This window comes from Mus caroli, unplaced genomic scaffold, assembly GCF_978045245.1.
Source record: "Mus caroli unplaced genomic scaffold, Mus_caroli_1 scaffold_6, whole genome shotgun sequence".
Taxonomy (NCBI): Eukaryota; Metazoa; Chordata; class Mammalia; order Rodentia; family Muridae; genus Mus; species Mus caroli.
In genome coordinates, this window is record NW_028227261.1 from 68595084 (window position 1) to 68722717 (window position 127634).

At 45.8% G+C, this 127634-nt stretch overlaps 2 protein-coding genes, 2 long non-coding RNA genes and 2 pseudogenes across 5 annotated transcripts; 3 read left to right on the plus strand and 3 right to left on the minus strand.

The window, feature by feature from the left end:
• Positions 1 to 9459: 9459 nt before the first annotated feature.
• Positions 9460 to 11195, minus strand: LOC147004261 (uncharacterized). Its single transcript, XR_015047239.1, has 3 exons — positions 11087 to 11195; positions 10553 to 10698; positions 9460 to 10075 (listed from the first exon to the last, which is right to left on the minus strand). It is a non-coding gene; the product is annotated as an uncharacterized LOC147004261 (long non-coding RNA).
• A 13658-nt stretch (positions 11196 to 24853) lies between these two features.
• LOC147004262 (large ribosomal subunit protein eL33 pseudogene) lies at positions 24854 to 25214 on the plus strand (annotated as a pseudogene).
• A 3718-nt stretch (positions 25215 to 28932) lies between these two features.
• Positions 28933 to 50515, minus strand: LOC147004263 (uncharacterized). Its single transcript, XR_015047358.1, has 5 exons — positions 50377 to 50515; positions 49089 to 49189; positions 36961 to 37049; positions 30679 to 30790; positions 28933 to 29493 (listed from the first exon to the last, which is right to left on the minus strand). It is a non-coding gene; the product is annotated as an uncharacterized LOC147004263 (long non-coding RNA).
• On the plus strand, positions 44563 to 44930 carry LOC147004264 (large ribosomal subunit protein eL33 pseudogene; annotated as a pseudogene).
• Positions 50516 to 59873: 9358 nt separating the features above from the next.
• On the minus strand, positions 59874 to 103513 carry Acer2 (alkaline ceramidase 2). Of its 2 annotated transcripts, none has more exons than XM_029476357.2 (6): positions 103285 to 103513; positions 90545 to 90659; positions 89656 to 89797; positions 80002 to 80139; positions 69090 to 69181; positions 59874 to 63407 (listed from the first exon to the last, which is right to left on the minus strand). In XM_029476357.2, exons 1-6 carry the CDS (start codon positions 103390 to 103392, stop codon positions 63142 to 63144), a joined length of 861 nt encoding a protein of 286 aa, XP_029332217.1. In that variant the 5' UTR covers positions 103393 to 103513; the 3' UTR covers positions 59874 to 63141. The 2 variants fall into 2 exon arrangements, with proteins under 2 accessions (XP_029332217.1, XP_021015930.1); XM_021160271.3 differs by having other exon boundaries at positions 69044 to 69181.
• A 17410-nt stretch (positions 103514 to 120923) lies between these two features.
• Rps6 (ribosomal protein S6) lies at positions 120924 to 123681 on the plus strand. The gene is made up of 5 exons (XM_021160118.2): positions 120924 to 120998; positions 121499 to 121630; positions 122004 to 122214; positions 122344 to 122490; positions 123393 to 123681. The coding sequence occupies exons 1-5, from the start codon at positions 120993 to 120995 to the stop codon at positions 123644 to 123646; spliced, it is 750 nt and encodes a 249-aa protein (XP_021015777.1). The 5' UTR covers positions 120924 to 120992; the 3' UTR covers positions 123647 to 123681.
• The last annotated feature ends 3953 nt before the right edge of the window (positions 123682 to 127634 follow it).

The window sequence follows — 127634 nt, forward strand, 5'->3', positions numbered from 1 at the left end:
CTTTTATCATTATCAATTGGCTCTGAAATTATTGTATTGGCATCTTGTAAATTATAGTATTATTGATACATAAATCTGATTGGTTAATTAAGCTTTGGAAGTCTTGATTCTACCAGGTGATTGGGTGTTGAGATGGCTGACGGTAGTCTGCGTGGGGCATTGTGTGGTAACGAGAGGAACTGGGGGTGTGGGGAGTGGCTGCTGGCGGGAGCCCTGTGGTCCAGCATGGGCGGAGAGTTGGTGGGAGCCTGGTCCGGCCCCGCAGATAGTTAGCGGGTTCATTTTTTAACATTTCCCACAACACAGGGACTCAAATATTTTCTCTTCTTTTAAACCATCATTGCTGTTATGTATTTGTAGAGAATGGGGAGATGGCCACCTGTCGAATGAAAGGTCAAGGTTAATGCTCCTCCATCATGAGGCGATGTTCTAGATCCTGGCTTCACCAGAGCTGCAGGAGGTTAAACTACACACTGAAGGTCTCCTCTCCAGAGTGTCCAGTTCTGCCAGTCTCTGTGGGGTCTGCCCATTTGCATTTGGATGAGTTTCCAGCTCGAGTTGGCACTGTTCCACTGCATGTCTGGAATTTCATTTCTGAGACCCACTAAAGATGAAGCTAGCTGCCCTCTTGTTTAAATAAACCACATATTAGCCGTTTGCAGGTAAACAAGACCAAAAGAACCACCTACTTATGCCCCGGTTTTTCATTGCCCCAAGTCTTAGATATGTTGGAAAAGAATAATTGTGGTCCTGCCCAAAGGAGCACACAAGAATAAAGTTACCCAGCAAGGCGAGTTACCACTCTACTGCAAAAGAGTGTGAGTGGCAGAACCCAAACCAGGCTTTGGGGCGCATACAGCCAAGATGGCCTCTGCTTTTTATTCCTGATGTAGGTAGTAATTTTGTTTCATCTCACCAGTGGGAGCTCAACTTCACAGTTTGCCCCGATTGAATAATCTATGCAAAGGGGAATGGGGTGGGGGTTCAGGATATGTGGGCTCGAAACAGACCAAGGACTCATCACAATGAACATTCCCAAGTCAAGATGTATGGACAAAAGGGTATACCATGGGACACACTGACACACACTACAGCTTCCACAACAAGATTTTTTTTAACTCTATTTTATTTTATTTTATTTTGAGGGGGAGATTGCAAGGGCAGAGAGTGGATACAAAGGGACAGAGAGATGAGTGGAATTGGGTGCATGGCATGTTGGTTTTGTTTTGTTTTTTCAAGAAAGAAAAAGAATGATGTACAGAACAAACACACACACACACAGGGAAATGGGCAAAGAGAGCTTTTTTTTGTTGCGGGTGTTCTTAGATCAGTCAGGAGCATAGCAGATGACAGTCCTTTGTTCATCCTCCTTGGTGGCCAAAGATGTTTTATGCCTAAAACATATTTTTAAAAAATCAGATGAAATCAAATCCAGACAGTGCAGCACCAGAGGAGGAAGCCAGAGACCTGTGTTTCTCCATGCCATGCCGCACAGTAGGGGTAGAGAAAGATGCCCACAGACCTGCCCTCTGCCCCACAGCATGGGTGGACCATAGAAACCTGTTTGCCAGAGAACATCACCTAGGGACTCAGAAGCTGAGTGGCCAGCCTGCAGCAGGAGCCACCACAATGTGAGTATATGATGGATAGATGGGAGAGAAAGACACCTTGTCCAGCATTGCGAGGAGAAATGGAACTGGAGGGTGGAGAGGAGCAGCCTGCTGTGAGTGACCAGCCCTGCCACCTGGGGCCATGGCAAGGTCCCACCCCAGCTGCTGCTGAGGGCCATGTCTGAGTCCATAGCTATAAAGTGACGGGGTCAGTGTCGATGGCTCATATTAGCACTAGAGAACATGGGGGACAGCCCTGATGGGGCCCAAAGGCCTCGAACCAGACCAATGACTCATTGCAATGAGCATTGGCAAGTAAAGATGTATAAACAGAGGGATATACTGTGGAAAACACTGTGACATACTACAGTTTCCATGATGAGATGTTTCCTATGCTCTGTGTGTGTGTGTGTGTGTGTGTGTGTGTGTGTGTGTGTGTGTGTGTTGTTGTTGTTGTTGTTGTTGTTGTTGTTGGGTAGGGAGGTTGCAGGAGTGAACAGTGGATATGAGGGGTCAGGGAGATAATTGGGACTCAGGTACATGCTGTGAAACTCACAAAAAGTCAAAACGAAATTAAAAACAAAAATTACCCTCTATCCCTCTCATCCCTACCCCAGCAGGGTAACCACTGCTCTACTTTCTGTAAGAAAAAAAAAATGCACAAAAGATACAAATAAGCCCTTTACAGAAGAACTAAAAAAGGCCAGTCAGCTTCTGAGGAGGTTCAGTCTCAACAGCAGTCAAGAAAATTTAGGCAAAGTCCACAAAGAAGCGATACTGCCTGTCAGCCACAGAGGCCTCGGTGCTATGAGACCTGCTTAGCAGGTGTCTTAGTCAGAGTTTCTATTCCTGCATAAACATCATGACCAAGAAGCAAGTTGGGGAGGAAAGGGTTTATTCAGCTTACACTTTCATACTGCTGTTCATCACCAAGGAAGTCAGGACTGGAACTCAAGCAGGTCAGAAAGCAGGAGCCGATGCAGAGGCCATGGAGGGATGTTCTTTACTGGCTTGCCTCCCCTGGCTTGCTCAGCCTACCCTCTTATAGAACCCAAGACTACCAGCCCAGGGATGGTCCCACCCACAAGGGGCCTTTCCCCCTTGATCACTAATTGAGAAAATGCCTTACAGTTGGATCTCATGGAGGCATTTCCTCAACTGAAGCTCCTTTCTCTGTGATAACTCCAGCTGTGTCAAGTTGACACAAAAATAGCCAGTACAATCACTAATTGAGAAAATGCCTTACAGTTGGATCTCATGGAGGCATTTCCTCAACTGAAGTTCCTTTTTCTGTGATAACTCCAGCTGTGTCAAGTTGACACAAAACTAGCCAGTACAGCAGGGCATGGAAAATTGGTACTACCAAGAATTGCTGATAATAGAAATTAGCACAGGGGCCCTGTATGAAGCTATAATCTCTCCAGGAAATCTACACTGCTGGTGAGAACAGCCCCAAAACTTTGGCTGCAGAAGAGTGGCTGTCTCCCTGGAAAAGGTTAACCTCACAGATTGAGCTCTTAGCATAACTCAGCTCAGATCTAACTGTGCATTCTTTAACTTCTGCTTCACACTGTCCATAAACTGCAACATTGCTCCAGGCAAGACGGAAAGAAACCAAGAATGTTTCTCTCTTATAAAAATGATTATTAATATATATATTAATTAAAGCTAGAAATTAATATGGTGACAGTTATCAACTAGTACCCCCTCCCCCCAAATAACAACCCAGAAACCTTTATTTCAAAGCTTAGGCCTTGGTCTGAATAGATGGCTCAGCGGTTAAGAGCACTGACTGCTCTTCTGAAGGACCTGAGTTCAAATCCCAGCAACCACATGGTAGCTCACAACCGTCCATAATGAGATCCGATGCCCTCTTCTGGGGTGTCTGAAGACAGCTACAGTGTACTTAGATATAATAGATATAGATAGATAGATAGATAGATAGATAGATAGATAGATATTTAAAAAAAAAAAAAAGCTTAGGGTTTAGCTGAGCAGCCTCTCAACTATTTTATCTAGGTTAACCTGACCATCTGGCCTCATCCAGCCTCATGGTTAGCTATACCTTCCAGGCCTGTAGTCACATCCATCTCCTCTGATGTCTTCTGGAGAAAGGGCCTTCCTCTTTCTTCTTCCCAGAGTTCATTTCTCCCTCCCAGGAAGTCCTGCCTATCTCTCTTTGCTACCCAACGGGGAACAAGGTTGGTGCAACAAAAGCTAGTTTTCGTGAGAAGTCAACCATCTTGGGGCAACCAGATAGAGAATTTTGCGTTTGAATACATCGTGGCACAGACCAACCCCAATACTCTCGAACTCAATGTGTAAATAAATCCATTCCTGTCGCCTTTCACCTGCCTCTGAGAAAGCAGTGAATGGCAGAGCTGTCACTCTGATTACAACATCACTTTTTCATAAATAACAATTTCCTGTCTGTGGGTAAGGTGAAAGATACACATCTCACTTATCCTCTAGTAATTGTGTCTCAGGAGGATATCCCCGGGGTCACACAGACAACAACGTGTAAGTAACTCAGCAAGGCAGCTTAGATTTGCTAACGGGAGCACAAGGATGCAAACTTGGCAAGCAAGGACCAGAGTGGGATGCCCACGTGTGTTAGGATAAGGATGATGTCTGAATCATCTCAACGGTAGAGCTTGACCTCACAATGCGACACAATTAGCTAATTCACAATCAGTGGGACCAGGAGGATGTGACAGAGAGTCAAGTCTCAGGAACTCCTGGCATCCAGGGTTGGAGCAAACAGACACATACACAAGGGTTTCACAAGATGAGGGAGGTTTATGGAGTTCTTGCCCTTGACAGGACAGCCGTTGTTGATGGAAAAAGACTGATTTTTACAGTTTAGAAAACATCTTGTCCTTTTGTGCCAAGAGACATCTAAGACAGTCCTGAGAGACAACACTCACAGTAACAAAGGCTGCTCTGTCTATTGACAGTGAGGAATGGAGACACTACTATATTTACTTAGGGATAATTAGTTCACCAGGGAGGCTGGGTGAACTGTGACAGCACACATCGGTAAGAGGGAGCCCATGAAAGATGATGGGCAAACAAGTCATAGATGGGACCTAGTGTGAGACCCCGTTTACACAAGTTCAAAGCAGGGGGCCTATGGCTGCACAGAGGGTACCCTGGGGGCGGGGCTGGAGGGAAAGAGACTGACTTTCAAGATGGCTCAAAACAAGGGGTTGGCTGGGACATAGACTTTAAGTGTTAAAACAGCAGGGGCTGAGCAGGGCTTCCCAGTACATAGGTTGGAAGAGATGAGTCATGTTTTGTTTTGTTTTGTTTTGTTTTGTTTTGTTTTGTTTTGTTTTGTTTTGTTTTGTTTTGTTGGGAGGGGGGTTGGTTTGGGTTTTTTTGTCTCATTTTGTTTTGTCTTTCTGCGTATAAGTATTTGGCCTGCATGTTTGTCTGTGCATCACATGTGTGCCTAATGCCTGCAGAGGCCAGAAAAGATCCCAGATGCTCTGGAACTGGAGTTAAAGACAGTTATAAGTAGCCATGTGGGTGCTGGGAATAAAACCTGGGTCCTCTCCAAGGGCAGCCAGTGCTCTAAATCACTGAACTATTTTTCCCAGTTCTTGCATTTTGTTCTTGGTATTATTCTTTGGGCCTTTAAAAGATATATGTATGTCACATAAACATTTATATATGTTATTATTTACCAGTTTTTGAAAGCAAAGCCATCTGACTCTCAAGGGCTGAGCAAGGGAAACGTGCACAGACTTCCGAGCCACAGAAGTGGAGGACGTGTGTCACGTGACCTCTGCAATTTGACTCACACGCTAAGCTTCACATGGTGCAAATCAGTGCGTATCATAAAGCGCCCTGAATGTGATCCTGGGTGGTTTTATTATAATGCCAATTTTAAAAGAGGGGGAAGAAGATAACAGTGAAAAAGTATTTTCGATCTCCAAAGTACACTAGGGACACGAGGTTTTCAAATCTGCTAAAGATGATTCTATTAATTGCTATCAAGTGCTAAGAAGCACTGGGTTGAAATGAGGTCTATGTCTTAAAAATTATAAAACACCCACCCCCTTGCCTTTCATACTCTGAAGCACGCATGGCTGAATAGAGACTGTGGATGATGGGAGGAGAGGGAAATCGCTGCCTCTTGCTCTTTCCCACCCAAGAAACTTGTGACAAGAGGCAGACAGCTTTCTGCCTCACATTCCAAAGCTCAGGAAAATGGAACGATAAGGGAACTGAGGGAGTGTTCCCCTCAAAGGAATAATGTGACAGAAGCCAGGCAGTCAGTCCATTCAAAGTAGAATGTGTTGGAAGGTTGGCCAATGGATTTCCGAGTTTAAAGGAAGAACAATTCCCCTCCTAAGATGTGGCGATATAGTCTTATGAAATCATTGCTTACATTCTAAGACACTGAAACTTTTGCTTGACCTCAAAGCCAGAGTTTACCTACATCTTGAAGTCATTTAAGAGTTAAGACTGTGCCGGGCAGTGGTGGCGCACACCTTTAATCCCAACACTTGGGAGGCAGAGGCAGGTGGATTTCTGAGTTCAAGGCCAGCCTGGTCTACAGAGTGAGTTCCAGGACAGCCAGGGCTACACAGAAAAACCCTGTCTCAAAAAAAAGGAGAGAGAGAGAGTTAAGACTGCAGCCAAAGCCGGGCATGGTGGCGCATGCCTTTAATCCCAGCACTCGGGAGGCAGAGGCAGGCAGATTTCTGAGTTCGAGGCCAGCCTGGTCTACAAAGTGAGTTCCAGGACAGCCAGGGCTATACAGAGAAACCCTGTCTCGAAAAAACAAAAAACAAAAAAACAAAAAAAAGACTGCAGCCAGTTGTGATGGCACACGCCTTTAATCCCAGCCCTCAGGAGGCAGAGGTAGGTAGATCTCTTATGAGTTCAAGTCCAGCCTGGTCTACAAAGGAAGTCCAAGACAGCTAGGGCTCCATTACACAGAAAAACCTTGTCCTGGAAAAAATAAAAGATAAAACTGCTAACCTGCTGAGTACTAAGCCTGTTTGTTTATCCTGCCTTTAAGAGAACAATGTATACCGGGTGGTGATGCATGCTTTTAATTCCAGCACCAAGGAGGCAGAGGTAGGTGGACCACTGAGTTTGAGGCCAGCCTAGTCTACAGAGCAAGTTACAAAAGAGCCAAGGTTACACAGTGAAACCTTGTCAAAAAAACAAAAACAAGGGGCTGGTGAGATGGCTCAGTGGGTAAGAGCACCCGACTGTTCTTCCAAAGGTCCGGAGTTCAAATCCCAGCAACCACATGGTGGCTCACAACCATCCTTAACGAGATCTGACTCCCTCTTCTGGAGTGTCTGAAGACAACTACAGTGTACTTACATATAATAAATAAAAAAAAAAAAAAAAAAAAAACTAAGCTAATGTATAACTTTAATCTTAAATTATGTCTCTTCCTTACCCTGACCCAGAGGGATGCATGAGTGTATATGTGTGTTAAATATGTGATATATTACTGAGAACTGCAAAAGTCAAAAGAAATCTTGTGCGGTAAATACCTGCCAAAAATGCTAGGAACAGCATATGGATATATCTTGATAAACAGCACGCTTAAATTACTGTTTCTTGTCTGTGTTAATAGGGGTCCGTTGGAGACCCTTGTAAAACTCTGTGAAGATTTCTGTAACAATCCTTCCCCCACATACTTTCTATCCCATTTAATAAATGCAAAACAAAGTCCTTGTATTGGGGACATAGAGAAACAGATAGTCATATGTCATACAGGCATAGACAGACACACAACAGATTACAGACGAGCCAGAAACTACAAATTTAAGACAAGGGGTGGGGCATGGGCTGAAAAAGTGGAAAACTAACTTGGGCTTGCTCTTGGTCAAACTTCTCCAGGAGGGTTCTTTTCCTAATGTGATACTATCACATTTTGGTGCCTCGGAGGTGATCTCTAATGTATTTAATCTACGGATGTAGGCATCTTTTTAATGCTTGAGTGAGAGAGCTGACAAGTTGGATACAAAAATCAAACAGAAAACAGCTTTCGGTGCTTTCGTTTAATATTTTCCTTCCAGTTAATACTCCTGGATAGCAAGGGGTCTCCAGAGAAACAGAAGCCACGTGATGTTTTACGAGGTGGAAAGAGATTTGTTATAGAAGACGTTTCACATAATTATGTAAACTGCTAAGTCTGGAATCTGCAGGAGTCGATGCCAGAGACACAAAGAGTCAAGGCTATGTGGTTCCACTTACAGCTAAGGGCTGGAATCCTGGACAACTGATATTCTTCAGTGAGGAAGAGAAGCCTCAGTGTAGCTGATGTCTGCCAGCAGTGTAAGAGAGAGGAAGTTTCTCTTGCTCTGATGAGACAGGCTTCTTTCTATCTGAGCCTTGGTTGATGGGTGAAGTCACTTCCACAATGACCCAAGGACGAGCTCTTTTCAAAGTCTGCCAGCCAAACATATTCTCCCCTCTCAAAAATACCTTCAATCATGTCTGTCCATTGACATGCTTGGTCCAGCCAAGCAGATGTAAAATAAATGATCGTGTATTCATGAAAGCTGCCCTAATTTTACATGTGAGGCGACCCAACCTAAGAAGGGCTGACTGCAATTCAACCTTGTCTCTCTTGGCTCCAGAACACTGAGGATGTGGCAAAAATGGCTGACTGTCCCCTTCAGAAGGCCCAGGTCTCCATCCGTACACCTATAGGTCTCAAACGTGTACCTAAACAACTAGTGGCTGTGTGAGACCCTACTGTTCTTTCAGGGATTAGGAAATTAAAATACCATTTTGGAAGCAAGAATCAAAAGTTGTAAAATGTGTGGCCAGGTTTTTCTGTAGTACAGACCCTGGGGCCAGGCTCGGACAACCCACCTGGGCCACATGCCAAGCAGGACCAAGAAGGGGCTTTCTCTCACCTCTCCTTTGAGACTTTCACTCACAGGTGACCATGAGTGACTCAGAGAAAAATAAGCAGATTTTGGACTGGGCACTGAAACCAATTTCCTCATCCCAGGGGATCACTCTGGAGGCCCGCTGGGGCAGGAGTTCCAAAGTCCCTTCTTGAGCAAGCAGGAGGGAGGTGAAGCTCTTAGGATAACCCAACAAGGCAGAAAGCCATGGGGCAGATGGCTCAGAGCCACGTCATGCTTTCCTCCCACACTCCGTACAGAACACTTGCTGGGTGTCCCTAACATTGTCCTAGTCCACATCCCACCCCTCAGGAGCGACTCCATCCATGGGTTCCCAGCTCCCACAAGGTACCTGCCATCTCCATCCTTGGACTGCAGAGCCACTAGTGACGCCTGGTGGCCAACTGCCGCACTAGAAAGTCAGACCTCTCTGGCTTAGTCCAAGGAGTCTTTGGGGTCCCCCTGGAAGGAGATCCCAAGGCAAGAGGAAAGGGGTTAGGGTTCCTGATGCCCTTAGCCTAAGCCGTGGCTATGAAAGGAACCAGGCCTCACGAATTGCTCTAAACCAGGGCACCCTGGTTTTCCATCTTCACTTGACCCAGCCCCCTGCGAAAGGACCAAGTGAATCGCTCCAGGGTGGGGTCTAATCTAAGTAAGGCTCCTTGGAGTCTTCCTACTCCAAACCTCACAGTAGGCTTCTCAGCCCACTGGTCAGTGCCCTCCAACGTCAGATATAATTAGCTTCTAGCTGGGAATGGAGGCCTATAATCTGAAGACTGGGGAGTCAAGGCAGAGAGATTAGGAATCTGAGGCCAGGGGCTGGAGAGATGGCTCAGCGGTTTAGAGACTGCTCTTCCAGAGATCCTGAGTTCAATTCCCAGCAACCATGTGGTGGCTCACAACCATCTGTAATGGGGTCTGATATCCTCTTTGGGTGTGTCTGAGAGAGCAGTGGTGTACTCACTGTTATGATCTTGAACCACACCAAGACAAACAGTTCCATGTGAGGTTTATTGGGAGAGAGTGGGGCAAGGTGACTGTGGAAAGAGAAGTAGGGGGGAGGGGGAAGAGGGAGGGGGAGATGAGGGAGACCAGGGGAGCCTTTATTTTCTTTGATTGTCATGTCCATGTTTTTTATGGAATCTTTTGCACCTGAGATTCTCTACTTTCCTTTGTAGGTCTAGCATGGTTTTATTCAATTCCATCACCTGTTTGGTGTGGTTCTCCTGAAATTCTTTAAGGGATTTTTGTGCTTCCTCTTTAAAGCCTTCTACCTGTTTAGCAGTGTTCTCCTGAAATTCTTTAAGTGAGTTATTAAAGTCCTTCTTGATGCCCTCTACCATCATCATGAGATATGCTTTTGAATCCGGGTCTAGATTTTCGGGTGTGTTGGGGTATCCAGGACTCGCTGTGGTGGGCATACTGGGTTCTGATGATGCCGAGTGGTCTTGGTTTCTGTTAGTAAGATTCTTACGTTTGCCTTTCGCCATCTGGTAGTCTCTGGTGTTAGATGTTCGAGCTGTCTCTGGCTGGAGCTTGTTCCTCCTGGGATTCTGTTAGCCTCTGTCAGCACCCCTGGTGAAAGAAAATGAGATTTTGTATCTTGTGATTCATGTAAAAAAAGTTGTCTATGAGCCCCCGGCGGCCTGGGGCCGAGAACAAAGCAGAACAGACAGGACTGTTGTTAAGACATTCCTAAGAACAGCTTGATTGTACAAGCAGGGCTATCTGGTCTGGATCAGCACCACCTGGCCGGAACCTCCCCTCTGTCTACTACTGCCCCTTGAAGCTGGGTAAAGTGATACATCAACTGGTTGCTATGTGAACAAAGATAAGCCCCCAGCCCACAGGAACAAAGTCCTGATGCCCTGTAATCTTTCTGTTAATGTTTGAATAAGCCAATAGTGTGTCGCTATGCTGAATTCCACACCCCTAAGCCCCTTACCCCATAAAAACCCCTAGCTTTCGAGCCTCGGGGCCGACATCCATTATCTCCTGTGTGGGATGCATGTCGGTCCAGAGCTCGGTAATTAAACGTCCTCATGTACTTACATCAAGATGATGGTCCTTTGTTATTTTTTGTGTGCAAGCCGAATCAGGATTTGAGTGGAGGTTTCCCCACTAGGATCTATCACTGGGAGTCCAATTCTCACCGGAGTCCCAGTGGTCAGAGCACTCTCTGCAAGCAAGCCCTCCTCCTGCAGGGAAGGTGCACAGATCTGGAGCTCAGATCCACGTCCTGAGTCCCAGGGTTAGAGCCCTCCCTGGAGGCCAACTCTCCCTGGCAGGGAAGGTGCCCAGGGGTTGGGTCTCAGCTCCGCCTGCTGGCTGAGGATGAAGGCCCGAAGGGACCCTGTTCAAGAAGCTATGTTACTTCTGCCGCCCACGTGCTCTCCTGCATAGACTGGTCTCAGTGATCCCAAGATCCTGGGTGTGCTAGGGCCTGTGGAGTTCGCGCCCAAGATGGCGCAGGAGTGGCCCAAATCAAAGAACCCCAGCCGCTGGTCGGGCGGGTCTCCTTTGTCCCTGTTCCTGCTGGCACAAGACCCTCCGGGGTTTTTGGAACAGATGTTGTGTTTCACTCACCAGTAATCTCAAGATCCTGGGTGTGCTAGGACACCTGAGGCGGGGGTGGAGAGTCCTCTGGGAACCGGGGCTGGCGCCTACCAGAACTGAGCCTTTCTTTATATATGTTTACCTAATACAGGTAAAGGTGGGAGGTGAGCCAAGTGGATTCTGGGAATATGGTGGCTGTTGCCTTGGCAACAGGTCTACAGGTCCCGCCTATGTGACGTCACAGGTTTCAAAGGTCCTGATACCAACAGTCACATACATTAAATAAATAAATAAGTAAATAAATAAATAAATCTAAAAAAAAAAAAAAAAAAAAAAAAGAACCTGAGGCCAGTCAGGAACACAGTGAATTCCAGACCAGCCTGGGACATGCAGTGAAGACAGTGACACAAAGTAACAGTCCCCTCTTGAGAGACACCAGCCCCATTTCAGGGGCTCAGACAGATGACAGAACCCGCCAAAGTCACAGAGAGAGGATCTTGCAAGCCTAGAGCCCGGGCAATGGTTGTCTGGGCATCATAAGTGCTTTGATTCCATCGGCTTTCTTTAGCTTGAAGAGAGGGTAGGAACTTTCGTGGCCCTGTCACCTTGTCACACTTCAGCAGCAGGGGTGCACAAAGGGCCAGGTTGACACAAGTTTGGCTAGAATTTCTCCAGATGGTGCTCACCGGGTCTATCTCCCCAGACACAGCCATGTGGACGCGTGCCAAGCTGTGCCGGGCCCTGGAGGTAAGACAAGGCACCCCTCCCTTCTCCCTTTCTCTTCAAACTTCAGACCAAGAAGAAATGCTTGGTGTCAATGAGGACCCTGATTTGGCCTGAGGGGAGGCAACTTTGGGAGACAGGATTAGGATGGTTTTAAGGCCACTGGATTGGCCACCAAATCTATTTATCCCACAGGACTGTCACATGCTTGTTCCGTGCTCCGTACCACTCCCAGTGCCGAGGACACAGCTTGGCAAGCAGAGCAGAACTCTCCCCTCCTCCCCCTGCTGTCGTAGGTGGTCCTGACCCTCAGAGGCCATTACAGTAGCTGGTGGCCAGCGCTGCCTGGCCCATCCTGTTCTACCTTGATGGGCACAGTACTCCTTAACAGGTTTCCCATCGCTCAAACAGGAACTGACCAGGCTGTTGCTGTTGTGTATGGACTCAGGGAAGTAGAGCAGGTGGCCCACATTCAGTGTCCTTTTGTGAGGTGAGCCAGCACCTGGAACCTCTCACTCCCAAATTCAGGAGGCAGGCAAGTGTCACTCTGTGTCGCTAGATTGTAGAAACTTAAGGACCCACAGGTCTCCTCCTCTCCAGTTACAAAGACAAACAGAAGGACACGTCCATGTTAGGAAGAGAAACTTCTATGAGAGTACAGGAAGGTCACAGAAACCACTCTAGAGAGTCAGGCTGATCCTGGGGAAACTCACAGTGAGAGTTTCTGGGGAATGACCTTGGAGCAGTAGGGATGTTGCCCTGACTGAGCTTGGGTTGTCTGGAGGTGCCAGGCTACTCTTGCTCACATCACTCCCCACTGCTCTTCCAGGTTAGGTGGGTCTCAGGGTGCGCTGTAGTTTCAGCTTATTGGAAAGCTTGCCCACATCCAGCCACTGCCACGGAGGCGTCACCTCATCCCGAGAGCACACCTTCTCACATGCTCACTTGCTTCCTGACTAAAATGACAAGTGTCTGTGGGCCCAGGCACACACACGGAGGGTGTGCCGGTTGGCAGCACGCTGTGTTCTAGACCACAGTCAGTCATGGTAACCTGAATCTGTGTTACAGGCCATGGTCAGTCATATCATTACAGGGCCCCAGACCTTAGCATAACTGACTCCATGATGGAAATGCTATTCAGGCTGTGAAAGTCAGCATGTAGACAGCACCACCTGCCGAAAATGAAAACAAAGACCTAAGCCATCAAAGTTCAGAGAAAGTCTCTGATATATTAACCTTGCTTTTTTGGCTTCTGTAGTTCCACTTCGGCTAAATGTTCTTTGGAACTGCAGTGTATCAACCCAGAACATGGCCTTTGCACTTAAAAGTTCACCCAAGAAATTGACAGTACTACAATGGAGTCCTGAGCACCCACTGTAGTTTTGTCAGCCAGCTAATCAAGACTTTCAGTTGGCCTAAACCTACATGTGAGCTGTCTTCTCTTGTGAATGCCCCCACAACATGCCTGGAAGTCCCACCAAGACCCCAGAGCCTCTCAGATCGGGCAAGAATGCAATGGTCAAGGAGCTGCTAGGGGGGTAGTTCCCAGGACTCTGATCAGTCACTGCCATAAAGATGAATCTCGCACCTCCAGTCCAAAAGAAAACAAATTAGAAAGTCTCCTGGTCTGTCACCTCCAGAAGCAAAGCTGGTTCAGGCTGGACACATAGGAGAGGTCGATGGGGCTGCAGATTGAGTGCCCAGGATCCATGTGAGATGTCACTGGACACCTCTGCCTGTTCACTTGAATGAATGTGTGGTAACCACCCCTGGTGTGTGTGTGTGTGTGTGTGTGTGTGTGTGTGTGTGTGTGTGTGTGTGTGTTTATGTGTGTATATCCATGTGTTTCTGTCAGTTTTGTTTCTCTATGTTGACCAGTGGCTTTCTCTGGAGTAAGACCCTCCTGTTCCCAGCTAAAGGTCTGTGCTCCCTCATGTTGGGGACATAAATCCTTTGGCTCTGCCAGGTCACCCAGAGAGACCTTAACCTGTCCCACTTCAAGAGCAGGGCGCTTGCTTGTTTACTTGCTTGAATCCTGCTCACAGTCAGGGTTGGTCACTGTATGGAGGCAGGAGGGAGTCAGGCCTCTCATCCAGGCCCCCCTCCTCTAAGCAGAATGCACACAGGGAAGAGGAAACACTTCTCCCAGTGAGGATTCTCTCCACTCTGTGTCTGATCTAAGCAACCCTGGGTAAGGGAAAAGTTCCCCTGGCTGAGCTTGAAGGAGAAGAGAAAAATCCACTCCTTTGTCTTCCATGATTTATGTCTCCTTATTAATTGATGGTCCATATAATTGAAAAACTCAAAACCCATCATTCTCTGAAAAAAGATAGAATTTCCCCCACAGAAACCCCCACACCCCCAGATGAGATCAGTACCAGATAATGCAATCTGGACAGAGCAGATTTTCCCTTCTGTTCCACACTGACCACGGAGACTTTAAACAATTTTCACTTAGGTCCATTTTTAGAAGGATTAAAGATAGCTGCTAAAATGTTTTTCATTGTCACCCAGTCAACGCCAGATATTATTTAAAAGTTATCAAAGATGATAATGAGGATGATGATGACGAGGAGGAGGAGGAGGACTATGATAGTGTTTAACAACAGAGAACTGATTGGGATCAGTTTATACAAACTGAAAGCCACTGTCATCCCTTGAGCACTGTCCCAGAGGACATCTTACCTGCCTTGCCCCTGACACACACCCCTCAAGTCTGTTTGCATGTTGCTTTCCTGTCTAAGGAGACTTTGCTCAGTAAGGCCTTCCTGCCACCATGTCTCTTACTCTGCGAACTCACTCATGAAGTCATGTTAGGACCAGTGACCCCCATGGCAACCCCGCATGCTTCTGGGAACACACACCAGGGTGTCACAACACCAACACACACCAGGGTGTCACACACACCAGGGTGTCACACACACACACCAACACACACCGGGGTGTCACACACCTGGGTGTCACACACACTACCAGAGTGTCACACACACACCAGGGTGTCATGGCATAAATGGGACATGGGTGACAGGACAGTTGCACCCCCGAAACCCCAACTTCCAGAACAGAGGAACGTTATGCCAAGTGAACACCAAGCAAACTCCACTACTTCCTATCCTGCTTACAAATCCCTCTCAGCATCACTGTGTATTGCCACAGCAAAATGTGCCTGAAATACACACCCAGCTGGACCCAAGAGGATGAAAGGTTAGCATGGACCCTCCAATGGGAACCATGAAAGTGTTATAAGAATCTGGGTATGCCTGTTGTTTGTATGTGTATGTGTGTGTGTGAACCATGAAAGTGTTATAAGAATGTGGGTATGCATGGTGTGTGTGTGTGTGTGTGTGTGTGTGTGTGTGTGTGTGTGTGTGTGTTGCAGAGTTTAATAGTGGGGAGGGGAATCCCACATTCTTAGGTGATGTAGGAAGCATCTTATAGAGACCTTGGAGTGGATCAAAGCCACCCCCTCCCCACATTCACCCAGATCCAATGTGACTTATTTGGAAATAGGTGTTTGGGACCAGGTGCCTTCTAGAGCCATGTAGAGACCCACGCTGTGCTGCCTCCACCTTGCATGGTTTCTCCGTGTAGCCCTGGCTGTCCTGGAACTCACTAAATAGACTGGGCTGGCCTTGAACTCCTGCTTCTAGCTCCTGAGTGCTGGGATTAAGATGTGTGCTACCACACATTTCTCAGAAGATTCTTTTAATGGGACAACGTCAGAAAGCTCAAAACATGCCAGGAAGAAGACAAGGGCAGACCAGGCACAGAATGCACGGCCTGTGAGCTCTCGGACAGGTACACTGGGCGTCTCAAGCAAGGGGAAAAGTGAGTCCAGTTGCAAGCACTACAGAATAATGAAAAAGTAGATAAGCAGGACTTGCCATTCCCAGCACCCACATGGCAGCTCACAAACTCCATAAGTCCAGCTCCTGTGAATTTGACACCCGCTTCTGGCCCCCAAAGGTTCTAGGCACACATTCAGGCAAAACATGCACACATATACAATAAATAACTCTTATAAAACAAACAAACAACAAGAACAAACAAACCTCTCAGTAAACCAGGTGACACACACATGTCACCTCAGCCTTGGAAGGTGGGGACAGGAGGATCAGAAATCGCAGGGCATCCTGGAATTTATATTAAGTAATAATTAAGGTTAATGCCAGAGTGAGCTACATGAACATGCGACTGGGTCAAATAGGTATGTAGATAGATGCATGACTGACTGACAGACTGACACAAAAATTTCCTCTGGACAACATCTATATTAAGACAGTTTTACATGCAGGAAAATATTTGCTTTATTACATTGAGTAGATTTTTAAAATTCTAGTAAGATCCAACACCCTAGACTATAACAATGAGTTACTGAGAAAAGAGAGGATGGAAAGAAGGCAGAGAGATAGTTGAAAGAAAAATCCAAGGAAACAAACATGTGCCCTGAGAAAGCTGACATTTTGTCTGCCATTTGAAAAGTTGAGTTTGGAGACAAGCAGGCATCACTAACTGCAATACCACATAAGGTCACACGGTGGCGCGACGTCTCCACTAGTTTCTCTCCATCCTTCGGGCCCAGGGGTTACTCTTGCTTGCATTGTTCATAAAATAGCTCGCGAATCCCATAAAAACCTTGTTTGTTCATTCGTTCATTCGTCTGTCCATTTTAATTTTTTATTTAGTGTTTCTGGCCCTATCTTCGGTCACTTCCACATGTACGCTAGGTGTCACTGGCCAGAGATGGTCAGAGACAGCTGTACCACTTGAGGCAATAAAGGTGATGCTATCAGAACCCTGAAAAGTGACAGAGGCCTGATACAGGCATCCCCAACTACCCCACAGGCTGAGGTGGATGGATCTCTCAAAGCTGTTGTACCCCAGCCAGGGCAATATCTTTGTCTCCTTGCCACACTCTCTCAAATAAAAGGTGCCCACACCCCAACCCCCGGAAAGGGGAAGGGAGGGAGAGGGAAGAGGGCGGGCAGGAAGGAAAACCAATTCTACCCAGAGTGGTGGGTGAAATGCAGATACTGTATTTTAAACTATAGAAAAATTCAACAGTGTGAAACTAAAATACATGACAATATATGAAACACAATATATGTCAAATCCAGTACCACAACCCACATTAAGGACAATCCAACAGTAAACCTGGAGAGAAGTCTTGCAGAAAATTAAGGTCCATCTTTGTTTAACACCCTAGCCTGCCTCCCAAGCCTTATTTAGTACTTGAAAGTCTTTAAACGTAACATCGAGTCCTTCTTAATGATACCTAATAGCTGTGCATATTTATCAAGCACACCAAGATAATGCATGCATATTCCGTGTAACGACAGAACCACATCTCTACCACTCCCATCCCAGTGACCAGCTAATATTCTTTGTGCTAGGGGCCTGAGAATTCCTCTCTCCCAGTTCTTCCTGAAATGTACATTACATTGATGTAAACTATCCTCACCATGCTGAGCCACAGACATTAGAAGTATCTCTAGTATACAGCTGCCTACCTCTGCTATCCCTAACCCCACCCTGCATTCATCTCCCTGTAGCTGGGACAAACTGCATGACTGGTGACTCACTGGCTCTCACTCAGGGTATCAGCTGATCGAAGCACCCCTGGAAAATACATGTAAGAGAATATTATTCAGCCACATGAAAGAATGAAGTCTTGGAATTTGTGGCAGTTGAGCTAGAGGACATTAAGTGAAAAAAGCCAGACACATAAAAACAAATATTGCATGTTCTGTAAATTGAAGCTAAAAACAAACAAACACACACACAAAAAAAAACTAGACCAATGTCTCAAAGTACGGGAGAAGAATAGCTGTCAGTGTGGAGAACCATTGTTATGGTTTGAGCTGAAGGCTCCTTTGTTGAAAGCTTGGCTGCAGACAGATGGGATTTGGGGAAGTGATTGGCTCACAAGGGCTCTGACTTCATCAATGGACTAACACATGGATAGATTCATAATTTGGTGGCCCTTTGGGGAGGTGGTGCAAACTGGAAGGCGGAGTCTACCCAGAGGAAGTGTCACTGATCCTGCACCCTGGAGAGATGCATTGTCCCTGGCCCTCTCCTCTCGGCCTCTTTCCTGCCCACCCTGAGTGGGCAGCCCCCTCCACACTTGGTTGATCCTGCATCCTAGCAGTTGTGAGGAGTTCTGCAATGGCATGGAACTGGGAGCACAGGGGCCTCTGACAGACTCACTTTACTTTGTTTGGACTGTTCAGTCTTGTGTTAGAGTCCTCTTTTAAAATTACCTTTTATTTGTTTGTTGTTGCTGGTGGTGTGTGTGCATGTGTGTGTACACATGAGAAGGTTAGAAAATAACCTACAGGAGTCTTTCTTTTACCACATGGATGCTGGAGATTGAACTCTGGTCAGTGGACTTAACAGCAAATGCCTTTACCCACTGAGCCCTCTCACCAGCCCCTCATATTGGCACCTTAATGCAGTGAGTGTCTCTTCCATTTTTTTTAAAGATTTATTTATTTATTATATGTAAGTACATGTAGCTGTCTTCAGACACTCCAGAAGAGGGCGCCAGATCTCGTTACGGATGGTTGTTAGCCACCATGTGGTTGCTGGGATTTGAACTCTGGACCTTTGGAAGAGCAGTCAGGTGCTCTTAACCACTGAGCCATCTCACCAGCCCCCCAGTGTCTCTTCCTATTAGCCAGAGAGAAGTCTGGTCACCGAATTTAACCTTAAATTGAAATGACTGTCACAGAAAGTTAGTAATAATAAGTAAGTAGATGCAGGTCCTACCACCACAGTCACTGACTGACAGGTTTTTGTGCGTTTCGTTGTTGTGTTGTTTTGTTTTGTTTTGTTTTGTTTGCATCATAGCCCGGTTTATCTCACAGAACACAGTCAAAGAGAACAGAGGCAATTCCGAGGCCTGTGCTTCATCAGGCCTGCCTGTCTATTGAACAAATGCACTTGAGGCCCACACCACATGGGCTGGACTGGAGCCTAGAAATTAGACCTAGGAATTTATTACAGTGACTCCTATACATCTCACAAACAGACTATGGTTTGTGACTATGGTGGGTGAGGACGGTCAAGTAAGGTCAAGCTAACTGCCAGAGGCCACACAGGCAGTGATGGCAAGAAGACCCTGACACAGAAAAGCCCCTTTACTAATAAGTCTTCCCACATAGCTCTCAGGCCATGAAAGTTTCAAATGTGTTTGAAAAAAATCAAGAATATATATATCCATAGATAGATAAGATTGGATAGATTAGATAGATAGATATTTGGTCTTTGTTTTACATTTTTTTTATTCACTTTACATCTCACTATCAGTTTCTGCTCTCCTCACGAAGAAGCTGCTGCCTGTGGATCCCGTTCCCCTAAATGGACTGCCTGGCTGGCTTCAGTGGGAGAGGATGTGCCTTGTCCTGCTGCCACCTGGTGTACTGGGGGAGGGGGTAGGAGGGCTGGGGGTGTTACTTAGAAGGTGGCTCCCATTTCTCAAAGGGGAAGGGAGGGAGGAATGGGGCGTGATCTACTTGCTACTGACAGTTTTGAAATGTCACAAGATGTTGCCTCCACCGACTGCCTGAAGCAGTCATTTGTGTGCGACAGCACATGGCATATCACAGAATCCCCAATCAAGGAGCACCGCGGTTGGGTACTCTGTGCTTGGAATGTTTCTGACATGTTTGTCTCACACCTCAATGAACTTCTCTGAAGCATGTATAGTCATAAATGCCCAAACCTCTCACACACAGACCCAGACAAATACACTGTGCTTTGCAACACATGAACTGCACTCTTGCTCAGAGCAGTGACCCCTCCCTCCAACCCAAGCATTCAGGAGCCCAAAGTTCCAGGCCAACCTAAGCTACAACATGATATCCTTCCTCAAGGAAGGGAGGGAAAGAGGGAGAAGGAAGGAAGAGAAGGAAGAAGGAAAAACAAATTTTCATTACAGATACTACAGAAATAATTCGGAAGACCTAGATATGGTGGCTATTTTAGTTATTTTCCCAATGTTGACATAAAGCACCATGACCAAGGCAACTTATAAAAGCAAGCACCCAGCTGGGCCTACATCTCCACAAGGCTATAAACCTCAATGGCTGCGCAAAGACAGGAACATCTGTGCTCACATCTAGATCCACAAGCAGGGAGCACACTGGGAATGGTGGAAGGTTCTTCGAAACCTTAAACTGTCCACAGTGACACACCCACCAACTGAGGACCAAGTGTTCAGACATATGAGCCTACGGAGGCCACTCAGTCAAACCACCCCCATGTAATCCCAGCATTTGGGAGGTAGAGGCAGGGGGATCAGAAGTTCAGAGTCATCCTCAAATATGTGAGAGTGTGTGTGTGTGTGTGTGTGTGTGTGTGTGTGTGTGTGTATTCAAAACCAGACTGGACTTCATCAGACTCTGGTAGTATAGACAAACAAATGTTTATGAGATGTGGCTCAGTGGGTAAAGGCATTTGCCACCCAAGCCTGACAACCTAAGTTCAACTCCCAGAACACACATAAAGTGGGGAAGAAGAGCCCAATCTCCACAGTGTGAGGGCTGCCATTCAAACACATACGCCATACATACATACATACATACATACATACATATATACATACATTAATACATACATACACACATACAGATAATAATAATAACAACAACAATAAATAATAATAAATGTTTAAAGAAAGAAATAATTTCAGAAATAGATACATATGCATGTTTATTCACGGAAAATGCCAGTTATGGCTTTAATATTGGCCATGGTTATCAGAGTTTACAAAAAAGCATAAAGTGCAAAAGGTCTGTAAATCCCCCCGAGCTATGGTTAATATTACTTCAGCCAGGGTACATACCGCCTATACATAGCACAGTCTACATAAAGTATGAAACACAGTGTATATCTGAAAGTACTCTATTTGCTTGGTCTAATTCCTGTGGTTATAAAATAGTTTTAAATCTGACCTGATGTGTAAGGAAAGACACGAGCCATGTTTTAAAGTCTGTGGGAGAATAATGTCTATAAAATCTATTGAGAATCCCAATCTGGCCAAAGATGGGTTACTGGCCAGTGGGACCAACAGCACCCAGGCCAAGCCCTGGTTGGGAAGAATCCAAGTTCAGCTGGATAAGGAGCTGGGTGAGGCCCTAGCTGGGTGTCCCCAGAGACCATTAGTTGTCAGACCTGAGGGAAGAAGAGAGCCAGAGAAGGTTCAAATCCCAGTGTTGGCTCTGGGTGGGGGTTGGGAGAAGAGGCCTCGTGAGGGAAGATTCAGACTCCTGAGAAATCCAACCAATGGAAAGGGTGGCTCGATTTTCACAGAGCCATGTTTGATCCTCAACACAACACTGTTGACTCCTGACTGGGGTAGGCACTTTGCCCTGGATAGACACCCATTTCCCCGCATGGATCACATTACAAAGGGAAGAGGACTGAAAGAACACTTCTGAAGGGCTGGCTTTGGCATCACAGGGCACTAGAGAGAGAATTCCTCTCCTAAAAACCAACAAAGGATCAAAACTGTAAAACCATTGACAGACATGACCACTTGGTAACATTCATGGCTTCCTCTGTCCTGAGATCCCAGGCAGATTCGGAACAGAACAGAGCCCGACACCCATGCAGGGCCCAGTGGTCAGGACGTCACTCATCGATGTCATCTCTACCAGAAGCAAGAAGATTCTGCAGTGCACATCAGTTACCGGGCTCCGCTTATGGAAGCGGCCCACTGCGTCCAAGTAGGTACTCGGCTCCTTTCACCCAGGTATGTTCATGCGCATCCATCAGTATTTTATCCCTGTACCTAGGGCTGTCATCAGAGGCCCTAGGGAATAAGTCCTTTTCCTGGTAAAAAAGAAATGGTTCTTCCCTGACTTTGAGGACACCATCGCAGTTAAGGAAGGGCACTCAGGTCAGACTAATCCTTGCATCTAAAACCCCTTTCCTTCAACCGTCCTACAAACTTATTCATTTATTACTTTACATGTATAAATGTTTTGCCTGCCTGTATGTACATGTGCACCAAATGCCCTTAGAAGTCAGAAGAGGGCGTCGGACGCATCAGGGCTGGAGCTGCAGGTTATGAGCCTCACAAGCTCGCTGGGAATCAAGGCTGGGTCGTCTGGGAGAGAGCGGAGAGAGCGACACGGGTTCTTAACTGTTGAACCAACTCTCCAGCCCCAGACGACCCTTCCAGACGAAGGCAGCTGGGTGTCATCTTCACGACATTTATACAGTGCAGAATACATAAGGGCAGCTCCCTTGCCTGGGAAGATGAACCAGAAGCAAGGCTGGTTTGATTTTACCCTCTGAAAAATTCTAGACTCAAAAATCAAAGGACTCAGCCGCAATTCTAGGTTGCCACAAACATTTCACTCAAAATCATTTTAAACATATTTTAAGCTACAGTTAAAATGACATGTACAATCATTCAAAACCAAGTATTCCTGCCTTGTAAATTGCCAATCAGATGACTATGTGTTTGCTACCTGGGAGATTTGGTAAATGCTATGAATTTAATAAAAGACAACTTATTTTACACCTCATGTTCTATAAATACTTGTGACTATAAACAAGAAATAGCCCAGCAAGTTACTTTTAAAACTCCAAAGCCACAAAAGCAGAATGAAGTCTATTCATTTAAAAACTCTTTAAGTCCAGTTTCCACTTTGTACCCTGTGCAGGTTCTAAACAGAGTAGGAGTTCCTAGAAGTGCCAGAACCAGCAGCCAGCTCCTTCAGACGCAGGACACCACTCAGAACGGTGTTCCAACTCCAGTCCCCTGAGCGCAGTCTCACCATGGATAATGGAATGTCAGAAAGCAGAAGGTGCCTGAGTTACAAACATCCCTGAGATAACCCATACCCACCTCATACCCTGAAGATAGCCCAGTGAAGACAGTAGGATGCAGGGGAGAGACATTCATGTCAGAGTCTGCCCCTTCCTACCTGGGATCCCCAGCCAGACAATCAGAGTGTAGTGACTGCCCAGCATCAATAAGAGCAAAGTGCTCTGAGAAACCAGTTAGCACCAGGTATTATGAAAACAAAAGCTGGAGGCCCACACTCCAGGGAGGCTACATCCCCAGGAGGCCCACATCCCAGGAGGCCCACATCCCAGGAGGCCCACATCCTAGGGAGGCTACATGCCCAGGAGGCCCACATCCTAGGGAGGCTACATCACTCAGGAAGCACACATCCCCTAAAGACAGCAGAGGAATGGGGTCAGAGTCTTGGAGGTAACAACACACCAAAAGCTTCCAATAAGAAAAGCTTTCCAAAATCTTCACAGGAGCTCCACAGTCAAACCTCCAGACTGCCTCGGTGATTACAAGGAGGCCTTGCTCTCACAGAGCTCACAAGAGGGGGCTGTGTGTGGACTCTTCACATAGCCTGAAGGATTCTCTGTGGGTCTGAGGCTGCTGCACTCTGGAAGAGCAGAAATGGTGTCTATATTTAATGTGAGCTTAAAGAGGAGAGTAGCTTTTGGCATAGAGGATGTTACCAGCTTTGCCCTCTGAAGCTGCCGCTCCATCTCTCAGCAGAGGTAGTGGAAGGATCCACAAACACGTGGAGAACCTGGGAAAGCTAAGAGGTGTGAGTGACAAGCCACCCATCTTAGTCACAGCCCTCACATGTGTTTTGCCCACTTGGTTTCGTTGAAGGACAGTTTCTCCTGGCAAAATGAAAAATTCTGGAACCTTTCATCACAAAATCAGAAGGTCTTGTTTACCAGGGGGTCGAGAGTCTGGAAACGGTGGGATCTACAGCAAGCTACCTTCTCCAGCAAGAAACTTTGGGCTGCCCTGGGTCTCCCAAAGAACTACTCTGTCGATGTCATTATGGACATAACCCAGCAGGCCCGTGTGCCTGGAAAGGGTACTGAGGAAGACACCTCATGTCCCTGAGCCCTCTATTTCTTAACCTGGGGAAGTCAGACACTGCGGTCCAGTTAGATCACAAAGGAGCAGAATTTTAAACACCCACACCACACCAATTCCTCAACCCCCTCAGCCATCTTTGCTAGCAAACGAAGCCCAGCGCGCACTCGAATAGAAGTAAGTAGAGAAGCAGGCACTGCCTTGCCATCACGTGATCTTGACTGGCGACTTCTTGTGGGCACACAGAAGGGACACATAGGGGACACCAATAAAAGCCCATTTCTCGCTGGGCCAGAATCTGATGACTGGACCTTGCTCAGGTATCTCTGAGGCAGCATCAAAGTAGGCGAAGCACACACAGCCCAGGTACGAAGCAAGGCAGATGAGAATATGCCTGCAAGAGAAGGGAGATGTGAGCCTGGTGCAGAGCTTCTCCCTGGGGCCACCCATCCTCCCCGCTGTCCCTTTCATCCAGAGGGCAGGTGTAACGCAAAGGATGAGATAGCCAGCGACGCCAGAAGGGGTGTGATAAACCATGAGCACTTGAGCCTGCCCTAGTTTTCAAAACAGTCCCATTGAAATGGCATGGTAGCTCAGATCTGTAGCCCTAGCACTCTAGGAGACCGACTCAAGGGGACTACAATGTGAGTTCAAAGTCAACCAGAGCCACAATTAAAAAAAAAAAAATCCTACTACATAATTGGACCAAATACCTTTGGGGTCTTCTCAGTCTTACTAGGGCCCAGGATGAAACTGGAAATGGCAAGGTGGAAACAGATGAACCAGAGTTAGATCTGGAGCACCTTAGCAAGATGTTCAGGGTGTGCTTGCCATTAGAAGGTGGCCTGTAGTAAAGGATGCTCGAAGCTTTATGGGAAAACCCTTTTGTTTTTAGACTATCTTTACCTGTCTAAAGTTTCGGTTTTGCCCTTTATATGAGGATATAAATCCTGGCAGTGGTGTTGCATGCCTTAAATCTCAGCACTCAGGGGCAGATCTCTGAGTCTGAGGCCAGATAATTCCAGGACAACCAAGGATACACAGAAAACCCCTCCCTGTCTTGAAAAACAAAGCAAAACAAAAATCAACCGATCAAGCAAACAAATAAAAAGACAAGAAAGAAAAGAAAAAAAAAAAAAGGCTCTTTCTGCCATCTTGGCACCTGTGGAGGCCTGCTGGGAACAGGACTTCAAACAGCAAGTATGTCTGGAAGGCTGTGGTTGCAAGGCCATTTTTGCTGGCTACAAGCGAGGTCTCCAGAACCAAAGAGAGCACAAGGCTCTTCTTAAAATGAAGGCGTTTATGCCCGAGATGAAACGGAGTTCTACTTAGGCAAGAGATGTGCTTATGTGTATAAAGCAAAAAACAATACAGTGACTCCTGGAGGCAAACCAAACAAAACCAGAGCGATCTGGGAAAAAGTAACTCGGGCCCACGGAAACAGCGGTATGATTCGTGCCAAATTCCGAAGCAACCTTCCTGCAAAGGCCATTGGACACAGAATCCATGTGATGCTGTACCCATCCCGGATTTAAACTAATGGAGAGTAAATAAATAAAAATAGATTTGTGCTTTTGAAAAAAAATAAATAAGAAATAAGTCTTTTAAAGGGAGACAGATCCTTCCTTATACAATATACTGAAAGCTTATTCCAAATGAGTTAAAGATTTAAAATACAGACCTGCGAGATGTCACAGTAGATAAAGTGGTTGCCACCAAGTTTGATGACCTGAGTCAATCCCCAGAACCCACATGGTATAAGAGCTGACTGACTCCCAAAAGTTGTCCTCTGACCTCCAAATATATACGATGGCATGTACATCCATATATATATATATATATATATATATATATATATATATATATATATATATATATATAAATGTAAAAGGTGAATTACTTTTAAAATACTTAAAATATAATTTTAAAATGGTTTACTCTATACACATGTGTCCTATGTGAGTATATGGAGATCTGTGCAGTACTTGCAGAGACCACCAGAGGGTGCAGGGTCCCCTGGAATGAGCATTGGGGGTGGTTGTAATCCACTCAACCTGGGTGTTGGAACTGAACTACAGTCCTCTATAAGAGCAGAAAGTGCTCTTAACTGCTGAGCCATCTCTCCAGCACCTATGCTTGTAATATATATTTCAAAAACTAAATTTTTATAAATTTTGATGGAAGAGGCTTGTCTAAGATTGGCACAGAAACCAGTCAAGAAAAACCAGACACAGCCGGGCGAAGTGAGGCACACCTTTAATCCCAGCACTCGGGGGGCAGAGGCAGGGGGATTTCTGAGTTCGAGGCCAGCCTGGTCTACAAAGTGAGTTCCAGGACAGCCAGTGCTATACAGAGAAACCCTGTCTCGAGAAAAAAAAAAAAAAAAAGACTGCAGCCAGTTGTGATGGCACACGCCTTTAATCCCAGCCCCCAGGAGGCAGAGGTAGGTAGATCTCTTATGACTTCAAGGCCAGCCTGGTCTTCAAAAGAAGTCCAAGACAGCTAGGGCTCTGTTACACAGATAAACCTTGTGCTGCAAAAAATAAAAGATAAAACTACTAACCTGCTGAGTACTAAGCCTGTTTGTTTATCCTGCCTTTAAGAGAACAATGTATACCGGATGGTGGTGCATGCACCAAGGAGGCAGAGGTAGGTGGACCTCTGAGTTTGAGGCCAGCCTGGTCTACAGAGCAAGTTCCAAAAGAGCCAAGGTTACACAGTGAAACCTTGTCAAAAAAACAAAAACAAAAAAAAAAAAACTAAGCTAATGTATAATTTTAATCTTAAATTATGTCTCTTCCTTACCCTGACCCAGAGGGATGCATGAGTGTATATGTGTGTTAAATATGTGATATATTACTGAGAACTGCAAAAGTCAAAAGAAATCTTGTGCGGTAAATACCTGCCAAAAATGCTAGGAACAGCATATGGATATATCTTGATAAACAGCACGCTTAAATTACTGTTTCTTGTCTGTGTTAATAGGGGTCCGTTGGAGTCCCTTGTAAAACTCTGTGAAGATTTCTGTAACAATCCTTCCCCCACATACTTTCTATCCCATTTAATAAATGCGAAACAAAGTCCTTGTATTGGGGACATAGAGAAACAGATAGTCATATGTCATACAGGCATAGACAGATACACAACAGATTACAGACGAGCCAGAAACTACAAATTTAAGACAAGGGGTGGGGCATGGGCTGAAAAAGTGGAAAACTAACTTGGGCTTGCTCTTGGTCAAACTTCTCCAGGAGGGTTCTTTTCCTAATGTGATACTATCACATTTTGGTGCCTCGGAGGTGATCTCTAATGTATTTAATCTACGGATGTAGGCATCTTTTTAATGCTTGAGTGAGAGAGCTGACAAGTTGGATACAAAACTCAAACAGAAAACAGCTTTCGGTGCTTTCGTTTAATATTTTCCTTCCAGTTAATACTCCTGGATAGCAAGGGGTCTCCAGAGAAACAGAAGCCACGTGATGTTTTACCAGGTGGAAAGAGATTTGTTATAGAAGACGTTTCACATAATTATGTAAACTGCTAAGTCTGGAATCTGCAGGAGTCGATGCCAGAGACACAAAGAGTCAAGGCTATGTGGTTCCACTTACAGCTAAGGGCTGGAATCCTGGACAACTGATATTCTTCAGTGAGGAAGAGAAGCCTCAGTATAGCTGATGTCTGCCAGCAGTGTAAGAGAGAGGAAGTTTCTCTTGCTCTGATGAGACAGGCTTCTTTCTATCTGAGCCTTGGTTGATGGGTGAAGTCACTTCCACAATGACCCAAGGACGAGCTCTTTTCAAAGTCTGCCAGCCAAACATATTCTCCCCTCTCAAAAATACCTTCAATCATGTCTGTCCATTGACATGCTTGGTCCAGCCAAGCAGATGTAAAATAAAAGATCGTGTATTCATGAAAGCTGCCCTAATTTTACATGTGAGGCGACCCAACCTAAGAAGGGCTGACTGCAATTCAACCTGTCTCTCTTGGCTCCAGAACACTGAGGATGTGGCAAAAATGGCTGACTGTCCCCTTCAGAAGGCCCAGGTCTCCATCCATACACCTATAGGTCTCAAACGTGTACCCAAACAACTAGTGGCTGTGTGAGACCCTACTGTTCTTTCAGGGATTAGGAAATTAAAATACCATTTTGGAAGCAAGAATCAAAAGTTGTAAAATGTGTGGCCAGGTTTTTCTGTAGTACAGACCCTGGGGCCAGGCTCAGACAACCCACCTGGGCCACATGCCAAGCAGGACCAAGAAGGGGCTTTCTCTCACCTCTCCTTTGAGACTTTCACTCACAGGTGACCATGAGTGACTCAGAGAAAAATAAGCAGATTTTGGACTGGGCACTGAAACCAATTTCCTCATCCCAGGGGATCACTCTGGAGGCCCGCTGGGGCAGGAGTTCCAAAGTCCCTTCTTGAGCAAGCAGGAGGGAGGTGAAGCTCTTAGGATAACCCAACAAGGCAGAAAGCCATGGGGCAGATGGCTCAGAGCCACGTCATGCTTTCCTCCCACACTCCGTACAGAACACTTGCTGGGTGTCCCTAACATTGTCCTAGTCCACATCCCACCCCTTAGGAGCGACTCCATTCATGGGTTCCCAGCTCCCACAGGGTACCTGCCAGCTCCATCTTTGGACTGCAGAGCCACTAGTGACGCCTGGTGGCCAACTGCCGCACTAGAAAGTCAGACCTCTCTGGCTTAGTCCAAGGAGTCTTTGGGGTCCCCCTGGAAGGAGATCCCAAGGCAAGAGGAAAGGGGTTAGGGTTCCTGATGCCCTTAGCCTAAGCCGTGGCTATGAAAGGAACCAGGCCTCACGAATTGCTCTAAACCAGGGCACCCTGGTTTTCCATCTTCACTTGACCCAGCCCCCTGCAAAAGGACCAAGTGACTCGCTCCAGGGTGGGGTCTAATCTAAGTAAGGCTCCTTGGAGTCTTCCTACTCCAAACCTCACAGTAGGCTTCTCAGCCCACTGGTCAGTGCCCTCCAACGTCAGATATAATTAGCTTCTAGCTGGGAATGGAGGCCTATAATCTGAAGACTGGGGAGCCAAGGCCCAGAGATAGGAATCTGAGGCCAGGCCTGGAGAGATGGCTCAGCGGTTTAGAGACTAGTCTTCCAGAGATCCTGAGTTCAATTCCCAGCAACCATGTGGTGGTTCACAACCATCTGTAATGGGGTCTGATATCCTCTTTGGGTGTGTCTGAGAGAGCAGTGGTGTACTCACTGTTATGATCTTGAACCACACCAAGCCAAACAGTTCCATGTGAGGTTTATTGGGAGAGAGTGGGGCAAGGTGACTGTGGAAAGAGAAGTAGGGGGGAGGGGGAAGAGGGAGGGGGAGATGAGGGAGACCAGGGGAGCCTTTATTTTCTTTGATTGTCATGTCCATGTTTTTTATGGAATCATTTGCACCTGAGATTCTCTACTTTCCTTTGTAGGTCTAGCATGGATTTATTCAATTCCATCACCTGTTTGGTGTGGTTCTCCTGAAATTCTTTAAGGGATTTTTGTGCTTCCTCTTTAAAGTCTTCTACCTGTTTAGCAGTGTTCTCCTGAAATTCTTTAAGTGAGTTATTAAAGTCCTTCCTGATGTCCTCTAACATCATCATGAGATATGCTTCTGAATCCGGGTCTAGATTTTCGGGTGTGTTGGGGTATCCAGGACTCGCTGTGGTGGGCATACTGGGTTCTGATGATGCCGAGTGGTCTTGGTTTCTGTTAGTAAGATTCTTACGTTTGCCTTTCGCCATCTGGTAGTCTCTGGTGTTAGATGTTCGAGCTGTCTCTGGCTGGAGCTTGTTCCTCCTGGGATTCTGTTAGCCTCTGTCAGCACTCCTGGTGAAAGAAAATGAGATTTTGTATCTTGTGATTCATGTAAAAAAAGTTGTCTATGAGCCCCCGGCGGCCTGGGGCCGAGAACAAAGCAGAACAGACAGGACTGTTGTTAAGACATTCCTAAGAACAGCTTGATTGTACAAGCAGGGCTATCTGGTCTGGATCAGCACCACCTGGCCGGAACCTCCCCTCTGTCTACTACTGCCCCTTGACGCTGGGTAAAGTGATACATCAACTGGTTGCTATGTGAACAAAGATAAGCCCCCAGCCCACAGGAACAAAGTCCTGATGCCCTGTAATCTTTCTGTTAATGTTTGAATAAGCCAATAGTGTGTCGCTATGCTGAATTCCACACCCCTAAGCCCCTTACCCCATAAAAACCCCTAGCTTTCGAGCCTCGGGGCCGACATCCATTATCTCCTGTGTGGGATGCATGTCGGTCCAGAGCTCCGTAATTAAACGTGTATTTACATCAAGATGATGGTCCTTTGTTATTTTTTGTGTGCAAGCCGAATCAGGATTTGAGTGGAGGTTTCCCCACTAGGATCTATCACTGGGAGTCCAATTCTCACCGGAGTCCCAGTGGTCAGAGCACTCTCTGCAAGCAAGCCCTCCTCCTGCAGGGAAGGTGCACAGATCTGGAGCTCAGATCCACGTCCTGAGTCCCAGGGTTAGAGCCCTCCCTGGAGGCCAACTCTCCCTGGCAGGGAAGGTGCCCAGGGGTTGGGTCTCAGCTCCGCCTCCTGGCTGAGGATGAAGGCCCGAAGGGACCCTGTTCAAGAAGCTCTGTTACTTCTGCCGCCCACGTGCTCTCCTGCATAGACTGGTCTCAGTGATCCCAAGATCCTGGGTGTGCTAGGGCCCCGCCGAGTTTGTGCCCGAGATGGCCTAGGGCTGGCGCCGATGGGAACGAACCCCAGCCACTGGTCAGGGGGATTTCCTTTGTGCCTGTTCCTGCTGGCACAAGACCCTCCGGGGTTTTTGAAACAGATGTTGTGCTCCACTTCACCAGTGATCCCAAGATCCTGGGTGTGCTAGGGCCTGCCGAGTTTGCTCCCAAGATGGCGCAGGACTGGCGCTAAATGAACGAAGCCCAGCCGCTGGTCGGGCGGTTTTGCTTTGTCCCTGTTCCTGCTGGCACAAGACCCTCCGGGGTTTTTGGAACAGATGTTGTGTTTCACTCACCAGTAATCTCAAGATCCTGGGTGTGCTAGGACACCTGAGGCGGGGGTGGAGAGTCCTCTGGGAACCGGGGCTGGCGCCTACCAGAACTGAGCCTTTCTTTATATATGTTTACCTAACACAAGTAAAGGTGGGAGGTGAGCCAAGTGGATTCTGGGAATATGGTGGCTGTTGCCTTGGCAACAGGTCTACAGGTCCCGCCTATGTGACGTCACAGGTTTCAAAGGTCCTGATACCAACAATCACATACATTAAATAAATAAATAAGTAAATAAATGAATAAATCTTAAAAAAAAAAAAAAAGAACCTGAGGCCAGTCAGGAACACAGTGAATTCCAGACCAGCCTGGGACATGCAGTGAAGACAGTGACACAAAGTAACAGTCCCCTCTTGAGAGACACCAACCCCATTTCAGGGGCTCAGACAGATGACAGAACCCGCCAAAGTCACAGAGAGAGGATCTTGCAAGCCTAGAGCCCGGGCAATGGTTGTCTGGGCATCATAAGTGCTTTGATTCCATCGGCTTTCTTTAGCTTGAAGAGAGGGTAGGTACTTTCGTGGCCCTGTCACCTTGTCACACATCAGCAGCAGGGGTGCACAAAGGGCCAGGTTGACACAAGTTTGGCTAGAATTTCTCCAGATGGTGCTCACCCGGTCTATCTCCCCAGACACAGCCATGTGGACGCATGCCACACTGTGCCAGGCCCTGGAGGTAAGACAAGGCACCCCTCCCTTCTCCCTTTCTCTTCAAACTTCAGACCAAGAAGAAATGCTTGGTGGGAATGAGGACCCTGATTTGGGCTGGGTAGGCAACTTTGGGAGACAGGATTAGGATGGTTTTAAGGCCACTGGATTGGCCACCAAATCTATTTATCCCACGGGACTGTCACATGCTTGTTCTGTGCTCCGTACCATTCCCAGTGCTGAGGACACAGCTTGGCAAGCAGAGCAGAACTCTCCCCTCATCCCCCTGCTTTCGTGGGTGGTCCTGACCCTCAGAGGCCATTACAGTGGCTGGTGGCCAGCCCTGCCTGGCCCATCCTGTTCTACCTTGATTGGCACAGTACTCCTTAACAGGTTTCCCATCGCTCGAACAGGAACTCACCAGGCTGTTGCTGTTGTGTATGGACTCAGGGAAGTAGAGCAGGTGGCCCACATTCAGAGTCCTTGTGTGAGGTGAGCCAGCACCTGGAACCTCTCACTACCAAATTCAGGAGGCAGGCAAGTGTCACTCTGTGTCGCTAGATTGTAGAAACTTAAGGACCCACAGGTCTCCTCCTCTCCAGTTACAAAGACAAACAGAAGGACACGTCCATGTTAGGAAGAGAAACTTCTATGAGAGTACAGGAAGGTCACAGAAACCACTCTAGAGAGTCAGGCTGATCCTGGGGAAACTCACAGTGAGAGTTTCTGGGGAATGACCTTGGAGCAGTAGGGATGTTGCCCTGACTGAGCTTGGGTTGTCTGGAGGTGCCAGACTACTCTTGCTCACATCACTCCCCACTGCTCTTCCATTTTAGGTGGGTCTCAGGGCGCGCTGTAGTTTCAGCTTATTGGAAAGCTTGCCCACATCCAGCCACTGCCACGGAGGTGTCACCTCATCCGGAGAGCACACCTTCTCACATGCTCACTTGCTTCCTGACTAAAATGACAAGTGTCTGTGGGCCCAGGCACACACACGGAGGGTGTGCCGGTTGGCAGCACGCTGTGTTCTAGACCACAGTCAGTCATGGTAACCTGAATCTGTGTTACAGGCCATGGTCAGTCATATCATTACAGGGCCCCAGACCTTAGCATAACTGACTCCATGATGGAAATGCTATTCAGGCTGTGAAAGTCAGCATGTAGACAGCACCACCTGCCGAAAATGAAAACAAAGACCTAAGCCATCAAAGTTCAGAGAAAGTCTCTGATATATTAACCTTGCTTTTTTGGCTTCTGTAGTTCCACTTCAGGCTAAATGTTCTTAGGAACTACAGTGTATCAACCCAGAACATGGCCTTTGTACTTAAAAGTTCACCCAAGAAAGTGTCAGTACTACAATGGAGTCCTGAGCACCCACTGTAGTTTTGTCAGCCAGCTAATCAAGACTTTCAGTTGGCCTAGACCTACATGTGAGCTGTCTTCTCTTGTGAATGCCCCCACAACATGTCTGGAAGTCCCACCAAGACCCCAGAGCCTCTCAGATCGGGCAAGAATGCAAAGGTCAAAGAGCTGCTAGGGGGGTAGTTCCCAGGACTCTGATCAGTCACTGCCATACGGATGAATCTGGCACCTCCAGTCCAAAAGAAAACAAATTAGAAAGTCTCCTGGTCTGTCACCTCCAGAAGCAAAGCTGGTTCAGGCTGGACACATAGGAGAGGTCGATGGGGCTGCAGATTGAGTGCCCAGGATCCATGTGAGATGTCACTGGACACCTCTGCCTGTTCAGTTGAATGAATGTGTGGTAACCACCCCTGGTGTGTGTGTGTGTGTGTGTGTGTGTGTGTGTGTGTGTGTGTGTGTGTGTGTTTATGTGTGTGTATCCATGTGTTTCTGTCAGTTTTGTTTCTCTATGTTGACCAGTGGCTTTCTCTGGAGTAAGACCCTCCTGTTCCCAGCTAAAGGTCTGTGCCCCCTCATGTTGGGGACATAAATCCTTTGGCTCTGCCAGGTCACCCAGAGAGACCTTAACCTGTCCCACTTCAAGAGCAGGGCACTTGCTTGTTTACTTGCTTGAATCCTGCTCACAGTCAGGGTTGGTCACTGTATGGAGGCAGGAGGGAGTCAGGCCTCTCATCCAGGCCCCCCGTCCTCTAAGCAGAATGCACACAGGGAAGAGGAAACACTTCTCCCAGTGAGGATTCTCTCCACTCTGTGTCTGATCTAAGCAACCCCAGGTAAGGGAAAAGTTCCCCTGGCTGAGCTTGAAGGAAAAGAGAAAAATCCACTCCTTTTTCTTCCATGATTTATGTCTCCTTATTAATTGATGGTCCATATAATTGAATAACTCAAAACCCATCATTCTCTGAAAAAAGATAGAATTTCCCCCACAGAAACCCCCACACCCCCAAATGAGATCAGTACCAGGTAATGCAATCTGGACAGAGCAGATTTTCCCTTCTGTTCAACACTGACCTCGGAGACTTTAAACAATTTTCACTAGGTCCATTTTTAGAAGGATTAAAGATAGCTGCTAAAATGTTTTTCATTGTCACCCAGTCAACGCCAGATATTATTTAAAAGTTATCAAAGATGATGAAGTTGATGATGACGATGAAGACGATGACGATGAGGAGGAGGAGGAGGAGGAAGAGGAGGAGGAGGACTATGATAGTGTTTAACAACAGAGTACTGATTGGGACCCTTTATACAAACTGAAAGCCACTGTCATCCCTTGAGCACTGTCCCAGAGGACATCTTACCTGCCTTGCCCCTGACACACACTCCTCAAGTCTGTTTGCATGTTGCTTTCCTATCTAAGGAGACTTTGCTCAGTAAGGCCTTCCTGCCACCATGTCTCTTACTCTGCGAACTCATTGATGAAGTCATGTTAGGACCAGTGACCTCCATGGCAACCCCGCATGCTTCTGGGAACACACACCAGGGTGTCACACACACCAACACACACCAGGGTGTCACACACACCAACACACACCAGGGTGTCACACACACCAACACACACCAGGGTGTCACACACACCAACACACACCAGGGTGTCACACACACCAACACACACCAGGGTGTCACACACACCAACAAACACCAGGGTATCACACACACCAGGGTGTCTCACACACACACATACACCAGGGTGTCATGGCATAAATGGGACATGGGTGACAGGACAGTTGCACCCCCCCAGCCCCAACTTCCAGAACAGAGGAACTTTATGCCAAGTGAACACCAAGCAAACTCCACTACTTCCTATCCTGATTACAAATCCCTCTCAGCATCACTGTGTATTGCCACAGCAAAATGTGCCTGAAATACACACCCAGCTGGACCCAAGAGGATGAAAGGTTAGCATGGACCCTCCAATGGGAACCATGAAAGTGTTATAAGAATCTGGTATGCATGGTGTGTGTGTGTGTGTGTGTGTGTGTGTGTGTGTGCGTGTGTTGCAGAGTTTAATAGTGGGGAGGGGAATCCCACATTCTTAGGTGATGTAGGAAGCCTCTTATAGAGACCTTGGAGTGGATCGAAAGCCACCCCCTCCCCACATTATTATGTGACTTATTTGGAAATAGGTGTTTGGGACCAGGTGACTTCTAGAGCCATGTAGAGACCCACGCTGTGCTGCCTCCACCTTGCATGGTTTCTCCATGTAGCCCTGGCTGTCCTGGAACTCACTAAATAGACTGGGCTGGCCTTGAACTCCTGCTTATAGCTCCTGGGTGCTGGGTTTAAGATGTGTGCTACCACACATTTCTCAGAAGATTCGTTTAATGGGACAACGTCAGAAAGCTCAAAACATGCCAGGAAGAAAACAAGGGCAGACCAGGCACAGAATGCACGGCCTGTGAGCTGTCGGACAGGTACACTGGGTATCTCAAGCAAGGGGAAAAGTGAGTCCAGTTGCAAGCACTACAGAATAATGAAAAAGTAGATAAGCAGGACTCGCTATTCCCAGCACCCACATGACAGCTCACAAACTCCATAAGTCCAGCTCCTGTGAATTTGACACCCGCTTCTGGCCCCCAAAGGTTCTAGGCACACATTCAGGCAAAACATGCACACATATACAATAAATAACTCTTATAAAACAAACAAACAACAAGAACAAACAAACCTCTCAATAAACCAGGTGACACACACATGTCAACTCAGCCTTGGAAGGTGGGGACAGGAGGATCAGAAATCGCAGGGCATCCTGGAATTTATATTAAGTAATAATTAAGGTTAATGCCAGAGTGAGCTACATGAACATGCGACTGGGTCAAATAGGTAGGTAGATAGATGCATGACTGACTGACAGACTGACAGACTGACACAAAAATTACCTCTGGACAACATCTATATTAAGACAGTTTTACATGCAGGAAAATATTTGCTTTATTACATTGAGTAGATTTTTAAAATTCTAGTAAGATCCAACACCCTAGACTATAACAATGAGTTACTGAGAAAAGAGAGGATGGAAAGAAGGCAGAGAGATAGTTGAAAGAAAAATCCAAGGAAACAAACATGTGCCCTGAGAAAGCTGACATTTTGTCTGCCATTTGAAAAGTTGAGTTTGGAGACAATCAGGCATCACTAACTGCAATACCACATAAGTTCACACGGTGGAGCGACGTCTCCACTAGTTTCTCTCCATCCTTCGGGCCCAGGGGTTACTCTTGCTTGCATTGTTCATAAAATAGCTCGCGAATCCCATAAAAACCTTGTTTGTTCATTCGTTCGATCGTCTGTCCATTTTAATTATTTATTTTGTGTTTCTGGCCCTATCTTCGGTCACTTCAACATGTAAGCTAGGTGTCACTGGCCAGAGATGGTCAGAGACAGCAGTACCCCTTGAGGCAATAAAGGTAGATGCTATCAGAACCCTGAAAAGTGACAGAGGCCTGATACAGGCATCCCCAACTACCCCACAGGCTGAGTTGGGAGGATCTCTCAAAGCTGTTCTACCCCAGCCAGGGCAATATCTTTGTCTCCTTGCCACAGTCTCTCCAATAACCGAAGGGGGGGGGGGGCGCAAAGGGAGGGGAGGGAGAGGGAAGTGGAAGAGGGCAGGCAAGAAAAAAAACCAATTCTACCCAGAGTGGTGGGTAAAATGCAGATACTGTATTTTAAACTATAGAAAAATTCAACAGTATGAAACTAAAATATACGACAATATATGAAACACAATATATGTCAAATCCAGTACCACAACCCACATTAAGGACAATCCAACAGTCAACCTGGAGAGAAGCCTTGCAGAAAATTAAGGTCCCTCTTTGCTCAACACCCTAGTCTGCCCTCCCAAGCCTTATTTAGTACTTGAAAGTCTTTAAATGTAATATCGAGTCCTTCTTAATGATACCTAATAGCTGTGCATATTTATCAAGCACACCAAGATAATGCATGCATATGCCGTGTAACGACAGAACCACATCTCTCCCACTCCCATCCCAGTGACCAGCTAATATTCTTTGTGCTAGGGGCCTGAGAATTCCTCTCTCCCAGTTCTTCCTGAAATGTACATTACATTGATGTAAACTATCCTCACCATGCTGAGCCACAGACATGAGAAGTATCTCAAGTATACAGCTGCCTACCTACCTCTGCTATCCCCAACCCCACCCTGCGTTCATCTCCCTGTACCTGGGACAAACTGCTTGAGAAACAAAAGGGAGACAGATGACTGGTGACTCACTGGCTCTCACTCAGGGTATCAGCTGATCGAAGCACCCCTGGAAAATACATGTAAGAGAATATTATTCAGCCACATGAAAGAATGAAGTCTTGGAATTTGTGGCAGTTGAGCTAGAGGACATTAAGTGAAAAAAGCCAGGCACATAAAAACAAATATTGCATGTTCTGTAAATTGAAGCTAAAAACAAACAAACAAAAAAAAAACTAGACCAGTGTCTCAAAGAACGGGAGAAGAATAGCTGTCAGTGTGGAGAACCATTGTTATGGTTTGAGCTGAAGGCTCCTTTGTTGAAAGCTTGGCTGCAGACAGATGGGATTTGGGGAAGTGATTGGCTCACAGGGGCTCTGACTTCATCAATGGACTAACACATGGATAGATAATTTGGTGGCCCTTTGGGGAGGTGGTGCAAACTGGAAGGCAGAGTCTAGCCAGAGGAAGTGTCACTGATCCTGCACCCTGGAAAGATGCATTGTCCCTGGCCCTCTCCTCTCGGCCTCTTTCCTGCCCACCCTGAGTGGGCAGCCCCCTCCACACTTGGTTGATCCTGCATCCTAGCAGTTGTGAGGAGTTCTGCAATGGCATGGAACTGGGAGCACAGGGGCCTCTGACAGACTCACTTTACTTTGTTTGGACTGTTCAGTCTTGTGTTAGAGTCCTCTTTTAAAATTACCTTTTATTTGTTTGTTGTTGCTGTTGGTGTGTGTGCATGTGTGTGTACACATGAGAAGGTTAGAAAATAACCTACAGGAGTCTTTCTTTTACCACATGGATGCTGGAGATTGAACTCTGGTCAGTGGACTTAACAGCAAGTGCCTTTACCCACTGAGCCCTCTCACCAGCCCCTCATATTGGCACCTTAATGCAGTGAGTGTCTCTTCCTTTTTTAAAAAAAAAAGATTTATTTATTTATTATATGTAAGTACATGTAACTGTCTTCAGACACTCCAGAAGAGGGCGCCAGATCTCGTTACGGATGGTTGTTAGCCACCATGTAGTTGCTCAGATTTGAACTCTGGACCTTTGGAAGAGCAGTCGGGTGCTCTTAACCACTGAGCCATCTCACAAGCCCCCCAGTGTCTCTTCCTATTAGCCAGAGAGAAGTCTGGTCACCGAATTTAACCTTAAATTGAAATGACTGTCACAGAAAGTTAGTAATAATAAGTAAGTAGATGCAGGTCCTACCACCACAGTCACTGACTGACAGGTTTTTGTGCGTTTCGTTGTTGTGTTGTTTTGTTTTGTTTTGTTTGCATCATAGCCCGGTTTATCTCACAGAACACAGTCAAAGAGAACAGAGGCAATTCCGAGGCCTGTGCTTCATCAGGCCTGCCTGTCTATTGAACAAATGCACTTGAGGCCCACACCACATGGACTGGACTGGAGCCTAGAAATTAGACCTAGGAATTTATTACAGTGACTCCTATACATCTCACAAACAGACTATGGTTTGTGACTATGGTGGGTGAGGACTGTCAAGTAAGGTCAAGCTAACTGCCAGAGGCCACACAGGCAGTGATGGCAAGAAGACCCTGACACAGAAAAGCCCCTTTACTAATAAGTCTTCCCACATAGCTCTCAGGCCATGAAAGTTTCAAATGTGTTTGAAAAAAATCAAGAATATATATATCCATATATATGTGTATATATATATGATAGATAGATAGATGGATAGATAGATAGATAGATAGATAGATAGATAGATAGATAGATAGATAAGATTAGATAGATTAGATTAGATTAGATTAGATAGATAGATATTTGGTCTTTGTTTTACATTTTTTTATTCACTTTATATCTCACTATCAGTTTCCGCTCTCCTCACGAAGAAGCTGCTGCCTGTGGATCCCGTTCCCCTAAATGGACTGCCTGTTCTGCTTCAGTGGGAGAGGATGTGCCTTGTCCTGCTGCCACCTGGTGTACTGGGGGAGGGGGTAGGAGGGCTGGGGGTGTTACTTAGAAGGTGGCTCCCATTTCTCAAAGGGGAAGGGAGGGAGGAATGGGGCGTGATCTACTTGCTACTGACAGTTTTGAAATGTCACAAGATGTTGCCTCCACCGACTGCCTGAAGCAGTCATTTGTGTGCAACAGCACATGGCATATCACAGAATCCCCAATCAAGGATTACCGCGGTTGGGTACTCTGTGCTTGGAATGTTTCTGACATGTTTGTCTCACACCTCAATGAACTTCTCTGAAGCATGTATAGTCATAAATGCCCAAACCTCTCACACACAGACCCAGACAAATACACTGTGCTTTGCAACACATGAACTGCACTCTTGCTCAGAGCAGTGACCCCTCCCTGCATCCCAAGCATTCAGGAGCCTAACGTTCCAGGCCAATCTAAGCTACAACATGAGATCCTGCCTCAAGGAAGGGAGGGAAAGAGGGAGAAGGAAGGAAGGGAACGAAGAAGGAAAAACAAATTTTCATTACAGATACTACAGAAATAATTTGGAAGACCTAGATATGGTGACTATTTTAGTTATTTTCCCAATGTTGACATAAAGCACCATGACCAAGGCAACTTATAAAAGCAAGCACCCAGTTGGGCCTACATCTCCACAAGGCTATAAACCTCAATGACTGCGCAAAGGCAGGAACATCTGTGCTCACATCTTGATCCACAAGCAGGGAGCACACTGGGAATGGTGGAAGGTTCTTCGAAACCTTAAACTGTCCACAGTGACACACCCACCAACTGAGGACCAAGTGTTCAGACATATGAGCCTACGGAGGCCACTCAGTCAAACCACCCCCATGTAATCCCAGCATTTGGGAGGTAGAGGCAGGGGGATCAGAAGTTCAGAGTCATCCTCAAATATGTGAGTGTGTGTGTGTGTGTGTGTGTGTGTATTCAAAACCAGACTGGACTTCATCAGACTCTGGTAGAATAAACAAACAAATGTTTATGAGATGTGAGATGGCTCAGTGGGTAAAGGCATTTGCCACCCAAGCCTGACAACCTAAGTTCAACTCCCAGAACACACATAAAGTGGGGAAGAAGAGCCCAATCTCCACAGTGTGAGGGCTGCCATTCAAACACATACGTCATACATACATACATACATACATACATACATACATACATTCATACATACATACACACATACAGATAATAATAATAACAACAATAAATAATAATAAATGTTTAAAGAAAGAAATAATTTCAGAAATAGATACATATGCATGTTTATTCACGGAAAATGCCAGTTATGGCTTTAATATTGGCCATGGTTATCAGAGTTTACAAAAAAGCATAAAGTGCAAAAGGTCTGTAAATCCCCCCGAGCTATGGTTAATATTACTTCAGCCAGGGTACATACCGCCTATACATAGCACAGTCTACATAAAGTATGAAACACAGTGTATATCTGAAAGTACTCTATTTGCTTGGTTTAATTCCTGTGGTTATAAAATAGTTTTAAATCTGACCTGATGTGTAAGGAAAGACACGAGCCATGTTTTAAAGTCTGTGGGAGAATAATGTCTATAAAATCTATTGAGATCCCAATCTGGCAAAAGATGGGTTACTGGCCAGTGGGACCAACAGCACCCAGGCCAAGCCCTGGTTGGGAAGAATCCAAGTTCAGCTGGATAAGGAGCTGGGGGAGGCCCTAGCTGGGTGTCCCCAGAGACCATTAGTTGTCAGACCTGAGGGAAGAAGAGAGCCAGAGAAGGTTCAAATCCCAGTGTTGGCTCTGGGTGGGGGTTGGGAGAAGAGGCCTCGTGAGGGAAGATTCAGACTCCTGAGAAATCCAACCAATGGAAAGGGTGGCTCGATTTTTACAGAGCCATGTTTGATCCTCAACACAACACTGTTGACCCATGACTGGGGTAGGCACTTTTCCCTGGATAGACACCCATTTCCCCTCATGGATCAAACTACAAAGGGAAGAAAACTGAAAGAACACTTCTGAAGGGCTGGCTTTGGCATCACAGGGCACTAGAGAGAGAAGAATTCCTCTCCTAAAAACCAACAAAGGATCAAAACTGTAAAACCATTGACAGACATGACCACTTGGTAACATTCATGGCTTCCTCTGTCCTGAGATCCCAGGCAGATTCGGAACAGAACAGAGCCCGACACCCATGCAGGGCCCAGTGGTCACGACGTCACTCATTGATGTCATCTCTACCAGAAGCAAGAAGATTCTGCAGTGCACATCAGTTACCGGGCTCCGCTTATGGAAGTGGCCCACTGCGTCCAAGTAGGTACTCGGCTCCTTTCACCCAGGTATGTTCATGCACATCCATCAGTATTTTATCCCTGTCCCTAGGGCTGTCATCAGAGGCACTAGGGAATAAGTCCTTTTCCTGGTAAAAAAGAAATGGTTCTTCCCTGACTTTGAGGACACCATCGCGGTTAAGGAAGGGCACTCAGGTCAGACTAAACCTTGCATCTAAAACCCCTTTCCTTCAACCGTCCTACAAACTTATTCATTTATTACTTTACATGTATACAAATGTTTTGCCTGCCTGTATACGTGTGCACCAAATGCCCTTAGAAGTCAGAAGAGGGCGTCGGACGCATCAGGGCTGGAGCTGCAGGTTATGAGCCTCACAAGCTCGCTGGGAATCAAGGCTGGGTCGTCTGGGAGAGAGCAGAGAGCAACACGGGTTCTTAACTGTTGAACCAACTCTCCAGCCCCAGACGACCCTTCCAGACGAAGGCAGCTGGGTGTCATCTTCACGACATTTATACAGTGCAGAATACATAAGGGCAGCTCCCTTGCCTGGGAAGATGAACCAGAAACAAGACTGGTTTGATTTTACCCTCTGAAAATTTCTAGACTCAAAAATCAAAGGACTCAGCCGCAATTCTAGGTTGCCACAAACATTTCACTCAAAATCATTTTAAACATATTTTAAGCTACAGTTAAAATGACATGTACAATCATTCAAAACCAAGTATTCCTGCCTTGTAAATTGCCAATCAGATGACTATGTGTTTGCTACCTGGGAGATTTGGTAAATGCTATGAATTTAATAAAAGACAACTTATTTTACACCTCATGTTCTATAAATACTTGTGACTATAAACAAGAAATAGCCCAGCAAGTTACTATTAAAACTCCAAAGCCACAAAAGCAGAATGAAGTCTATTCATTTAAAAACTCTTTAAGTCCAGTTTCCACTTTGTACCCTGTGCAGGTTCTAAACAGAGTAGGAGTTCCTAGAAGTGCCAGAACCAGCAGCCAGCTCCTTCAGACGCAGGACACCACTCAGAACGGTGTTCCAACTCCAGTCCCCTGAGCGCAGTCTCACCATGGATAATGGAATGTCAGAAAGCAGAAGGTGCCTGAGTTACAAACATCCCTGAGATAACCCATACCCACCTCATACCCTGAAGATAGCCCAGTGAAGACAGTAGGATGCAGGGGAGAGACATTCATGTCAGAGTCTGCCCCTTCCTACCTGGGATCCCCAGCCAGACAATCAGAGTGTAGTGACTGCCCAGCATCAATAAGAGCAAAGTGCTCTGAGAAACCAGTTAGCACCAGGTATTATGAAAACAAAAGCTGGAGGCCCACACTCCAGGGAGGCTACATCCCCAGGAGGCCCACATCCCAGGAGGCCCACATCCCAGGAGGCCCACATCCTAGGGAGGCTACATGCCCAGGAGGCCCACATCCTAGGGAGGCTACATCACTCAGGAAGCACACATCCCCTAAAGACAGCAGAGGAATGGGGTCAGAGTCTTGGAGGTAACAACACACCAAAAGCTTCCAATAAGAAAAGCTTTCCAAAATCTTCACAGGAGCTCCACAGTCAAACCTCCAGACTGCCTCGGTGATTACAAGGAGGCCTTGCTCTCACAGAGCTCACAAGAGGGGGCTGTGTGTGGACTCTTCACATAGCCTGAAGGATTCTCTGTGGGTCTGAGGCTGCTGCACTCTGGAAGAGCAGAAATGGTGTCTATATTTAATGTGAGCTTAAAGAGGAGAGTAGCTTTTGGCATAGAGGATGTTACCAGCTTTGCCCTCTGAAGCTGCCGCTCCATCTCTCAGCAGAGGTAGTGGAAGGATCCACAAACACATGGAGAACCTGGGAAAGCTAAGAGGTGTGAGTGACAAGCCACCCATCTTAGTCACAGCCCTCACATGTGTTTTGCCCACTTGGTTTCGTTGAAGGACAGTTTCTCCTGGCAAAATGAAAAATTCTGGAACCTTTCATCACAAAATCAGAAGGTCTTGTTTACCAGGGGGTCGAGAGTCTGGAAACGGTGGGATCTACAGCAAGCTACCTTCTCCAGCAAGAAACTTTGGGCTGCCCTGGGTCTCCCAAAGAACTACTCTGTCGATGTCATTATGGACATAACCCAGCAGGCCCGTGTGCCTGGAAAGGGTACTGAGGAAGACACCTCATGTCCCTGAGCCCTCTATTTCTTAACCTGGGGAAGTCAGACACTGCGGTCCAGTTAGATCACAAAGGAGCAGAATTTTAAACACCCACACCACACCAATTCCTCAACCCCCTCAGCCATCTTTGCTAGCAAACGAAGCCCAGCGCGCACTCGAATAGAAGTAAGTAGAGAAGCAGGTCACTGCCTTGCCATCACGTGATCTTGACTGGCGACTTCTTGTGGGCACACAGAAGGGACACATAGGGGACACCAATAAAAGCCCATTTCTCGCTGGGCCAGAATCTGATGACTGGACCTTGCTCAGGTATCTCTGAGGCAGCATCAAAGTAGGCGAAGCACACACAGCCCAGGTACGAAGCAAGGCAGATGAGAATATGCCTGCAAGAGAAGGGAGATGGGAGCCTGGTGCAGAGCTTCTCCCTGGGGCCACCCATCCTCCCCGCTGTCCCTTTCATCCAGAGGGCAGGTGTAACGGAAAGGATGAGATAGCCAGGGACGCCAGAAGGGGTGTGATAAACCATGAGCACCTGAGCCTGTCCTAGTTTTCAAAACAGTCCCATTGAAATGGCATGGTAGCTCAGATCTGTAGCCCTAGTGCTCTAGGAGGCCAAACCAAGAGGACTACACTGTGAGTTCAAAGTCAACCAGAGCCACAATTAAAAAAAAAAAAATCCTACTACATAATTGGACCAAATACCTTTGGGGTCTTCTCAGTGTTACTAGGGCCCAGGATGAAACTGGAAATGGCAAGGTGGAAACAGATGAACCAGAGTTAGATCTGGAGCACCTTAGCAAGATGTTCAGGGTGTGCTTGCCATTAGAAGGTGGCCTGTAGTAAAGGATGCTCGAAGCTTTATGGGAAAACCCTTTTGTTTTTAGACTATCTTTACCTGTCTAAAGTTTCGGTTTTGCCCTTTATATGAGGATATAAATCCTGGCAGTGGTGTTGCATGCCTTAAATCTCAGCACTCAGGGGCAGATCTCTGAGTCTGAGGCCAGATAATTCCAGGACAACCAAGGATACACAGAAAACCCCTCCCTGTCTTGAAAAACAAAGCAAAACAAAAATCAACCGATCAAGCAAACAAATAAAAAGACAAGAAAGAAAAGAAAAAAAAAAAGGCTCTTTCTGCCATCTTGGCACCTGTGGAGGCCTGCTGGGAACAGGACTTCAAACAGCAAGTATGTCTGGAAGGCTGTGGTTGCAAGGCCATTTTTGCTGGCTACAAGCGAGGTCTCCAGAACCAAAGAGAGCACACGGCTCTTCTTAAAATGAAGGCGTTTATGCCCGAGATGAAACGGAGTTCTACTTAGGCAAGAGATGTGCTTATGTGTATAAAGCAAAAAACAATACAGTGACTCCTGGAGGCAAACCAAACAAAACCAGAGCGATCTGGGAAAAAGTAACTCGGGCCCACGGAAACAGCGGTATGATTCGTGCCAAATTCCGAAGCAACCTTCCTGCAAAGGCCATTGGACACAGAATCCGTGTGATGCTGTACCCATCCCGGATTTAAACTAATGGAGAGTAAATAAATAAAAATAGATTTGTGCTTTTGAAAAAAAATAAATAAGAAATAAGTCTTTTAAAGGGAGACAGATCCTTCCTTATACAATATACTGAAAGCTTATTTCAAATGAGTTAAAGATTTAAAATACAGACCTGCGAGATGTCACAGTAGATAAAGTGGTTGCCACCAAGTTTGATGACCTGAGTCAATCCCCAGAACCCACATGGTATAAGAGCTGACTGACTCCCAAAAGTTGTCCTCTGACCTCCAAATATATACGATGGCATGTACATCCATATATATATATATATATATATATATATATATATATATATATATATATAAATGTAAAAGGTGAATTACTATTAAAATACTTAAAATATAATTTTAAAATGGTTTACTCTATACACATGTGTCCTATGTGAGTATATGGAGATCTGTGCAGTACTTGCAGAGACCACCAGAGGGTGCAGGGTCCCCTGGAATGAGCATTGGGGGTGGTTGTAATCCACTCAACCTGGGTGTTGGAACTGAACTACAGTCCTCTATAAGAGCAGAAAGTGCTCTTAACTGCTGAGCCATCTCTCCAGCACCTATGCTTGTAATATATATTTCAAAAACTAAATTTTTATAAATTTTGATGGAAGAGGCTTGTCTAAGATTGGCACAGAAACCAGTCAAGAAAAACCAGACACAGCCGGGCGAAGTGAGGCACACCTTTAATCCCAGCACTCGGGGGGCAGAGGCAGGGGGATTTCTGAGTTCGAGGCCAGCCTGGTCTACAAAGTGAGTTCCAGGACAGCCAGTGCTATACAGAGAAACCCTGTCTCGAGAAAAAAAAAAAAAAAAAGACTGCAGCCAGTTGTGATGGCACACGCCTTTAATCCCAGCCCCCAGGAGGCAGAGGTAGGTAGATCTCTTATGACTTCAAGGCCAGCCTGGTCTTCAAAAGAAGTCCAAGACAGCTAGGGCTCTGTTACACAGATAAACCTTGTGCTGCAAAAAATAAAAGATAAAACTACTAACCTGCTGAGTACTAAGCCTGTTTGTTTATCCTGCCTTTAAGAGAACAATGTATACCGGATGGTGGTGCATGCACCAAGGAGGCAGAGGTAGGTGGACCTCTGAGTTTGAGGCCAGCCTGGTCTACAGAGCAAGTTCCAAAAGAGCCAAGGTTACACAGTGAAACCTTGTCAAAAAAACAAAAACAAAAAAAACTAAGCTAATGTATAACTTTAATCTTAAATTATGTCTCTTCCTTACCCTGACCCAGAGGGATGCATGAGTGTATATGTGTGTTAAATATGTGATATATTACTGAGAACTGCAAAAGTCAAAAGAAATCTTGTGCGGTAAATACCTGCCAAAAATGCTAGGAACAGCATATGGATATATCTTGATAAACAGCACGCTTAAATTACTGTTTCTTGTCTGTATTAATAGGGGTCCGTTGGAGTCCCTTGTAAAACTCTGTGAAGATTTCTGTAACAATCCTTCCCCCACATACTTTCTATCCCATTTAATAAATGCGAAACAAAGTCCTTGTATTGGGGACATAGAGAAACAGATAGTCATATGTCATACAGGCATAGACAGATACACAACAGATTACAGACGAGCCAGAAACTACAAATTTAAGACAAGGGCTGGGGCATGGGCTGAAAAAGTGGAAAACTAACTTGGGCTTGCTCTTGGTCAAACTTCTCCAGGAGGGTTCTTTTCCTAATGTGATACTATCACATTTTGGTGCCTCGGAGGTGATCTCTAATGTATTTAATCTACGGATGTAGGCATCTTTTTAATGCTTGAGTGAGAGAGCTGACAAGTTGGATACAAAAATCAAACAGAAAACAGCTTTCGATGCTTTCGTTTAATATTTTCCTTCCAGTTAATACTCCTGGATAGCAAGGGGTCTCCAGAGAAACAGAAGCCACGTGATGTTTTACGAGGTGGAAAGAGATTTGTTATAGAAGACGTTTCACATAATTATGTAAACTGCTAAGTCTGGAATCTGCAGGAGTCGATGCCAGAGACACAAAGAGTCAAGGCTATGTGGTTCCACTTACAGCTAAGGGCTGGAATCCTGGACAACTGATATTCTTCAGTGAGGAAGAGAAGCCTCAGTGTAGCTGATGTCTGCCAGCAGTGTAAGAGAGAGGAAGTTTCTCTTGCTCTGATGAGACAGGCTTCTTTCTATCTGAGCCTTGGTTGATGGGTGAAGTCACTTCCACAATGACCCAAGGACGAGCTCTTTTCAAAGTCTGCCAGCCAAACATATTCTCCCCTCTCAAAAATACCTTCAATCATGTCTGTCCATTGACATGCTTGGTCCAGCCAAGCAGATGTAAAATAAATGATCGTGTATTCATGAAAGCTGCCCTAATTTTACATGTGAGGCGACCCAACCTAAGAAGGGCTGACTGCAATTCAACCTGTCTCTCTTGGCTCCAGAACACTGAGGATGTGGCAAAAATGGCTGACTGTCCCCTTCAGAAGGCCCAGGTCTCCATCCGTACACCTATAGGTCTCAAACGTGTACCCAAACAACTAGTGGCTGTGTGAGACCCTACTGTTCTTTCAGGGATTAGGAAATTAAAATACCATTTTGGAAGCAAGAATCAAAAGTTGTAAATGTGTGGCCAGGTTTTTCTGTAGTACAGACCCTGGGGCCAGGCTCAGACAACCCACCTGGGCCACATGCCAAGCAGGACCAAGAAGGGGCTTTCTCTCACCTCTCCTTTGAGACTTTCACTCACAGGTGACCATGAGTGACTCAGAGAAAAATAAGCAGATTTTGGACTGGGCACTGAAACCAATTTCCTCATCCCAGGGGATCACTCTGGAGGCCCGCTGGGGCAGGAGTTCCAAAGTCCCTTCTTGAGCAAGCAGGAGGGAGGTGAAGCTCTTAGGATAACCCAACAAGGCAGAAAGCCATGGGGCAGATGGCTCAGAGCCACGTCATGCTTTCCTCCCACACTCCGTACAGAACACTTGCTGGGTGTCCCTAACATTGTCCTAGTCCACATCCCACCCCTCAGGAGTGACTCCATCCAGGGGTTCCCAGCTCCCACAGGGTACCTGCCATCTCCATCCTTGGACTGCAGAGCCACTAGTGACGCCTGGTGGCCAACTGCCGCACTAGAAAGTCAGACCTCTCTGGCTTAGTCCAAGGAGTCTTTGGGGTCCCCCTGGAAGGAGATCCCAAGGCAAGAGGAAAGGGGTTAGGGTTCCTGATGCCCTTAGCCTAAGCCGTGGCTATGAAAGGAACCAGGCCTCACAAATTGCTCTAAACCAGGGCACCCTGGTTTTCCATCTTCACTTGACCCAGCCCCCTGCAAAAGGACCAAGTGAATCGCTCCAGGGTGGGATCTAATCTAAGTAAGGCTCCTTGGAGTCTTCCTACTCCGAACCTCACAGTAGGCTTCTCAGCCCACTGGTCAGTGCCCTCCAACGTCAGATATAATTAGCTTCTAGCTGGGAATGGAGGCCTATAATCTGAAGACTGGGGAGTCAAGGCAGAGAGATTAGGAATCTGAGGCCAGGGGCTGGAGAGATGGCTCAGCGGTTTAGAGACTGCTCTTCCAGAGATCCTGAGTTCAATTCCCAGCAACCATGTGGTGGCTCACAACCATCTGTAATGGGGTCTGATATCCTCTTTGGGTGTGTCTGAGAGAGCAGTGGTGTACTCACTGTTATGATCTTGAACCACACCAAGCCAAACAGTTCCATGTGAGGTTTATTGGGAGAGAGTGGGGCAAGGTGACTGTGGAAAGAGAAGTAGGGGGGAGGGGGAAGAGGGAGGGGGAGATGAGGGAGACCAGGGGAGCCTTTATTTTCTTTGATTGTCATGTCCATGTTTTTTATGGAATCATTTGCACCTGAGATTCTCTACTTTCCTTTGTAGGTCTAGCATGGATTTATTCAATTCCATCACCTGTTTGGTGTGGTTCTCCTGAAATTCTTTAAGGGATTTTTGTGCTTCCTCTTTAAAGTCTTCTACCTGTTTAGCAGTGTTCTCCTGAAATTCTTTAAGTGAGTTATTAAAGTCCTTCTTGATGCCCTCTACCATCATCATGAGATATGCTTTTGAATCGGGTCTAGATTTTCGGGTGTGTTGGGGTATCCAGGACTCGCTGTGGTGGGCATACTGGGTTCTGATGATGCCGAGTGGTCTTGGTTTCTGTTAGTAAGATTCTTACGTTTGCCTTTCGCCATCTGGTAGTCTCTGGTGTTAGATGTTCGAGCTGTCTCTGGCTGGAGCTTGTTCCTCCTGGGATTCTGTTAGCCTCTGTCAGCACTCCTGGTGAAAGAAAATGAGATTTTGTATCTTGTGATTCATGTAAAAAAAGTTGTCTATGAGCCCCCGGCGGCCTGGGGCCGAGAACAAAGCAGAACAGACAGGACTGTTGTTAAGACATTCCTAAGAACAGCTTGATTGTACAAGCAGGGCTATCTGGTCTGGGTCAGCACCACCTGGCCGGAACCTCCCCTCTGTCTACTGCCCCTTGACGCTGGGTAAAATGACACTTCAACTGGTTGCTATGTGAACAAAGATAAGCCCCCAGCCCACAGGAACAAAGTCCTGATGCCCTATAATCTTTCTGTTAATGTTTGAATAAGCCAATAGTGTGTCGCTATGCTGAATTCCACACCCCTAAGCCCCTTACCCCATAAAAACCCCTAGCTTTCGAGCCTCGGGGCCGACATCCATTATCTCCTGTGTGGGATGCATGTCGGTCCAGAGCTCCGTAATTAAACGTCCTCATGTATTTACATCAAGATGATGGTCCTTTGTTATTTTTTGTGTGCAAGCCGAATCAGGAATGAGTGGAGGTTTCCCCACTAGGATCTATCACTGGGAGTCCAATTCTCACCGGAGTCCCAGTGGTCAGAGCACTCTCTGCAAGCAAGCCCTCCTCCTGCAGGGAAGGTGCACAGATCTGGAGCTCAGATCCACGTCCTGAGTCCCAGGGTTAGAGCCCTCCCTGGAGGCCAACTCTCCCTGGCAGGGAAGGTGCCCAGGGGTTGGGTCTCAGCTCCGCCTCCTGGCTGAGGATGAAGGCCCGAAGGGACCCTGTTCAAGAAGCTCTGTTACTTCTGCCGCCCACGTGCTCTCCTGCATAGACTGGTCTCAGTGATCCCAAGATACTGGGTGTGCTAGGGCCCCGCCGAGTTTGCGCCCGACATGGCCTAGGGCTGGCGCCGATGGGAACGAACCCCAGCCACTGGTCAGGGGGATTTCCTTTGTGCCTGTGCCTGCTGGCACAAGACCCTCCTGGGTTTTTGAAACAGATGTTGTGCTCCACTTCACCAGTGATCCCAAGATCCTGGGTGTGCTAGGGCCTGCCGAGTTTGCTCCCAAGATGGCGCAGGAGTGGCGCCAAATGAAAGAACCCCAGCCGCTGGTCGGGTGGGTTTCCTTTGTCCCTGTTCCTGCTGGCACAAGACCCTCCGGGGTTTTTGGAACAGATGTTGTGTTTCACTCACCAGTAATCTCAAGATCCTGGGTGTGCTAGGACACCTGAGGCGGGCGTGGAGAGTCCTCTGGGAACCGGGGCTGGCGCCTACCAGAACTGAGCCTTTCTTTATATATGTTTACCTAACACAAGTAAAGGTGGGAGGTGAGCCAAGTGGATTCTGGGAATATGGTGGCTGTTGCCTTGGCAACAGGTCTACAGGTCCCGCCTATGTGACGTCACAGGTTTCAAAGGTCCTGATACCAACAACCATACATTAAATAAATAAATAAGTAAATAAATGAATAAATCTTAAAAAAAAAAAAGAATCTGAGGCCAGTCAAGAACACAGTGAATTCCAGACCAGCCTGGGACATGCAGTGAAGACAGTGACACAAAGTAACAGTCCCCTCTTGAGAGACACCAGCCCCATTTCAGGGGCTCAGACAGATGACAGAACCCGCCAAAGTCACAGAGAGAGGATCTTGCAAGCCTAGAGCCCGGGCAATGGTTGTCTGGGCATCATAAGTGCTTTGATTCCATCGGCTTTCTTTAGCTTGAAGAGAGGGTAGGTACTTTCGTGGCCCTGTCACCTTGTCACACTTCAGCAGCAGGGGTGCACAAAGGGCCAGGTTGACACAAGTTTGGCTAGAATTTCTCCAGATGGTGCTCACCGGGTCTATCTCCCCAGACACAGCCATGTGGACGCGTGCCACGCTGTGCCGGGCCCTGGAGGTAAGACAAGGCACCCCTCCCTTCTCCCTTTCTCTTCAAACTTCAGACCAAGAAGAAATGCTTGGTGTCAATGAGGACCCTGATTTGGGCTGGGTAGGCAACTTTGGGAGACAGGATTAGGATGGTTTTAAGGCCACTGGATTGGCCACCAAATCTATTTATCCCACGGGACTGTCACATGCTTTTTCTGTGCTCAGTACCACTCCCAGTGCTGAGGACACAGCTTGGCAAGCAGAGCAGAACTCTCCCCTCCTCCCCTGCTGTCGTGGGTGGTCCTGACCCTCAGAGGCCATTACAGTAGCTGGTGGCCAGCGCTGCCTGGCCCATCCTGTTCTACCCTGATGGGCACAGTACTCCTTAACAGGTTTCCCATCGCTCAAACAGGAACTGACCAGGCTGTTGCTGTTGTGTATGGACTCAGGGAAGTAGAGCAGGTGGCCCACATTCAGTGTCCTTGTGTGAGGTGAGCCAGCACCTGGAACCTCTCACTCCCAAATTCAGGAGGCAGGCAAGTGTCACTCTGTGTCGCTAGATTGTAGAAACTTAAGGACCCACAGGTCTCCTCCTCTCCAGTTACAAAGACAAACAGAAGGACACGTCCATGTTAGGAAGAGAAACTTCTATGAGAGTACAGGAAGGTCACAGAAACCACTCTAGAGAGTCAGGCTGATCCTGGGGAAACTCACAGTGAGAGTTTCTGGGGAATGACCTTGGAGCAGTAGGGATGTTGCCCTGACTGAGCTTGGGTTGTCTGGAGGTGCCAGACTACTCTTGCTCACATCACTCCCCACTGCTCTTCCAGGTTAGGTGGGTCTCAGGGTGCGCTGTAGTTTCAGCTTATTGGAAAGCTTGCCCACATCCAGCCACTGCCACGGAGGCATCACCTCATCCCGAGAGCACACCTTCTCACATGCTCACTTGCTTCCTGACTAAAATGACAAGTGTCTGTGGGCCCAGGCACACACACGGAGGGTGTGCCGGTTGGCAGCACGCTATGTTCTAGACCACAGTCAGTCATGGTAACCTGAATCTGTGTTACAGGCCATGGTCAGTCATATCATTACAGGGCCCCAGACCTTAGCATAACTGACTCCATGATGGAAATGCTATTCAGGCTGTGAAAGTCAGCATGTAGACAGCACCACCTGCCGAAAATGAAAACAAAGACCTAAGCCATCAAAGTTCAGAGAAAGTCTCTGATATATTAACCTTGCTTTTTTGGCTTCTGTAGTTCCACTTCGGCTAAATGTTCTTTGGAACTGCAGTGTATCAACCCAGAACATGGCCTTTGTACTTAAAAGTTCACCCAAGAAAGTGTCAGTACTACAATGGAGTCCTGAGCACCCACTGTAGTTTTGTCAGCCAGCTAATCAAGACTTTCAGTTGGCCTAAACCTACATGTGAGCTGTCTTCTCTTGTGAATGCCCCCACAACATGTCTGGAAGTCCCACCAAGACCCCAGAGCCTCTCAGATCGGGCAAGAATGCAATGGTCAAGGAGCTGCTAGGGGGGTAGTTCCCAGGACTCTGATCAGTCACTGCCATAAAGATGAATCTGGCACCTCCAGTCCAAAAGAAAACAAATTAGAAAGTCTCCTGGTCTGTCACCTCCAGAAGCAAAGCTGGTTCAGGCTGGACACATAGGAGAGGTCGATGGGGCTGCAGATTGAGTGCCCAGGATCCATGTGAGATGTCACTGGACACCTCTGCCTGTTCAGTTGAATGAATGTGTGGTAACCACCCCTGGTGTGTGTGTGTGTGTGTGTGTGTGTGTGTGTGTGTGTGTGTGTGTGTGTGTGTGTGTGTATCCATGTGTTTCTGTCAGTTTTGTTTCTCTATGTTGACCAGTGGCTTTCTCTGGAGTAACACCCTCCTGATCCCAGCTTAAGATCTGTGCCCCCTCCTGTTGGGGACACAAATCCTTTGGCTCTGCCAGGTCACCCAGAGAGACGAAAATCTCAACCTGTCCCACTTCAAGAGCAGGGTGCTTGCTTGTTTACTTGCTTGAATCCTGCTCACAGTCAGGGTTGGTCACTGTATGGAGGCAGGAGGGAGTCAGGCCTCTCATCCAGGCCCCCGTCCTCTAAGCAGAATGCACACAGGGAAGAGGAAACACTTCTCCCAGTGAGGATTCTCTCCACTCTGTGTCTGATCTAAGCAACCCCAGGTAAGGGAAAAGTTCCCCTGGCTGAGCTTGAAGGAGAAGAGAAAAATCCACTCCTTTGTCTTCCATGATTTATGTCTCCTTATTAATTGATGGTCCATATAATTGAAAATCTCAAAACCCATCATTCTCTGAAAAAAGATAGAATTTCCCCCACAGAAACCCCCACACCCCCAGATGAGATCAGTACCAGATAATGCAATCTGGACAGAGCAGATTTTCCCTTCTGTTCCACACTGACCACGGAGACTTTAAACAATTTTCACTAGGTCCATTTTTAGAAGGATTAAAGATAGCTGCTAAAATGTTTTTCATTGTCACCCAGTCAACTCCAGATATTATTTAAAAGTTATCAAAGATGATAATGAGGATGATGATGACGAGGAGGAGGAGGAGGAGGACTATGATAGTGTTTAACAACAGAGAACTGATTGGGATCAGTTTATACAAACTGAAAGCCACTGTCATCCCTTGAGCACTGTCCCAGAGGACATCTTACCTGCCTTGCCCCTGACACACACCCCTCAAGTCTGTTTGCATGTTGCTTTCCTGTCTAAGGAGACTTTGCTCAGTAAGGCCTTCCTGCCACCATGTCTCTTACTCTGCGAACTCACTCATGAAGTCATGTTAGGACCAGTGACCCCCATGGCAACCCCGCATGCTTCTGGGAACACACACCAGGGTGTCACACACACCAACACACACCAGGGTGTCACAACACCAACACACACCAGGGTGTCACACACACCAGGGTGTCACACACACACACCAACACACACCGGGGTGTCACACACCTGGGTGTCACACACACTACCAGAGTGTCACACACACACCAGGGTGTCATGGCATAAATGGGACATGGGTGACAGGACAGTTGCACCCCCGAAACCCCAACTTCCAGAACAGAGGAACGTTATGCCAAGTGAACACCAAGCAAACTCCACTACTTCCTATCCTGCTTACAAATCCCTCTCAGCATCACTGTGTATTGCCACAGCAAAATGTGCCTGAAATACACACCCAGCTGGACCCAAGAGGATGAAAGGTTAGCATGGACCCTCCAATGGGAACCATGAAAGTGTTATAAGAATCTGGGTATGCCTGTTGTTTGTATGTGTATGTGTGTGTGTGAACCATGAAAGTGTTATAAGAATGTGGGTATGCATGGTGTGTGTGTGTGTGTGTGTGTGTGTGTGTGTGTTGCAGAGTTTAATAGTGGGGAGGGGAATCCCACATTCTTAGGTGATGTAGGAAGCATCTTATAGAGACCTTGGAGTGGATCAAAGCCACCCCCTCCCCACATTCACCCAGATCCAATGTGACTTATTTGGAAATAGGTGTTTGGGACCAGGTGCCTTCTAGAGCCATGTAGAGACCCACGCTGTGCTGCCTCCACCTTGCATGGTTTCTCCGTGTAGCCCTGGCTATCCTGGAACTCACTACATAGACTGGGCTGGCCTTGAACTCCTGCTTCTAGCTCCTGAGTGCTGGGATTAAGATGTGTGCTACCACACATTTCTCAGAAGATTCTTTTAATGGGACAACGTCAGAAAGCTCAAAACATGCCAGGAAGAAGACAAGGGCAGACCAGGCACAGAATGCACGGCCTGTGAGCTGTCGGACAGGTACACTGGGCATCTCAAGCAAGGGGAAAAGTGAGTCCAGTTGCAAGCACTACAGAATAATGAAAAAGTAGATAAGCAGGACTCGCCATTCCCAGCACCCACATGGCAGCTCACAAACTCCATAAGTCCAGCTCCTGGGAATTTGACACCCTCTTCTGGCCCCCAAAGGTTCTAGGCACACATTCAGGCAAAACATGCACACATATACAATAAATAACTCTTATAAAACAAACAAACAACAAGAACAAACAAACCTCTCAGTAAACCAGGTGACACACACATGTCACCTCAGCCTTGGAAGGTGGGGACAGGAGGATCAGAAATCGCAGGGCATCCTGGAATTTATATTAAGTAATAATTAAGGTTAATGCCAGAGTGAGCTACATGAACATGCGACTGGGTCAAATAGGTAGGTAGATAGATGCATGACTGACTGACAGACTGACAGACTGACACAAAAATTTCCTCTGGACAACATCTATATTAAGAGTTTTACATGCAGGAAAATATTTGCTTTATTACATTGAGTAGATTTTTAAAATTCTAGTAAGATCCAACACCCTAGACTATAACAATGAGTTACTGAGAAAAGAGAGGATGGAAAGAAGGCAGAGAGATAGTTGAAAGAAAAATCCAAGGAAACAAACATGTGCCCTGAGAAAGCTGACATTTTGTCTGCCATTTGAAAAGTTGAGTTTGGAGACAAGCAGGCATCACTAACTGCAATACCACATAAGGTCACACGGTGGCGCGACGTCTCCACTAGTTTCTCTCCATCCTTCGGGCCCAGGGGTTACTCTTGCTTGCATTGTTCATAAAATAGCTCGCGAATCCCATAAAAACCTTGTTTGTTCATTCGTTCGATCGTCTGTCCATTTTAATTATTTATTTTGTGTTTCTGGCCATATCTTCGGTCACTTCCACATGTACGCTAGGTGTCACTGGCCAGAGATGGTCAGAGACAGCTGTACCACTTGAGGCAATAAAGGTGATGCTATCAGAACCCTGAAAAGTGACAGAGGCCTGATACAGGCATCCCCAACTACCCCACAGGCTGAGGTGGATGGATCTCTCAAAGCTATTGTACCCCAGCCAGGGCAATATCTTTGTCTCCTTGCCACACTCTCTCAAATAAACGGTGCCCACACCCCAACCCCCGGAAAGGGGAAGGGAGGGAGAGGGAAGAGGGCGGGCAGGAAGGAAAACCAATTCTACCCAGAGTGGTGGGTGAAATGCAGATACTGTATTTTAAACTATAGAAAAATTCAACAGTGTGAAACTAAAATACATGACAATATATGAAACACAATATATGTCAAATCCAGTACCACAACCCACATTAAGGACAATCCAACAGTCAACCTGGAGAGAAGTCTTGCAGAAAATTAAGGTCCATCTTTGTTTAACACCCTAGCCTGCCTCCCAAGCCTTATTTAGTACTTGAAAGTCTTTAAACGTAACATCGAGTCCTTCTTAATGATACCTAATAGCTGTGCATATTTATCAAGCACACCAAGATAATGCATGCATATGCCGTGTAACGACAGAACCACATCTCTACCACTCCCATCCCAGTGACCAGCTAATATTCTTTGTGCTAGGGGCCTGAGAATTCCTCTCTCCCAGTTCTTCCTGAAATGTACATTACATTGATGTAAACTATCCTCACCATGCTGAGCCACAGACATTAGAAGTATCTCTAGTATACAGCTGCCTACCTCTGCTATCCCTAACCCCACCCTGCATTCATCTCCCTGTAGCTGGGACAAACTGCTTGAGAAACAAAAGGGAGACAGATGACTGGTGACTCACTGGCTCTCACTCAGGGTATCAGCTGATCGAAGCACCCCTGGAAAATACATGTAAGAGAATATTATTCAGCCACATGAAAGAATGAAGTCTTGGAATTTGTGGCAGTTGAGCTAGAGGACATTAAGTGAAAAAAGCCAGACACATAAAAACAAATATTGCATGTTCTGTAAATTGAAGCTAAAAACAAACAAACACACACACACAAAAAAACTAGACCAATGTCTCAAAGTACGGGAGAAGAATAGCTGTCAGTGTGGAGAACCATTGTTATTGTTTGAGCTGAAGGCTCCTTTGTTGAAAGCTTGGCTGCAAAGAGATGGGATTTGGGGAAGTGATTGGCTCACAAGGGCTCTGACTTCATCAATGGACTAACACATGGATAGATTCATAATTTGGTGGCCCTTTGGGGAGGTGGTGCAAACTGGAAGGCGGAGTCTACCCAGAGGAAGTGTCACTGATCCTGCACCCTGGAGAGATGCATTGTCCCTGGCCCTCTCCTCTCGGCCTCTTTCCTGCCCACCCTGAGTGGGCAGCCCCCTCCACACTTGGTTGATCCTGCATCCTAGCAGTTGTGAGGAGTTCTGCAATGGCATGGAACTGGGAGCACAGGGGCCTCTGACAGACTCACTTTACTTTGTTTGGACTGTTCAGTCTTGTGTTAGAGTCCTCTTTTAAAATTACCTTTTATTTGTTTGTTGTTGCTGTTGGTGTGTGTGCATGTGTGTGTACACATGAGAAGGTTAGAAAATAACCTACAGGAGTCTTTCTTTTACCACATGGATGCTGGAGATTGAACTCTGGTCAGTGGACTTAACAGCAAGTGCCTTTACCCACTGAGCCCTCTCACCAGCCCCTCATATTGGCACCTTAATGCAGTGAGTGTCTCTTCCTTTTTTTATAAAAAAGATTTATTTATTTATTATATGTAAGTACATGTAACTGTCTTCAGACACTCCAGAAGAGGGCGCCAGATCTCCTTACGGATGGTTGTTAGCCACCATGTGGTTGCTCAAATTTGAACTCTTGACCTTTGGAAGAGCAGTCGGGTGCTCTTAACCACTGAGCCATCTCACAAGCCCCCCAGTGTCTCTTCCTATTAGCCAGAGAGAAGTCTGGTCACCGAATTTAACCTTAAATTGAAATGACTGTCACAGAAAGTTAGTAATAATAAGTAAGTAGATGCAGGTCCTACCACCACAGTCACTGACTGACAGGTTTTTGTGCGTTTCGTTGTTGTGTTGTTTTGTTTTGTTTTGTTTGCATCATAGCCCGGTTTATCTCACAGAACACAGTCAAAGAGAACAGAGGCAATTCCGAGGCCTGTGCTTCATCAGGCCTGCCTGTCTATTGAACAAATGCACTTGAGGCCCACACCACATGGACTGGACTGGAGCCTAGAAATTAGACCTAGGAATTTATTACAGTGACTCCTATACATCTCACAAACAGACTATGGTTTGTGACTATGGTGGGTGAGGACTGTCAAGTAAGGTCAAGCTAACTGCCAGAGGCCACACAGGCAGTGATGGCAAGAAGACCCTGACACAGAAAAGCCCCTTTACTAATAAGTCTTCCCACATAGCTCTCAGGCCATGAAAGTTTCAAATGTGTTTGAAAAAAATCAAGAATATATATATCCATATATATGTGGATATATATATGATAGATAGATAGATGGATAGATAGATAGATAGATAGATAGATAGATAGATAGATAGATAGATAGATAGATAGATAGATAAGATTAGATAGATTAGATTAGATAGATAGATATTTGGTCTTTGTTTTACATTTTTTTATTCACTTTATATCTCACTATCAGTTTCCGCTCTCCTCACGAAGAAGCTGCTGCCTGTGGATCCTGTTCCCCTAAATGGACTGCCTGTTCTGCTTCAGTGGGAGAGGATGTGCCTTGTCCTGCTGCCACCTGGTGTACTGGGGGAGGGGGTAGGAGGGCTGGGGGTGTTACTTAGAAGGTGGCTCCCATTTCTCAAAGGGGAAGGGAGGGAGGAATGGGGCGTGATCTACTTGCTACTGACAGTTTTGAAATGTCACAAGATGTTGCCTCCACCGACTGCCTGAAGCAGTCATTTGTGTGCGACAGCACATGGCATATCACAGAATCCCCAATCAAGGAGCACCGCGGTTGGGTACTCTGTGCTTGGAATGTTTCTGACATGTTTGTCTCACACCTCAATGAACTTCTCTGAAGCATGTATAGTCATAAATGCCCAAACCTCTCACACACAGACCCAGACAAATACACGGTGCTTTGCAACACATGAACTGCACTCTTGCTCAGAGCAGTGACCCCTCCCTGCAACCCAAGCATTCAGGAGCCTAACGTTCCAGGCCAATCTAAGCTACAACATGATATCCTGCCTCAAGGAAGGGAGGGAAAGAGGGAGAAGGAAGGAAGGGAACGAAGAAGGAAAAACAAATTTTCATTACAGATACTACAGAAATAATTTGGAAGACCTACATATGGTGACTATTTTAGTTATTTTCCCAATGTTGACATAAAGCACCATGACCAAGGCAACTTATAAAAGCAAGCACCCAGTTGGGCCTACATCTCCACAAGGCTATAAACCTCAATGACTGCACAAAGGCAGGAACATCTGTGCTCACATCTTGATCCACAAGCAGGGAGCACACTGGGAATGGTGGAAGGTTCTTCGAAACCTTAAACTGTCCACAGTGACACACCCACCAACTGAGGACCAAGTGTTCAGACATATGAGCCTACGGAGGCCACTCAGTCAAACCACCCCCATGTAATCCCAGCATTTGGGAGGTAGAGGCAGGGGGATCAGAAGTTCAGAGTCATCCTCAAATATGTGAGAGTGTGTGTGTGTGTGTGTGTGTGTGTGTGTGTGTGTGTATTCAAAACCAGACTGGACTTCATCAGACTCTGGTAGAATAAACAAACAAATGTTTATGAGTTGTGAGATGGCTCAGTGGGTAAAGGCATTTGCCACCCAAGCCTGACAACCTAAGTTCAACTCCCAGAACACACATAAAGTGGGGAAGAAGAGCCCAATCTCCACAGTGTGAGGGCTGCCATTCAAACACATACGTCATACATACATACATACATACATTCATACATACATTCACACATACAGATAATAATAATAACAACAATAAATAATAATAAATGTTTAAAGAAAAAAATAATTTCAGAAATAGATACATATGCATGTTTATTCACGGAAAATGCCAGTTATGGCTTTAATATTGGCCATGGTTATCAGAGTTTACAAAAAAGCATAAAGTGCAAAAGGTCTGTAAATCCCCCCGAGCTATGGTTAATATTACTTCAGCCAGGGTACATACCGCCTATACATAGCACAGTCTACATAAAGTATGAAACACAGTGTATATCTGAAAGTACTCTATTTGCTTGGTCTAATTCCTGTGGTTATAAAATAGTTTTAAATCTGACCTGATGTGTAAGGAAAGACACAAGCCATGTTTTAAAGTCTGTGGGAAAATAATGTCTATAAAATCTATTGAGATCCCAATCTGGCCAAAGATGGGCTACTACTGGCCAGTGGGACCAACAGCACCCAGGCCAAGCCCTGGTTGGGAAGAATCCAAGTTCAGCTGGATAAGGAGCTGGGGGAGGCCCTAGCTGGGTGTCCCCAGAGACCATTAGTTGTCAGACCTGAGGGAAGAAAGAGCCAGAGAAGGTTCAAATCCCAGTGTTGGCTCTGGGTGGGGGTTGGGAGAAGAGGCCTCGTGAGGGAAGATTCAGACTCCTGAGAAATCCAACCAATGGAAAGGGTGGCTCGATTTTTACAGAGCCATGTTTGATCCTCAACACAACACTGTTGACCCATGACTGGGGTAGGCACTTTTCCCTGGATAGACACCCATTTCCCCTCATGGATCACATTACAAAGGGAAGAGGACTGAAAGAACACTTCTGAAGGGCTGGCTTTGGCATCACAGGGCACTAGAGAGAGAATTCCTCTCCTAAAAACCAACAAAGGATCAAAACTGTAAAACCATTGACAGACATGACCACTTGGTAACATTCATGGCTTCCTCTGTCCTGAGATCCCAGGCAGATTCGGAACAGAACAGAGCCCGACACCCATGCAGGGCCCAGTGGTCACGACGTCACTCATCGATGTCATCTCTACCAGAAGCAAGAAGATTCTGCAGTGCACATCAGTTACCGGGCTCCGCTTATGGAAGTGGCCCACTGCGTCCAAGTAGGTACTCGGCTCCTTTCACCCAGGTATGTTCATGCGCATCCATCAGTATTTTATCCCTGTACCTAGGGCTGTCATCAGAGGCCCTAGGGAATAAGTCCTTTTCCTGGTAAAAAAGAAATGGTTCTTCCCTGACTTTGAGGACACCATCGCAGTTAAGGAAGGGCACTCAGGTCAGACTAAACCTTGCATCTAAAACCCCTTTCCTTCAACCGTCCTACAAACTTATTCATTTATTACTTTACATGTATACAAATGTTTTGCCTGCCTGTATACGTGTGCACCAAATGCCCTTAGAAGTCAGAAGAGGGCGTCGGACGCATCAGGGCTGGAGCTGCAGGTTATGAGCCTCACAAGCTCGCTGGGAATCAAGGCTGGGTCGTCTGGGAGAGAGCGGAGAGAGCGACACGGGTTCTTAACTGTTGAACCAACTCTCCAGCCCCAGACGACCCTTCCAGACGAAGGCAGCTGGGTGTCATCTTCACGACATTTATACAGTGCAGAATACATAAGGGCAGCTCCCTTGCCTGGGAAGATGAACCAGAAACAAGGCTGGTTTGATTTTACCCTCTGAAAATTTCTAGACTCAAAAATCAAAGGACTCAGCCGCAATTCTAGGTTGCCACAAACATTTCACTCAAAATCATTTTAAACATATTTTAAGCTACAGTTAAAATGACATGTACAATCATTCAAAACCAAGTATTCCTGCCTTGTAAATTGCCAATCAGATGACTATGTGTTTGCTACCTGGGAGATTTGGTAAATGCTATGAATTTAATAAAAGACAACTTATTTTACACCTCATGTTCTATAAATACTTGTGACTATAAACAAGAAATAGCCCAGCAAGTTACTTTTAAAACTCCAAAGCCACAAAAGCAGAATGAAGTCTATTCATTTAAAAACTCTTTAAGTCCAGTTTCCACTTTGTACCCTGTGCAGGTTCTAAACAGAGTAGGAGTTCCTAGAAGTGCCAGAACCAGCAGCCAGCTCCTTCAGACGCAGGACACCACTCAGAACGGTGTTCCAACTCCAGTCCCCTGAGCGCAGTCTCACCATGGATAATGGAATGTCAGAAAGCAGAAGGTGCCTGAGTTACAAACATCCCTGAGATAACCCATACCCACCTCATACCCTGAAGATAGCCCAGTGAAGACAGTAGGATGCAGGGGAGAGAATTTCATGTCAGAGTCTGCCCCTTCCTACCTGGGATCCCCAGCCAGCCAATCAGAGTGTAGTGACTGCCCAGCATCAAGAAGAGCAAAGTGCTCTGAGAAACCAGTTAGCACCAGGTATTATGAAAACAAAAGCTGGAGGCCCACACTCCAGGGAGGCTACATCCCCAGGAGGCCCACATCCCAGGAGGCCCACATCCCAGGAGGCCCACATCCTAGGGAGGCTACATCACTCAGGAAGCACACATCCCCTAAAGACAGCAGAGGAATGGGGTCAGAGTCTTGGAGGTAACAACACACCAAAAGCTTCCAATAAGAAAAGCTTTCCAAAATCTTCACAGGAGCTCCACAGTCAAACCTCCAGAGCTGCCTCAGTGATTACAAGGAGGCCTTGCTCTCACAGAGCTCACAAGAGGGGGCTGTGTGTGGACTCTTCACATAGCCTGAAGGATTCTCTGTGGGTCTGAGGCTGCTGCACTCTGGAAGAGCAGAAATGGTGTCTATATTTAATGTGTGCTTAAAGAGGAGTGTAGCTTTTGGCATAGAGGATGTTACCAGCTTTGCTCTCTGAAGCCGCCGCTCCATCTCTCAGCAGAGGTAGTGGAAGGATCCACAAACACGTGGAGAACCTGGGAAAGCTAAGAGGTGCGAGTGACAAGCCACCCCTCTTAGTCACAGCCCTCACGTGATTTGCCCACTTGGTTTCGTTGAAGGACAGTTTCTCCCGGCAAAATGAAAAGTTCTGGAACCTTTCATCACAAAATCAGAAGGTCTTGTTTTACCAGGGGGTCGAGAGTCTGGAAACGGTGGGATCTACAGCAAGCTACCTTCTCCAGTAAGAAACTTTGGGCTGCCCTGGGTCTCCGAAAGAACTACTCTGTCGATGTCATTATGGACATAACCCAGCAGGCCCCGTGTGCCTGGAAAGGGTACTGAGAAAGACACCTCATGTCCCTGAGCCCTCTATTTCTTAACCTGGGGAAGTCAGACACTGCTGTCCAGTTAGATCACAAAGGAATAGAATTTTAAACACCCACACCACACCAATTCCTCAACCCCCTCAGCCATCTTTGCTAGCAAACGAAGCCCAGCGCGCACTCGAATAGAAGTAAGTAGAGAAGCAGGTCACTGCCTTGCCATCACGTGATCTTGACTGGCGACTTCTTGTGGGCACACAGAAGGGACACATAGGGGACACCAATAAAAGCCCATTTCTCGCTGGGCCAGAATCTGATGACTGGACCTTGCTCAGGTATCTCTGAGGCAGCATCAAAGTAGGCGAAGCACACACAGCCCAGGTACGAAGCAAGGCAGATGAGAATATGCCTGCAAGAGAAGGGAGATGTGAGCCTGGTGCAGAGCTTCTCCCTGGGGCCACCCATCCTCCCCGCTGTCCCTTTCATCCAGAGGGCAGGTGTAACGCAAAGGATGAGATAGCCAGCGACGCCAGAAGGGGTGTGATAAACCATGAGCACCTGAGCCTGTCCTAGTTTTCAAAACAGTCCCATTGAAATGGCATGGTAGCTCAGATCTGTAGCCCTAGTGCTCTAGGAGGCCGACTCAAGGGGACTACACTGTGAGTTCAAAGTCAACCAGAGCCACAATTAAAAAAAAATCCTACTACATAATTGGACCAAATACTTTTGGGGTCTTCTCAGTCTTACTGAGGGACCAGGATGAAACTGGAAATGGCAAGGTGGAAACAGATGAACCCAGAGTTAGATCTGGAGCACCTTAGCAAGATGTTCAGGGTGTGCTTGCCATTAGAATGTGGCCTGTAGTAAAGGATGCTCAGAGCTTTATGGGAAAACCCTTTTGTTTTTAGACTATCTTTACCGGTCTAAAGTTTCATTTTGCCCTTTATATGAGGATATAAATCCTGGCATTGGTGTTGCATGCCTTTAATCTCAGCACTCAGGGGACAGAGGCAGGCAGATCTCTGAGTCTGAGGCCAGATAATTCCAGGACAACCAAGGATACACAGAAAACCCCTGCCTGTCTTGAAAAACAAAGCAAAACAAAAACCAACCGATCAAACAAACAATTAAAAAGACAAGAAAGAAAAGAAAAAAAAATAAGAAAGAAGTCTTTTAAAGGGAGACAGATCCTTCCTTATACACTATATTGAAAGCTTATTCCAAATGAATTAAAGATTTAAAATACAGACCTGTGAGATGTCACAGTAGATGAAGTGACTGTCACCAAGTTTGATGACCTGAGTCAATCCCCAGAACCCACATGGTATAAGGAAAGAGCTGACTGACTTCCAAAAGTTGTCCTCTGACCTCCAAACATATACTACTATGGCATGTACATCCATATATATATATATAAATGTAAAAAATGAATTACTTTTAAAATTTTTAAAATATAATTTTAAAATGGTTTACTCTATATGTATGTGTCCTATGTGAGTATATGGAGATCTGTGCAGTACTTGCAGAGACCACCAGAGGGTGCAGGGTCCCCTGGAATGAGAGTTGGGGGTGGTTGTAATCCACTCAACCTGGGTGTTGGAACTGAACTACAGTCCTCTATAAGAGCAGCAAGTGCTCTTAACTGCTGAGCCTTCTCTCCAGCACCTATGCTTGTAATATATATTTCAAAAACTAAATTTTTATAAATTTTGATGGAAGAGGCTTGTCTAAGATTGGCACAGAAACCAGTCAAGAAAAACCAGACACAGTCAGGCGTAGTGGCGCACGCCTTTAGTCCCAACACTCGGGAGGCAGAGGCAGTCGGACTTCTGAGTTCAAGGCCAGCCTGGTCTACAGAGTGAGTTCCAGGACAGCCTGAGCTACACAGAGAAACCCTGTCTCGAAAAAACCAAAAAAAAAAAAAAAAAAAAAAAAAGAGAGAGAGAGAGAGAGAGAGAGAGAAAGAAAGAAAGGAAAGGAAACTATCTGTCCAATGTGATAAAGACCTGAAACTTATAACACCCAAATGTTAATTGTTATAAATGTTGTGTGAGCTTTGCTTTAAAATGGGGTTGGATGAAGAACAGGGAGGAAGGTAGTAGAGATGAGACCTGGCCTCCAAGAATAGCCACATGTGGCAGCTCCGTGTATTGTTTCTTATGCTTTGTAAACCTCTTCATCCTGGGTACAGTACCACATCTTTAATCCCAGCATTTGGGAGGCAAAGGCAGTTGGATCTCTGTGAATTTGGGGCCAGCCTGGTTTACAATCAAGTTCCAGGCTAGCCAGAGCTACATAGTGAGACCATCTCAAAATAACAGTTATCAACTAATGAGTAGTTAATGAAACTTTGCATTACAAACAGCACATAGCCACTGCAGACAAAAACATTAGAACATCAGAAGGTATACTTTGAATAAGGAAATGTGGCAAATTTGAAAGACTGCAATTAAATTGCATCCTAAAGCCACCATTCAGATTATGTTTTGAAAGATATCTGGTGGCACTGTCTTTAAAGACATAAAAATTAGAACATATCTTTTTCCCTATCAGGTTAGCAAAGCTTTACAGCAGTTAATAACTCCTGCGTGTGTAATCATGTGGGCTGAGCATACTAACAGAGTTCAGAAAAGGAATGGAAGAACTGGGCTAGAAGCGACGGAACACTCGCCTAGCATTCATGATGACAAGCACCGCCAAGGTAAACAAAGCAAAGTCAGTTATGGTGGTACCTGTCTGTAATTCCAGACTCAGGACTGCAGAGTGAATGTGAGGCCAGCCTGGGATACATAAAACTCTCTCACACAGGAAATAGACAGTTGGGCATGGGAACACGTGCCTTTCATCTTAGCACTTGGGAAGCAAAGACAGGCAGTTCTCTGTGGATCTGAGCCAACTTGGTGTGCACAGTGAGTTCTAGGCCAACTGGTACTACACAGTGAGATTGTATTTTAAAACAAAACACACACACACACACACACACACACACGAATACTAAGACAGATAAGATAAAATAAGGCCTCACTCTTATCCAGGCTGCCCACTTGCTTGTGATCCCCGTGCCTCAGCCTCCTAGGTACTAAGATTGTGACCCTGTACTGGTACTCCCAGTTTATGCAGCGCTAGGGATCAAACCCCTATGCGAGGCAGGCACTCTACAACCAAATCACATCCCCAGTCCAAGACCTTATAGTCTCGAAGTCTTAGAAAAAAATAGAAAAAAGTGTTGCTATCTTGCAATTTATATTACAATTTAACCTATGAAGAAGATTAGAATCAATATGTTTTTACAGATTATGTACAAAAGTGAAAAATTAGAAATGACAGAATATTGAGGTCAAGAGATGGTTTGGTGGGAAAAAAGAAAAAGCAAGCTCTTGCTCTGCAAATAAGGCCCGAGTACAAACACTCAGTAGAAAGCCGAGTGAGTCTGCAGTCCTCACACATTAGGACAGCTAGACAGATCTTTTTTTTTTTTTTTTTTTGGTTTTTTTTTTCGAGACAGGGTTTCTCTGTGTAGCCCTGGCTGTCCTGGCACTCACTTTGTAGACCAGGCTGGCCTCGAACTCAGAAATCCACCTGCCTCTGCCTCCCGAGTGCTGGGACTAAAGGCGTGCGCCACCACGCCCGGCTTAGACAGATCTTAAGAGCTTGCTGGATAGCCAGCCTAGCTGAAGAGGCAAGTGTCTGATTCAATAAGAGACCCTGTCTCGAAGGCAAGGAAGCAGAGAGCAGTGGAGGAGAGTAACGGATGCCTGCTGTGGCTTTCCCATGCACGGACATGTTCATATGTTCATATGTGTTCACATGTATGCAACACACACCTACATTTGTACAAAGCACCTGGTACTTATTAATAGACAGATTGGCTAGGTGAATTAGAAGCATCCATGTAGTGAAACATATATATATATATATGATAATTATGTACATAATATATAATCATATACATAATAATATATAATAAATAGATATCTTTGCACCCTCACACATATGTGTAAAGAGTGATGCCCAGCAGAGCGGGAAGGTGAGCAGTGGGGTACAGTGCTTACCTAACATGCATGAAGTCCTAGGTTCAATCCTCAGTGGGGCATAAACCCAGAGAGTGGCGCTAAATACCGAGAATCTCAGACTTAACGGATGGCAGTAGGACGATCAGGTGGTCATCCTCAGGTATGCCATGAGTTCAAAGCTAGCCTGGGCTACATAAGAAACCATTGTCTTAGGGGAGGGGTGGGCATGAAGTAGATACAGAGTTATCTAACCCTTTAATACTGCAAGAGAACGTCGTCGTCCACAAACACGTTAGGTCATATTCATAACTATTCAGTGTGGCAGGTGGACGCCTGGGGGCGCCTGTGGGCCTGGGCACGTGCCTGACAGGAGTTTGGTCTAAGACTAGAATAAGTTTGCATTGCATATAGAAAGGTGCCATTGTGGTTTTCTAGAAACAGAATAATTTGCAGGTGCATGGCTGTAGATAGATGGAAGAGATAAAGTTTTTTTAATTGTTGTTGGGTTTTGGTTTTTTTTTTTTTCAGAGTTATTTATTTCTATATATGAATACAGTGTAGCTGTCTTCAGACACTAGAAGAGAGCAGTGAATGTGGTTGCTGGGAATTGAACTCAGGACCTCTGGAAGAGCAGTCCATGCTCTTTTTTTTTTTTTTTTTAAAGATTTATTATTGTACATAAGTACACTGTAGCTGTACTTCAGATACACCAGAAGAGGGCGTCAGATCTCATTACAGGTGGTTGTGAGCCACCATGTGGTTACTGGGATTTGAACTCAGAGATGTTATCTAACTATGTGGTGCTGGCTGGCCTAGAAGTCAGTATGTAGCCCTAGTTAGCTTCTAATTCACAGACGCTAGCCTGCCTCCATCTCCTAAATGTGCAATTAATGGTGTATGTCATCAGGCCTGGCCGTCCTTTTCTTCTTCATTTTTCATTAGCAATAAAGGAGACAAAAATTTTTTTTCAGGAAATGTGTATGTATACTATAAAAATCTGCAAAGATATATATACTTCAGGTTGTTAATTATCTTTCTTGGAGGAGTAGAATGATGAGAGCCGTTTTCTATATGTCTATGTTGTTTAAAACTGTTATTCAAAAGTTACTTCATGGGACTGGAGAGATAGCTGAATGGTTAAAAGCACTTGCTGGTCTTATAGAGGATGATTCCCAGCACCTACATGGTGGCTCGCATCTGGCAGTAACTCCAGTTCAAGAGGCTCCAACTCCTTCTTCTGGCCTCCTCATGTACTTTCTCCTGTTTTGCTGGAGTTTGAGGCCCGGGGCTGCAGGGGCGGGGCGGGGGGGGGGGGCGATGTTCTGCCACTGAGATACCCCTCCCCACCCCTCCCTTGCTTCCTCCCCTTCCTGGGCGTGTATTCTGTATGTGATTGTGTAGCCTCCAGTTTTTTCCCTTTGAACTTTAGAGCCATTCCCAAGCTTCCCAAAATATAGATACTCTATTCCCTCATGATCAAACAGCGTGTGAGTGTTCAACAGCAGACTTCAGTGCCCCGGGCTTTATCTGTAGCTGTAAAAAGAATAGGTGTGACTGTCCCTAGATGACCTGCAGAATCCAAGCCTTCACCAGGCCTCCAGGGCCTTGAGGGCGTGGTTCCAGCTGAGAACCAGTTTGCCCTCACATCACATAGGCCCCAGCTCCCCTTCCCCCATCACCCTTCCAGACCACGGAGTTCAGGTTGCAGACTCAGTTTTCAGGCTCCCAAGAACTGTTAAGGAGCTGCCAACCCGCTGTGCAGCCTAACAATTAGGTCTTTAGGAGGGTTCGTTCTGGCTAAACCAGCTCCCTGGAGCCATTTTCACACTCTGCCTTACTTTTGTTTCTAAAATGTGTGATTTAGGAGAGGAAGGGAAAGAAGAAGGGTAGGCTCTGTGCCCTTCCCCTGAGCCCACCTGGGCTCCTGGTCCGGAGCACAATGCCCTGCAGCTATCGAGGGCGCCAAGGTCAACGCCAGCACCTTGGGGGCAGGAGCACCGCCCGGCAGGAGCACCCCAGGGCAGGAGCTTACCACACACAGTGCAGGTAGGGGAAGTGAAAGGAGGAGAGCAGCTCACAGAAGGCTTGGTCGCTGATCCAGCAGAAGAGCGCCAGAGTCCACCAGAGGCCAGAGAAGAGGCCCAGCTTAAACACACGCACATTGTCACACCTGCGAGGGAGAGGGAGAGAAAGTCAGGGTTGGTCTCCGCGGGGTTTGCTGGCTACCTTCCCTGGATCTTCAAAGCTTCTCATCTGCTCCAGTTCCGTAGCACTGGCCTCATTCTAAAGACAGCCTCATAGATGTAAACATAACATGTATGCACGTGACTCGATAACCTTCTCCACACAGGCTCTGACTCCAGATACATAGAGCCACCTACCATCATGAAAGGGTACCCTAATATCTAATGCAGATACAAAATATAGAAGTTCGTCTTCCCTCCTGCCTACAGACTCCGCATTCCAGTTTCTTAGCTCTTCCTTCAGGATCCACCCCAAACCTGCCGTCTGGCCATGGGGGTCCAAGTCCCATCATTTCCTCCCTTCAGTGTGGTCACAATCTGTGGGCTCCCCTGCCTTTTGTTTTGTTTGTTTGTTTGTGTTGTTGTAGTTGTTGTTTTGTCGTTTTCTCTCCATACTTTGGCCCTCACTACCTTTGCTCACACTATGGCAGATACACCGTTCCTCAAACACCCCAGGCCTTGGCAGGAACGGGCCCTACAGCCTTCCGACTTGCTTGGCCTCTGATTAGAGTGTTCTGCCCTCACATAGCCTTGTATTTCAGTTCTCTTCAAGTGTCTGCTCAGAGTCACCTGGGAAGCCTGTGTCTGCTTCAATGAGACCAGCTCATTGAATGAACACTTGGTCCCCAGTTGGTATGTGTGGGAAGTTCGGAAGGCGCGACTTGTTAGAGTTAAGAATGTCATTGGAGGCCAGGCGTGGTGGCACACGCCTTTAATCCCAGCACTCGGGAAGCAGAGGCAGGAGGATTTCTGAGTTCGAGGACAGCTTGGTCTACAAAGTGAGTTCCAGGACAGCCAGGGCTATACAGAGAAACCCTGTCTCGGAAAAAAAAAAAAAAGGAATGAAAAAAAGGAAGGAAAGAAGGAAGGGAGGGAGGGAGGGAGGGAGGAAGGAAGGAAGGAAGGAAGGAAGGAAGGAAGGAAGGAAGGAAGGAAGGAAGGAAAGAAACTCCGGGTTATCGATAGGAAAGTAGATTCTAACAACATAGAGGGTAGGCAGCTGTCTAGCTATTGTGCTAGTTTGATCTTACTGTAAATATATAGGCTGTGAGTGTGTCTTTCATCTGTGAACTCAATAACCAAAGGCAGGGTAGAAACCCCAGGCCAGGATTTTAATAATTTCTACAACATGAAGCAGAGCAGAACACAGAGAGCAGTCTGGAAAGCCATCTCAGCCAAACACAGGCTGCCAGCTCAGACCCACGAGCTGACTTCAAGTTGTTTGTTTCCACTGCTCCCAGACACCCCTTCCTTGGAACCCCTCTCCAAGCTGAGGATGGTCCTCGGCAAGAATCTACACGAATGACCTGTCTGCAAGATATGCTGGCGTAATTGTTAGCAATCAGGGACAACCAAGAGAGACTCCAAGAGACTAACAATCAGGCATCTTCATAGCCAGCTCTCAGGGACCTGGTGACAAGACATATCATCCCTAACGGCCCAGAGGTGACACCTTGTTGCCCCTGTCACATGTCCTCTTGGGCATGTGCCAAGGTCCTGGATTAAAAGCCATCTTTTCCCTCCCCCCACCCCCAGACCCCATGCCCAGAGGCAGCCTCTGTACCTCTTCCCCTTAATAAACCTCCCATGTGAGATCTGATGCTCTGTGTGACTTTATCAAACTTGCACCCCACTTCCATCAGTAATAGTGGCACAAAGCACGTGGAGTAACCAACCAATATCTGAGCTGAGATAAGACCCACTCCATCAGATGGAACCACCCATATCCAACATTGCTTGGACGGCCAAGAACCTGAGACTACCTTGCCCACTGACCTAGGGGAAAACCAAATACTATTTTTCTGCTAAAGGAACAAAGCAATAAAATGACTCCTAGCTGCTATACTCATAGATTCCTTGCCTTGCCTAGTTATCATAAGAGAAGCTTCCTCGTGCAGCAATGCAAAGATTCACAGATACAAAGACCCACAGGCAGACAATATGCAGAGAGATTCAGAGACCTTGAAACACTCAGCCCTAAAAGGGATAGCCCCATCAAATCCCTCCCCTCAGGCCTCGGGTAGCTACTCTGTGCAAAAGGAGACAGAAAGCAGGTAAGAGCCAGAGGAGTCCAAGGAAGAACACCATGAAAGAAAGATCCTTACGATCAACAAGACCAATGCTCCTCTGAGCTCACAGAGGCCCAGGCCGCTGTCCAGGGTCCACCCCAGACGGAGCTAGAGCTAAGCACACACCCACCCCAACCCAAAAGCCATCTACAAGTGATAGCCACTGGCATCGAGTTGTACTGAGGTTTTTGACTTGGATTTTTGAGAAAGAACTTAAAGTTAGGTGGGTTGGGGTCAGGAGAGGATCTGGAAGGATAGTGAGGAGGAAAAGAATACGGTCAAAATACACTTAAATTTAAAAATTGTTTTAAATAAGAAAAAATTCTGAAAAGAAACATTAAGTTTTCTCCAAGGGAGTCTCACTAGGGGACACAAACCACTCTTAAGGGTAGGTCCCATGCCCAGGCGTAGATGCCAATACAAAACAAACCTAAACACATCTTTAGAGATTCTTTGTCACATAATGTTAAGCCAGGGCACTTGTTTATCTACCATACAGATCCTTTGTGTATGCATTATAGCTTCCAGTTTGGAGTTTGTATAGGAATCCTGTGAGAACATATGTGAATCTCTGGATCTATATGACTTTTTTGTGCTTTTTCATTGGCTCAGTTTTTTTTGGTTTGGTTGTTTTGACATATTCCAATTTCTTTGTTTTTCATTTATCTTATTGGTTTTTTTAAATTTTATATGTTTTATATTTTTATTTTATGTAATAAAATAAAATGTTATTTTGTTATCTTTCTTTAGATATCTGTCTTACAACAGGAAACAGAAAAGATGTGGATCTGGATGGGAGGGGACCTGGTAGGAGTAAAGGGAGGAGAAACTGTAATCAGAATATACTGTACAAAACAACCATCTATTTTCAATAAGGGAAAAACATAAGTTGCTGTCTCATGGTATCTTATCACAGCAACAGAAAGATAACACAGAGCCCTTTCCTGAGCACAATTTTTAAATAATTTCAAAAGCTACCACCTCCCAAAAACTCTTCCTCCTTTTGCGGGAGGTAAGGGGAGGAGGGTTAGATTTTGGGTTTTGGGTTTTCAAGGCAGGGTTTCTCTGTGTAGCCCTAGCTATCCTAAAACTCTCTCTATAAGACAAGGCTGACCTCAAACTCACAGAGCTCTGTAGGCATCATGTTATTGTGAGCTGTGTAAAGTCTATCCCTATGTTATTCAAACGCTGATTTCTCTGCCCTTATATCTTGCTGCAATCTAGCTGTGGTATTCTAATCATTATGTCAAGAATCTCCCATCTAAGTTTGTGTAAACGGTGCTCATCATTTACTCTCTGCCTTGTCAATAAAAGCTGGAAAAGCCAATGACCAGGCAATAGAGAGAATAGGGCAGGACTTCCTCCAGCCAGGGGAGGAGGGTGAGGAAGAGAGGAAGAGAGGAGTCACCATGAGGAAGGGGTCTGGAGAGACATCAAGGCAGAGTACACCTTACACCCAGAGGGCCAGAATGATATGAAAATGCAAATATCTCAGGGACTTTTGGATTGGATTAGATCATAGGACTGGAATATAATTATGTCTAGTTATTGCACTTTAAGTTGAAAATAAATCTTGGTCTTTCTATGTCTTTATTGGGGAACTAGCTAGAAATTTTTTTAAAGCTACTGTATTAGCTTGCTGATTACATTTATATTAAAATTACCATTACAGAGATCTTCCCACCTCTGCCTCCTGAGCACTGGGCTCAAAGGTGTGTGCCCCGGCCCATTCCTCCTTTAATGTAACCTCTGGCATCTTCTATTTTGCTGTTGGTTCCCCTATTGACACTAGGGCTGTTCTCTAAAGTGTCCTCAGCACTAGAACAACACTGGGCATAGGAAAAGCTCTCAAGATTTGCTAAATGAGAAAGAGAGTTCTTACACACACTGAACAAATGCTCTGAAACAAATCCTACTTGTAGGGGATTGGCCTGGTGCAGCTTGTACCCTATTGCTAATATTGGGTCCCCCAGACCTGGAGTAGACATAATTCACCCTGCCTCCAAGTTATTTCTGATTGGTAAATAAAGATGAGGTATAGGTGAGGTTTAGGATTCCTGGGCTTGGGGTCGGAGGAGAACCACAAGGAGGGAAAAGAAGGTGCAGAAGGAGGAAGGAGAAGACGACATTGGTTAGGAGTCAAGAAAGCAAGGCCATGAGGGTTGGCCAACTGAAGTTAAGAGCAGCCCAGATGGAACACAGTAAGTCTTAACTCGGGGTTATCTGTATGAAAGTAGATTCTAACAGCATAGAGGGCAGGTATCTGCCCAGCTCTTGTGCTATTTAAGGCTTATTGTAAATATGAAGGTAGTATGTGTCTTTTATCTGGGAACTAAATGGTAAAGGCTCAGTAGAACCCTGGGGTGGGATTAAGTAATTTCCATAACATCTACTGGTTGCCTGAAACCTGCACCAGTTTTTTTCCTTGTTGTGGAATTGGTCCTCAAGTAGAGGGTTTCCATGTGAGGAATTCCCAGTGAACCCATTGACAACTGGGGACTACAAAGGTTCTAAACCAGGACATTTTTTCTCAGTTGACCATGCCTGAGTCACTTATGGTCTTACAAGGGGCTGAGCATCCAAGAAAAGGCTTAACTTGTATTTACTAAGCAAATGGACAGATGTCAAAGGTCCTGCATGCCATGGCCCTTCCCACTGCCTGAAGCAACAGCTTCAGTGAAAACGGATTCACAGCAGCTCACAAGCCCTGTTTAAAAACAAAACACACAGCCAGGTGTGGTAGCGCACGCCTTTAATCCCAGCACTCAGGAGGCAGAGGCAGGCGGATTTCTGAGTTCGAGGCCAGCCTGGTCTACAAAGTGAGCTCCAGGACAGCCAGAGCCAGAGCTATAAAGAGAAACCCTGTCTCAAAAAACCAAAAAAAAAAAAAAAAAACAAAAAACAAACAAAAAAAAAACCACACACACATATACACACAAATGCTCTTACAGGAAGGGTGAATGCCACCTTTGAAAAGTATTTCTGAAGGAACAAATAAAGGCCAAAACCATTAACTTCTTCTAACCTTGTCTGCTTCCTTTTGCAGTAACAAAAACACCGTGACCAAAATCAGCTTGGGGAGGAAAGGGTTATTTCACCTTACAAACTCCCAGGCCACCATAGAGGGAAGCCAAGGCAGTAACTCAGAGCAAAACTCTGGAGGCAGAAGCTGAACAGAGATCATGGAGGAATACTGCTTGCTGGCTTGCTCTTCACAGCTTGTCCCTCCATTGGGTTGGCACTGCTCAAAGTAGGCTGGGCCCTCCCACGTCAATCATTAATCAAGAAGGTGTGCCTCCCCCCCCCCCCCAGACTTGCCTACTCCAGGCCAGTGTGATGGAAACATTTTCAACTGAGTTTCCCTCTTCTCCCATGACTCCAGTTGGTGTCAACTTGATAAAAAAACTTACTGCAAACCATCACTGTAACAAGATACCTGAGACAAGATACCTGAGACAAGTGACTTAAAAAGAGGAAAGAGTAATACTAACACTAGCTCGTGGTTTAAGAGGTGTCTGACCATGGCCACCAGGCGCTGTCGCCCTTGGCTCATCAGGGCAGGGAGAATGAGACCAGGCAAAATTACTGACTTCATGATTGCCAGGAAGCCAAGAGACAGAATCAGAATCAGATAGGGTCCCATAATACATGGTGGCTCCCAGTGGTCTGTAACTCCAGTTCCAGGGAATTCAACACCCTCTTCAGGCATGTAAGCACATGCATGTGGCATGCAGGCATACAAGCAACACACACACACACACACACACACACATGCACACTCGCACATGCACACTCGCGCACAGAGAGAGAGAGACTGAGAGAGACACAGACACAGACACAGAGAGCAAGCAAAGCCACATGTGGTGGCACATGCTTTTAATCCCAACACTTGGAAGGCAGAGGCAGATGGAAAGTTCAAGGCCAGCCTGCTCTAAATCTAAGTTCTAAGCTAGCCAGGGCTACATATTGAGACCCTATCAAAACAAAAGAAAACAAAAGCCACTCTAGTCCTCTTCTGAGTAAACCACAGCTTCCCAAGAGTGTCAGGCCTGAGCCCACTCTCTCCACCTCAGGCCTGAATTCCAATACTCCATGAACTGCGCCCTCTAACGGCCATTTGTTCATATTGCGTCCTCCCTGTAAACCCCGAGGTTCTCCTTCACAGCACCATCACAAGCTAAAACAGTATATGATTTGTGCAGTTATTTGCCTCATGTCTGAAGGTCAATGGAACTAGGAGCCATACCTGTTTATTCACCAATGGATGCCCACTACCTAGCAACAGTCCCTCACCCAAAGCAGGGCTTCAGCGACGTTTGCTGATGAATCAATAAACTAATAAAGAACAGGCACAATTTCAGCTGGGCGCCAGAGGCTTAGGTAGAACTATATTATGTTTATTCAATGTTTGTTTGGTTTTGCTGCTGTTGAAACATGCAGTCCAAGCTGGCTTCAAAACCACTATGTAGCCTCCCATTCTTACCTCTGAAGTACTCCCAGGTAACCCCAAGGATTAAAGACTAGAATTACAGACTAGTTAAAGCCAGACTAGGCTATATAATAAAGTGTATCAAAGGACAGGAAAGGAAAGAAACTGGAGGGGAGGAAGGATAAGAAAGGGAATCTAAAGAAAGGGAAACTAAGCCAAGTGTGGTGATGTCAGCACACCTTTGATCTTAGCCCTTAGGAGACAGAGGCAGGTGTAGCTCTGAGTTCAAGTCCACCCTGGTCTACAAAGCCAGTTCCAGGACAGCCAAGACTACATAGGTAGATCTCTTACAAACGGAAACAAAAATGTAACTTAAAAATGTTTTTCTACACATCATTACTTTTATAAAAAGTTTCCATGAACACCCAACGTAATTAAATTTAGAAATTTTGGCTTAAGGATCACAGGAAAACGGAGCAACATGGCAGAGATGTAGTGAAAGTAAAGCGCCAGTCGGAGTCACTGGGGGTTGGCAGAGTAGAGGGAAGTCAGTGGAGAGCCAGAGCCCAGGGCGGTGGCTCTGCGTCTCCCTCTATTCCAGAGGATGCAGGTCCTGCTACAGCTGCTGATCAGGATGCCCAGGTCAACTCAAACCTGGCCCCAAACCTGGCTCCACCAGGTTCTAGTCTCATTGTCATGGATTTCATCAGAGCATCAAAGTGAGGTCAAGTCTCAGAAGGAAACAAGCATTGCAAAATGAATATACACCCTCACCCACCCGAGAGCAATACCCACTATTTCTTCTCTTACCGTTCCTTGATTGGTTTATGGGTGGGGTGTTTCACTTTGCTTTTGAGACAGAGTCTCACTCTGTAGCCCTGCTGGATGTCCTGAAATTCACTATGCAGACCAAGCTGATCTTGAACTCACAAAGATTTTTCCTGTCTTTGCCTCCCTGGTGTTGGGATTAAAGGCACGTACTGTCACACCCAGCCTCCTTTATTGTATTCTTAAGGTGGTTTTTTTTTTAATCATTTTTTAAAGATTTGTTTTATTTATTTTATGTATATGAGTACACTGTAACTGTAAAGATGGCTGTGAGCCATCATGTGGTTGCTGGGAATTGAACTCAGGATCTCTGCTCACTCCAGTCCCGCTCACTCTGGCCCAAAGATTTATTTATTATTATATGTAATTACACTATAGGTGTCTTCAGACACACTGGAAGAGGGCATCAGATCTCATTACAGATGGTTGTGAGCCACTAAGTGGTTGCTGGAAATTGAACTCAGGACCTTAGGAAAAGCAGTCGGTGCTCTTAATCTGCTGAGCCGTCTCTCCAGCCCCCCTAAGGTGGTTTTAAGTATAAAATAATTATCTGGCCTCTGTGGGAGAGGAGGTACCTAGTTCTGCAGTGACTTGAGGTGCCAGGGGGGTTGGTACCCAGAGGGGACCTCCCCCTTCTCAGAGATGAAGGGAATGGGGGAGAGGCCATCTGAGTGGGGGACTGGGAGGAAAGGGGCAGGGGGACTATGATCAGGATGTAAAGTGAATGAATAAATAAATTAATGGAAAAATGAATACAATAATTATTCTTAGAAGGAGGAAAGATGTGTTTTAAAATATCATTTAAAAATGTTTAGGTGTATCTACTTTTTGTGTACGAGCACTCTGCCTGCATGTATGTATGTGCACCATGTGCATGCCGTGGTATGCAAAGACTCCTGAAGACAGTGTCTGGGTCCCTGGGACAGGAACCATTGTAAACCATCATGTGATAGTGGGAATCAGAACCCAGCCTTCTGTCAGAGCAACAAACAAGTACTTTAAGCTGCTGAACCTCTCCAGCCCCCAGGAAAAGTTGGGTTTGTTTGTTTTTAAAGATTTATTTATTTATTTATTTTATTTTATTTATTTAATGTATGTGAGTACACTTTTACTCTTCAGACACACCATAAAGAGGGCATTGAATCCCATTACAGATGGTTGTGAGCTACCATGTGGTTTCTGGGAATTGAACTCAGGACCTCGAGAAAAGCAGTCAGTGCTCTTAACCACTGAGCCATCTCTTCAGCTCTCCAGAAAAGTATTTTAAATGCAAGAGAGTCTCTTAGCAACATGATTTAAACATCCCAAAGTTCAGCACATCAGGTCATGACCCTGAATCAGAATAAACTTTCGTTTTCTCCTGGTGAGAGAAGGTTCAGAACCAACCCTGAACTCCAAAGGCCAGACACGTTTCAGGAAGGAAGGCTAGAGACAAGCAGAGAGATTAAGCACAGTCCTTCCTCTTTGTCCCCTAAGCAAAGCAAGGCATGGGAAAGACTGGCTTGGCATGACATGTCATGTGAGAGCAAACAGGGAAGACACTGGAAGGAAACGCACACAGCGCCAAGGGCATCCTTTTTCTGGGAATATCACAAAAGCAGGGAACCTTTCCTTTCCTTTTCCTTACTGGAGTTTAGGTGGTAGCTGAGTTACAGCAGGGAACAAAGAGGCCCTGTCCACGCAGTATCCCTCTGTCCCTGTGTCAAGCAGAAGTCAAACAATGCCAATGACTTTCTAACCATGGTGGCAGTGGGTGCTATAAAGGAGGGCCATAGGAAGATATATAAATGGCTGAGCCCCAAACTAGAGGACCAGCAACAGTTAATCATACCAAGGGTCAGAAACTGGGATGTGTGAGCAAGGCTGGAGCTAGAGGGACCTGGGTTCAAGTGAAGGCAAAGAAGTCAGCATGGTGGAGAACAGACAGAAGGGGGAGTGTGTGTGTGTGTGTGTGTGTGTGTGTTGCAGAGTTGGGTTGGGGGGCAGGGGAAGGAACAACATACAACATGCTCAACTTACAGGGGGCAGCAGAGATGTGAAAGACTTTGAGTTTTATGGGAATTGGCATGCCAACAAGCAGAACAGTGACTGAAACCAGAGGAGATGTTCCAGGAGGGATAGCTTCTGACTTGGACATCTGGACACATAGTACTCCTAGTTAGCACTACTGGAAACACTACAGAGAAAACTGGGGATAAGAAAGATAGGTGAAGAACCTGACTTTGTAAACTTGAACTCTCAATACCTGTGACTCCTCTAGGAGTCAAGTAAGCAGTTAAGTAGATTGGGGACTAAAGATAACAAAGACTTCGTAAACCCTGGTGTGGTGGCAAACACCTTTAATTCCAGGAGACAGAGGAAGGCCTACAGAGCAAGTTCCAGGACAGCCAGGGCCACAGAGAGAAATTCTATCTAAAAACCAACCAACCAAACAAACAAACAAACAACATTTAGGGTCTGGAAAGATGGTTTGGGGTTAAAAGCACTTGGTTGTTCTTTAAGATGATCTAGGTTCAATTTCCAGCAACCATATGATGGTTTGCAACCATCTTTAGCTCCAGTTCCAGGGAATCTGATACCTTCTTCTACTTTCCCCAAGTACCATGTATGCAAGTGATATATAGACATATAGACAGACAAAGCACCCATACACATAAAATATTGTTTTATAATTTCTAAAAATTAAAAATTTTTAATTTTTTAATTATAGGCACTCTCATTTCACACTTAGGATTTCAGCACCAGAGAAGAGTGGGAAGATCACTATGAGTTAGCCTGGCCAGCCTCAGCTACATAGCAGGAAAGGATTTTTAAAATCAAGACATTCAGTGTTCATAGTAAGAGAAGTATGAATTCAAATGCATTTTAAAGTAACTACATGTACATGCCTGGTACTTGCAGAGGTCAGAAGAGGGTGTCGGATGCTTGGGAGCCACCTTTCAGATGCTGGGAACAGGACCAAGTACACCTGCGAGAGCAACAAGTGCTCTTAACCTCCCAAGCCATATCTCCAGTCCCCATAAAATGTTTCTGGAAGGGCTGGAGAGATGGAGGTTAAGAGCATTTACCACTCTTGTTGAGGACCCAGATCTGGTCTGAGCACACCTGTCGGGCATCTCACACCTCCAGTCCTGGAGACCAAGCTACTCTTCTGATCTCTGTGGGCTCCTACATGCTCACGGTGTGATGCATTCAGGCATATACATATGCACATGAAATAAAATATATAGATTTTTAAAAATATTTTTAAAATACAACATGAATATATATACATATGTGTGTATATATATATGTGTGTGTATATATATATATATATATATATATATATATATGAATATGAGCCTGAAGCCTTCATCTACAACTTCCCAGAAGAAAATGGTTGGTTACCCAGGCAACAAAAGACAGGAAGAGTGGTACCCACCTCTTCAGCTCTGCAACGAGCAGTGCAGTGCATGGAAGTCCCAGAACCATCAGGGAGATATTGTTGATGGCGGGTTTGACAAATGCCAGGCACGTTGTAATTGCAGACAGGACACACACCACTGCCTTGAACCTGCCCCTAAGTCAGTGGAAGTAAAAGAAAATCCATTGACAAAGGAAACCATGCTGGTTTGTTTCACACACTCCCCCAAACTCATGCTGAGGACTTGACCCCAAGGCCTTGCTCACGCTCCCGTTGCTCATCACTATTGGTGAGGTGCAGCCCACACTATCTGTGCAAATTGAGAATTTCTACACCAATGATTTTCAACCGTCCCAATGCTGTGACCCTTTAATACAGGGCCTCATGTTGTGGAGACCCCCAGCCACAAAATTATTCCATTGCTACTCTGTAACTGTAACTTTGCTACTGTAATGAATTATTATATAAATATCGGATGTGCAGGGTGTCAGATATGTGACTAGGTCACCACTCACAGGTGGAGAACCACTGTGCACTGAATACTGTTAGATCACAGATGAGCCACATTTAAAAGCCATCCTCTCTGCTTCTAGGAGCTGATGGCTGGGAATCAAAGACTTTGAAAACATTTAGCTAGGAAAATGGTTAAGCCACAACCAACCTACGTCTCTAGGGAGGCAACGACTTCCCTGCTTCTGTCTTTCTGTGTTTTACCAGATCTGCAGGACTTGACAAATCCTTTCTTTATAAGCCAGACACAGTAGCATAGGACTATAATCCCAGAACTTGGAAGGTAAAGGCAGGAGGATCAGGTCTTCAAGACCAATCTCAACTACGTAACATAACCTGTCTCAAAAAAAAAAAAAAATCTGTAAAATCTGTATTTTCGGTTTTGCAGGTCCTAAGCTCTTTGCCGCAGCCACTCAGCTCTGCCTTTATAAAGATAAGTTCAGAAATGGGCATGCCTACATACTCATAAAACTTCCCAGAATCCATTTAGCCCCAAGCAGTTCTACCAGGTCGATGCGGATGACTTTTATGAGACACCAGAGACCATTAATAAAGAATAAACATTACTACTTAAAAAGAAAAAAAAATTCCTATGTGCCCAGCCTACAAAACTAGAGGTTTTGTGAAAAAAAAAAAAAATCAAATAAGGTATTTCCTGGCAACTTGTAGGTCTAGCATGAAGTGGACGTTTGTCTTGACAGGATTTTAACTTGATAGATGGCTGGCCTTCAGGGAAGTGGTGCCAGCCAGAAGCAGCCGACGTGATCCTAAGCACGCTGCTTCCTCTCTCTGGGGACTCTGTTTCCTCATCTACAGAGCAAAAAGGCCCTGGCCCAACCACTCTCAGAGGCCTCTTCCATGACTTAAATTAGGGAGAGCATGATTTTCCTGTACTTTCTGTTATTTGTCAGAATTTGTTTTGGCCAAGAGCCCTGGAACAGGTCACCGTTAGGAAATGGATTGGAATGAAGTTCTATTATAAAAAAAAACTCAAAAAGCATTGACCCTTCAAAATACAGATTTATCTTCTAAAGAGGAAAGGCATTTATCATCAAGGCACAGGAAACCATTGATCAAGCTGCCAACCTTCTGACTGGAATGAGCAGGCTCTGTAGCCCTGAACCAGAGGGGAACAGCCCTATGTGAAAGGAAGCAGGCAGCAAATGATCAGGAGCCTCGTGTTTTCTTCCTGACAGGCCAGAACTATTCAGCTACGGGAAGCAAGGCTGCCTGTCCAGCCTGAGGTCAGCACAACCAGCACCAGGCGCATGGCCTCTGGGACACTGGTCAACTCTCCCTGCAAGCCACGGCTAGCGGGGCATTTTGCTGGTCTCTTTCTGATCCCTCCGTCTTCTCTCTTTGTCACAGGACAAGCCCATGTGTTTCCTTATCCTCTCACCATATACCATGTCTGTACGTTGTTTTGCCCTCTGGGCTTCACGCACACGCACACACACACACACACACACACGCACACGCACACGCACACACACACACACACACACACACACACACACACACACGCGCACACACCTTTCAACTGGAGACATAACCAGAGACTTGAAGGCTGGAGACACAGCTGAGGTAGTATAGTGCTTTCCTAGCATGCATGAAGCCCCAGGGCCCATCCCTTATGCCTCAAAACCTGAGGGTGCTTGTACACATCTGTGATGCTAGTCCATGAAAGGAGGAGACAGGAGGATTAGAGGGTCAAAGCCATCCTCAGATAGCAAGCTTGGAGTCACCCTGGGACGGATGAGACTGTATTTCAAAGAAAGGAAGGAGGAGAGGAGGGGAGGGGAGGGGAGGGGAGGGGAGGGGAGGGGAGGGGAGGGGAGGGGAGGGGAGGGGAGGGGAGGGGAGGGGAGGGGAGGGGAGAGGAGAGGAGAGGAGAGGAGAGGAGAGGAGAGGAGAGGAGAGGGAAGAGGGAAGGCAGGGAAGAAAAGAAAATTTCAAAGTACAGCGCCTCCCAAACCCAGTGGAATGGAAGCTCCAATCACAAGTTACAAAGAGGAATACAGTAATTAAAAGCACAGACATTTCAGATGGACTCACAAATGTGCTGTTCAGTGTCTGTGGGGCCTTCATAAGACGCTTAACTCTTCTAGACTTTCCCACTGCAACTGAACCACTAACGCCCATGACATTCTTGAGAGCACAACGGTGCTTAATACAGAGCTCAGGTGTGTAATGTGCCAATAAGAAAAAAATACTATGTTAATAATATCACTACTTGAGCAATAATCTGAGCATTTGGGAGGCTGAAGCAGGAGGATTGCTTTGAGTTGAGGCCAACTAGACTCAGAGTGTGACCATGCCTCAAAATGAAACAGAACAAAGCAAACAAGACAGAAAAAAAAAATGTTATTGCTGATAATATCTCCTGATGGAGAGCAGGCTGGCCAGCCATTGTAATTCCCGAGGCTCCATATAAGACTGCCAAATAGTTTAAAGGCACATGCTTTAGGAGACAGTGGTAGACACCTCCCCATACTGGGTCCAGAGGGAGTGGAGGAATGTGCTGGACGACAAGGACATCCTGTACACGCACACAATTTTGCAACCAGTCGAAGTAAACAGAGGTCACACGGCCAGCAGAAAGCCAGCCCAGCCCAGCCTATTAGAGCAAGAGTCACTAGAGGCCCTAGGTATTAGAGAACCAGAAATTTCCAGAATTGAGGGGCCCTGACAGTGTGTGTTCTAACTGTGATGACAGGTGGTCCCGACAGCCCACAGAGTCTCGTGTGAGCACTCACGGTGACTGAACTCTTAGAACCCCTTTTTCCGTATTCCCCAAACACAAATCTAGTAGCCCAACTTCCTGACCATTAATAATAAGGAAGCTGTTACTGTTACCATTAGCTACCCCTTAAAGAGGAGGTTTAACTGATCCTGTTTTTTATATTTAGTACTTGATAATGTCACCTTTACTCCTGTAAACTAAGACAGATTTTTATGAAGGATAAAACCATGTCCATAAACTCTGAGATGTCCCTTGAGATGGCTAGGACTCACTAGTGTCGACCATCAGAAAGCAAACATAGCTACTTAAAGCAGCCAGCCCTTGCTATCCAAGATGCTACAGTACTTGGCCTGGGAAGGGCCTCAGGGAGCTCACCCGGTGAGCACCAGGCCCAGACACTTTAAGCTTCCAGCCTTCCATGTGCTAAGACAGGCAGGACCTGCTTCTTGGCCACTCAAGATACTAAAAACAAAGTGGACTCCCAAATAAAGGCTGTCTATAGGTTTTGTAAGAATGAATCATAACAGTGCATGTGAGGATTATTTGTGAAACATATTCCAGTAGCCTATAATAATCCCCACCTTTTTTTTTTGCTTACTTTGTCTGAAAATAAAAAATATCTAAAGTTATAAATAGTTGAGTGTATATTCTGAAGAGTCCTAGGATTTCTAAGTAAAATGAGACTGTGTCTTTTCCTAACCTATCATATTGGCATGATGAACGCTAACTTTTTATAGATAGTGTTATCTTTGGTGCTGTTTAGTTTCTGTCAACTAGACTCACTTGAGAAGAAACCTTAGCTGAGAAGGTAACCCCATCCAGTTGGTTGGTAGCAGGCCTTTGAAGGCATTTTCTTGATTAATGATTGATGGAGAGGTGGGCCTAGCCCACTCTGGGATGCTGGGCAGGGGATACTGGGAGGTCTAAGGAATGTAGTTGACTGTAAGCCTGGGAACAGGCTAGAAAGCAGCCTTTCACCAGTCTCTGTTCTAGCCTGGAGTCCTGCTCTGACTTCCTTTCATGGTGGAATACAAGCATAAGCTGAAAAAACACCCTTCCCCTGACCCCCAGAAACCTAATTAGGACATCCTGTAAATGTATATCCAGATTTCTGTTTTATAGTAGCCTCTAGCACTTACTAAGTTCTCATTCTCTGAGAAGCAAGGTTCTATAATTAATTTCATCTTCTCTTAAAAATTTTTTTTTGCAGTGCTAGGACTTGAACTCAAGGCATTATGCATGCTACACAAGGGCTCTGTAATAAACTATACTCATACTCATCTCTCATTTTCCTCTGATCCCCTTAGGTAGGGGTGTGTGTGTGTGTGTGTGTCTGTGTATGGGCACTCTCACACACTCACGAGTTTGTGCATACATGTGCCTGTGTTGGTAGCCTGTGTATGAACTGTGTATCCCCTTGCCTCAAGTGCTGAGATTACTGATAAAAATTCTGAAGGTGGGGGCTGGCGAGATGGCTCAGTGGTTAAGAGCGCCGACTGCTCTTCCGAAGGTCCCGAGTTCAAATCCCAGCAACCACATGGTGGCTCACAACCATCCGTAACGAAATCTGATGCCCTCTTCTGGAGGATAGCTACAGTGTACTTACAAATGAATAAAAAAAAAAAAAAAATCTGAAGGTGGGCTGGAGAGATGGCTCAGCGGTTAAGAGCACTGACTGCTCTTCAAGAGGTCCTGAGTGCAATTCCCAGCAACCACATGGTGGCTCACAGCCATCTGTAATGAGATCTGGTGCCCTCTTCTGGTGTGTCTAAAAACAGCTACAGTGTACTCATAAATAAAATAAATAAATCATTAAAAAAAAAAAAAAGGAAAAGAAAGAAATTCTAAAGGCTGGCCTGCTGCAGAACAGCCACCTACTGTAATCCTCAGAAGTCCCCATGAATGCCTGGCATTCTTGCCTCCAGTCACTGGGAAGCTAAAGACGGGCAGATGAGGATGAGCCTCTTGCCTGCTCTTCCTTGACGTGTGTTGTTCAAGTTCTCCCTTGCTCTGTCCACGTATCTCAGAAACCCCAGGCAAAGGTGTTCACTGTGTGCCACATGGAGCCTTGCGTGCTGAGGTACAACACCAACCATGTTGCTCAGCAAAGTGTGTGCCCCGGGGAAGTTCACAGATCTGGAATTAGCACACCAAGTCATCCAGGCCCTAAGCACCAACAGCAGGAAACCAACCCCATCTCCAGTCAGGAGACAGGACATGTGGTTCTCAGCCACCGAATGACTCTCCCCACACCCAGGGCTCAGTGCTCACTCACATGTCCCACGTTCCTTAGAGTAACACTTCACAGGGCTATGATGGACAGTCCCAAGTAAGTCTCCAACATTGCATCTCCCACTGTTTTCATTATTAAGTTGATAGATTTCAATCACCAACATCAACACCCCACATCCCTTTCTCCTGTTTAAACCTTCCCCACTTCTACTCTGTGAAGTGAGGGAAGAAAAATGGTGTCTGTACTTAATTGAATAAAAACTGCTTCTTGGAATCTCAACTCAGGATTACAGGAGGCCACAAAAAGAGAAAATCTTGGCTCTCATTTCTTCAATTTCTCACTCAGATCCCAACGAAGATCTGAAAGAGGAGTTCTGAGAGAAAAGTGGCACCAGAATGTGTACGGAGCTGATGAAGTTCTGAGTGTGTGTTTATTGATGACTTAAGCATGGTCAAGTTAAAGATTACAGTGCCTCCGCCTCATAGAAATGGCAAAGCCTTCCCACGTCTGTGTGTGCACATTAACAGTATGTGTGGCAGATGTCCAACAGAGGCTTCCTCCTCTATAATTACAGCCGGAGACTGATCCTGTACAAGGACCTCCTGCCAAGATTAACTAAACCTGCCTCATCTGTTCAGCTGTATACAGTAACCCTGCCTCATCTGTTCAGCTGTATACAGTAACCCTGCCTCATCTGTTCAGCTGTATACAGTAACCCTGCCTCCTGTTTCAGCTGTATACAGTAACCCTGCCTCATCTGTTCAGGTGTATACAGTAACCCTGCCTCCTGCTTTAGCTGTATACAGTAACCCTGCCTCCTGCTTCAGCTGTATACAGTAGCCCTGCTTCCTGCTTCAGCTGTATACAGTAACCCTGCCTCATCTGTTCAGCTGTATACAGTAACCCTGCCTCATCTGTTCAGGTGTATACAGTAACCCTGCCTCATCTGTTCAGCTGTATACAGTAACCCTGCCTCATCTGTTCAGCTGTATACAGTAACCCTGCCTCCTGTTTCAGCTGTATACAGTAACCCTGCCTCCTGCTTCAGCTGTATACAGTAGCCCTGCCTCATCTGTTCAGCTCTATACAGTAACCCTGCCTCATCTGTTCAGCTGTATACAGTAGCCCTGCCTCATCTGTTCAGCTCTATACAGTAACCCTGCCTCATCTGTTCAGCTGTATACAGTAGCCCTGCCTCATCTGTTCAGCTGTATACAGTAGCCCTGCCTCATCTGTTCAGCTGTATATAGTAGCTCTGCCTCATCTGTTCAGCTGTATACAGTAGCCCTGCCTCCTGCTTTAGCTGTATACAGTAACCCTGCCTCCTGCTTTAGCTGTATACAGTAACCCTGCCTCCTGCTTTAGCTGTATACAGTAACCCTGCCTCCTGCTTCAGCTGTATACAGTAACCCTGCCTCCTGCTTCAGCTGTATACAGTAACCCTGACTCATCTATTCAGATGCATACAAGAAAAAGGCACTGAATTTCCAAGTTGCTGCTACTATTGGTGTACTCCGTCAGACCCATGGCCACTGGATCCCAGCCTTTCTGTCTGTGTGCCTGTCATTTCTTTATACCCTTATTGCACCAGTTAGGTCAATCCCTAAGCCTTGTAGAGTGCAACACTAGAGGTGACTGGTGGCCACCCTAGGAACTGATAGGTAGAATTAAAAGTCATCACCTGCACAACCACCTTGTGACCTTGCCTCATGCCCTTGGTCCCTAACCCTGCACTTATGTGGCTTCTCCTGAGATGAACCAAGTTTTATTCTGTGGTCACCAGAGCAACCTGGATATGTAGTTGAGTGACAGAGCATACATAAAGAACTGAGTTCGATTCCCAGGAACAAACAGACAGACAGAGACAGAAAGAAGGTAAGAAAGAAAGAAGGAATGGGGAGATCTAAGAGCATATTTTTCTCTCTTTTTTTTTTAAAGATTTATTTATTTATTATATGTAAGTACACTGTAGCTGTCTTCAGACACACCAGAAGAGGGCGTCAGATCTTGTTACGGATGGTTGTGAGCCACCATGTGGTTGCTGGGATTTGAACTCCGGACCTTTGGAAGAGCAGTCGGGTACTCTTACCCACTGAGCCATCTCGCCAGCCCCATATTTTCCTCTTTTAATTAGAAGGAAAAATAAAGGTCTATCAATTTGCTTTCTCTTCTCTTTTTAAAAATAACATTAATTTCTTTTTTTAAGATTTATTTATTTTATTTATATGCATACGCAAGTAGCTGTCTTCAGACACACACCAGGTGAGTGCATCGGACCCAATTACAGATGGTTGTGAGCCACCATGTGGTTAATGGGAATTGAACTCAGGACCTCTGGAAGAACAGTCAGTGAGTGCTCTTAACCATTGAGCCATCTCTCCAGCCCTAAATAACAAATTTCTTGAGGATAATTCTAAATCTAGATGATACTCAGAAGTAATTTTATTTTTTTCTAATAAGTCCTATTTTGAAGGATAAAGATTAATTCACTTAAAGGGTATTTTCTCTCTTTCCCAATTAAAGTTTAATCTTTCATATGAAAATTAACAGTGCTCCTTGAATTTAAATAACATCAGCTAGTTTAGATTAATGATAAGCATAGATATCTCTGGGCCTGGCATGGTGATACATGCCTTTCATTCTAGCCTTCAGTAGGCTCTGTAGGTTCAAAGCCAGCCTGGTCTACAAAGTGAGTTCCAGGCCAACCAAGACCTTGTCTGGAGGTCAGGGGTTGGGAGAGCTGATGGCAGCCAATGGTTGTTGTTTCCAGAGTACCAAAATGTTTGTACACATATGAAAACGCATATTGAGCAAGCCAGGCATAGCGGTACATGCTTGAAAGTCACACACATTTAGGAAGAAGAGGCAGGAAGATTCTGTTCAGGTCTCAGCTCAGCTACCTAATGAGTTCTAGTCTAGCCAGGACTGCATGGAACCCTGACTCAAAACCAAACAAGTAAGATGGGAGAGCTGCTCTGTGGTCAGCAACGAGTGCATATTACTCTTACAAAGGAGATAAAGTCAGTGCCCAGCCCCCACAGCAGGAAGTTCACAATCACCTGGAACTCCAGTTCTGGGGACGCTGACATCTCCTCCTGGACTCCATGTACAAACTGCATGCACACTCCCCCCCACAAGCATACACATAGTTAAAAATGAAATGAATCTTTTTAAAAAGACAGTATCTGTCTGCTCTCTTTGAGAATCCAGTTCTGTTCTCGGCACTCGTGTGGCAGCTCACGGCCATCTGTAACTCCAGTTCCAGAGGTTCAAACGCCCTCTTCTGGCCTGTGAAGGTAATGCATGCTCATGGTACACAGACATGCACATAGGCAAAACACCCTTCCACATAAAGTCAAAGTAAATACAACTTTAATCTTTAAAAAAAATAATAATAAAGGGCTGGTGAGATGGCTCAGTGGGTAAGAACACTGACTGCTCTTCCGAAGGTCCTGAGTTCAAATCCCAGCAACCACATGGTGGCTCACAACCACCTATAATGAAATCTGACGCCCTCTTCTGGTGCCTCTGAAAACAGCTACAGTGTACTTATTTATAATAATAATAAATCTTTAAATAATATTAATAATAAATATATGTTTGTTTTATACATGGATACAAATCTGTGTATATAATCTATTTTATTGATCCTAAAAGTAGGATATCATACACACACACACACAGACAATTGTACACGTATTTTCCACAAATATCCCTCCCATTCAGGTTTCAATTTTTTTCTATATTTACTTTATCTTTAACTGCATGTATGGGTGTGTGTGCGTGCATGCAGGTGCTCACGGAGGCCAGAGGTGTTGGACTTGCAGAGCTGGAGTTCCAGGTGATTGTGAAGAGCCTCACATGGATTGGCTTGCACTGGACGATATACGCTGGCAGGAAAAAGAAGACTCTGAAATACCATCCAAAAATGTCTCTCCCACTGGAAGTGTTTTCACCCAGATCAGATCTCTGAGCTTTTGTCCCTACCATGATGTAATAAGTTCTTCTCCATGGATAGCTCCTTTTATCTGTCAGCTCAGCTGTCCTGTCAGATCATGAAACTGGCAGACGATAAGCTAGCATAGGAGGAGTTCACCACCAGCTGAGCTCACTGGGGCAGTAATTTGCTTGACGAGGGTGTGACATTGATAACCACATCTAGCAAAAGTCTTTAGCACAAGTGTACCTGTCATTCCGAAAGATCTTTGGTAAATACCTCCTGGGAAACCACATGGCCAAAGCACACATCAGAACCCACAGGATAGCAAGTTCATCCAGCATCTGACCCAGGAAGCTCAGAGTTGCATGGAAGTAGACAGATCCAATCCCTAGAAACAGTCACAACCAAAATTTTAAAATTAGATGAATGCAGAACAGACTCACGGCTTCAGGATAGCCCTTCTCTGGGAGCTATCAGAATCACCAGATCACTCGAAAGAAAGAAAGAAAGAAAGAAAGAAAGAAAGAAAGAAAGAAAGAAAGAAAGAAAGAAAGAAAGGAAAGAAAGGGAGAGAGAGAGAGAGAAAAGCATGCAGACCTAGAGACTAGAAAGCGGGTTTCAAGTTGGGCTCAAACGTCAGCACATTACTACAGTAAGAATTCCACAGCCAAGCACACTCTGTTTCCACCCTCTGAACCTCCACGATAACAGGCAGTAAATAAAACTCAACGTTATCTCTCTGCTAAGAATTCCCAAACTGCCAGAAAGGAAATGGAAATCACACAAGTATTTCACAGAACAATGAGAGACCAAACGTCTAAATATTTTTCTTTAAGTCCTCTGGAGCCACATCTCATCAGACTTCAATTGTTTCAGAGGTTCTTCAGAAGGTCTCACAAAACTACGCTGACGCTGGCACGTCACCAGCGGCTGCCCCACAGATGTTGAGATATGTGCTAGTTACAGGCAGTCTTGTTATCAAGCCGGCACTCAGGAGCCCTTTTGGTATCAGGGAATCAATGGCTAAGACGTCAGAGTGACTTTGGTTTACAAAACATTGTGTCCAAAAGGGACAGGAAACATGTGGGGTCCCGCTTCCTCCCTTTCAGTCCCGTTCCCACATGACTCCACTTACCCACTACAACTAGGAGCGTCCATATTAAGTAGATGCCGCTGTTGAAGCATGTTGCGTACTGGCGGAACAAGCACATGCAGATGGGAGGTAAAATGAAAAACAAGACGTTGCTGATCTGGAGGGGAGAGAAACGTGGAAAGATGAGTATTAAGTAAAAGCATAAAGAAGTCAAGCTGCTTGTTCCAGGTGTGTCCTTTGCAGAGCGGGGTGAACGTGGCCATGTATCTTGTACAAGCTCTGCACTTTTTAAATTGCAGCCGCACAGAGCAAGCGCGGGGCGGGGAGGGAGGTGGGGTGGCATGACACGGATAACACTGAGACTTAGAACATCGTAAAGTCCACGGCCAAATGGGCTCCTTGCTACCTCTTTTGATCAACTGTAAGCAGCACCATCAAGGCTAGAGGTGCGTCTTGGTGATAGAGCCCCTGGTCTAGCATCAGACCCTGGAGTCAGTCCACGGAGGAAGAGAGTTACAGGAATACTTCGATTTATGAAAATTCCCTAAACTCCTCTTCTGAATCAACAACTATTGCTTTCCGCACGAGCTTTTGCTACCCTGTCAGTTTTCTTATCCTAGTCAAAACCCTATTTTTATAAGAAAATCAAGTTTGCATGCTTCTTTCCAGTGTTTTGCCAGGCAGGGTGGTGCGAACTAGCCATGCCAGCACTCAGACGGAGAGAGGAGGATCAGGAGTTTGAGGATAGATTCAACCACATAATGTGCCTGGGCAACATGAAACTCTGCCACTACCCTACCCCCATGTTCCAAAAACAAGAGAAAAAAAATGTATTTTAACTTGCAAATCTTATTTGTACTTGTACTGGCTAGTTTTGTGTCAACTTGACACAGCTGGAGTTATCACAGAGAAAGGAGCTTCAGTTGAGCAAATGCCTCCATGAGATCCAACTGTAAGGCATTTTCTCAATTAGTGATCAAGGGGGAAAGGCCCCTTGTGGGTGGTGCCATCTCTGGGCTGGTAGTCTTGGGTTCTATAAGAGAGCAGGCTGAGCAAGCCAGGGGAGGCAAGCCAGTAAAGAACATCCCTCCATGGCTTCTGCATCAGCTCCTGCTTTCTGACCTGCTTGAGTGCCAGTCCTGACTTCCTTTGGTGATGAACAGCAGCATGGAAGTGTAAGCCAAATAAACCCTTTCCTCCCCAACTTGCTTATTGGTCATGATGTTTGTGCAGGAATAGAAACCCTGACTAAGACAGTACTTAAACCTAATTATATCTCCAAGTTGAGTAACTCTTTAAAAAAACAATGTTTTATCTAATGATCTGAATATGTAATCACTAGTAAACTATTATTAACTTAGGAAGATAGCTTGTGCCTATATCTCAACTTCTTGAGAAACTAAGGCTAAAGGACTGTGAATTTGATTCATTGAAATAAATGAATAAACCAACCAACCAACCAACCAACCATGGGATGGAGAGATGGCTAAGCAATCAGTAGCACAGGCTACTTCCAGCCCTGGGTTTGATTCCCAGAACCCATGTTAAGATTCACAACCTTAACTCCAGTTCCAGGAGATCCGACGCCCTCTTCTGGCCTCCACAGGCAATGCATGTATGCAGTGCACAGCCGTACATGCAGGCAAAACACCCATACATATAAAATAAAAATAAACAAAAATTTTAAAAATATCAGTAAATCAATAAAAGAAAAAGTAATATTAAATATTTAAAATAAAATATTTTATGATCTTTAAATATAAAATGCATTTATTTATTTTTAAGATTCATTCATTTATTATATGTAAGCACACTGTAGCTGTCTTCAGACACTCCAGAAGAGGGTGTCAGATCTCATTACAGATGGCTGTGAGCCACCATGTGGTTGCTGGGATTTGAACTCAGGATCTTCAGAAGATCAGTGCTCTTAACCTCTGAGCCATCTCTCCAGCCCTAAAATATATTTACTATAAAATATTTTTACAATATTTTATCATGAAATGTTATACATTCTTTGGTTCATAGTAAGCCTTTTTTTTAAAATTATTTATTTTATGTATATGAGTACACTGTAGCTGTCTTCAGACACACCAGAAGAGGGCATCAGATCCCATTACAGATGGTTGTGAGCCATCATATGCTTGCTAGGAATTGAACTCGGGACTTCTGGAAGAGCAGCTAGTGCTCTTAACCGCTGAGCCATCTCCCCAGCCCGACAGTAAGCCTTTTTAAACCCAGTGTAAATTTCACACATAGAGCAAGTCTTAGTTTTTAGCCACATCCCCTGTGTTCAGAAGCCACACTGTAAAGCACGGTTCTACCTCACTCTAAGCTTTAAGAGCTAGGACTGTAACTCAGCTGTAGGGTGCTTGTCTAGCATCTGTGAGGCCCTGACTTCAATCAGCAGAATCAACACAAAAAGTAAAATAAAACAAATGAATAAATAAGTGAAGGGAGAAGGGGAGCTGGAGGGTGGAAAGACAGACAGAAAGGGCAGGAGGCAGCAGCAAAGGGGCCCTGCCCTCCTCACACTACAAATCTGCTGCCTCCTCATCTTGCATTTTCAGAACCGTCAGAACCTTCTGATGTCATGTATACCTGGTTTTAAGGTCATTTGTCATAGGCGGTGAGGTAGAGCTGGCACAGGAGGGTTGGTGATTTTCCATTCAATAGTGGGCTTTTGAGGCACTTCTTCCTCTTTCCTTTTACACTCCTACCAACAGTGTACAAGGGTTCTAATCCTTGCCCAAATGTATTGTCCTCTATTGCTTGTTTTTAAAGTAAGGCCATCCTAGAAGGTATGCAGCGGTAGGGACAAGCAGCTCTCTAAGCGTCATCTCCAGTGGCTAAATGAGGAGCTCCTGGTCCAGGCCTGTGCATGCAGACTGTAAAGATAACATCTAAGTCTAAATGGGTTTTAACACTGGAGGTGAGGTAGGAGGGCAGGCAAAGACTTCAGAAAAACAAGGGACTCAGCATCTAAGAACACATGTTGCTCCTGCCTAGTCCAGGTTTGCAGCACCCACATCAGGGGGGCTCTCAGCAGCCTATAACTCCAGCTCCAAAGTATACCATGCCTCTAGCCTCAGAAGGCAACACACACACACACACACACACACACACACACATAAGAAAAAGAAGGCTAGAGAGATGGCCCAGTGGTTAAGAGCACTTGCTGCTTTTACAGAGAGAAGATCTCTCTGTTCAGGTCCCAGCAACCGCGTGACAGTTCACAGCTACCTACAACTCCTGCTCCAAGGGATCCAACACCCTCTTCTGGATACCTCAAGCAGTAGACATGCATGTGGTTCACACATACACATGGAGACAAAACACTCACACACTCGATATAGAACAGATAAGTCTTCAAAAATAATATTGGTAGGATAATAGTAGCTATTTAAAAAAATAAAAAGAGCCAGGCCTACTTGCTCTCTCACCTGTAGTAAGCCCAGCCAATCTGGAAGTGAGAAAGGACGATCATAAATCCAAGGCCTTCCTAGGCTACACCTTGAGTTAACAGCCAGCCTGGACAACTTAGTGAGACCCTGTCTCAAAATTTAAAATTTTTCTAAAGAGCAAGCCTGGCAAGATGCTCCATGGGTAAAGGTACTCGCCACTAAGCCTGACAATCAGGATTCAATTCCTGGGTCCCATCAGGTGGAAGGGGAGAACCACCCCCCTTAAGTTGTCCTCTGACCTCTACATACATGCTACAGTAGACAAGCACTCACACACATACACACTCACTAAATAAATTAAGCAATGAGAAACAAATAAATAAACAAAAGGAGGGCTGGGGATATACCTCAATGATAAAACACTCCCCAAGCAGGGGTGTGGCCCTGGGATCAATCCTTAGCACTGTCAAAAAATTTCAGGGATGAGTAGACAGAGTAAGTGTCTTAGGGTTTCTTTTGCTGTGATAAAGGCCATGACCAAAGCAACTTGGGGAGGAAAGGCTTCATTTCCTCTGAGACTTCCAAGAAACTGTCCATCACTGAAGTCAGGGGATGAACACAAGAGGGAGGAGCTGATAAAGAGGCCATGGAAGAGTCTGCTCACTGGCATGCTCACCCATTATTTGCTTTCTTATAGCACCCAGCATCGCTAGCCCAAGGGGCCGGGCCCTCCCACAGTGGGCTGGGCACTCCCACAGCAATCACTAATTAAGGAGATGCACTACAGACTTGACTACAAGCCAATCTCACAGGAACATTTTCCCAACTGAGAGTCCCACTTCCCAAGTAACTCTAGCTTGTGTCAAGTTGATGTAAAACTAGACAGTACAGTCAAGATGAAAACTCAAAAACAAGGACGAGAGGGCTTCCAAAAGAAAGGTGTGGCCACTCCTGTTGGCTTATGTAGAAATGTGCCACGTGGGCACCTGAACCCAGATGAAGAGAGCCAGGCAGAAGGGCTTTCTTCAGACCTCAGAAACCACACTGGTAACATCACAATACAATGTGTCACAGCAGGGGCTGGGGATATGGCTTAGTCGGTGAAGTGTGTGCCACACACACATGAGGACTTAAGTTTGGAGAGCCAGCCCTCCAGTACCCATGCACAAAGCTACATTTGCTGTTTTAATGCAAGTGCTAGAGAGGTCGAGAGTGGATTTCCTAGGTTTGTTTGCAGGTGAGTCTAGCCAAGTGTGTGAGCTCCAGGTTCTACAGACAATGAAGGAGAAAGGGATTAAGGACAGTGTCCAACTAAGGTGGAGTGGGACAAGGATTTACCTAATGCATACACACAGATTTCTGTTCATGCTATGAGTACAGCCGTTTAAAGAACCAGCGAGTGATCCATCAGGGTTAGACTGGAAAGTCTTCCAAATCATCACTTGCTTTAAGGGGATATGAAGACCCAGAAAGACTCCAAAGCAGCAATGACCCAGAGCTAGCCAGTCAGCAGGCTCTCCCCACTGTCGTCTCACCTAGGGTTTACCTCCCAACTGGGCCATTCACGTATGATACCTAAGAACTGTGAATCCCATCACACTGTGATGGGTTTTGTTTGTTGTTGTTGTTGTTTTAGCTATTTTTTTCAGGGGAAAGAACAGCAACTTAGAGTCTCCTTTAGAGTGCTGGGAAACATAACACACTTGGGGGGGGGGGTGCTTGCTTGTTTGTGGTAGGATCTCAGGTCGCTTAAGCTGGCCTTGAACTCACTAGGTAACCAAGGATGACCTTAAACTCCTGCCCTCTCGCTTTCACCTACCAAAAGCACTGCAATTACAGGTACGTTACAACATGCCCAGAGCTATCTATCACACATCTTAGCCTTTACTCCAGTGTATCTTTGTCAACTGAACGCCAAGTACAACTATGATTGGCAAGCTCTCCATTACATGGCTCTGTAGATTCATATTCCCACAGGCAAGGAACACTGCTGACACACATAGACATGTTCATGTGATATTCATGAAGGCCTGAGTTCATTACTACACCTGTATTATTGTTCATTATTTGTTAAGCTTTTGAGAAGGGTTTCATAGTGTAGGTGTAGCCTGGGCTTGTCTCAAACCACAGCAATCTCCTGCTCCAGTCTTCTAAATGCTGGGATTAAAGGCATTTCCCACAATTCCACATTATTTTTAAGTTCACATATAAGCACCACTCCAAGCTCTGTTTTGATATATACTCCAAACTAACACCAAAATCCCATTTTTTAAAACTTCTGAGCTTATCTGCCAAGGCTTGATTGTTACGACTATTCCTTTTAAAGACATCAATATATGGAAAGGAAAAGCCCAAATTAGAGGGCGACCGTTCTCAAAACAAAAAGAGGAAGGAATACCAAAATAAATACGGAAAGACAAATGAGTTACAGCTAAAGACAGACTCTGTGGCTCCATCTCTACTGAGAAACAAGCTCTCCTTCAAAATGGTTTGGGTCTCTAATGTGGTAGGACAGTTCAGACAAAGGGAGTTTGTTTTAAGTTCATTGCTGGGTTATCTATCCCTTGAAGATTTGATTTGCTCTCTCTCCACAGACATTTTTAAACCACAACTTCAAAATGCATTAATTGTTTCCTTTAAGAGCTCCTTATTGGGGGTATTCCTAGCCAGCATTTGTTTCAAAATCATCCTAGGAACGCACTGCTCTCACTCGTCCTGTGCATTAGAGTGAGCCTTTCCCGTGGAATGGGGAGTCTGAACAGAAGGCATGAGCGGGGAGCTTGCTGAGCATAGGTTCAGGAGCAGCCCAGGATGCTAAGTGCATTCCTGTTGTGTGCAGGTTCCCTAGTCCTCCTCTGCACAGTCCCACTCCTGCCTGTGGGGTAGCCAAATATCCTGGTTTGCCAGGAACCCAGTGGGTCTTCCAGGGCACAGGACTTCCAGTTGTAAAAATCCAGAAAATTGGGCAGGAGAGATGTTTGATGTCACACCTAAGGACCTGAATTCTATCCTTAAACCCAAATGGTAGAAGGAGAGAACTGACTCCCACAAGCTGCTCTTAGACTTCCATAAGTACACAATTGCAGACACACACACACACCAAACAAACAAACAAATAAGGGTGGAGATATAGCTCAGTGGTTAAGAGTGCTGATTGCTCTTGCAGAGGACTCAGGTTAGCGTCCCAACATAGCAGTTCAGACCCCTTATAACTCCAATTCCAGGGGGATCTGATGCCCTCTTCGGGTCTCCATGGTCACTGCACACACACATGTTGTGCACACACAGAAACAAACATCCATACACATAAAATAAAATGTGAAGAAATTAAAATAAGCAAACAGGAATGTTTTTTAAAATAATTTAAAATTTCAAGCAAAATACTTAGGATAAGTTTATTCAGATACCTGCTTGCCAAGCCCCTCTACCAGCCCCACAATGCACCGCTCAGTGCAGTCATCTAACAACTCAGCAGCTTGTGTGTGCCACTATTATGAACCCCAATGCCCGGTGACTATTTCCAGATCTGGTTTCTGTGTCAGGCGCACAGCAGCAAATGCTGTGCTGTGTTGGGCAGGCCTCCAGCCCGGCATATTCTGTCCATCAGATAGGGGGACCCAGACTTGGACACAGAAAGAAAGCTTAGCTTTCCTTTTTGTGATAGTTGAGTACAGAGCAGGAGATAAGAGGCCATGGGCTGATTTTATGCACGTATTTCATTTTTTTTTCTACGCCTATTAATTTCTGTTTTCCAAGTCACTGGGCAGCAACAGAGCCTTCAAAGGCCAGACCTAGTGATCACAAAGCCGACTCCACTTTTCTCCAAAGCAGCCTATGTGGTAGGAGCCCCCAAGGGAGCCAGACATGTTGGCTCACACCCATAAGCTCAAGATGCTGAGGCAGGATTTCTGGGAGTCCAAAGCCAGTCTGAGTTACAAAGCAAATTCTAGGCCACATTGGGCTATAATGTGAGACTCTGTCTTAAAAAGCAAAACAAGCAAACTTACATCATTCAACCCAGGGAAGGTTCTATGTAAAAACAAAAACAAAAACAAAAAAAACCCAAAAAACCAAACACCAGTATCCTAGACCTACAAGTGAAGGGAAAAAGTAAGTTCTTTTTGTTTTTTGAAACAATGTAGCTAGCCTTGGCTGTCCTGCAACTTGCTATTTAGAACAGGCTAGCCTAGACCTCTCAGAAACTTGCCCGCCTCTGCCTCCTGAGCGTTAGGAATGAGGGTGTGCGCTACCACATTAGGTTTAGATGATGACTTCTTGGAAGAGAGATGCTTGTACTTGTCCAAAGCCAAGGGTGATAAGAGGGACTGGGGCCACAGTGAGAGAGTGGGAGGAAGCTGTGTTCTCTCTTTGGTGGACCAGGTGGCAATAGTAATCAACGTTTACAGTGAACACTTTCAAGCCAGGCATGACCACCCATGCCTGTATTTCCAGCACTTCTGAAGCAGAGGCAAGAGCGCCAGGTTTTTAATGCCATCCTTGACTACATAGGAAATTTGAATTCAATGTGAGTTACATGAGATTTTGTGGGTTTTTGAAAAATCAAAATAAAGTAAATAAATAAGTGAACACGTAGGCCTGGGCAGGTGTTACGTGCTTGCAATCCCAGAATTTTAGAGGCAGAGGTGGAAGGATCGCTGAAAGTTTTAGGTCACTATGTTTGATATTAGCAGGTTCCAGGCCAGTCAGAGTTACTGACTGGTAAAAGTATATCTGAAAATAAAGACAGAAAGAAACAAAAACAGTGAATATTCTCGTCAACATGACAATCCTCCAATGGGAACCGACACTTGCAAAGCTCATCTATATGAGGCAGGTATCTAGCTCAGGAGTAGAATGCTTGTCTTGAGTCCCATTGATGAAAAAAAAAATCTCCGGATGTGTGGACATTCTCTGAGTCCCTCTTTAAAAGCCAAAATGAAATCTATAAAGCATCCAAAAACATCCCCAAATCTTCATTAAGAAGGCGTTAACTAGCTAAGTGAAACACGGCCAATCTGTTATAGGGAGCACCGCCCAGATATTATGAAGATGTTCATCGCTCGATACAGCCAGTAGGGCTGTTGGGAGCACAGAGGTCTTTGCCCTCACAGATAGGCACTAGGGAATGCAGGAATGTTAAACATGACCATAGCAAATCCTCCCCTAGCCCTTCAGATAAGACCTGCATCCTAGCTATAGAACCCACCTGCATGGAAGAAGTGGCATGTGCACTGAGAAGAGTTTCTGTGTAATTATGTCTCCTTATGCACATGAGATTGTGTTACAGGAGCATATTTATAAATCGCACTGTACTTAAATACGCCGGAAATAAACTGCCCAGTGTCTTACTCTACGAGTTTGGGTCAAAACCAGCTATAGAGTCATGTTCAACCAGAGTTCCTTCTTGCTCCATGTGGGCCATCACTCTGCTGGCAATGGCGTGCACAGAAACACCCACACAGGACAACCTCTAAGAAGTACTGAGAAAAGAATCGACGTGCGCGCAGCTCAGTCAGCGTGATTTCCGTTGAGCTGGAAAACAATTTTGAGTGTGTGCTAATGTGATATTCATAGTGTGCATGGTAAGCACAAAGCCTGTGTGTTGGGAATGGAATCCAGGCTTTATGCATGCCAGGCAAGCTCTGTACCTCTGACTGCCCTGGCCCTTCCATGTGCTTTATGCACGCCCAGGCAACGTCAGAGGATGCAGAAGAATAACTCATTCCTTTATAACTTCCACATTCTAGTCTACCATGGTCATACTGTTACTTTTCTATCAAAAAGTGCTTTTTGTTTGGCTGGTTTGTTTGGTTGTTTGTTTGGTTTGGTTTTTGGTTTCTTTATATAGCTCTGGCTGGCCTACAACTTGCTTTATAGACCAGGATGGCCGTGAATTCAGAGATCAGCCCATCTCTGCCTCCAGAGTCCTGGGATTGAAGGTGTGCCCCCATCACTTGGCTGAAACAAACTGTTTTTGTATGACTTTTTTTAAAAAAAGAAAGATTTATTTATTTTATTTTATGTATATGAGTACACTGTAGCTGGACAAATGGTTGTGAGCCATCATGTTGTTGCTAGGAATTAACTCAGAACCTCTGATAGCTCTGGTTGGCCCTGCTCCATCCGGCCCTGCTCACTCCAGCCCAAAGATTTTATTTATTATTATATGTGAGTACACTATAGCTGTCTTCAGACACACCAGAAGAGGGCGTCAGATCTCATTACAGATTTTGAGCCACCATGTGGTTGCTGGAATTTGAACTCAGAACCTTTGGAAGCACAGTCAGTGCTCTTAACTGCTGAGCTATCTCTCCAGCCCCTGTTTTTGTTTTTTCTTTTTTGTTTTTTGTTTTTGTTTTTGTTTTTTGTTTTTTGTTTTTTTTTTGTTTGTTTGTTTGTTTTTGGTTTTTCGAGACAGGGTTTCTCTGTATAGCCCTGGCTATCCTGGAACGGAACTCACTTTGTAGACCAGGCTGTCCTCAAACTCAGAAATCCACCTGCCTCTGACTCCTGAGTGCTGGGATTAAAGGCGTGCGCCACCATGCCCGACCCTGTTTTTGTTTTTAACTAAGCAAATGTGTGTTATTCTGAAAAAAGAAAGTTCCAGTATAGGTATTTTAAGTTAAGCACAGTATATATTATGCTACGCACACAAATATTGGATGCTTACAGTTACAAGAGAACTCTTGGCAGAGTCAAAAAGGATAATCCTAACTCCATCTCTGTCATTCATTGCCTTGACTTTGGCAAGTAATATAAACTAATGGTCCTTGTTGCCCTCCTTTATCTAATGCACACATGGCAAATGATGGTAAAGTACCCAATGTCTGCAAGACACAGCAAACAGCCAAGTGTAGCCAGTAGTTACTGAAGTTGTAGTAATCCCCTCTTACCCTGCAAGACTCATAAAGAAGATTCTAGATCCCGCCCCCACTATTCTCCTGCTTTAATTGTTAATTGTTTTACTTTTTTCTCAACTCTAACTTTTTTTTTATTATCAATTTAAAATTGATAATAATTATCAGTGTCTTACAACATAGGTAATCAAGCCAGGCATGGTATTACACACTGAAATCCCAGTGTTCTGGATCTTGGTGCCTTTGAGGGCAGTATGAGCTAATACTATGGACCTACAAAGTGAGTTCAGGTCCAGCCTGGAAGATAAGGAGACCCTGTCGTCAATGAGATGAACAAGGTTGCGCATGCCTTTAATCTTAGCACTCTGGAGGCAGAGGCAGGCAGACCTCTGTGAATTCGAGGCCAGCCTGGTCTACATAGTGAGAGCCAGGCCAGCCAGAGATACATGGTGTGAGACCCTGTCTCAAAACAAATTAGCAAATGAATAATGAAACCTGCTATCTGTTATGAGGACCTCTAGGAGATCATCAACAACTCATTGACTTTCTCTGCGCATAAGAGAGAAAGGCCCAGGAAAGTTTTGTAGTATCATCAGCAGGTCTGCAGAGCCACAGTGAGAGGAAACGGGTTTGGGGGGCTTATGCTCACCAGCCAGCTGACAGGCTATTTCTCTGTGACCCTCCTCCACATTCCAGAGAAAATGTGGTGGCTTATTAATTCCAAAGAAAAAGTTTGCCAGGTAGGTGGGCTAGCTCAAGCAGCCACAAACACTACTGCTCTTTTACACAGCAGAGTTTTGTACGCACACAGTTCCAGTGGGATGAGACTGAAACAAAGAGGCAGCCAGATGCACAGGCTGTTTGAAAAGCCAAGATAGGAGGACCTCAAGTTTAATCCCAGCCTGGGCTATACAGGAAGACCCTGTCAGAAAGAGAAAAGTTAAGAGGAGGCAGTAGAAGGGAGGGGAGCGAGGAGCAGGGAAGAAGGAAAGGAAGGGACATCCTCTCTTCGCCTTCTCCAGCCCTGGGGACTTTTCAAGGCTGGCTCAGAGCAACTATGCATGAGCTTTGGGGGACTTTATGACTGGGCTAACCCTGGCTGAGAGCTCTCACACTCCACAGGAGAATGCCAGGGTGTGAAAGGTCCAGCCTGTCATTCCTTGACTCTAGTGAAACCTTTAGCGTTTCTCAGCGGTTCTCCACTTGATGGATCTTCTCAGCTACCCTGCTCCAGCCTCTTCTGATGGTGCCTGTCTATGTTGAGAGCAGCATAAATACCCCACCAGGTTGGATAATAGGGAACATGTGGCCACTTCCACTAACTAGATCTTTCCCTATGTCTCTGAACGTCAAAGGTCTGCTTTCATTGAGTAACTAAGAAGTGGGTGTGGAGGAAAAGCCCTGGATAAGGCATGGTGGAGAATTTTGGGTCAGTCGCAGACATAGCAGCACATGGGCATGACAGCTCACTGCTCAATAGCCTAGTCTTTTCGCCACGGGAATACAAGAGCAATACAAACAAAAACGGGAATTGGGGGATCAAAAGTAAAGGACAGGGGCATAAAAGGGGCCAGGGGTCTTCTATCCAGGCAATAATGCTTGATTCTTGCTGAGGACATTGTTTCCAGAAATCCGAAAGGGGAAAAAAAAAATCCTAAATAACAATCTCAAACTCACAATGACTCAAAGAGTTCCTGTTTTCTCTGTTTGAACAGCAAAAAAAGATAAGCCAGAAAAATGACCATGCAAAGTCACATTGGGTACCAGAGTCCTGAGGGATGGTTCAGGGGAAAAAAGCAGAAATATTCCCTCTCCTAGGGACAATCCTTCCCTCTTGCAAAGAACAAAATCCCAGGAATTCTGTAAATTTCTGCTTGTCCATATCTAGGGACCTAGGCAAGTCCAGAAAACCCACCAGCTATCACTCCCAGACTTCACAGTCACCACTAGGAGCTGACTCAAAACTGGACTCTAAAAGCAACAAGAAAAAGAACTCATAGGAAGTTATTTGATTCTGGGCGAAAATAATTCGATCAACATTGTCATAGTTTAGTGGAAAGGACTTGCCGACTTGTGAGAGTGGACCCAGCCCTGGACGTGTCCAGGGCTCCCCTTTCCTAGGGAGCCCAAAACAGGTACTCAGCGCAAAAAAACGCACAATGAGACCCAGGTGCGTCACGCCACAAAGATCCTAGGCAGAAAAAAGGGAGCTGCCCCTTTGAGCTCACGTCCCTAAATGACCCAAACTGGAAAAAAATGGGTTGATGCGGACCCTTGGATCCTGGAGCACAGGAGCCAAACAAGACAATAGAGCCATAAAGAAGAAAATGACAGGAAGAGCTGGAGGAGCTCTGGAAAGGGACCGGAGAGGAGTGCAGAAATGGAGCTGGAAGAAGCGTCCGGAGAAGGGGGCGTGGAGTGAATCTGCCACGGACGTCCACGGTCATCTACCGCCTGCTTCCAGGCGCCACAGACACGGGGATAGCTCCCTCCCTCCGCCCACCTGCCCCGCCGCTCCCCGCACCGTGTTGTAGAACTCGGCAATGGCAGGCACGATGGTGTAGTTGTCCTCGCACCAATCCACCTCCGAACTGCCAGCCCGCAGGTGGTCCCACCAGTGCGGGGCGCCCATGGCCGCTCTGGAGCATCGGAGCAGCTTCTCTGCAGCGGAGACCGGCCGGAGCGGCTACGAGGCACACCGTGCGTCTGTGGCTTTATGCGGTGCGGGACAGCCTCCGGATACGGCGCCTCCCCGCGGCCCTCCCAAGCCGGGCTGTGCCCGCCTGCCACCGCCGGGACAGACACGCCCCAGCCCCGCCCCCCCGGAGTCCCGGAGCACCGCGGCCACGCCCACCCGGGGCGGGACCTGACAGGCGGGGGGGGGGGGGGGGGCGGGGGAGGCAAGGGTAGGACGGGGCCGGGGTGGAAGTCGGGACCGTAGCCACCAGCTCTCCGGTTCCACCGCGGTTGGTGGCAAAGGTCTTCAGAGTCGCTCTTGTCCGCGTGCGTCCAGGTTGTGTAAAGAACGCCAAAACGGCCCCTACCCTTTGTAAAAATGTAAAGTACGGAAAAACGCACATAGACCCGGACCCCTTTGGACTCCGGGGGAGTTCGCAGCAGTTTTCTTCACTGCACGAGGGACACCAATTCTCACGCCTAAGGAATGTTCTTGTTCCTCTTGAAGGCAGAACAGCTTTATCAGACCCAATTCGTTGCTGGCTAGGGTAAAAAGATTCTCAAGGCTATAGCAACAGGTTCTCTGGACCCTGCCAAGCATCCTGGGCCACCCACACCAGGAGAGCGTTTCTGTAGTACTGAATGTTTAGTCGTTTATGGGTAACATAAGACTTGGGGAAACCTTCGGCCATCCCAACCCACAGAAGATGCAGGTAAGAACACACAAGTGCAGAACGTAATACATACATAGTTGTATATAGTACATATAGTAATATGAGCTGTGCACTGTTGAGAGAGTGTTCGTTCATATGTCACTCATTAGGTGTCCCCGGTAGCATCCTGGGCAGCGGGTTCTATTAACATTTCTACCTTTCTCTTCCTCAGACACCCACACAGCCATTGTCTCCATAGCTGGCAGAAGCTGCCAGCCTCCACCTCCTGTTTACGAAATACAGCTTTATTCCTTACAGGCCAAACCACTCCTGTGACCTCATTATCCCACCTTCTGTCCCCTCTCTCTTCTCTAGAGCCAGTTCTACTGAAGGTCTTCTGGAACCCAAGAAGAAGAACATAGACTGTGACCTCCTTCTAGGGTCTGTTACAGGCTAGCAGGAGTGATCAGGCCAGAGCCACAAACGAAAAATGCACTGTAAGGGCTCCCTCACAGTAATGGCTCCCCCACTGTTGTATATTCAACACCAACTGGTCCAGCAGGAGAACTGCTTCCTCATGTGATCATATTTTTCTCCTCCCGATAGCTTAGGCAAAAATAAGCTGGGTGTAGTGGCACAAGCTTGTAATCCTGGAAAGAAAAACTATCCATATCTATCTATCCAATATGATATAAAACAGCTACTGTGTATGGCAATTTTCTGAATTTGTGGTCCACGTGATCAAAATGTTTCTTGTTAGTACTGTAACATTATTTATCATTTGCAACATTTTTATTTTTAATTTTTTTGAATCAGGGTTTCATGCAGGCCAGGCTGGCCCCCAAAGTGTTAGAATTTATAGGCACATACCACCACATCCAGGTTCCTTCTCTCTCTCTCTCTCTCTCTCTCTCTCTCTCTCTCTCTCTCTCTCTCTCTCTCTCAAATCAGTGTGTATTGTAGCATTCCAAAGGACACCTAATATAGGACACCTAATAGAATTTACACATTCATAGGCATTAGATACCCCAGTTTAAATTCCTAGCATTGTAAAAATGTTGATGATAGACCCATATAAATAAAGGGTATTCAGGGTCCTCAGTACTTTTTAAAAAGACTGAGTCCTGTGGAAAGGTGTTTGTATGAGTGTACGCATGGAGAATGCTATATAAGTCTGTTCATGCAGAGAGAGTCTAAAAGCAGCTGCCAGGTATAGCCTCTCTCACTCTCTGCCTTTACCTTTTTTTTTGTTTTGTTTTGTTTTTTGTTTTTCGAGACAGGGTTTCTCTGTATAGCTCTGGCTGTCCTGGAACTCACTTTGTAGACCAGGCTGGCCTCGAACTCAGAAATCCGCCTGCCTCTGCCTCCCGAGTGCTGGGATTAAAGGCATGCGCCACCACGCCCGGCTTGCCTTTACCTTTTAGACAAGGATTCTTCCGGAACTTTGAGTTTGCATTTTCTCAACTAGGCTGGCAGCCAGTGGATCCCAGGACTGACCTGGCTTCAGTTCTCCGTGGAGCTGGGTTACAGCCATGCACCGATGCAAGACTGTACATGTAGCAGTGTCTTACATGAGTTCTGGGATCTGAATTCTGCTCTTCATAATTGCCTGGCATCATAATTGCCTGGCAGGAACTCTTCACTACTGATTCATCTCTTTCCAGCCCCAGTGTCCTCAATATTTTTAATTTTTTTTATTTATTTTTATGTGTATGGGTGTTTTGTTTGCCTACATGTTTGCCTGTTCACTACATGTGTGCAGTGCCCATAGAGACCAGAAGAGGGCGTTGGGCCCCTGGAGCTGGAGTTATAGGTAGTTATGAACTGCCATGTGGGTGCTGGGAATTGAACCCAAATCCTTTGGAAGAGCAGCCAGTGTTTTTTAACCACTGAGCCATCTCTCCAGCACTCTACTGGAGCACGTATTGTCAGAAACAATTCAGGTTTTAAATCAAAGTCCTTCACTGTCAGAGAGAATAAACTCTTTTATCTTCTTGGTTCTTATGTAGGGTCTCTGGCTAGATTTAGGATTCCAACCAATACAAAAGCTGATTGGTTGACAAAAGAAAAACATAAAAAGCCGGGCGTGGTGGCGCATGCCTTTAATCCCAGCACTTGGGAGGCAGAGGCAGGCGGATTTCTGAGTTCGAGGCCAGCCTGGTCTACAAAGTGAGTTCTAGGACAGCCAGGGCTACACAGAGAAACCCTGTCTCGAAAAACCAAAAAAAAAAAAAAAAAAGAAAAAAAAGAAAAACATAAAAGTTTTGTTAATTTCACATGTGCCTAGGAGTCTTCACAAGGGTGAAGCCTGAAGAAATGCTCAAAGAATGATATTTTTGTATTAAACTAGAGTAATAATATTAAAAAAGAAAAACAAACAAGGTCTGGTGTCCTTAAACTTACAGCAATCTGCCTCCAGTACTGGAATTGAAGGCATAAGCCACCATGCCCAGCCCAAGAGCAATAACTTTATGTAGGGAGTGGACATTGAAGCTAGGGCTGCGGTTCTCAACCTGTGGTTTGCAACCCCTTTGAAAATTAAGGACCCTTCCACAGAGGTCATCTAAGACCATCCGCATATCAGATATTTACATGGAGACTCATAACCATAGCAAAAGTACAGTTATGATGTAGCAATGACAATAATTTTATGGTTGGGGATTGCCACAATATGAGGAACTGTATTAAACGTCACAGCATTAGGAAGGTTGGGGACCACTGCTCTAGGGGCTGCTACTAAGAGAAATATGAGACAGAAGGATGGAGGCGCTAATAGAAGATGGAGCTTATGCAAAGCATTTCTTTGAGTTCACATCACCAGACTCTAGTGTTCTAAGCGATTTTCTGGTCTTGGCATGTATAGGACAGCCTTCTCTCATCAAAATTTCTTTACTTGTTTTTTTTTTTCTTCCTTCCTTCCTTCCTTCCTTCCTTCCTTCCTTCCTTCCTTCCTTCCTTCCTTCCTTCCTTCCTGTGGTGCTGGGGATAGAATCTAGGACCAAGCATGTTGGACACACTCCCTTCTACATTTCTAGCTATCCCTCAAAGAGTTCTTACGACTTGCTACATATAGGGGAAAGGCTGACTGGCTCTTTATGAAAGTACAGAGCCTCCAGTGATTTCAGCTTGAAGTCATCAATATACCAGCCCAGCATTTTCTGCCTTAATGCTTTCATTTCTTTAATGCCTTCTTACTACATACACGCTGTGTGAGTCACTGGCTGTGGATGAGTGGCAGAGAACACTGAAGTTAGAGAGTTCTCCAGTGACACCCGTGTGGGTCTGCTAATGATCATTACATTTTGTTTTCTGATCAAAACACTTTCCCAATGACTATAATGATCTCATTTAATATCAGTAGCTATTGTCAGGTAAGTGATTCTAATCTAAGGTTGCACTCTACTAATACTGTGGTGCTTCAGCAATCAATGGTTTCATAGTCAATCTTATAAACTCTCTCTCTCTCTCTCTCTCTCTCTCTCTCTCTCTGTGTGTGTGTGTGTGTGTGTGTGTGTGTGTGTGTTGGGGGGGGGGTGTAGCAACAGGAACAAAGCCTGGCTCTCAGTTCTATGGTGAGTTTGCTGTCTTAGGGTTTTACTGCTGTGAATAAGACACCATGACCAGCCGGGCGTGGTGGCGCACGCCTTTAATCCCAGCACTCGGGAGGCAGAGGCAGGCGGATTTCTGAGTTCGAGGCCAGCCTGGTCTACAAAGTGAGTTCCAGGATAGCCAGGGCTATACAGAGAAACCCTGTACAGATTAAAGGCCTGTACCACCTTGCCTGGGCCTAAGCTTTTCTTGGCCACTATGCCTCAAGATCTCCATGTCGAGATCCATTTCGGAAATGTGTGTCTTCCAGCCTCAAGATCTGGATCACAGGTGAGCCCTCCAATTCTGACTGTAGTTCATTCCAGATACCGTCAGAATGACAAACAGGAATGGCCATTACATTACCTTTGGTCTAAATATGAATCACTGATCCAGAGCTATGAAATCAGGTTCTGGAGATGCCACCATGCAAGTAAGCCAAACACACCCATGGTATCTTGCATTTTTACTTAGTGTGCAACAGTATTTACCTAAGCCAATGTCTAATGGGGACTGTCCAGCTCAGCTTGTCCCACGAGTAGAATTTATCAAACCACAGAATCTTTACTGGGAAAAGCAAAAACTGTAAGCACCTGAGCCAATGGAGCAAGAAGTGCCTGATTAGGGATGAAATTCTTTGCATTTCTGTTTGGCCAGAGTTCGCCTCTGCCTGCCTGGTATAGGCTGCTGATTCCTTCTCAGGATAAGCCAAGCAGCAGCCACAGTCGGGAATGTTTCAGATTGTTTAGTGCCCACTGCAAATACACTGGAGGTCCCCCAGTCCACTCTTGGCCATGTTCAAGAAGTGTGTAAAAAAGGGTACAGTTTCACTCGGCTGGGCTGGTCCCAAGCTGGAGAAAGGGGATGACGCCTAGGCTTTCGCCTCTCATAGCTTTCCCACTGACACTGACACAACGTGACCATTTTGCCATGTCTTCCCTCTGTGATGGACTATGCTTCTAAGAACTTTGAACTAAAATAAGCCTGTTCTCCTCGGCATAACCCTTTGTCAGATATTTAGATGCAACAAGAAAAAAAATTAAAACATATATGTTGAAAATGTCACAATGAAACCTATAACTTGCTCATGAACCCCTTGCCTCTGCCTTATGAGTGGCAGGGTTACAGTGTGCACTACCATATCTTATTCCTTGCTTTCAATTTGAGAGTCTAGACTCAGAGATGAGAGAGAGGGCTGGTTGTAACTCAGTAGTAAAGTGTACCTGTATCATGTACAAGGCCTGGGTTCTAGCCCCTGCACCAAAAGAGAAAAGGCAGAAGAGAAGGAAGAGAGAGAAGGGGCAAGAGTGAAGGGGAGGGAGGGAGGGAGGAAGAGAGACAGAGACAGAGAGAGACAGAGAGAGAGACAGAGAGACAGAGAGACAGAGAGAGAGAGAGAGAGACAGAGAGACAGAGAGACAGAGAGAGAGAGAGAGAGAGAGGGGTGGGGTTTGCAGGCAGCAGGTCTTTGCCAGGCAACACTGCATCTAGGTGCCTGCTACTTACTTGCTAACAAGCCCTTAATAGCCTCTAGAAGTGTTTATTTTCAGGCTCTAATCTGGTCTGAAAAAAACCACAAACAATGTTAAGACTGGATAAATGATAAAAAAAAATAAGTGGTTTTGAGGTTAAGGATGTAGTTCAATTGGTAGAATGCTTCACTGGCAAGCCTCATTGGCAAGCACATGAGGTTCTGCTGCCAGCAGCATATAAGGCTGGATATAAAAGCACACACCTGCCATCTCAATATCTGGGAGATGAAGGCAGGGGGTCATCCTTGTCTACACGGTGATACTGACGCTAGCCTGGACTTCAGGAGCCCCTGTCTCAAAAAAAAAAAAAAAACAGCTGGGGGAGGGGGAGCAGAAAGCTTTTCTGCTTGAAGGGTATTATGTTTTTGGTGTGTTTTGTCTAATGCTTCTGGTTAGAGGGCTGTTAACTAGCTCTGGCTTGCAAAGATTTAGCAGGCAGTTTTTAAGCATCTCCATATAAGCCATGGATACTATAAAAGCAGTAAAAAGAAAAACCGCTCTTAGCCCCCAAAGAACCCAACTCAGTAGCTGGGTGTAACAGAAGTACTGTGTAACCCCAGCATGAGGAATGCAGAGGCGAGAGGCTTGCAAGTCTGAAGCCAAATCGGCTTCATCATGAGTTCCAGACAAGGCAGAGCCACAGGGTGAGAATCTCATTAAAAAAAAAAAAAAAAAAAAGTGCAACAGGATTAATTGGAATACAAAAACAAAAACCTGAAGTCTGGGCACGGTTGTGAATGCCCTTAATCACAGCACTTTAGAGGCAGAGGCAGAGGCAGACAGATATCTGTGAATTTGAGGCCAGCTGACATACTTTCAAACTTATGGGGCAGGGCTTGACCTCTCAGTTGTTGTGGCCAACTAGATACCTGACCAGGGCTTTGACTGTACCTTTTCTCCCCTGTCACGTCACAAAGTGGGGCTGTTCTTTGGCCTGCATTTTTGACTGGAAAAAAAAAAAAAGAGTCTGTGAAGCAAATCAGAGCTTCAGGCAAATCCTTGCCAAATACCTAACTTGAGCAAGTTGTACTGTGCTGCAAACTACTAACATGGAAGCTTTGTTCTCGCCCCAGCAGGACTTAGTGAAGACTAGCAAGCACAGGAGAGTATATAAAAAAAAGTGAAACCTCTAAAAAGAAATTAGGGCATGAAAGAGACAATTTCAAATGACCTGAGTAGTCAAAACGTAGATTACTAGCCCAAACCCCAGAAGAAAGAGAAAACGGTGACTTAGATTTATCTGACTGGAGATGCAGACAGAATATCTGCAAAGACACGGCCCCACCACTGCAGAGGCAGGCTAGGAGATTAAGAACACACTGGGATTAGAGAGATTTGTAGAGCATGGGGATGAGAGGGGATGTAGGGATCTGGGAAGAGTGGCACCATCTCCCTGGGCACTCACACATCTATAGAGCCTGCACCATGGGAGGCAGCAGGGCCTGGCTGCTGAGCAGTCAGTCAGACGGGTGTAGAGAACAGTAGACCAGGCTAAGAAGCAAGAGGCAAAAGACCCCAGCAACCAGCTCAGGAGGAGGATGGGGGTGAGAGTGGTAGTCGAGGTGTTGAACCATCAAGACCGCTTCTAGATAGACTTGGTGGTTCATGACTATACTCCAGTATGGGACAGTGATGCAGGTAGATTGCCCTAAGTTCTAGGCCAGCCTGGGCTACTCTGTGAGACCCAGAGTTCTAGGCCACTGGGCCATCTCTCCAGCCCCTCCACAGTTATGTCTTAAAAAGTGGGCTTATAAAAGGCTACCATGGCTTCATTTTTATGTCATTCTGGCAAACATAAAGCCATAGTAGAAAGCACATCTGTGGCTGCCTGGGGAGGAGAGGGAATTCTCTACAGCTGGGCACAGGGCTCTGAAAGGTAACAGACCTCTGAACTCATAAACCCCGGGACCTTATTTAAGGGTAAATCTGATCAAACTCATAGACAAATATAAACCAAAAGCTCATTTAGAGATATAGTCTGGAGTATTTATGATAAAGTAGAACATGGGAGATTAGTATTACAAAAATAGGGGAGGGGACAGTCTGGTTTGGGAAGTCCAAATGGAGCAGCATTGACCCCAATGAGTAACTGTTGGAAGTAGGTGGCAGGTACTTTGGATAGTTACCTCTGCTTGGTATACGTGTTGACACTGTCTTCAGAAAGAAAAGGCTTCTGTAGATTATCAGCAAATGCATCACATAACTCAAGACCAACGGGAATTCAAGTTTGTGCCAAAGGCAGTTTCTGTACAGCTTGTAGTTATCTTTCATCTCTCCTTCAGAGCAGCCAAGGTTACCCTATCTGAGGACACAAAGGATATCAATCACTCTCTTCCTGGGAAGGTTTGGACCAGGGAACCTCCAGTAAAGAAGCTCCTGTCAGCATCTTGGTCAGCATCCTGGTGGGTCTAGATGGTTCAGTGGCCACAGGCAAGTTAGGTAGATCAGGAACTAGTCAATGTCACAATCCCCAGTCCAGGAGAAAGTTGAAGGCAAGTATGAGCTAACACTGGCATGTCAGGACTGTCCATTTTATCTGTGGGAGCTAGCTGTGTGGAGGTGGCTGTGTGGAGGTGGCTGTGTGGAGGTGGCCTACCCACTTCATGTTCCCTCACTCTGCCAAAGATCAGGAAATGCCAGAGGGAAGTAGGATTGACCCCGAAGGAGAAAATGAAGAGGGACAAATCCAGATAGGGTAAAGTGTTATCAAAGAGCAGGTGACCTTGACATGGCCCCAAAGGAAGGCATGCATGTTGAGCAGGGCCTAAGGGACATGGGGTGTTCCTTTTGCATAGGACAGATTGGGGCAAATTAGAGCCCCAAGAAAAGGGAGCTTGAGTCGAAGTATTTTTACATGTGAAAGATGTGGGCATCCTGGTGCATGCCTTTAACCCCTGCACTCAGGAAACAGAGGCAGAGCCAGCCTGGTCTATATAGTGAGTTCCAAGACAGCCAAGGCTACATAGAGAGACCCTGTCACAAAACAAAACAAAACCACAACCACAACAAAAACCCACAACTAAAATAAATAAATAAATAAATAAATAAATAAATAAATAAATAAAAGAGTCCAGGCATGGTGGTACATCATCCCTTTAATCCCAGCACCCACATAAGTAAGTAAATGGATCTCTGTGAGTTTGAGGCCAGCATGGTCTACACAGCAAGGTCCATGCCACACAAGGTTATATAGTGAGACTCAGTCTAAAGACAAAGGAACAGGAGAGAGCACAGTGAAGAGATGTCTCACTGGGTCAGGGCACACAAGAGAAATATTTCACTGGGTAAACATGAGGCTTGCTGTACAAGCCCAGTAAGCTCTGGAACCAACACAAAGGCAAAAGGAGAAAACTATTGCTTATAATCTATGTAGGTATCTAAACTCTCTCTCTCTCTCTCTCTCTCTCTCTCTCTCTCTCAGAGAGTAAGAAAAACAGGAAGAGAAAGAAATGGAAGAAAGTCCTACTCCCGAGATTTGAGGTGTGAGAGTGGGACTGGGGCTTTGGAAGCAGTGGGCAGAGTGAGAAGCTCACAACTGCTTTTATTTTTAAGATTTATTTTTTAATTTCATGTGCATCTGGTGTTTTGCCTGCTTGCATTTCTGTGCGAGCATGTTGGAGCCACTGAAACTACAGTTACAGACAGTTTTGACCTGCCCAGGGGCTGCTGGGCAGTCCTCTGGAAGAGCAGCCAGTGCTCTTAATCACAGAGCCATCTCTCCAGCCCTTACCCTTGTTTTTTTTAAATTTTTATGCATATGTGTGTATGTATGTTTTGCACAAGTTTTTTTGTTTTTTCTTTTTAGATCCTGAGTATTTTTTTAAGCTTTATGTATTATTATGCATAAGTACACTGCAGCTGTCTTCAGACGCACCAGATCTCATTATGGGTGGTTGTGAACCACCATGTGGTTGCTGGGATTTGAACTCAGAACCTTTGGAAGAGCAGTCAAGTGCTCCTGCCTGCTGAGCCATCTCGCCAGCCCTGTTTTGCACAAGTTTTATATGCACAGTAGCCTGGAAACCCAGAAAAGACTGTCAGATCCTCTGGAACTGGAATAGTAATAGGTGGTTGTGAGCCACCGTGTGGGTGCTGGGAAGAAACCTGGGTCCTCTGCAAAAAACAGTAAGTTCAAAGCCAACTGGGTCTGCATGATGAGCTCCAGGCCTACCAGGGATACATTGACACTCTATATCAAAACAAAAAAGACACGAGCCAAAGCTGTAAGTGCTCAACAGTCCTTTTTTCTTTTCTTTTTTAGATTTATTTCTTCTATATATGTGAATATACTGTTGCAGTCTTCAGACACACCAGAAGAGGGCCTCAGACCCATCACAGATGGTTGTGAGTCACCATGTGGTAGCTGGGAATTGAACTGGAAGAGCACTCAGTGCTCTTATCTGCTGAGTCCTCTCTCCAGCCCAAAGTGCTAAGCATTCCTGCTGCCTGCATCCCACCACTCTAACGTCTCTGGCCATTATGACCTGAAAGGCATGGGGCTGAAATATATATATTTCCATGGGAAAGTTCCAGACTAGACACCAAGGACAAAGAGTGTAAGTCTCACTGGCAAAAGCAACCTTAGAACAAATGACACCCTAGCTAAGGGGCACTTGATGCTCCCCTGAAGTATGCAAACTTGAAGAAATTTCAATCTAGAAATATTTGGTGGTTCACTAAATGGACCTGTAGAAATTTTTCCAACCACACAGAGAAGTTACTCATTTTAGCATGGTAGGTGAAGCTGATCTCATAGTGATAGTTATCTTTCAACTTCTACCTCATGTATGCTGGAGTTAGAGTCACGCACCCCCACACTTGGCTGCATTTCTTCCTTCCTTTCTTCTCTTTCTCTCTCTCTCTCTCTCTCTCTCTCTTTCCTTCCTTCCTTCCTTCCTTCCTTCCTTCCTTCCTTCCTTCCTTCCTTCCTTCCTTCCTTCCTTCCTTTCTTTCTTCTTTTGTTGTTTTGTTTTTGTTAAAAATAAGATTATTGAGCCGGGCGTGGTGGCGCACACCTTTTATCCCAGCTCTTGGGAGGCAGAGGCAGGCGGATTTCTGAGTTCGAGGCCAGCCTGGTCTACAGAGTGAGTTCCAGGACAGCCAGGACTACACAGAGAAACCCTGTCTCGAAAAACCAAAAAAAAAAAAAAAAAAAAAAAAGAGTATTTAGCAGGATATGCCTAGTGCACACCTTTATTCTTAACAACAGGATGATCTCTGTGAATATGAAGCCAGCCTGATCTACAAAGTAAGCCCATTTCAATCAATCAATCAATCAATCAATCAACCAAGGTTTTAGCCTGGTATGGTGGCACAGGCCTGTCATTTCAGAACAGAAAAGGTTAAAGCAGAAAGCTTCTGAGCTCAAGTCTGTCCTGGAATGCATAGGAGCCCTATCTCACATAGTAAATACATATATACATGCACAGATATGAAAAACTGGACTTTGGCTTTCAGTTTTCTAATACTTATCCTTTCTTTATGTGGGAATGAGTTCTGGCTCAAATATTTTCTTTCTCTCTGAAAAATTTATATTAATATTGTTGTGTTTTACAAAAAAGATAAAGAAGGCAGGGATATGTCTGGTTGAGGCTTGGTATGGTGAGGGCAGGGAGTGGGTGACTCTGTGGGCCCATGCCCCCCTGGGTACCAGCCACACGATGTTATAGTATAGAACAGAGTTTATTTATGGCATGGAGAGGGGAGTTGAGGGGGTAGGAGAGACAGAGAAAGGCAGATGGGGGGATGGGGAGAGAAGGGACAGAGGGAGAAGAGGGTGGGAGAGCAAAAGAGAGCAAGAGAGTGAGGAGGCCAAGCAGCCCCCTTTTAGTGAGTCAGGCACACCTAGCTGTTGCCAGGTAACAGTGGAGCCTAGAAGAAATGCTAACAAATATCTCTTGTAAACAAGGCGTGGTGGTGCATGCCTTTAATCCTAGCACTCTGGAGGTAGAGATAGTCAGATATCCAGTTAGATCTATAGAGTGAGTTCCAGGAGTGTCAGGGCTACAGAAAGAGCCTATCTCACCCACCCACAAATCTCTTCTAAAAGAGATTGATTTTAGATTCAGCAGGTAAGGGAACTTGCTACCAAGCCTGATGTCCTGAATTCAACCCACAGAACCAACATGATGGAGAGAGAGATTCAACTCTGCAAGATGTCCTCTGACCGCCACATATGCACCATGGCACTTACATGTTCACACACACTCACACATGTTCTCACTCACTCTACAGAAAATAGTAGAACACTATTTAGTAGTTGTTTTTCAAAGAATGGCTGTGGGAGCTGGAAAGATGACTCAGCAGTTAAGAGCACTTGCTGGGCCTAAGTTCAGTTCCCAGCACACATATCAAACAGCTCACAACTGCCTGTCACTCTAGCTCCAGGAGATCCAACACCCTCTTCTGGCCTCCATGGGTACCCATACACATGTGATACAAGATATACAGATTCATATATATATATATGTATATATATATGTATATATATATATACACATATATATATGCATAAATAAAAATAAATCTTTAAAAAAGTCTCTTGTGAGATATGTGAACCACTGAAATTTCCTCTCGGTTTGAAATGAAATTTTCAGGTTTTTTTTTCTTCATTTTGAAGGATAACTTGGCTATTTATATATATAGAAATTTAAGTATGTAAACTTCTTTCAATAATTTAAGGGTTAGAGATGTGTGTGTGTGGCAGGGGATGCATGCATACATGTGGTAGAACACTGGTTTAGCATGTATTAGGTTGTTGTTTTCAACAAAATCCCAATCTTTGATTTTACCAATGAAGACTCCGGAGCCAGATGCTCAGGTGAAAGCGCCTGCTAGCTCAGAGAGGCAGAGAAAGCACCCAGCTCACCTTGCTCCTCAGCTGATGTCTCAGAAGGATACTCTCCTTCTCCACGGCCACCTCCAAGTCCCTTCAAACTGAGTGTCCCTGCCGTCTACTTCCTGTGCTTTTCTCTATCCATCTGTCTGACCTTCCTCTTACTCTCTATGGGTTTTCCAGTAAATAGCACAATCTTGGAGTTCACAGTGTGCTCAAATATCCTACAACACACAAGTATGCCCCTGAATTTGGATCCTAGCATCTACATAAGAAGCAGAGTAAAGTGGTATACATCTGCAATCCCAGTTCCAGGGAGGCAGAGATACGTCGATCCCTGGAGTTCACTAGTCAGCTAGCCGAGCTGAATTGGTGAGTTCCAGGTGTAAACTTCTAGCACCTGGGGACATGAAGAGTGAAGTGGCCTTCTCAAGTAGCATGGTGGGACTTTCAGTGGAGGGAGGGGAACATCAACATACCCACAGAAACTTAAACCCCAAATTTATCCTGCCTTCAAGATATGTAAGGATAAAGATGGAGTGAAGATAAGGGAAGGGCCAACCAATGTCTGTCCCAACTTAAGACCCACCCCATGAGAGAGAGCCAACTCCTTGACACTATTAGTGATGCTCTGCTATGCTTGCAGACAGGAACCTAACATAACTGTCTCCTGAAAGGCTTCATCCAGCAGTGGATGGAAACAGATGCAGAGACCCATAGCCAAACATCAGGCAGAGCCCAGGGAGTCTTGTAGAAGAGTTGGAGATGTGGTTGAGCAAACTGGAAGGATCAAGGATACCACATAAAGACCTACAGTTCACTAACCTAGGTCCACGGGGGCTCACAGAGCCTGGGCCACCAACCAGGGAACATGCAGGAACTAGACCTAGACCCTCTACTTATTTGTAGCAGATGTGCAGCTTGGTCTTCATGTGGGTCCCCTAACTATTGGAGCAAGTGCCGTCTCTGACTGTTGCCTGTCATTGGATCCCCTTCCCCTAGGTAGACGGCCTGGTTGGGCCTCAGTGGGAGAGGATGCACTTAGTCTTGCTGCAACTTGGTGTCCCAGGGTAGGGTGGTGCCCAAGGGGTGTGCCACCTTCTCTGAGGAGAAGGGGAGGGTGAGACTGGGATGAGAGGAAGGGAACTTTGATCCAGATGTAAAATGAATAAATATACAAATGAAAGAAAAAGGGAAAAGTAGTAGCGATTGTCTTTTAAGTTGAACTTTGTGTTTAAAATGATTCTCTGTATCTCTCTGTCTCTGTCTCTGTGTGTGTGTGTGTGTGTGTGTGTGTGTGTGTCCAAGACTGGGCTAGAAACCAAACAGCTTTCTGAAACACTAGAACCCATTTCCTCCCCTACAACTTCTCTTCCTGTATTTCACTGTTGTTTTGTTTGAGAAAGTATCTCACTAGTTATCCCAGGCTACTCTGGAACTTACTATGTAGATTAGGCTGGCTTGGAACTCATGATCCTCCTTTCTTAATTTCCCAAATACTGGAGTTCAAAACAGGAACCCAACACGGCTGACTGGTTGGTTTGAACCACAGCTAGTCCAGGATGGCCTCAATGCATTTTATAGTTAAGGCTGGCCTTGAACTACTTACTGATCCTCCTGTGGAAGCTCCCTCAAATCCTAGAGTACAGGCATGCACCACCTTCCTGGTTGGAGTTTCTTTTGTATCTATGGAATCTGCATTTCTAGATACAATAATCTTGAATATTTGAGAAAAAAACCTGCACACGGTGAACATTTGTAGACTTTTTATAGTCATTACTCTTATAAAAATAGCATAAAACAGCTATTTGCATAGCATGTATACTGTTCTAGGTGGTACACAGGAAGTCAGATGTGAGCAGTACTCAATATCATGCTATTTTACATAGGGACTGGAGCATCCATGGACTTCAGTATCCACAGGTGTCCATGAGGTCAACAATTCAGAATTGTTGAGACAAGCCCTCAAATGTGCCGTGTAGCTAAGGCTCACCTCACACTCCTCAGCTTCCTGCCTCACCTAAGTGCTACTATCATGGCAGAAGTATACAACCAAGACATGATGCAAATTCTTAAAAGTTCAAGCCATCTGTTATATAGAACAGCATGCATTTTAGATTTGTAGCATGGCTTTCTTCACATCTAGAGTAAGAAACCTTTACTCCTTTACCCTGCTAACACAAGTCCATTGGTTTTTTGAGATATTACTTTCTTTCTGGAACAAATATTCTACATTTACTTTGTTGTCTATCTGACAAAGATCTGGAGTCAGTGAAATTTGCAACAGAATGCTTGTTTTTCTGAATAGGTCATAGAATTTAGAAACCAAGGTCTGGGGGACAGGTGTGCCCCAAGTTCCAGATCCTATCTAACTCACAGTGATCTGCCTGCTTCTGCCTCCTGAATGCTAAGATTAAAGGTGTGCACCACCTTGCTCATCTGTTTTAAGACAGGGTCTCCCCCATGTGACCCTGGCATTAATGTATAGGCAAATAATTGTGTGTGTGTGTTTGTGGTGATGAGATCTTGCTAGGTTGTGGAGGCTCCCCTGGAATTCACAACTCTCCCATCTCTCCTTTTGAGTGTTAGCATTACAAGGCCCATTCTAGGAATCTTACAAAATTATGGTAATCAAAACAGTGTGGCCAGGCAGTGATGGCACACGCCTTTAATCCCAGCACCTGAGAGGCAGAGGCAGGTGGATTTCTGAGTTCAAGGCCAGCCTGGTCTTCAGAGTGAGTTCCAGGACAGCCAGGATTAAACAGAGAAACCCTGTCTCAAAAAACAAAAACAAAACCAGTGTGACCTGGCACTGGACAGACATAACTGGTAAACCAAAGGGTTAGGTCAAGTGTGTGGAGAGCGCTCCCATCACATGTACTGCCAGAACAACTACATACCTACATGGGAAAGGAGGAGGTGACTCCACCTTTGGAGAGACATATGAGGATGACCACTGTGCAGATTTCAATGGCATGTGTTGTAGTTCCAGCCACTTGGAAGGCTGGAAAAGAACTGTTCAAGTACAGAGGCCAAGAGGCCAGCCTAGGCAACACAGTAAGACTTGGTTTAAAAAACAAAACTCCAAGTGGACCACTGACCTAATACAAGAACTAAAATAAACAGGGACCAGTCTTTAAGATCAGATTAGTGGTGGCACAGGCCTATGATAATCTCAGCACTTGAGAGGTGAAAGCTCCAGGATCAGGAGTCATCCCCCAGCAGCACCATGGAGTTTGACATCAGCCTGGGCTGCAAAGTGAAAGCCTGCCTCCAGATACCTCACTATCGCATGCAAGCTCCTCCAACCCCTCTCTCACTTGTGTGCATATTTGATTCAGGCTCTCACTGTGTATTTCTGCCTATCCTGGAATTTACTATATAGACCAAGCTGGCAAGAACTTGTGACAGCCGTCCTGCCTCTGTTTCCATAGTGCCAGGGTTAAAGGCAGGCATCACCAATGGCAGGTCTAACAATCCAAAATTTAAAAATAGGTCACAGGGTCTGAAGAGACATCTCAGTGGTTAAGACTAGTAGCTGGGCTTCCAGAGGACCAGCATTCAATTCCCAGAACCTTCATGGCAGCTGACAACCATCTGTAACTCCAATTCAAAGGGATCAGACCCCTTCTGATGTCTGAGGGCGGAGGCAGGCAGCCATACTCCCAAGGATATTGTATAAAGAAAGCAACATGAATGTTCAACAAGAAAATCAGTACACAAAATGTGATCACATGCACACGCGCGCACACACACACACAGCCTTTAAAAGATAGAAAAATATAAACTTGAAGACTGCACTCAGTGAAGCCAGCCAGTTATAAAAAGACAACTACCATTTAATTCCATCGCATGATGGGCTTACTCAAAATTTTAGAGACAGAAATTGGTGACAGCGGTGAGCAGATGGGTATGATGTACATAGGGACTTTCAGAACAGCCAGCGTTTTAAACAAAGACAGTCTCAAAAAAACAAAAAACGAGTTTGAACAGAACTGTGTGTGACTGCAGTAAACAAGCACGGAAAATGGTGTTAATTTGTGTTTTTGTTTGTTTGTTTTTTTTTTTTTTTTTGGTTTTTGGAGACAGGGTTTCTCTGTGTAGCCCTGGCTGTCCTGGAACTCACTCTGTAGACCAGGCTGGCCTCGAACTCAGAAATTCACCTGCCTCTGCCTCTGTTTTGTTTTTTGGAGACAGGGTTTTTCTGTATAGCCCTGGCTCTCCCGGAACTCACTCTGTAGACCAGGCAGGCCTCGAACTCAGAAATCCGCCTGCCTCTGCCTCCCAAGTGCTGGGATTAAAGGCGTGCGCCAACACGCTCAGCTGTTAATTTGTGTTTTGAAAAAAGAGCTGACATCGACGGTGCCGCTCCGTGATGAGCCCCTAGGCTCAATCTCCAATCTGAGTTGTCACCCCCAGCCCACCCACAAAAAGGGAAAATTTTGGCAGAAGAAGAGCGAAAGCAGAGAGGCTCAAGACTCTGAGGCATCCGATAGATGTCTGTGCCGGGTAAACGAGACTGCTTAGCCTCTGCGGTCCGGCGACTACAGGAGCCACTCAATCGCTGGGATCAGGACAAGATCCCGGATTGGAAATCTTCCCTACCGTGAGGGACCGGCCAGCCCGGGCGACAATTCTGGTCGTGCTTTCCCATTTTAGGTACTACTAGAAACCAGGGTCGGAAACAGAGATTCGGCTTCTCAGCGGACCAGTCAGGAAGCGGCTAACCCCGGTGATAAACGACAGACCCCGTCCCAGGAAGCTTATATGACAGCTCGCTGCAAACCGGCCTCTCCGTAGTCTAGTTAATCCACGCCCGGAAGTACCGCCCCTCTAAAGTCACTTCCGCTGGCTGTTCTCGCGAGAATTTAGAGCGCTATGTGCCCTGGGTTAAGCGGAAGTCGGGCCTCTTTTTCGTGACGCCTCCCAGGCGCTCGGCTGTGTCAAGATGAAGGTAGGCGTCCCCGGTTGGGGCCGGGTGAGGCCGTCCGAGCCCGAGCGTGCGGCACGGCCTCGGTCCCAGGCTCGCATAAGTCCCGCACTAAGTGGAGAAGGATCCGAGGCGGGAGGGAACTCGTTCTGGCGGCCCTGGGACGCTCTGGGAGAGCGGATGGCGGGCGATTGCAGCACCGCCGCGGCGGACGTAGCGCCATAGCGGCGCCCGGCTCCGGGCACGGCACGCACGGTCCCGAAGCCCCGCTCGCGGCGGGCGGCCTCGCGGCGCTCGAGCCCTCGCCACTCTGCTAGCGGAGGTCTTGAGGGTCGCCCGGCGTCCTCAGCATCCTATAGAGCTCCTGTAAAATGTCCCGTGGACGCGGCGCTTTGCCGGGCGTGGGGATCCGAGCCGCGGATGCCCTGCTCCGTCCGGGAGCGGCCTCAGAACGTCCTGCGCCTGGGTTGTCGGCGCGGCGTAGCTCCCTAAGGTTCTCTCTTGCCCCCTCTTTAAAACCGTAGCTGAACATCTCCTTCCCCGCCACCGGCTGTCAGAAGCTCATCGAGGTGGATGACGAGCGCAAGCTCCGCACCTTCTATGAGAAGCGCATGGCCACGGAAGTAGCCGCTGATGCTCTTGGTGAAGAGTGGAAGGTAAGATTGTTACCGGCATCCATGTCCCAGCGTGGCGAGCGCAAGGGCTGTTGGGTTTGGTTAAGTTTCATTAATAGAACCAAGTTTGGGGTAATGGGCCGAAAGAGCATGCTTCTTTCTTGGTTGCCGTACGGAATTCAGGGTCTTAAAAAAGCCCTTCATGTTCATGCTAGTAAAACCGGGGTAGTTAGGAGGGTAAGTCAAAAGGGACAGATGACTAGTTGACCTTAGTTGGAAACGGGAGACAAAAGGTGAGTGGTTGAAATTGGTCTCAGTTATTCTCCCTAGTGGGGTGTTGGACATAAGAGGTTAAGAACCTGCACTTAGTAGGTTGGGACTGAACTAGTAAAATAATATTTTATGTTCAACGCAGGGTTATGTGGTCCGGATCAGCGGTGGGAATGACAAGCAAGGTTTTCCCATGAAGCAAGGTGTTCTGACGCATGGCAGAGTGCGCCTGCTGCTGAGTAAGGGGCATTCCTGCTACAGACCAAGGAGAACAGGAGAGCGGAAGCGCAAGTCTGTTCGCGGGTGCATTGTGGACGCTAATCTCAGTGTTCTCAACTTGGTTATTGTAAAGAAAGGTGAGGCTTTCGTTGAAGCTTGCTTGCTTGTTTATTGAGAGACCTGCCTCCTAGGTAGTGGGATTGGCCGGTGAACTTGTTTCCTAAGTGATACACATTTAATGTCTCTATTTTGATTGTTTCTTTAAGGAGAGAAGGATATTCCTGGACTGACAGACACTACTGTGCCTCGTCGGTTGGGACCTAAAAGAGCTAGTAGAATCCGAAAGCTTTTTAATCTCTCCAAAGAAGATGATGTCCGCCAGTATGTTGTCAGGAAGCCCTTAAACAAAGAAGGTAACAATTTGGGGGTGGATTGTGTTAGTGCTGCAGCTTTGCATGCCAGCCCGGAGACTGGTTTACCAGACTTTATGTTCATGGCTTTGGGATTAGGAATGACCAGGATTCTGAGATTACGAAGATATTCTCATTTTAATACATTGAAAATCCTTTAAAGCACTTGATGTATATGTAGGGGTTAGAGGACAACCTGCAGGAGAGGATTTTGGAGAGACCAGGTTCCAAGCTGGTGCTTTGGATTATAAAAGAAACACTTGAATTTACTAATGACTGGCTCTCGTATTTTACATCTCTGGGACATAGATTATGAAAGTCAAGAGAAACACTTAAACGTAAGAAAAAATACTATTTGTTAGGCAACATACTCAATGAAGATCTACGGCATCAGTTACACAATGTTACTGTGTCTGTAGGACATGGCTTGTATGTGAGATACAAATAACTCAGGACTGTGGACTTAGAGTGGTACTAGAGGAAAGGTGTAACCCAGTTGACAGGAGGTTTAAATGGTCCGTTTCCCCCCGTGGACAGAGTGACTGACCTGTAGCGAAACTTAACTATCCCAGCTTGTTTACAAGGTCCGTGAGCTGAGATGACAGCATGTTTCTGTTCTAAAGAGACCAGTAATGTGGACTAAGTGTAAATTCAAAAGGCTAAAATGAATTTTCAAAATTCTAATAGTTAGGCAGAGTCTGCCTAAAAGTAGGATTCAAGCATAAATGAAAAAGAATGCAGACCATAGGGTCAGAGTGATACTTAAAAAATGTTTTGAGGACAACACGGGCCTTGGATGAATGGTGGGGATTGAATGGGGCCTTGGGTGTGCCTGGCTTGCATTACGCCACTGCATAGCCATCCAGCATGGGTGCTGAGAAGTGACTGCTCATCTGGATTTTTAGGTAAGAAGCCCAGGACCAAAGCACCCAAGATTCAGCGTCTTGTTACTCCACGAGTCCTGCAACACAAGCGCCGACGTATTGCTCTGAAGAAGCAACGCACTAAGAAGAACAAGGAGGAGGCTGCAGAATACGCTAAACTTTTGGCCAAGAGAATGAAGGAAGCCAAAGAAAAGCGCCAGGAACAGATTGCCAAGAGACGTAGGCTGTCCTCGCTGAGAGCTTCTACTTCTAAGTCTGAGTCCAGTCAAAAATGAGTCTTTAAGAGCAACAAATAAATAATGACCTTGAATCTTTCATTGGCTTTCATTAATAGTGTAACTAGATAAATGATGGGAAAGATGAGACAGAAGAAGGAATACATCTATAGGACTGTTAGAATATGGGGAAAGTGATTATTTTCAAGGTAAATAAATAACATTTGGAGACAATTAAAATGTAGGATGGCATAGAAGAGGCCTTAAATTACTACTAAGATTAATAGTTAAAGAAACAGCCTTTAAAGTCAAAAACTGCTTTTGAAACTTGTTAAAAAGATAACTTCTGTCCCAAAAGGTATCACCCATGCACTACCAGCCTCCCTGCCCCTGTAATGTACCATCATTTCTACAGTGGCTGCATTCTTGCTGAATGGTGTGGAAGGGATTAAACCTAGGCCTCCGTCATGCTTCCCAGTCACTGGTACTGATTTGTATGCACCTGCTTAAGTGTGAAGGTAGTTTTGGTGTGTATCACAAGTTAGCCTGTGTAGCAAAGACAGGTTTTCTCCATCTTTTTTTTTTTTTTTTGTTACACGTGACTATTCACAGGTGTGCTGCAGACAGTAAAATGAGAAATACCCTTCCAAGGACATGCTCTGATTTTGTTTTGGGGTAGGGGTGTTCCAAGACAGGGTTTCTTGGTTTAATTTAGGTTATCGTGGCACTCGGTAGACCATACCAGCTGCAACTCAGATCTGCCTGTGCCTCCTGAGTGCTGGGATTAAAGGAATTCTAATCTAGTATAAGATTTTTTTTTCTGGCTGAAGAGTTAACACATAACTTGGGTATTAAAAGGTATTCCAAAAGAAAAGGCTGCAGGCTATCAGGAACAAAGCCACCTTTTATTTAGTGCACAGGTTTTACAATACAAATCACCTGTACTCAAACGAGAGCCTTTTTGTAAAACATTCCAGGTACACTGGATCACTGCCATTGGTAGCTCCGTTATTCTGTCTTATGCCACATGCTAAGATCTGATGACTGAAACCAGTATTAAGTCCAACAACACTGATCAATGTTGAAGGACATTCTGGGAGCTGTGAATATCAGAACTCCTAACCCTGTTAGTGTTTACAAACACTGTTCAGTGTAGGATTTTCACATCTTGCTTTTGTCCACTTCATCTTTATATGGCATGTGACCCATTGTGATTTTGTGTTTTTCTATATCCTGGCTGGCCTGGGGTCAAAGTTGCTTCAAGCCACCCTGAGTGCTGTTGGGTGCCAACATTCCTAGCTTTGTGTAAAACAGGATCTTTCTAGGGCAGTGTCTGGCTGGCCTGAAACTCACTTATGTAGTCTCTGCAACCATGACTGGAAAGAGCAGGATCGTAAGGTACATGAGGCTCAAAGAGTAATAGAAGCTGTTTCCCTAGAAAACAAGTTCAAAGAGTAAAACCCAAAGCATTGCTTATACATAGTGTGATTCACTAGGCAGGCCCCAAATTCTATAGCCAACTCCCACATAAACCAATACTGTTAATGTCTGCTGTTTTGGGGAGGTAATACCAAGTCTGGTCTATACAAGAGAGTTCAGAGTAATATAGTGGTTTGCAACTTAAAACCTCTGCTGCCTCTAACATCATGAGAGGAAACTTAAAAGCAAACAGAACATGCCCTAAAAGGCATACTGTGGCATGAGGTAAGATTTCACGTGTGACCCAGAGGTCATCTTGCTTACTACAATTGTATAGGATACCCTGCTTCCTAATTGTAGGGCTGCAGTAACAGTTCATGATTAGATTACTAGGAAGTACAGCCATAAGCTAGATACGTGACACTACCACCCAGGAGGCTGCCTCAGTTTGGTATGGCATGTGATATGTCAGAGTGTCAAAACTAAAATGTTTTGTTAAGCAAAATTTAATTTTGAAGATGGCTTTTAGAACAAGAACTAATTTAAAATTTTTTTTCTTAGTGTTCACTGGTGATTTGCCTACATGTATGTCTGTGAGGGAATCAGTTCCCGGGAACAAGAGTTAAAGATAGTTGTGAGTCACCATGTGGTGCTGGGAATTGAACCCAGGTCCTCTAGTGCTCTTAAACGCCGAGCCATCCCCAGCCTTAATTTTTAAAGTTTCCCATAGGCAAAGGTACCAGGACTATGTATTTTTCTTAAAAAATATTTAACCGGGCGTGGTGGCGCACGCCTTTAATCCCAGCACTCGGGAGGCAGAGGCAGGCGGATTTCTGAGTTCGAGGCCAGCCTGGTCTACAAAGTGAATTCCAGGACAGCCAGGGCTATACAGAGAAACCCTGTCTCAAAAAACCAAAAAGAAAAAGGAAAAAAAATATTTATCACGCCGGGCGTGGTAATGCACGCCTTTTATCCAAGCACTTGGGAGGCAGAGGCAGGCAGATTTCTTGAGTTCGAGGCCAGCCTGGTCTACAAAGTGAGTTCCAGGACAGCCAGGGCTATACAGAGAAACCCTGCCTCGAAAAACCAAAAAAAAAAAAAAAAAAAAAAAAAAGCATGTATACCTGCATGCTAGAAGAGGGCTTCAGATCTCAGTATAGATCATGTGGTTGCTGGGAATTGAACTCCGGATCTCTGTAAGAGCAGTCAGTACTCTTAATGGCTGAGCCATCATCTCTCCAGCCCAAGGAAGCACCCATGTTTCAAAGCAATTTCTAATTGACAAAGTGACAAATCAGAAATGACAATAGGATATGCCCAATTCACCAGGAGAAAGGGAAACTATTACAGTGTCGAGAAAGGCACTTTTACTGGGACAGTTATAGAATTAGAACAGATTGCTAGAGTTTGAGGCCACGTGGAACAATTCATGAGAAGCCGAGAGAAGGAAGCTGGGGGAGGGGGAGGGGAGGGGAGAGATCAAAAACAACGAGGAAGGCATGAGGTTATTCAGCAATCTCACAGGCTGAAAACATTCTAGGCCTTGATTAGATTGTATGGAGGCTAGAAGTTTATAGGAGTAGGCCTGAGTTAGCAGACAAGCAATAAGCCTCATAGATAACAATTACACCAGGACAATAAAAGTTACTTTTACACCCATGGACCCAAGGTTAGTTATCTCTGTAGGTCTTGTGGTGGTCTTGACCCCTCCATCTCCTGAATTCAACCCTTGCCCCAGCTTTCACAGTTTCCTGAGTTCTGCCTATCGTTTGGCTGTGGGTCTCAGCATCTGTTCTCGTCAGCTGCTGCTCCTCAGAAGAATTATGATAGGGTCTTGTCTGAAGGAAAGCAGAATATCGTTAATAGTGTCAGGGACTGGCTCTCTCCTATGGGATGTCTCAGGCTGGGCCACTCATTCCCTTAATCTCTGCTCCATCTTTTCCTTGCACATCTTATAGGCAGGACATATTTTGGGTTGGTTAATGCCCACCTCTCTCCACTGGAAGTCCCACCTAGCTATCTATAGGAGGTGGCCACTTAGTGTCCATATCTCCCAGGTACTAGGAGTCTCAGGGCTGTGCCCATAGACTCCTGGGAGACTCCCCCATTTCTGTTCTTGCCGCCCCCCCCCCATCCCCACTCCTGTTCCCCTCCCTATCCCTGTTCTCCATCCACTCCTAATGTCTATTTTCCTTTCTGAGTGAGATTCAAGCATCATCCCTTGGGGGCTCCTTGTTACTTATCTTCTTTGGGTCTGTGGTTATTCTGGCCTCAGATTCTGAATCCTTAACTCTCAAATTATGGGATTTAGTTGTAAGCCACTAAATCCAGACTACTATAAATGTGATTAGTACCCCTCTATAAAGTTGCTAGAGAAAGCATTAAAAAATGAACAAAGGGCTGGTGAGATGGCTCAGTGGGTAAGAGCACCCGACTGCTCTTCCAAAGGTCTGGAGTTCAAATCCCAGCAACCACTTGGTGGCTCACAACCATCCGTAATGAGATCTGACTCTCCCTCTTCTGGAGTGTCTGAAGACAGCTACAGTGTACTTACATATAATAAATAAATAAATCTAAAAAAAAAAAAATGAACAAAGCCAGGCAGTGATGGTGTACACCTTTAAGTCCA

What these genes read in the sequence shown, in the direction of transcription:
- Rps6 (XM_021160118.2), top strand. An exon ending in CTCTTGGTGAAGAGTGGAAG is followed by an intron (nt 121,631 to 122,003) that starts GTAAGATTGTTA and finishes TGTTCAACGCAG; the next exon opens with GGTTATGTGGTCCGGATCAG. An exon ending in GAAGCCCTTAAACAAAGAAG is followed by an intron (nt 122,491 to 123,392) that starts GTAACAATTTGG and finishes CTGGATTTTTAG; the next exon opens with GTAAGAAGCCCAGGACCAAA.
- Acer2 (XM_029476357.2), bottom strand. Translation starts at nt 103,392, where the DNA reads ATGGGCGCCCCGCACTGGTGGGACCACCTGCGGGCTGGCAGTTCGGAG. An exon ending in GACGCTCCTAGTTGTAGTGG is followed by an intron (nt 89,798 to 90,544) that starts GTAAGTGGAGTC and finishes GACTGTTTCTAG; the next exon opens with GGATTGGATCTGTCTACTTC. An exon ending in CTCGTTGCAGAGCTGAAGAG is followed by an intron (nt 69,182 to 80,001) that starts GTGGGTACCACT and finishes TCTCCCTCGCAG; the next exon opens with GTGTGACAATGTGCGTGTGT.